Source organism: Scomber scombrus, chromosome 4 (assembly GCF_963691925.1).
Source record: "Scomber scombrus chromosome 4, fScoSco1.1, whole genome shotgun sequence".
In the NCBI taxonomy this organism is placed as follows: Eukaryota; Metazoa; Chordata; class Actinopteri; order Scombriformes; family Scombridae; genus Scomber; species Scomber scombrus.
In genome coordinates, this window is record NC_084973.1 from 12,148,836 (window position 1) to 12,273,881 (window position 125,046).

General features: G+C 39.5%; 5 protein-coding genes across 12 annotated transcripts; 3 read left to right on the forward strand and 2 right to left on the reverse strand.

Annotated features, from left to right (window-relative positions):
* The first annotated feature begins 7,564 nt into the window (after nt 1–7,564).
* klf9 (Kruppel like factor 9) lies at nt 7,565–12,627 on the forward strand. The gene is made up of 2 exons (XM_062417818.1): nt 7,565–8,322; nt 10,358–12,627. The coding sequence occupies exons 1-2, from the start codon at nt 7,929–7,931 to the stop codon at nt 10,636–10,638; spliced, it is 675 nt and encodes a 224-aa protein (XP_062273802.1). The 5' UTR covers nt 7,565–7,928; the 3' UTR covers nt 10,639–12,627.
* A 1,656-nt stretch (nt 12,628–14,283) lies between these two features.
* Nucleotides 14,284–21,296, reverse strand: fam219ab (family with sequence similarity 219 member Ab). Its single transcript, XM_062417819.1, has 6 exons — nt 21,147–21,296; nt 19,792–19,891; nt 17,696–17,801; nt 16,799–16,879; nt 16,638–16,692; nt 14,284–14,499 (listed from the first exon to the last, which is right to left on the reverse strand). Exons 1-6 carry the CDS (start codon nt 21,222–21,224, stop codon nt 14,341–14,343), a joined length of 579 nt encoding a protein of 192 aa, XP_062273803.1. The 5' UTR covers nt 21,225–21,296; the 3' UTR covers nt 14,284–14,340.
* Nucleotides 21,297–35,056: 13,760 nt separating this feature from the next.
* Nucleotides 35,057–40,092, reverse strand: ela3l (elastase 3 like). Of its 8 annotated transcripts, XM_062416703.1 has the most exons (11): nt 39,405–40,091; nt 38,980–39,021; nt 38,318–38,355; nt 37,926–37,982; nt 37,616–37,704; nt 37,302–37,399; nt 36,859–36,987; nt 36,263–36,399; nt 35,763–35,908; nt 35,223–35,375; nt 35,057–35,117 (listed from the first exon to the last, which is right to left on the reverse strand). In XM_062416703.1, the coding sequence occupies exons 3-11, from the start codon at nt 38,331–38,333 to the stop codon at nt 35,100–35,102; spliced, it is 843 nt and encodes a 280-aa protein (XP_062272687.1). In that variant the 5' UTR covers nt 38,334–38,355; nt 38,980–39,021; nt 39,405–40,091; the 3' UTR covers nt 35,057–35,099. The 8 variants fall into 8 exon arrangements, with proteins under 8 accessions (XP_062272687.1, XP_062272686.1, XP_062272693.1 ...); XM_062416702.1 differs by having other exon boundaries at nt 38,318–39,528; nt 39,773–40,092; XM_062416709.1 differs by lacking the exon at nt 38,318–38,355 and having other exon boundaries at nt 37,926–37,979; nt 39,405–40,090.
* Nucleotides 40,093–42,172: 2,080 nt separating this feature from the next.
* Nucleotides 42,173–53,560, forward strand: bco2l (beta-carotene 15, 15-dioxygenase 2, like). Its single transcript, XM_062416721.1, has 12 exons — nt 42,173–42,216; nt 45,358–45,535; nt 46,539–46,750; nt 47,225–47,340; nt 47,469–47,571; nt 47,991–48,131; nt 49,861–50,021; nt 50,506–50,676; nt 51,152–51,289; nt 52,228–52,410; nt 52,590–52,700; nt 53,004–53,560. The coding sequence occupies exons 1-12, from the start codon at nt 42,183–42,185 to the stop codon at nt 53,118–53,120; spliced, it is 1,665 nt and encodes a 554-aa protein (XP_062272705.1). The 5' UTR covers nt 42,173–42,182; the 3' UTR covers nt 53,121–53,560.
* Nucleotides 53,561–57,656: 4,096 nt separating this feature from the next.
* LOC133978476 (GDNF family receptor alpha-2-like) lies at nt 57,657–106,863 on the forward strand. The gene is made up of 8 exons (XM_062416723.1): nt 57,657–57,708; nt 59,125–59,481; nt 72,279–72,374; nt 84,720–85,098; nt 95,475–95,587; nt 96,614–96,754; nt 99,920–100,062; nt 105,621–106,863. Exons 1-8 carry the CDS (start codon nt 57,657–57,659, stop codon nt 105,753–105,755), a joined length of 1,416 nt encoding a protein of 471 aa, XP_062272707.1. The 3' UTR covers nt 105,756–106,863.
* Nucleotides 106,864–125,046: the final 18,183 nt, after the last annotated feature.

Sequence of the window (125,046 nt, forward strand, 5' to 3'; positions counted from 1 at the left end):
AGGTAACCAAATGTTTTTGGTGAGAAAAGGTTGACCCCAAGTCAGTGCTCAGGGACAACAATACACCAGTGATGCAAGGCAGTAAGTATATTATGGGAATCATTATGGGAGGAAAGAAAGATGCAAAGAAAAAGAAAGATCTGAATTGGTCTTCAGCCAGTTCCTAATATAATCACTGTGCGTTGCAAGTCTAACCTAGAATCTTTGGGAATTGTGGGAGAAATCTGTATATTTTGTTGCTTTATGTCTTCAGAAATGGCAATAGAATATGAATAAATGTCTTCATACCTGATTGACGGGCTCCTATGTCAGTCACAGGAGTTTCAGTTCCTATTAGTCCAAACAACAAGGAGGGATTCTTTTTAAGAGAATTGTGTTTTGAAAGAGAGTGCTGTGGTCACCCACATTTGAACCAAACCAAACTTTGCCAAACCAAATGAAAAGAAGCTCAGTCGTGCTCTACTGACCTGTTGTCTACACAGCTGTGGCAGACAGGGTTAACCAAGCAAGGCGGTTAGTGTGAAAAAAGATGACTGTGTCGGGGTGTAGGTTGAGGCCCTCCTATTTGATCTATTGAGGTAGAAAATTAAATGTATTCCTTATAATGAAGTATATGACATTGCGTACATGTCCGTGGCACTTCTAAATTCACGTGTACATGATTCTATAAATGGTTTTTGTGATATATTGACATGGCTGTTGTGCAAGGTATTGACAGCTGAAATCTAAAGAGGGAGGTGTGCCTGCCTGCGCGTGTGTATGTGCGTGTACATTAACTGCGTGTGAACCCCAACATGTGGATGACACTAGGAGGCATGCCAACACAACGCGATCCGACAGAATCTCACTGTACAATATTTTTGAAATACTTTCCTATACTGTATCTTACAGTTGTGTGCAACCTTGAGCATATGACAATAATCAACAGATTTGCTTCCCTCCTATGATGACCTGTGACTCGTAAGTTTAGACAAGTTCACGAACATTGTTTTTTTTGTTTTTTTCCCCTGCAATAATGTTGTGCTCTTACAACTGAAAGGGACTCCCCCCCTGCTGGTCACACTTTATTTAATGTTGTTTAAATGCATGCAGTTCTTCCACTCAGAGTGTACAGAGACGACCTGTAAAGATGATAAGAGAGAAAGATAGAGAGAGATTATAATATGAAATCAAAGTAGTGAGTATTTGGATGCAAATACAAATCTGTATTCTTCAATGTGAATAGGATCATGTCTGGCATGCATTGTTAAATAAACAATTAAATAGATTGGTATACCGTGTCTGGCCTGTTCTTACCTGACAAAAAGTAAAAGAAAAAATTATTTCTTCATTGCATGTGTGACAGATGTGAGAAATGTATGAAAAGCTCAAAGCGTGTTTCATGTCATTTTTAGCAGGTTGAAAAAAAGACAAGTAGAGAGGAATAGCCTACTTCTGTACACACAACTATGCACACTGGAAGGAGAGAGAAAAAGACTCAACATGGTGCTTAATTTGTTTACTGGATCACTGATGGAAAACCTGTAGAGCTTTAAACATTAACATCTGCATTTCTTTGGCTCCTTTTATGATGCGAGCTACAAACTAGGACTGAGACCTGTTAAACGCATCATTGTAAGGTCACACTGTGTAAACCATGAAAATGAGGCACACCAACACATGCTGTTATGCAGTTATGGCAGGATGTCAGGCTCCCCCTGCCTCCTTGTGGCTGCTGGTGAGATCAGTGGGACAGGTGCTGCCTGGTGGACTGACAGTTTTAAATCCTGTCCCGCTGCCATGTGGCACAATCAAACCCAGCCTTAAATGGATACCATATGAGGAAATAGTCTGTCAGGAACAGATATAAACATTTTGTGATTTTTTTCCCCTTCAAGGTGTAGTCCTGACTGGCTGAGTGGCTTTTAATGTCTGTGTCTGTCTGTACACAAACATATTTTTGGCATCCCCTCCAGACATTCTGTATGACATATAAAAAGAATCTGCTTTGAATGATGAATTGTGTCTGGCATGTTTTTTCAAACTAGCTGTGATCGTCACAAATCATGATGAAGGATGCAACTCGGATTCAAGCTGTGAACAGAGCAATATTCCTCCTTCAGTAGATGAATGTGAAAATAGCCTTCTTGTGTCAAACTCTGTGCATATATTATTCTGCAAAGTGAAGTGAAGAAACAAGAAGAAAAATATTTTTGACTGGAAGAGGGCCACTGGACTGGGATTTCCAGTCTGTCTGCCTGTGTGTGTGTGTGTGTGTGTGTGTGTGTGTGTGTGTGTGTGTGTGTGTGTGTGTGTTTTCCTTTGTAGGGATGACTTAAGTCACTTTCAAGGACACACCAGACTTAAGGCCAGTTGACTTATGCAATTGGGGAGAGATAGTTGGTTATGGTTAGATTGTAAGTCTATGTAATTACCCCAAAAGTGGCTCTGTGTGTGTGTGTGTGTGTGTGTGTGTGTGTGTGTGTGTGTGTGTGTGTGTGTGTGTGTGTGTGTGTGCGCGCGCGCGCGTGACGGTACAACGGGACAGCAGTGGTGCGTCAGCTCTTACTCGTACACGAGGAAGGGAACATTCTGTTCTGAGCACGTGCCCCCTCCTTTTCTCTGTTACAACACACACGCGCGCGCACACTTACAAAAAACAACTTCATCCCTGACACAATCACCATATCATGTCATCTCAACAACATGACCCAGATGCACCGTGCTCTGTTGAACTCTTGCACTTTTGTAAAGGGGAAGCATAGGCGCCTCCTCTTCCAGGGAAATGTTTACTGCCTGCCCAGCTGAAGGAGTAGGGAAGGGGGGGCTTCAGGATATACCCGTCCGTAGACACTCGTTTCAACTAGATTTTTTTTTCCTGGAAATGTGGGGGTTCTGCCACCGAAACGAGAAAACTGGAGACGGAGCTCAAGTGCAAGGAGTCCAAGAGATTGTTTGCATCTGTGGTGTTCAAGTAGCGACGTCATGATAACACTCCTGCAGCTCTCTCGAACTTTCCTCCAGTACATTTCCTCTGGTTTTGCATATCGTGCGAGCACTGGACATATGAAAGAAGGGATCAGAATAAATCTGCTTTTAAACAAATGACTCACTGATGCAGTGTAGACAGATCAAAAGAGGCTATTTAGTTGTTGAGGAGAGGCGTGGCACTCCTCCCTGCCTGTTGTGAAATTAGTCTAGTTTCTGAGAGGTATTTCTACTGTTTAAATGCATTAAATGCAATCATTAACATGTATTATTATGTATGTTTTAGGGCAGCTCAGTGGCATTTAAGCATTACTGGGTCGGGTCATGTGCTACGTATGCAGGAAAACACCTCTGTATGGGTGTCATTACTTGGTATGAGTCACTTTATTCAGATAAACAGCTGCAGGGAAGAGAGTGTATCCAAAATGTCTGCACAGCTCAGGCCAGAGACAACATTGCTCAATCCCTACACCCCCCCTCAAAGCTAAGTAGGATTTTCTAGGAACTTTGCCCATGAATGAACCTCCCACTGCATTTAAGCACTCCTTTTTTTCTCTCTCTGTTTTTTTTTTTTTTAAACCGAGGAGGGTCTTGTTACACTTTCAAGTGTACTGACTGACTGCATTACAGTCTCTTGCTCAGTGTGGCCTACATATACAGCTTCTTGAATGTACATGTATTGTCTGTCAAATTAACAGATCCACTTACACTTGTCACTGATCTGCACATGAATTTTGAACAACTGAGTTTTAGTAATGTGTTCAACTCTGCAAAAAAGATTAGCTAAATGTTTTTTGCTTGTTTGCCATTTTTTCATGGTCATGTTGAATTCAGTATCTGACTAAATGTGTGCCTTCACAAAGCTCTAAAATAATCACAATAATTGAAACATAATGCACATACAAGTACACATGTGTTTCAAAAACGAATGTAGCCTAAATAAAACCATAGTAACACTTTCTATAAAGTCCACAACTATATTTTATATATGTGGATAATGCTTAATAACACATGCAAAAAACTGTATACATTAATGTAGCTGATGTATTGACACTACACCTATAAGGAATTACAAATTCAATCATTAAACTAACCCAAGTAGGCTGTCACAGTTACTCAGAGTCACTTGATCCACTCCCCGTAAATGGTTGTAAGGTGTTGTGAATTTTGCCTCTTGTATATTCTACAGAGTGTGGTTACAGCTGAACACAGGTCACTGCCTTATAATCTTACACTATGTTACAGATAGTAAACAGAAACATATACATGAAGCTATTTTGATGTGTTACTATACACAACAAAAGTGAATTGAGTAAAAATATAAACAGCCATTTCAAGGTATTTAAAACGTATAAAACTAACACATACCTGTAAATATGTTATAAACAATAATTAACAATGGACCCTCGCTCTACTGGAAGCAGATACAGGTACTGCGACCACTAAACACCACTGTCCTATCCATGATACCTATAAAACCTCAAAACCTGTCATATATATGGGTAAAGTAATTTAGTAATTGAGATATTTTACATTCTGATATTTTACTACAAAATCGTGATTTTACAGTAGTCTATTATCACATTCATGCTTCTAATGCTTCATAACTTAGTAGTCACAGTAATGCACTGCAAAGGCCTGCATCACCTATTAAAGAAATTGGTTATATTGTGTTATACAAGTACCCAATGTTTGGATATGTAGGAATTGGTAATAAAATATCTGAAATCTGTTATTATTTTAGACAATACATTGAAAGTGTGACTGTATAAGCAGTTAACATACTCAACAACAAACTGACAGTGTTATCACCAGTGTGGGAAATAGAGGAAAGGACCAGCTGACTGTTAGGGCCCATATGGTGACATACTGTATCTAATCATTTTTTTGTCGGCATCCTATAGCCGTTTCTCTTTCTGACAACATAAGAGCAACCTCGTGGACAGTATCAAGTGAGTTTGCATTGGCATTGAGGAGGTTGAGTGTAGCTTTGAGGACAGTTGAGGACGACGCTAATTCAGGAGGAGGTCATGGTTGTGAAACTGGGACACAAAAGTGAGACCTGTCCACAGCTAAAGCATTATGTGCCACAGTGGCTGGGTCGGTTTAGGTCTAAGAAAAACAAGACACATCTCTTTTTCATGTCAGAGCTTTATTTGTCGTCCCCTGAATAACGATCTGCCAGCTGTGGGTAGATGCCGCCACAGCTGCTAATGTGAGGATCTTGCTCAAGCAAATCTGTATTTCCTAACAGGGAGGTATCATCAACTTCCACTAAGCCTCTTTATAATAGTGGTCTAACAAATAAACCTGGGAATGCTATGATGTAAAAACTTTGAGATTTTGCTCTTAGACTTAAATGAATAATCACAATCAACTCTTTATATGAACCCAAGGCACCACAGATACCCTTCCACAGCTGTCACCTAAAGTACCAACAACATAAAGCAGACTGGTGTATATAATTGCAGCTTTATGCCTGCATGCTTCTTCCTTGAACATGAACTGCTTGACCTTCATTGATTGATAACGGCAGAGCAAATAGTTTACAGCTGTGGGCGGGACCTCCAGCAACACCAGCTGCCACTGGCTACATTATAAAGATGTCTATCATGCTTCAACATATACGCGCATAGAGCGGCAACATGTTGTATGATAATTGTGGTCAGTATGCTGTGATGTTGCAATGAATCTTATTCTTCGTGGTGAAAAATGTAAATGAGTTCATGGCACAAGGTTTCTTTGGTTGCTGATTGTGCAATCCAGCTTTTTTTTTGTTTCTCTTTTTCTCTCCCACAAAATAAAATGTCCATGTCGTGTAGGCCAGCATGACCTTGCCTAATCAAGCTAAATGCACAACCACTGATTCATCCCTCAGCTTTACAAATATCAGGGTAAAACATACGTTGGTGTACATATACCTAACACACAGGCTTCCTCAAAATAACACCTCTCTCCAGCATGGGGCGTTTGAGGTAACAGAGGAGGTCGAGGGGCGGGGTATGTTGAGGTTATGTACCAGACCCCCTTGCTGAGGTGTTGCATTCAAGTGCCCCTTCAAAGCACATTGTAAATTTGAGCTATAATTGGAACGACACGGCAAAATAGGCCAGATAACATAAGTTTCAAGAATGCTGAATGTTACAGCTGAAGCATCTACAGAACAAAACGTGCACAGTCGTTTTATATTGTTCTGGTTTTCTTGTTTTTTCTCCTCATCGTACAATCACAACAAGGTCACATTTTAATAGTTTGGCTGTCATATTAGTTTACCTTTTTACAGTGGGATCAATAAAATGTGGTAAAAAAAAAAAACAGTGTAGATGTTATGTGTATACTGTACACGCATCTATTGCATTGTCTGTCCATCTTGGTTGCTCTTCTGGAGGTGTCTTCCACTTTTTCCCAGTGAAAAGTTTATTTTTGGGAGGATTAGGCCTACTGTACAAATGATAAAAACCACCATTGGAAAATTTGTGAATTGTGATGTTGGGTAAGAAAAATGTAATTGATTTGATTCCACCATTAAAATCTAAGAACATGTTAGTGAACCCAGTGACTGTCAAACTGCTTGACAAGGAGTCCTAGTTTATTTAATAGGCTCCATTCATTAACACTAAATTTAGACAACCAAATCAGAATTCATATTTTCCTAAACTACTGTTTAGACCACTTCAAAAAAACGGATTATATTTGATAAAGCAGACATAATTCTCTTTTAAATCTCAGTCACTCAAGTATTATTTATTCAATTTAGGTTGAATTTATGTGGCGGTGGAAATGAAGGGCTGGGAACAAGGCAACATCTCCCAGTGTTCCTCTTTCTTTATAGTCCACCAGAAAATTAAAATATAGAAAACTATTATTTGGATTTTTTCATGATTCGAGTATTATATTTTAACTAGACTTATCCCCATGTCTGAGTACATGGTAACTTTAGCTGAAACTCTAATAAGCAAATCAAGCCAAAAACATTCAAAACACCACACGAGAATAAAGAAACAATAACAAAAAAGAAACAACACAAGTCAAATTGTCACAATGTACCAAATCATATAATTGCAGTCCACCTCTTTGTTCATCCTTTTTATATCTTTCCACAAGTCTTATTGCTTTATTATTGGTTTATTTGCACATTTGTAAAATAAAAGTCAGAGAAAAATAGTAAGTAAAAAATAAAACATGTGCGTGAGGTAGAACCCCATTATGAGCTTATCGTAAAACCTCACCTATAAGCTTTGTGCTTATTTTTTAAAGATATGTTTAAACTTATTTAATGTTCTACATGTTTTCGTTTTGAAGTCAACTAGATCCTTAAAAACTTTTAAATGTTTACTTTCATAACTGTATTTCCCATTCAGATTCAAGTCCTTCAAGGCATCGTTAGTCTGGTTCAACCCAATTGCTTTATAATTGGCCAACAGTGCCGCCACTCACTCCCGTGAATAGGCAATTCCAAAAACCGAATCACGTTTTCTGTCAGCCAATCGCAACCCAGTTTTATTATGACACCTTGGGATTCCGCGAAATTGTTTCTTGGAGTTGAGAGAAGTGCTGCTCACAGTAAAATAGGACAAGTTGACGCATGTGTGGGAGCGCATAGGAAGGGGGAATAAACGCAGACACAATAGCTTAGTCCGTTAACGCTGTGTTTTATTGATCTGGTTATTAGGAAAAAATGATCCATCGATAGAAGGAGAGAGGGAGAGCCGGGGACTGTTCAAACTGCTATCTTTCCTAAGGGGGTGTTTATTTATCCGCCCTGCAACCTCCACAGGAAAACGCAGTCTTTGCGGAATGGTCACATTGAAGACGACACGTGTGGGTGGTTAACCACATGTTTCCTGGGAGGACTGCGGTCTGATTACTTGATTGTGTTATTTTTTCAGGAGTGTTTTTGAATACCTAGTCTAGGTAGCCTACATTGTTTCTTGTCTCCTTAACCCGGATCCGCTGCGGTGATGTCGGAGGTTGATGTCCCAGCAGACTGCGTCCCCAGCCGGCCACCGGGGCGCACAGAGGACATGTTGAAAGAGAACCAGGAGAATGGGACTTTATTGATGGTGGCGATGATTTTATTGGACTTGAATAAATGCAATCCCAGCGCTATCGGTGCGGGGGGCAGCAGATGTGCAGGGGGCGGTGAGGCCGGCGCGCAGGAGAAAGTGGAGCGGGGGAGTTGCAGGTTGAATCCCGGGGACAGCCGGGGCTCTGTGGCACCCAAACAGTCCCGGAATCAGAAGGCGTCGGCGAGGCAGGAGTCCCCTGAAAAGAGGCACTGCTGCCCTTTCGCCGGCTGTGGAAAGATGTACGGCAAATCGTCCCACCTCAAAGCCCACCTGAGGGTCCATACCGGTGAGTTTAGGACTGGGATGACACGCCTACGAAACTCACTGGCTCGGTTCCGTTGACGACAGCGAAGCCGCCCTGCGTCACTTGTGCCATCATTTAATATCAGACGCAGGTTGACGTCACAGTTTAAACACTAGTGGTTAAGTCTAAGACGTCATAGGTCTCGACTAAAGATAGGGACACAAACGCAGAATGTTATAATGTCAGAGATTAAATGTGCCATATAATGTAATTTAAGTCATGATGTGATTGGGCCTATATGACGTCGCTGTCAGGCCGATACGGTCCACCGTGTGGTTGTAATGTGAGATGAGGGGTGGAAGTGAGAGCCCACATGTGGGTAAATGAATAACAGATTATAGGAATGATCGTCCCATGAATTTGGCCCTTCTGGGGGTGTGACTGACCGGCCCATAGAGGGTCAGAGGCTGGCTGAAAGGGGGAGAGGAGGTGTGAGTGTGTGTGTGTGTGTGTGTGAGAGAGAGAGAGAGAGAGAGAGAGAGAGAGAGAGAGAGAGAGAGAGAGAGAGAGAGAGAGAGAGGCGGAGAGGAAGGGGGAGGGCCGCGGGGGTGTATTTTAATGTTCTGTTGACACGCATCCAAACTGCGATCTGGGAACACCGCGTGCCGCCGCCCATATTTGTCATGCGTGGTAAATTGTCCAAGTGCGATAAGTCATCCCGGACCACAATAAGACAGGATCTAAGTAATGCCTCAGAATGATTAGCAGTGTTATTAATCGTGGGTTACCTTATAAAAGATCAATCTGGCTGTCCTAAACACACACATCTGCCTGTGTGTGAACATGCATCACTCATACTAATAATAACGAGGAACAGTGGACCAAAATATCAGCGTATTGGCTTATCGTTCATATGGTAGGTCACTGCGACACTGTTGTCCCCACATGTTCTTGTCCGGAGATAACCCTCCCTGCACCACAATTTCCTCATACGTCATCCCTTCTCAAGTCGGGTTGTAAACAAGAGCAGACATGTGGTTCAATGGAGCACGTGGAGGAGGAGGAGGGGGCGGAGGAGGAGGAGGAGGGGGGATAGCCATAGTTTTTCTTCTCTCTCTCTTTTTTAAATTTAACGAGGCTCTTTATATATAAATGACTCTCCATTTCTATATCAATATGTTCTATGTTTGTTCATTCAGGTCTGCTTCCCCAAATTTTGATCAGCCACAGACAAAAACTAATAACAACAACCAAACAGCAGTTAGATAAAGCTGGCACTCTCTTCTTGTTCGGCATTGATTAATTTTGAATATTACTTTGAATATTCTTCATGTTTATTTCTACTGCTTTTTAAACAACTTACATAGTAGTAAAACATAAAACAGTCAAATATACAAAACATAACATACATGGTGTATGATAAGGGTTACTTTTTCAATTTTCTTCTCCTCTTTCTTCTTTCCTCGCAGATAAACATGGCAATAAATAAATACAATTGTATGATCTGCCTCTGCCAAACAATGTAGTTACCCAAGACAAAAATAGAGTTGAACAGAATAAAATGAAAGGGTTTGGGGTTTAAATGAAACCCATTCCTAATCTATTACAGTTACTTATGGTCCCCAACTGTAAATCAAAAGAGAGAACTGGCTTTGTAGAAACATCCGCTCTTCACATGTCCTCTATGCGTACAATTCCTACAACAATCATTCCTACATTCACACAGTATAGAAGGAAAAAATATATAAACTAATAACTATAGTTGTATATAATAAAGTTGTGTGTTTATGTTTTGTCTAATGTCCAAAGGGCAAGTTCAGAATTAGTTAGGTTTTGAATGAAAGTGTACACAGATTAGGTTTCGTTTAGAAACCTAATCGTTTAGAAACCTAATCTGAAACCTAAATTTATATAGCGCATAAAGCGCTATATAAGTTTGATTTATAATTATTATTATTATTATTAGAGTAAATATTAAATTAAAATGAGGTGTGTTAGTGACAACGGTTGATGCTTTGGAAATTAATGTAGTGTAATATTTACAAAAGGTTGTGTGTGTTTGTGTGTGTTTTCTCAGGTGAGCGCCCATTTGAGTGTACCTGGCCAGACTGTGGCAAGAAGTTCTCCCGATCAGACGAGTTGACACGTCACTACCGCACACATACGGGTGAGAAGCGTTTCAACTGCCCAATGTGTGATAAGTGCTTCATGAGGAGTGACCACCTGACTAAACACGCCCGCCGACACGCAGGCTTTCATCCCAGCATGCTCCAGGGCGCCAGTGCAGCCAAGAGACGCCGTTGCTCTGTGTCCATGTCGTCCTCTGACTCTGGAGACCAAAGCCCTGCTGGGGTGTGAGACACACCCTCATGCTGTACATATATACATAAAGGTACATGCATTACATACAGAGGAATACACAAACACGGACACACCCGTTCACCTTTTATACAAATCAGGTCAAATCTGACAACCAGCTATACCACTATAAGAGAGGTTTTCTACGCATGTAACATTGTACAACAAGAAAACAGAAACAATACTTGTGAACTTAGCTGTAATCAAATCAGAGCTTCCCTTATTCCCTGAGGTGATTGGTATTTATTAAAGATTATTCTGTCTGTAGGCAGGTGTAGTTGTTTTTCCGCTTGCAATAATTTTACTTTATGTTGTGTGAGGTTTCATTTTTCCTGGATGTATGTGTATAGTTTTCAGAAAAACTACATATTTTCATTCATTTTTTTCAAAAATATGTCATGAGGGAGATATTCCTAGTGGGTTAATTAGATTCAGTTAATATTATTATTGCACACATAAACACACATTTACACTTGTACAGTTACCCTCCAGTCCAGGACAAGGTGAATGTACAGTATAGCAGTATTACCATGTAAATAGATTAAGCGGACTACCTTTTAGGTGGATGATTTACTCAGTATACTGTAGTTAAGTGTTATTAGAGAGTAATAAAATAAAGCTATTATATAGAGAATTAAAGAGCTTGGGTATTTAATTTCGTATATATTTTACTCTGGGCTTAGTAAATCAGGTAAACTGTGAGCTTTTAGGTATAAGCAGTGTGTTTCCTGTGTTGATACGTACATGTTGTCATATCATGATTAACTTGCAAATAATTGCACCAAAATACAGTACTTTGACAAGACCACAACACTTAAGTAAACCGCATGGTTAGATGAACTTCAACAACTGTGTCGCTTTTCCATGCTTGAATCGTGTCAATAGTGCAGGAAAAACATAACAGGGTAAAGCCTTTAAAAGCTACAGTGGGCGACTTTACTTTTTCCACTTTGCAGTTGAAACACTTTTCAGAGTTTAAGACCATGACAATTCATATTTATTATAAATGTGTGAACTGTAAACAAGGAGGTCTGTGCCTTTTAAGGGTTTTTGTCACAAGCAAAGAGGAGTTTCTACATTTTCAGCTTTTGGAATTAAACTACCTGAATGAACATCGTCAGACTCTTTATGTTGATATTCAGCAATCATTTTGAATATCAATGACTGTCTCTTATGCCAACAGTGCCAGCTGCTTGAACCTAACTTCTGTTTACTCAGTATCTGGACTGCATTTTATCAGGGAATAAAGTGATGCATGGTCATTTCAATCAATATTACACCCCCTGGTGGTGATGTTGAAGCACAACATTTCTCCCAACAGAAAGTCATAAAATCTTTATTTTTCTGTCTGAGCATTTTAAGGCACACTCTCTTGTTTCAGTTTGTGAACCATTCAATTCCATCATGTAGCATGTTTGTACGTATTTGTTTGGTACAGTGTATTTTTATTTTTATTTGTCTGGCAATCTTTTATAATATTACTAATGGGATGACACGTCTTATGCATCCACTACCAGAGCCAGAAACACTGTTGATGTCATTCGTTTTCTTTTTATACTTACCATATAATGCATTCAGATGTCCAGATAGAGTGTAAAGTTAGGTGTAGATTAGCTCTTAGGACACAAACCTACATACATTTGTAAAGTGAAATGCTGGGTTTTTTTTGTTCTGGCATTATGACAACTGTGATTGTGTGATCACCCTTTCAGGTTGAAGCCCTTACTTCTGATGCTACTGTACTGTAATCAGGGACTGTCAGTCCAGACCTTATGTTATCGCATTATACATAGCCATGTAATGATTGTTGCTAAAAGTTTTAACATTAAAATTATTTTTCCTTTCTAAACATTTGCTCATGACTTCTGTCCCACGACACACATCCATATCTGACACTGTATTTCTCAGTATTTCATCCTTTTATTTAAGGACATAACTGATGAAACAGAGAAGAGGTGACTTACAGTAAAAATGACACAAGGTAGAACAGGGAGTGCTCCATTAGCTTTGTGTTTATTTACTGTTTTTTCTTACACCGCACATAACAATAACATTGTTAAATACTGTAATGAAAGGTGTTTACAATACAAGTAAATCATTTAAAAAAAAGAAAAAATCCAAAGAAATATAAGCATCACCCGTGTCTAAATGTAAAAAATAAAAAAAACACCTTAAAAGACAGCAAATGTTCTTTCAAATAAACTAAATAAAGATGGCAATAAATACACACGTCTTTTAAACTTCTCTGTACTTAAGGCATACTATAATTGCAAATAATCAACTGATTTAAGGGAGACAGAGGGTTGTAAATGAAGGAATATTAGTGCTCCAAGTCAACGATCCATGATGTTGTAGTTACAAAACAATTTCCAACCTATTATTCAAATAAGACTAATAGATGCCACCTCACTCTTTATGTTGGCATTGTATGTCTGTATGCATGCATATGCATATGTAAGAAGAAAAGGTAAATCTTTTTGGTGTCTGAACCTGTGTGCTCCTCGATGATCTGCAGTGTGAAAGTAGAAATGGGAAAGGAAGGAGTGTCTGGTGATCGTCAGGTTCTGTGACATTGAGAAAATAAATGAGGGAGGCAACAACAGAATGAAGAAAATCTATCTTAAGAGCCCCCACAGTCCCTTTGGCATTGATAAGACGGGAATCATGTGAGCATCATGTGTTAGAGGGTCGGTGCAACAATATGTAATCTTCCCTTTTGACACAGTTCATTTCAGATAAGACACTGTCACTGCTATGCAGGAAAGAGTACAAAAACAAGGGCTTAAAAAAACAACCAAAATGTGCAAATTCAAAACAATACAAGTCAAGCTAGAGCCACAACAACAGCAAATGATTGCACAGTAGAAATGGGGGAAAAATCAAATGTGCAACAAGCTATTTACTTATTAGTCTCGATTCAATTATTTAGTTTGGTGCTCTTCATGCAGTTTCTTCCTCAGCCATTCATGTTCATACATTCATCCCTTAACTCTGCACTGAAATATCTCAAACCTGTACTGCAAAGATATCAAACTGTGGGAGTGTTGAAGGTGGTGTGAATGTGTGCAACAACCTGCCCTGTGCTACATAACAACCCTGTACAGTACAATGAATACCGCACTAGAACCAAGACCGCAATCCACACTTCTCAAATATCTCTTCAACACATACAATAATACTGATCCCTCCGTTTTAATAAAGTAAGCTTTCAAATAAAAACTTGAATAAAAACCCCAAAATGTAACCAAGAATTCAGGAAAGCAGAGCAGTTGAGTCAGCAGTAATGATAATGTTTCTTGTTCTTTGGGGAAATGGAAATCACTTTATCGCATCAATGGACCTATTGTTTTTTGTCTACTGTTATCAGTGTGTTGTGTTACATCATGTTCACCAGGAGAAGGGCTCTCAAACACAAGTGCACGTCCTACCATAGGAGGAAACCACCACTTTGACTCATATTGTAAATACATATTGAATATTTTCACGTATGTTTTCCTTCTCCTAATTTTAAACCAAACTTTCTATATGTTAATTTGATTAATTGTCATTGTCATTATCGTCATAGCACTTAACTGTCATTACAATATTCTACCAATGCTTAACTGTCGCCACTCAGGTGGCGAAGTAAACTCACAGCAGATGAAGATCAGGGGTTATGTTGTGTGGAAAGGGGACGGGTAAAATGGTCAGAGCGGGGCTGGGTTACTGTATTTGACAGGTGGTGGAGGAGGTTGCCTGGCAGCACATGCAGGTGGGGTTGACTGACTTGGGCGGGATCAGATCCAGGTCTTCGTCATCCGGGATCTCGTCTAGGCGGTAACCATCCTTCAGCAGCTGGATGTTCAGATCCTGGTTGATTTGCTGAGGAAAGAAGGAGAAACAGAAGAGGTCAGAGAACATGTACAATAATATTCAGGATGTGTAGAGTTCTACCAGACATTTTGTTGCTGTTGGAGTTTAGGTTTGCTGTTTCCATACAACATATATTCAAATGTAACTCGTTTGTGTTGCAGGTATACACCAAACAGAATGCTACCTAATGTGTTGCATTAGCTGGTGAGCAAACAGTAACAGGTGAAAAATAGCAATAATACTTAAATTTGGGTGTCAAATTTGTCAGTAGGCTACCTGTTAGTCAGTATACCAGGGTAGGGTTTAAAAGTCCTGGGTATATTATTTTCAATACCGTCAAAACTACAGACTCCCAGTTAACCTGTTTTTTTTTTCTTGCCACAGTGCTTGCTCATGTGGGAATGTTGGGTCTCTTTAAAATGAAAACCTGAAGAGTACGGTTTAGAACCTGCTAAATGTGTAAAGTGCCTTGAGATGACTTTGTTGTGATTTGGCGCTATACAAATAAAGATTGATTGATTGATTGATTGAGTACAGTCTATGGGTGCGCCTAAAAGCAGCATGTAATACCACCTCTGACCACATTGTGGGTTACAATGTCTGAGTGGCGCTGTCCGCACTTCCGCTCGTTGACTCCGCAGGAAGTGAAGACTATTGAAGAAGTGACTTTTTTTTTTTTTTTTTAACTTACCTGAAAACCTTCGCCAAGATTTGAGTTATTCGTCTATAGTTATGTTTTTGGTGAATGAAACTCGCTATACTTTTCTTTATTCGACCTGATAATCATTTTGTGGCCCTTCAGTAACTTTGTTTCTTGACATTTATTGAGCTATGTCTCTGCTGTGGTACAGGGTGAACAGGTAAGACAAATCACGTCATATTACCTTAAAATGTACCTTAAAAAAGAAATACGGCCCAAGCCTAGTACCAGTAGAGCAGGTGTCAGTTTGAGGTCGAAAGTAGTAATGTTGCAACAATCCAGCTAATGTGAGTAAAACGATTTAGACTATTTTAGAGAGCTTGATAGATATTTGTATGTCTTAATTTAGCAGCAGGTCGTCCTAAACAAGCCAAACATTTACGTTGTCAATATTTACAAAAGGTATGCTGAAAAAAGGTTCAAGTAAGGTAACGTAACACTAAACACAGAAAGGCAGGTATCTATATGATTGTGATGACATTAATTATTTATGATCAGACCTATGTGGATTTGAAAAGCCCACCATTTAAACTAATGAATGACTGCTGTCTCTGTTTCATGGCAACAAAAAACATCTTTTTAGAAAATGTAAAATTTAATATCAAGATTTTCTATGCTCATGACTTTTATCGTGGTAACCATGGCAAACTGAGTTAAGGCACTTTCACAGATGGCTGTAAGGAGCATCACTTGGAGCTTTGTCATCAACATGATGAGTCCTTTCTTGGTGTGATTTGTTTGTGATGCCTTTGTTTGCATGCAAAAAAAAGGCATTGTTTTGTGTCAAAATCCTGTGTTTTTGTTCTTTTCTTAAAGTCTAGCGTCTACCTTTTTATGTATTAACAATCTTGTCCAATAAAAACAACTACTGTTCACATTACTGTACTGCATTACCAACAACAAGCTTTGTCCTCCGTCCTCAAGCTACAGTACAATCATACTGTTGCCATGGTGTACCCCTTGCATTATCTAATGCTGAGATTGAAGAGCTAATGGCTAAACACAGGTACAGCATTTACTGTACATCATCATGGTGGCATTAAGATCTGACCACTGTTGGACCGCATCAGTCAGAGACAGAAAAATGACAGAGTGGGAATGAGGACTCTTCTAGGAAGTAAAAATGATTATGTGGCTGTTTGCAGTTTTATTGGCAGAAACATTTGTAAACAGGATTTGCAGGCACAGACACCCTGAGATGACATTTCATTTGTTTTCCTGTTTCGTGTCTCATACACATTTGTGTGCAGGTGCATCTGCAGTAATCACAGACTTTCAGCGAAAGCACATGCCTGCAGAATTAACATGGATGATTAGGATGGTTATAAAGATTTGGCTATTGACCAATCGAAGTAATGGAGTAAAGAAGGTGAGGGAGTGACTGAATGAGAGAGTAAACATGAGGCATTACAGAGTGCACAGATATCTGCTCGCTCACATAACTCACCTCAGCAGAGGAGTATCCTGACGATGAGTATCTAGACATGTCAAAGTCATCATCACTGCAACAGAAAAACATGATATTGTGTGTTTATGTATGTCTGAATCAAGAAAAGACTTAGACTGAGACTTAGTGTGTTTTGTGTTTGCGTGTGAGTGTGTGTTCACCTGTCTGTGTCTAGGGCCACCAATGGCTTTTCGTCTGGGCTCTGGTCTAAAGAGGAATAGCCTTTATTGGGGACTACCAACCTGTGGGGAGAGAACAGAGAAAAAGAGGCAGTGGCGGAAGAGAGAGAGAGGGAGAGAGAGACAGAGGGGAAAAGATCACAAAGAGCAGACAGAGGGTGTAACAGGAGATGACAGGAAGGCAGGAGGAGGGAAAACAGGAAGAGGTGAGTAAGACCACGATTGACAGGGATGTTAAGAGAAAAGGAAAGCAGGCCTGGAGGCAACATCACAGCTCAACTAAAGCAACAACAGAGGCATGAAAGAGGTCTTTCTAACTCGGACATCATACAAACCCAGAATCAATAAAAGTATTTTTATCTTCTGAGCCCATACGATAAACAAAGATGATGACGATGAGATAAAACCCCCCATCTATTTAAGCCCATGAAAACATGTTTCTGATCTTATATAATAAACACACACACGATGCGAGGTAGGACAAAGAAAAAGTACTCAACCCTTTCTTTTTTTTTGAGTATTGTTGATTTCACTCTGGCTTTGATTCACTTAATTATGATTTGATTGATGGAGTGACACAAAACCAACTTGATCTTAAATCTTGTATCAGTAGTGTGCTGCACTGCAATTTCCATCATGACAGACTCTACAGTATCTCTGACAATAATCAAGTACAGAGCAACACACGACTTTATTATGATCATCATTTTAGAGAATTAGCTTGTATGCCCCATGCTGTTTAAGATATTGCACTGGAATGAAGAATTAATTTGAGTTTAAGACTAAAACAAAAAGACATTTCAATTGAACTCTCAGAAAGATAGCAGCATCCAACAGAAGATGAAAGTCAGTCATTTTCTCAGCGCGTTTGTTTCTCACCGTGTTCTGGCCATGACATTGTTCTTCTTGGGCTGCTGATTGACTGGACTGCCTACAGTGTTGCCGTTCTTCAACGAACCCTTCCTAGCAAGTTCTCTCTGTTTCTCTGTGCAAGAAACACATACAGAGGAACACACACTGTGGATCAGCTCCAAATGACACAAACTGCACCAAAAAGTGGCCAAAGACCCTGACTAGTAAAACGTACAAGCCACGCACACTTAAAATGTGGCACATGTTGCAAATCAAAACATTCTTATATGATCATGGGAACCTTTGTAATTAGAAAGTGTAAAGCAAGGCGTTGTTGACAGAAGAGGTTTAATTTCTCAGTTCTGTTGCATGTCATTTTGTCACATTTGCCTCTTCAGACCAGTTTATTAAATAACGTGTACACTGACTTTAGTATTAAACTTTCTCAAAAGAAAATAAGCATCATTTAAGACACTTACTTGTCGGAATGTGTGATCATCAGTGAAGGGAATTCACTTTTACTATATATGCAGTCTATTTACACTTTCAGAGGACAATGACATCTTTTTTTTTTAACTTTAAGTTTTTTTACTTTTGAAAGCAGCACAGTGCAAAAATTAAGTTTTTGCTCTCTGGAGGGATTTATGATCAGCAGGCCAGGAAGTGATAATCACTGTTTTTAGGACTGAGGGTGTTGTTGTCATAAGTCATGTCTTTTTTTTAAACTAATAAACAACTTAGTACAAAATCCTAAAAGCACTCAATCCTGACCTGAATGCTTTCCCCTCCATTTTCTTCCTTGTTTGATTCTTGTCATGGGTCAGATGACAAATGACTGCAGTAATGCTCAGTCTAGTCTGAGTCACTGATGAACTAAAATACATTAGTGACACTACAAATGTAAATATTTATTTTATATTTATGTATTTAATTTATTCTGTGCCACCAGTTAAAGACATTCAGTTTTTAATAGAAGAGCTTCTACAAGGCTACTGTATGTAGATTAGAGCCTTAGGTCTCAAGGTCACAGTTACAGAGGGACTAGTTTAACAAGCATGCATAATTGAAGGAATGTGTTGAGATTGTGGTTTTATATACTTTATTTTAAGACGATGTTAGAATAATATTAGGCAGAACTACAGCCGTCTTTGTGGTCACGCTTTCGACATTGCAACACTGCAGGTTTGTTGCTCTGTTAAGACCTGTTGTGCACTGCTCATGTAAGAATAAAACAACTTCTACAGTACACTTTTAGCATTTCTGTCACTAAACGAGTTACATGTTTTGATTATTCTCAGTTCTTAAAAGCTTTGGCTTACTGAAGTATTTCTGTAGGAGTAACAAAATAAAGAAGCTCTGCTGCTTACCACTGGACTCTGTCCAAGGGGCTGAAATGAGCCTTTAAGAACTGAATTTCCCAAACAAATGCTTTCGCTGTATATATTTATATACTGTATCTATAAGAATTAAATGGATTTAGTACTGAAACATTTAGTATTTTAATTGTTCAGTTGATTAAAAATAACTGACACAACTTTGATGATTTATCACATAGTTTAAGCCCCTTCTCAAGCATTTTAAGCATTTTCTAGTTACAAATGTGAGCATTACATGATTTCTTTGTGTTATAACATGTAAATGTAATACTTTTTTGGATATTGAAGTGCTGGCTGAATAAAACAAGCAACTTTAAGACTTCAGCCTAGCCTCTGGTAACTTGTGATTACCATTTTTTGATTAAATTATTACAACATTAATTAAAAAACATAATACATAGATTAATCAGTTATATATAGCCCTAAAACCGCAGGTGGATTGCGTGCTTAAACAATACTTGTTACTCACAGTTTAGCTCCATAACAAGAATGAAGCCACTGTCTATCACCACAGTCTTTGGTTTGCCTTGTAATAGAAAATTGATCTTCACTGCTCAGATGCCATCACACTGCGAATTAAAATGTTCACAGACTCCTCTAATGCCTTTGTTTTGAGTCGATATTATTCCAGATACAGCAGCAGATACTTTCTGAACCCACATCTGTACATTACTGTTAATATTCCCTTAAAATAAAAGACATCCTGATTCCCACAGGCAGACACATGGCAAAGTAGTACCTACTCACCTATTTTCATCTGCAGGGGGGAGGGCTTGTAGTTGATAGTGACGGGTTCCCCCTCTCTGGTGTCTGAGTCGGCCTCTGAGGCTGCGGATGAGGCAGGGTCCTGGAGAAAAATGGGAACATGGCATGGACAGAGACATGAGCAGAAATGTGCATCACAGAGGCATCAATGAATAATTAATGTATTATTTTAATGCTTAACAGACCACCAACAATGCCCAGACCATGTGAATAAAACAGTTTATAAATAGATTAAACAGGAAGAAGACTCCCTTCCTATATGTAATGCACATAATTGTATGAAGCATTGGACACACACCTATACTGCGTGTTTCAGTCATATTTTGATTTGCACTGCTGGAGAACTGGATTACCCCAACCTTAATTAGCAAACCATAAGGTTAGATAAGATACAAATGGAGACAGAGCATCAAATTAGCAATTACACAATATTTAAGTGACTGTAAATTATCTAATTTTAAGTGATCCTTGATCTGATGAAGTTGCTCTGGGACAATTTGGAGTTGGATTATTTGGACTCCCGGAAGTCCCTGGATCCCAGTTTTGGAAACACTCCTGAAAAATACACCTCCTAAATCCGCAGGGCATATGTAAATAGAAAGAAAGACCTTATTGATCAGTCGCTTCCATGAGCAAAGGGGTGAATTGGGGGCCTGTACACAGCAGGTCAGACAGCTTTGGGTCTAGTCTGGCTCTCTAGATGCCGGCCGCGGGCAGCAGAGGCCGCCCTGCAGGCTGCAGTAACCCTGGGCCCCGCTACAGGCCACGGAGCGCACCGTCACATTATTTTCACTTATTTAATCAATAGTTAGTGTTTTAATAGCACATACACGCACATATTCGCGATGTAGGACCATAAGTTCATCACGTCAGGGCGAAACAAGTGGCCTCGAAGCCGGAGCAACTTGCTGCATGGATGCTGAGGATGTAGCAGCGGTGTTGGGATGGGATGCTTGTTTTTTTGCCAGACATGACGGATGCTGCTCACTACGCAGCACACCGGACGCTGTATGTAGCCTATAACACGGAGGAGCGGATACGCCTGGCTGGAAGCAAACAATTCCTCATCTGACATGTTTTACTATCATTTTCATATTTTACTGACTGACAGCTGCCGATAAAAACTTAAGAAATGCGCTAATGGTACATCAGCCAATATTACGCATGGCAGGTGATGGATTTGTCAGGATCCCAAAGCATATAGCATAATATGAATGGCAGGCCTCACACAAACATATGGGATCGGTAGAAGTGTGATGTTTAAAGAACAAAACAAGACCAAAACACTTAATAGTCTCCACAAGATAACATACAGATAGCCTACAAATCTGACTTACCAGCGGCTGCATCTCAGCCTGCATCTCTGCCTCCTGCACGGCGCTCGGCACTTGAAATCTATCTATTTCTTCCATCATTTTGGCAGCGCGCCTCTGTCCTCCCTGCTCCTGGAAACTATGCTGCTAACTGGGTCGTTTCGCCGAGTTATCGCTGAGATTGTGAGTGATCTCAGATTTGTAACGATCTCTGTGGTTCTCCGGTGGCGAGCTTCATCCCAGCACGCAGTATGTCGACGGTGGTGTGACCAGTTGGGTGACGGTGACTCCACCACCCACTTCCGGGTAGGGTATCCCAAGCTGAGGTCCGGGGACCTAGTAGAGGCCTTTTGCGGAGGATCAGGGTGGTCCCCAGGAAAGTGACAGTTAGATTAATGTCAGTATAATTTAATTGGAAGACATGACAGTAAGGTAATCACTGTAATATCAAAATGATTACGTTTTTTTTAAGGAAATCGTTCTCCTATTTGCCTTTTTCCCTCTCTCTGGAGTTAGATGACTATAAAATCAAATTTAAGTGAGTAATCAAAGCCCAGAGGATCAGAGAATTAGCTTTCTCCATTGTCACTTCCTCACAATACTTCTTTAATAAGAACTAGTCTGGCAATCCTGGCATGAAATTGTTTACTTAAAAAATTGCAAGCAGTGCACACTGAAGACTATACTTTATTTAAAATAAATGAATAAAAAGAACACTTTGCCAGAAACAGACTGCTTAATAACCCATCACTTGGAAAGCCAATTAACTTTTGACTTATTCAATTAACAATTATTCAATTAAACTAACAGCTTGAAATTAAGCTAATTCATTATGGTGCCAAAAACTTGTCAGTTGATCCGGGACAAAACATAAGTCTAATGGGGGAAAAAAGAGAAAACAAAAAACAAAACAACAATATAAAATCTAAAAAGACCTGTGTGATAAAGAGTATACATCAAATAATGATCCTGTGTCTTTCAGCCTGAATTTTTTAAAGGTTCCTGTATTGTTGAAGTTGAATATTTTTGCTTTCCCAATTACTTGAAAAGTAAGGATCACTTATCAGTAGGGCTGGGTAAAAAAAATCGATTTAATCGATTTTGGATCGATTTCATTTAAATTTTGCATTATCGATTCATAGGGCATGAGGTCGATTTTTTCCCCATGAAGTTTATTTTTTAATTTTTTATAAAGCTTTATTGGTTGGCATCATTTACAGAAACAATATGTTTTGAAACAGCAGTAGTAATATGAAAATAGGGAAACAAACAGATATACAACGCCAGGGGTTACTTTAATAAACAATGCCTTAATGCAATTTGCAGTGATGGAATGTTGTAGTTCAACTACACTTTCACTTGCAATTCCTTTCTAATTTCAAAATTGCACTTTTGAGACTTGAGACAGTTTTGTTTACAGCTCAAGTTTAAACTGTCCAATTAACAAGTTTGCACTTAAAACCTGTTGTTTAATGTGAAGAGAAAAAATAAAGTACATTTGTATTTTGTAACATAGTTGAGCCATTTTCAATATTTAATTTGAATTGAACTGAATCGAATCGAATTGTGATTAATCGATTCAGAACCTTATGAATCGAAATCGAATCGATTTAGGTAATTGGCCACGATACACAGCCCTACTTATCAGTGTATAAGATGTAAATTGACCTCATTGACCTCGTCATGGAAGTGCAGTACAGCCATGACAGTTTTAATCTGCATCAGGTGTACTATGGAAAAGTGGAAAAATAGCTTAATTTTCTAAATTACTGTGAGAACAAAATTGAAGCACTTATACTTTACTTCAGTATTTCCATTTGATATTACGTAATACGTCCACTTCACTATATTCAGCGAGTAATTTTGTACTTCTAGACCAATCTACATTTATCCAACATCTATTTTTCCATGTTAAACTTTTTACATAGGATCAGTTTATAAAGTATAATGCATTATCCCAGATTAAACCACAAAATAGCAAAGATTAAACTAGCTCCAACTCAACTAGCTATGATTTGTCCATGCTCCTCAGACCCAAAATGAACAGGCCTCTCCCACATATAGCTAATGTTAAGCCAAAACTGTATCTGTTTACATTTGTCTTTTTAAAATTTATTTAGTTATTTTTTTAATGGGTTACTGTCTGTCCCTCTTTGCGTCTCCTGTTTGTACTGTCCCGTGTTATATGTGTCTCCATGTTAATTCCATGTTAATCCCTTATACTACATTTAATTTGTGTTAATCACCTATCTTGTACTCAATAAAAGGGGGGTGGGGGTGTTAATGAGTCAACAAAAATGGTCATGTTTATATATATTAATTCACTATATATATTAATGTAGTACTCTATAATACTTTCGTAATGAAAACTTTTTCTTTAGATGAATTAAGTACATTTTATTCATAATACTTATTCACTTCAGGAAATGCATAACCTTTACTTGTAGCAGTATTTTTTTTTTTTTACATTGAAATTAGTTTTACCCCCTCAGTCATCGAAGTGGGTGTAAAGAATAAACAGATAATAAACAAAGTTATGAGTATGAATGTTGATAAGAACATCATCAGCATCACACAGATATTATTTATTGCAGGGTTATTGCATTATTCTGTCACTTCCCTATATTTGCCTGCAGGATTTCCTAACAAGGTAACAATTACCCTCTATATTATAGTTTTGTTAATTAATTATAAAACCAATTAATCTTTCTATTTTTAATTATAGTTTTGTATATGCCTCTAATTATTATTGGATGACCACAGATCTTGGCTAGAGGAATGAACAGCTGCTCTCATCATACAGATTTAAACAAACATCAAATTAAAGATTCATATGAATGACATGGAGCACATTAATTCACATTAATAAACTCTCTAGAAAATAATATAACCTCTAGCTGACCTGCAAGAAGAACATCCGCAGAGTTGTGAGTTGCGCTCATTGAAAGTCACTGACGTGTCTGACTGCACATTGTCCTTACCTGGAAATACCAGCAGAGAGCAGCAACAGCACGCTCTGCTGCACAGTAGTGGGGAGGGGTCTTGGCAGCAATCAGCCACTTCTGCAGCCAACAGCGGGTGGTTTCAAGCAGCAGACATAAGTATTACAGCCAGGAGGTGGCAGTCTAATTCTTCAGAAGAGGAGGGCCACTGGATAGAGAGGATGAATGTCAATGAGATGTGTGCAGGGTCAAGTAGGTCATAGTGTTATAGTCTGCAGAATGCAAGCAGTTCACCATACATCTGGTGATGCATATGCATTAGATAACCACAGCAGCATATCTGGAGTTCAGACACCTTTTTCTCATATATATGTGAAATAAGAGAAATGTACAGATTAAAGCAGTTTATTTCATTTATATTTTTCCTCCCCTCTCTCTGTTTGTCACGTACACTTTTTGTATTTCATGTTTTTTGTCATGTCATGTCTTGCATATTGATTCTTTTCCTATTATTTCAGCTTGTTTCATGCTATAATTAGACCTAGTTGAAAGAATAAACATTCATACAGATAAAATTAAAATGAATTATAACGCTTTTGATATCAGGACTGCACTGTTGACAGAATCGATTTAATGACTGCATGTTTGCATGTGAGTGTAATGAGTGTTGTTGACTCCATAGGGGTCCAGGTATAGAGATCAGATTGAGTGTGATTACAATTCAATCATCAATTATTCATTCAGACAAGGTCAGTAAGGTTTTAACACACATGCGTAACCCATCTATGCATATTTTTGCGTTAGTCTTAAGCAAAGATCATTGCAGAGTGCATCATCATGATGGTGCACATTTAACCACAGGGAAATAGTTGCGAAAGCAGCCTGAAATTTGTTTCATTCTATTTCACTCACACTCAGACAATGCTTTATTTGGAGCCAATAAAAAAAATGATTGATTACGTAAGATTGGATTGCGGAGATCCCACATGACGTTTGAGCATGTAGTGTCCAAAATATAGATTAACATTTGATCCCTTTGTAAATGTGTTAAACACAGACACAGACCATGACTCAGTCTGAGCTTATGTGGGTTATGGCCGTTATGCAACCCCTCCAGCTGTGCAGATGGAGCTACAGATTACTGGCCCCTTGAACGTTTATTAGTAATCTCTCTGTCTGTAGTAGTTGTTCTGATCATTATATAAGCACCATCCTCCATCTCGACTACCACTGGACGACCCTGGAAATTGCCTTGCTGCTGTGTAGCGTGGCCCCTGAGATGTAGGGAAGTAGTTACTGATGCTGAGTTCAGTAGCCATGTCTAATCGCAAGTGGATGAAGTCGCAGTAAATATCATCCAAACTGTAATACTCTGCTGAGATTGAGGGATCAATGGAAGCATGAAGGGCAGCAGAATAGACGGATGACTAGATGGATGCTTTTTTAGTGTTTTCTTTATTGTTATTACACAGGATCTATTAAAGAACTCCTTCAGCTGTTTGAATAGAAGATCTGTTGTCAGCACGGCTTATTTGAAAACCAGGGAATATCAGTCCAGTGGTTCATAAACTGTGTGACCTTCACGTTCCACACAGCCCACGGTGGAGTGGATCACTGGATCTGTGCTGGCCACTTTACAAAGGTCTGGCACTGGTCTGGTTAGACTGGAATAGAGAAACAAATAAGAGGAAGACAGTTCTCAAGAGAGAGAGAGGAACAGGCAGCAGATAAATACTAGACAGCTGTAGAGCCGCCTTTCTGACGAGCAGTTTCAAATCAACAGCCCACCAAAGGCTCCAGCCATCTGTTTCATACTTCCTATAAAACACAGTTTTACACATGTGCATACATGTTTTTATATTCTGTCTTTTTTTTAATCACACACATTCATTGGACATGAAGCTAATGCATCTCTAATGGGAGCAAATACTATCTCACAGTTCCTCTTCTGTTATCCTATCCATGATAAATTAATGAATCTCGTTAGTACAGTTGTTTACCTTCATGGGATCCTAATACTCACAGCCCCATAGACGCTTAAACAGCCAAATGTATTTACTTAACTAAAAGTAGCAATAACAAATACTGCTTTACAAGTAATAATCAAGTCAGTAAAAAGTCAGTGTGCAGGCTGAATGCCCCAGTGTTTTATCATACTGTATATTACAATATCAAGTCTTTATTTAACATGTAGGCAGCATTTATTACCTTTAATGTTGGTAGAGGGGGAGCTAATTTTCAGTAAGTTATATACTGTTTTTAATCTACAACAAAGTGCGACACTTTATAAGATAATCACAATTTGCATATAAATAAAGAGTAACTGTGTTGTGAAAATAAATGTAGTGGAGTAAAAAGTACTATGTGTGCCTCTGTAATTAAATGAAATAGAGCTTTAAGGAGGCATGAAATACTCAAGTCAAGTGCAAGTATCCTCAAAACTGTACTGTATAAAGTGTAGTACATTTTATCACTGCCTTTATGAGAACATGTTTCAGTGAAGAAACAACACTAAGACATACCTCCAGACCTTTAGGCAGGTTTTGACAGTGCATGAACTGTAAGAAGAGACTTCAGTGAACAGCAAAACAGAGAGCAAGAGTGTGAAGAAGCAAAGGTGGAGAAATCATGACAGAAATGAGTCAAACTCATTGTTTGACTCATTTCAGTCAAACTGCTGGTTGTTACTAAATGAAAATAACGGAAGCAGTTACCACAGTTTCCTCCCTTCTACACTGATAATTATACTGTGTCATGGTTGCCAGATAAGGATTATACGTTGTAGTTGACTAACAAGAAGTGGGTCACTGGGACTTATATTTAATAGTAACTCATAAAAATAGATTGCATGCTTTTCATTTCAATTTAAATAAAAACTATCATTTGGAATTGTTTTTTGATTTGAATTTATTGCCATTATATGAGTGATAACACACCAAAAGGGCAGGAATGCAGTGACAAACTGTAAACAACTTCAGTTATAAAAAGAGAAAATAGATTTATTATCAGTATAAAATAAACTGACCATGAGTCATGGAGCAAAATGGTCATTACCACAGGTAAACAATAATTATTCCATACAGTGCAGAGCTACATTTTATCCATCAAGATGTTAACAACACATGCCACAAGTTCCTGTTTTCCCTTATAAAAATATCAAACATCTTAACAAACTTAATTTAAAAGATATGGAATGGACAAAAGCAACATAAAGCCTCACACTAAAGAAGCTGTGACTTGAATGACATATCAGATACCACAATTGTCATCAATTGGTATTATGTGACACAACAAAACACTTAAGTGTGTATTAATTTCAGCACTTTTTATGACCATCAGTCCATGATTATTTCTACAATATCTTGTTAATGAAGCAGAACATTAAGTTGTAGCTGCATAGAAAAAAAGAATCAGTGTTCTCGTTTCGTCGGACTAAAAGCAAATGCACTCATACCTGAGATTAGATTTCAACAGATGTTTCTCTCTAATAAACACATTTCCACACAGAGCCCTTTCATGAATAAGAAATATACCTACTATATGAGACAAAACTAAAATGGTATATGCATCACTTTTTATTCTAATCATGTGAATATAAGATGGTGATTGGCTTGTCACTGTCAGTAAATTAGGTCTCTCCCATCTCCTCCATTATTAAGACAATCTTGATATTACACAGTTAGTAGCTGCTGTACATTCATCACAATAAATACAATGATCATTATTCATTACTGTGACACTGAGTGTTCAGTTAGTCTGTCATTTCTGGTGAAGGTTGTCTATAAATATCTTATTGAGAGGAGTTCACAAAATGAGAGGGAGGCACTGGTATCACTTTGTGTTGCTACTTTTAATCTTATGGGAGTCAGATTGGTGGAGGCAGACTTTAAATATATCAAATGGGGAGAATGTCAAACAGGTGCCTCGAGCTGCCTTTGCTGTAAACAACACATCAAAGCATTCCCTCTGCATTTCTTCACTTGCACTTTATCATTCCCACCTAATTTCTGCCCTTTATCTCCCTCTGTCACCCTCTCCACCCTTGTCTCCCACATTTTTTCTCTAGTCACATCTCCCGTCTTTCTGACACTTTCGGTTTTTACCAGGCCCCTGCTCACTGCTCTGTCGTTGCCATCATTAGTGCTGGCAAACAGTCCTGAGCTACTTGTGTGCTACAGAGCTTCTCTTCACCTCTGACATGTTATTGTGACTCTCATCCAACCCTGTCACCCATAGCTCTCCTATTCCAGTTTGTTGTGTTGTTGCTCTTTCTCTGCCACATCCTCTTAGTTGTCTCAGATGAAGGGATGATACATTATGGAGTAGAGGAGGACATCATGGTGCGCCAGTGTAGAGCAAAGCAAACAGACTGACAGATGGACAGTCCCAGCGACGCACAGCAGAGATAAGAGGATTGGGCCTGCTTGTTGTTGTTTTTGGTCTTACCACAACTCTTAACACAGCTCACTCTGAGCTCTGCTGAGTAGCATAGATGTGATGGGACTGATGGTGGAGAAATGTGCACAGTGTGGAAGACAAAAGGAGGTACTGAGTGAAAATAATGACAAGAGTGGTTGAAGAGGTAGCCAGATAATCACTCAAAGATCAGAGTCTAGCAGGTCTTCTACCCTCCTGTGACTGCATTTTGGACCTCTAGTAGATCTACAAAGTTGACTTGTCTTAAAGTCATGATCAGGATGCAGTCAGTAGGTACTTCTGTTCGGTCTTCTTCTGCTCCGGCACTGCTATGAAAACGGGCACTTTTTCTTGGCGTGAAGGCACCTTGCAGGCCTTGTAGAGGATGACAAAAAGTATGAGGATAAGCACGCCCACTGCAGAATTACAGACAATGGCAGCGATGGCCCAGACAGACAAGCCCATCCTCAGTTCATGCTCCATGGTCGACTGGACAGCTGCCTCCAGGCTCAGTGTGGACACACCAGAGTTCAAAAGCCAAAAGCAAGTCTGAGGTCCGTTAATGGCTCCACAGCGTTCACTTCAGTTGCATGATTTATCTCTGAAAGAAAGAAAATGTATCACATGAACACACTGAGTTTAATTTCCAAGCACATGCATACACACACACCTTGGTATACTTGGACACAGTGAACCTGCTTGTCACATGGGCCTACTTAGTCCGCTAGTGAGGTCAGCTCAGTAAAGATTACTTTCTCTCTGACAAGCTAGTCACTGGGCCAAGGTGGCTTTATCCCTACAGACGCTATATATGAAGAAACCTGCGTAGATTCAGCACCTGCATGAGAGGTTTTTTCTTTAGCTGGGTCACGTTAGTTGTATTTAGGGTTTATAATAAAGCTACACAATCTAGTATTTAAAAATTATTTAGCACATGTAATGTACAAAAAAAGGTCAGACAGATGCAGAGAAATAATAATTCTGAGGACTTTGTTATGTATAATAGATTATTGGAGTGTATTACAGGGCAAGAAAGTGCCTTTCCGCTGCAGTTCCCTGTTGAAGCATCCTTTTTTATTCTCGTTTCCTTTATATAGGCAAAGAGCGATGAAGTTATTATACTGATAAAGAGGGTGCCAGTAAGCACTTTTTCTTGCTGAATAATTTGAATGACTTTCAACGGTAATGTGTTTTCAGGGGGAACGTGTGGGAATAAAGTTGCCAGTTTTGTGTCTGATATTAAATGGGTCATTGAGGTGTACTGGTGTGTGTGTGTGTGAGCAGGAGAGAGGGAAGATACAGAGAGATAGAAGAAGTGTAGTCGGTCCAAGCATGAGATGGAGAGTGTGAATATTTTTCCTTTCAGAGAACTGATAAAAACTCAAGCTCATCTCCTTGCTTTGATACTTTTCTCCCTTCCCCTAATTCATTTCTAATGAGATCACATATTTCCTCCTTTCTCCAACAGTCCAAGCCTGCTGTTGAGAACTCGTTTCAAAATTATCCTTCCCTCTATAGACATATTATGACCAAGCCGAATAAAGATGGATCGCTCCAAGTCAGAGTAGGTGGCAGTGATGCATTTGATCTACTCTCAAACACGTGAAGTCGGCCTCTGTTTGTACCAGATGGGTCCCTCTGAGGATGCTGGTGGCATCACTGAGGGAATAAAATATCCTCATAATCACTAACTGGGATCACTGTCAATATAATTGCCTTTGCAGTTCTGCAGAGTATTTCCAAAACATCCCGAGGAACTTTTTCTCAGAAGCCAAGTGACACTAAATGGAGTGCTTCCAGTTTGCTGTCCCAATTAGAACGAAAGTGAGGAATGTGAAAGCTATTAGATGACACAGAGATGTGACAGTGATGGGTGTTTGTGTGCACTAGAGAGAGAGAGAGAGAGAGAGAGATAGAGAGAGAGAGAGAGAGAGAGAGGAGAGAGAGAGAGAGAGAGACGAGAGAGAGAGAGAGAGAGAGAGAGAGGAGAGAGAGAGAGAGAGAGAGAGAGATGAGAGAGAGAGAGAGAGAGAGAGAGAGAGAGAGAGACAGAGAGACAGAGAGACAGAGAGAGAGAGAGACAGAAATTAAATGAATGTCAGCAACATATCGGTGCAGGGACCGTATGAGTGTATTGATTTCAGACAGTCAGTGGTGCATATAACAAGAAACCACACAGCAGTCACCCCAGTTATTCATTATCACCAATTATAACACATTTTCACAACTCGTACTTCCCAAAGTAGACGATTGTGGTTCATGTCTTAATAACTACAAGGATAATTTGTTCTCATTTGCAAGATAAATACATTCGCTTTGAACACCAGATAGCTCTGTTTCAATTAGTGACCGCACTGGAGGAAAGCAAATTAATTTAAAGGCAAAACAGATGTTGCACAAAGAGGACAGAACAGACTGCTGTGACTGCTCTGAAGTTTGCACACAACACCTCATGCATCAAATAATGCTTCAGTAAGTTAGTTAACGAAATCAGAGGTTTAAGGGATCAAATGTTTGTTTTGTTCAAAGGTTCAAATATAAGAACAGCATGAGTCAGGCTCACCAAACACATGTACATAAACACACATGCACACTCCCTGAGGCTACAATCAATACACAGATAACTACAGTCTATCTGTTATGCAACACCTCTGTGCTCTGTGGCTGTAGCAGGGAGCTTTAGGTCTGAAAATGGAGTCCAGCAACAGCAAAATACAGCGTGAGTGTGTGCATGGGCTTGCATGGTTGTGTTTTTGAATGGTGCCATTGACCAGCATAAATGCCTTTTGTGTATACATGCAAACTATCCAATGTAAATGTATGCAAATGCTACATGAACCAAAGAATGCTTGCTTACAGAGGCAGCCCAATGGGCAAGCAAACAACAACCACACTCACAGACCTCTGCCTGCAGTGACCACAAGATAATCAGGTGAATGCTTGTGCATAATGTATCACCTTGCAGTGGACTTTCAGAATGAGTGGCCTCCATCTCATGTGACTCAACTGTCTGGCTTTCCACCCAAGCTCATTTGAGGATACCAGCTGCATGAGCTCAACTTTGTAGGCTACAAGTTGGAGAATCAACAGTGTTGAATGCAGAAACTATGTAGACCTGGACATAGTCAGATATTAAATTATGGATTGTCTTTACAGGTAGAGAAACCATAGGCCTACAAAACACATCCAATCCCCTTTAGTAAAAGAAGAAAAAAGAACTGTTTATGTTGTAAAGACTTATAAATTCGAGTCGTCACACAGCATAGCTATTCGTAATCACTTGGAAAGGGTGTGTGTGGGTTTTAAAGTGAGATAAACTAAAAAAAACCAAACAAAGATTGGGTGGCATGTTTTTTCTTACTTTTTGCACTTGCACTACATGCACATCAACATTTCATACAACAGCATACCGCATGTTTCGCTCCGGTGTCCGGTGTCCATGCGTTTCTAGTTTTCTTTCCTCTCCTTTGCGCACCTCGGCTGCAAAACGGGGTGAGATACTATTTCAAAATGAAAACAGATCTCCAGCAACTTCCACCAAATCGTTTGTGAAGCGGGAACTTTTGCGCAGAAGTAGGTCACCAAACCGTAAACCGACCGTTTGGCAATATGTCTGCCTGGCACGCACGGACGGCCAGCACTGGACAGACGAAGTGTCGGCCGGTTCCCAGAGTCTGCAGTGCTGACAAGCGCAGGGCGACAGAGCGGAGATGCTGCTGTCAGTGTGGCTGCTCATCATCCCCCGGTCCCTCCCCCCTCCGCCACCCATCCTTCTCTCCCTTTTTCCCTCTCTCGCCGTCACTACTAAGCTATTAATACAAAGACGCTCTTGGAACATCCCATCAAGGGCTTTTCATCTCGCACCTCTGTGAAGATACCACAGTCAAGACTTCTGCACTGCGCGAGAGGTCATAACAACAACCCCGACAGTCTTGTCCATAGCCATTCATTTTCATTTGTAGAACTTTATTCTTATTATTTTTAAATACATTTAAAAAAAAAAAAAAAAAAGGGAGAGATATGTTGGTCGCTCCTGTCAAATGCTAATACCAATGTGATCCTTCCTCCATCCTGATATGTATTAGATATTCGAGATTCAGCCAGGCACTTACCATAAAACTAGTCCTTTCAACTTGTCCACCTCCTCTTCCCTCACTGACTAAAACTCAGCTATTCCCATCAGATTATATATTGTTTTAGATATGTTTCAAAATATGAAAAATAATAGAACAACTGGTCTTCAAGCCAAATATGGAGGGATCCATTTCAAAACTACACATGCGTCATGATTATTTTGAGCTTAGAGCTGCAGTGAATCTCAAGCACATTATTTCTTGCTTGGTACACTTCAGACAAGCTGCATAAGGCTGAACAGCAGCTGCACGGACTTCAAACTTGTTGCCTCCTTTTTTGCTCATTGGTATTCAGCACAGCAGCATGGTGTCCCTGGGGGTTTCTGTCCCACTCTTTCTGTCTCCCTCCCTTTGTTTGTGTGTGTGTGTGTGATCTCTCATAGGCTACTTTTGGGGACAAATTCCAGACTCAGGGCTGGTTAATTTGGGACAACTTGTTCATTGGAGGTATTGGAGACAAAAGCAGCGTCCCCAATTAGGAAAAGGCTGAGGGTCAGTGGTTGGGATTAGGGTTTGGTAAAGGTTCGGGTTAGGCAAGTAGTGGTGATGGCTAGGGTAAGTCTCCAGGAAATGAATGTAAGTCTCTGTTATGTCCTCAAAAGTGTGTGTGTGTGTGTGTGTGTGTGTGTGTGTGTGTGTGTGTGTGTGTGTGTGTGTGTGTGTGTGTGTGTGTGTGTGTGTGTGTGTGTGTGTGTGTGTGTGTGTGTGTGTGTGTGTGTGTGTGTGGTACCCTAACCCACAGAGTTCAGAGACAAAGCATTCTTTTGAGGCCTCTCTCGCACCCTCACCACTGGCTTCAGGCAAAGGTTTTGCAGAGGAACACCACCCAGTTTAGCCATCAAAAGTGTTGAATACAAAGGTGCACATGAGAGCAATACTTCAAAGACATCATCTAGATTAAATATGAATGTGATGACTGACGATGTAATAACTGGCAGATGATGTATTAACTTGATAAATGTAATTAAATGTATGAAATGAGACAAAAAATTTAATTAAACCTGAAACATTAGATCATTGCTGGTTATTACATGGCTGTAAAAATCTTTTTTTTTATCGATAACAGTGAAAATAGTGTAATAACCTAAGTTATTGTATTCATGCCAACGCTGCAAGTTATTAAATGATAAATCAGTATAACAGTTTCAGGTATAGTATGTTAAACTTCTTATATTCTACTCCTCGCTGTCATAATGTTATCCAGCAATTTACATGAACAAGTTCAATTACAATCAAGTATTACATTCAATGTTATTCAGTATTATATTTTCACTTGCTGCAGTGAAGATGCACAGTCTAATGTAACAAAACAAGACAGAGTAGGTTTATTTTTTACTGATGCCGTTCAAATGAAGACAAATAATATTTTTCATCAAAATCAGACGAAATTACTGAAGGAGCAGCACTTCTGTTGAAGCTTGCATGAGAGCTTAGGTGGGAAAGTTATCACTGATTACAGGCTGGTACTCCAGAGAACGCTGCTCCAAAGGTGTGATTGATCATATCAAATATAGTCTAAGGGAAACACTGAAACTCCTTGAGTACCCCTTGCTGCCTCTCCTTCTGTCTGCTCTTAATATATATACACACACAAAGTCATTATTTCTTGCTCTTGCCGGACGTGTCATGTTTGATCACTGCCTCTCATGTCAATGAAGAAGCTTGCGCACCTCCATTACCCTGTCAAAAGTTATCAGCATCTGTCTGCGTGTGTGTCTTGCAAATGTGACAGAGAGAAAGGAGCAAGTGTGAGATAGGAAAGAGAAGAAGAGGCAATTTAATTTCCTTCTTAATTTGTCCCCCCTACTCCTTCATCCTCATCTCATCACAGTGAGAAAGAGGAGAGAGAAAAAAATGACAGAAGTGCTAATCTCGACTTTGCCATTCTAGCCTTCTTCATTTTCAGAGTTCTGTTATCATGAAGAAAGATAGACTCCCCAGCTGACTATTACGGTTTTCATAAAGCCCTCCTGTTGAGAGGGCATAGAGAGAAACCAGGTCATTTTCAAGCAGGGATATTAGATTCATATTTTATATGAAGGGTCCATTCCATAACCATTCACTCTAATCATCCAGCTCAGTGTTACTTTACACATTGTGGATACACAGTTTTTTCTAAATGACCTTCTTGTTTTATGTGCGCTATTTTGAGCGTATCACATCTGTTTGCTGGTGCTGTTTTCTGGGCAGAAACATTGGGCATTCTGCACAGTATCTTGCTTTTGGAAAGCTGTCAGAACCAATTCCATATCACGAGTGTATGAGGACACCTGCTGGACATTTGTTGACACTGTTTTAACTCCTAGCCACCCTCAGAGGACAGGGAAGATTCAGCTAATATAACCAAATACGTCCCAGGATTCCTACACTGTTCATGTGAATGTGAGTTTTTCAGATGTGGGAGTTTTCTGTAATCTGGTGGGTATCTGAACACACACAACACAAATGAAGTTTTCTCAGTCTTTTTTATTGACAATTCATCTTCTTTAGTTGTACATCATAACCTGAAAAGACAAAGATTTAGTCATTAGTTGAAAAATGAAACAGCTGCAAGTCAGCGAGAGGTGCTCCTTCACAGCAAACTTAATTCTCTTTGCGCATCTCTTTACCTGATCGATCCAGTCGTTGAAAGCGGAGACACGAGTAAAGACAGTGGGTTTCTTCTCATAGTTGCAGCCGAGGCCAGAGACGAAGCTGGCAATGCCGTGGACCTCCCAGGCACCCTGTGCATTCTTACAGTTAAGAGGGCCACCGGAGTCACCCTGAATACAGGAAGAGAGGCGTTATGTTTTATTCATTTGGTGGAGCCACTGGCAGACTAGCAGGGTACAACTATGAGATTCACAATCAGAATCATTGTTTCACCAAGTTTAATGGGCACACAAGGAACATTTGTCCTCAGTGTAATGCAAGAGGAAATTGTCTACTCTGATTCCTTGGACATGCTTTAATTTTAACACATTTTCTGCATTAATATTCAAAATTAGCTTTATTGGCATGATATACCATTGTGGCAAAGCAGGTTGAACAACTTGTACAATAAATGTATGACAATTTGAATTTTTTTAAGAGCAGAAAAGAAATAGCTGAAAGCACATAATTGAAAATAATCTTCTCTCTCCTAGTGCACACACACAGTACAAACTTACGTTGCATCCAGCCACGATTCCATCCCCACCGGCACAAACCATGGTGGTCCTGACAGCGATACCCCACCAGTCAGGCTGGGAGCAGGTGGCATGGTCAGCCACAGGCATCAAAGCCTGCTGCAGCTTATCAGCTATGGGGCCTCCAGCTAAAACACACAGACAGAGTATATTACCATCATCCACATACACTAGCCGTCTGTCAAATATGCTTCACAGCATTTCCCCGAGTGCCAAATTCACAGTCCAACCCAAATTTTCAATTTAAGAGTAATCCCTCCCTGAAAAGTTTCTGCTAAAACCTCCTGCACATGATTTTCATCCCAGCTTTGGAGGTTTCCCTGGGTAACCCCAATCACACACACCACACACAGAGCTTGTTATAAATCCAAAACATCCTGCCTGCACATAAGTCGAACACCCTAAAGGATCGTTGACATGAAGACATTTCAAAGATTCTCAGCAGAAAAAGAAAAAAAAGAAACTCAAACACAGTGACTTACTGTACAGCCTGCCCCATCCGGTGATGTAGCAGGGGTAGAGGTTGGACAGCAAAGTGCCGGCAGGAGGGATACATGTCAACTGCACCTGATCACTCAAAGTCACAGACTCTGACAGCTTGATCATGGCAATGTCGTTACTGCATCAGAGACAGAGACAGAGATTGAGGGAGGTGCATGTACTGGTAGGCAATTTCAAATCTTGCTCCAGAGCCGGAGAGAAGAAGAGAGGGACAGAAATAAATTAGATTATGAAAACACGTTCTCTGTATTCTGTATTTTTGCCTTTTTTTCTCCCACATTTCATCATATCATTAAATACAAATAAATCAACTCAACAGTCTTATCCCTCCAATTTCCAACTGTGGATATTGCAAATTTGAGGGTGACCAAAACAGATTTTATTTGTTCTATTATCCTGTGTGCTGTGGAGAAATATGAGATGAATGAAGATGGAGAACTTGTGTCAAAGTACTGAGCAGGACTGAAGTTAATAAATGGAATTTTAGCCCCAGTCTACTTTGTCACCTTGACACAGAACAGATGAGATTATGATGTACTGTATGTCATATCAGGAGACATAGTGGAGCTCGTCTCACCCGAAGGCTACAAAGATGGGGTTCCATTTCTCATGGACAATGATCTTCTCAGGCAGGATGGCCTTGGAGCCAGCCTCCTCCTCGACCAGGTTGTATTTGCCCACAAACACCCTGTAGGAGAGCTTGGTGCTGGAGGAGAGAACAGATAGAAAATTTGCACTGCAGTTGAGTGAGTTCAAAGTGATGATTAGTTGGCATGGAGAGGGTTTGAACTGGGCAGCGGACCAGATGACCTTGAATGTTATTTTGGCCTTCAGGCAAAGCCTAATTGACTTGCCCAATCCTAATTTATATAAGAGTTAAGTAGGGTTTATAGTTCATCGCAGTATTAGATAAGTAGTTTGGGGCAGAGTAACTACAATGCAGTAAGCAGGAGTGTGTATGTGTGTGTGTGTAACTTGTAGATGTGTGTTTGTGTGAGCATATTCCTCTGTTGCTCATACTTGATGCAGTGAGCAGCAGTCATGACCCAGTTGGCAGCAATCAGCGATCCCCCACAAGTGTGCCTCCACTCACCGTCCCTCTCATACTGCAGAGAGATCTGCAGACGGAAAAAAGACAACATGAAGGATGCAGTAAGACGCAGCTTGTGGATGTATAGATGGATGGCATAGCTTGCTGATTTAATTCAAAAACAGTAATTTAATTGCAGCATTTCCAATAGCCACTGTGTCCAGCAGCTAATAAGCAGATGCCAGACCCATAAGGTTCGCCAGTTAATAGAAAAACATTGACAGATGTGTACATATTGGCATACCTGCCAGGGCCAGCTGTGGGGTTTGGCATCTACTCCATTGACCACACGGGAAGTCAGGGGCTCAATGGGTGGGGTGCCACACCCAAGGGCTGGATGAGGAAGAATAGGCATATATGTGATGGAAATGAGTGAGGAGGTGCTCATGAGTCAGGAAAACAACTGAATTATTCTAAAATCCCAGATCAGAGACAAACTGCAACATTTCTCTTTTGCTAGCTCCTTAGTGCTTTTAATGGAAGAGCACACACACAAACTTGCAAACACGCAGAAAAAGTTACACACAGAATTAGAAAATGCCAGATGTTCTTACCGCCAGCAATGAGCACGGAGACCAGCACAATGGGGATCATGTTGATTGATGCTTCTGCTGAGGGACAACAGGACACACACTCTTTTTAAACTGTCTACCACAGGCAACACCCTGCTCCAAATTCGGTAAAACACACTCCTATTGGCTTGTCATGGTCTCTAGAGTTGAAGGTTGGCCAATGGCAACGAAGGCCAGTGGTTGACATATCACACAGGTGTGTTTTCTCGAACATTTCCCGTGACCTTCATGAAGAGCTACGATGTACTATATGTTCAGTCACCATGCATAAGATGTATGTTCAAGATAGTATAGATGCACGGTATGTGTATATGAGCAAATGCTGAAGACACATACCAAACAGCCTCCACATCATATTCTGTATTTTAGCTCACCTTTATTCCTTTCCATGGCAACATCTTTTCCCTGGAACCTGGAATTAAAATTAAACGCTTGCATAACAGCATGGGAAGCCGGCATCTGGATTACTGGCACAGGCTTGTTTTCTCCGAAATGTAAAACGAAAATCAAACTAAGAGGCATTACTATGATAAATAACCAGGACAATTAGAAACAGATGGTTTCATTGGTGCAGAAAATATCGACAACTATACCACAATCTTTTTGACTTCTTCAAGTGTATGCAGCAAAATCCTGCAATGTTATGGATATGACATATATTATATGACTTAATATCGAGCATATCAGACATTCAAATGTTCTGTACAGTATATTTGCTTTTTAAAAGCCAAATATGCTATTCAGTACACTGACCGGTGTATTACAAGGCTTTTATAATGACTTGAATAGAACTTGAATAAGTTATGAGACTTGGAGGACACAGACACATCTCCTGAGGTATGAAAGTGTTGCAGTGTGCAGGCCCGAGGTGACTGTGCATACAGACATTGTAAATCTGTCACAGGCTGCTTGGCTAATATTACATGGCACAATAAAGGTTATGTGTTATGGTGCAGTAAACAGGTAGAGTCAGTAGAAGCGGTAGTGAGGAGAAGCCAGTACAAAATGCTTGTGTGAAAAGTATGAGAAGACTTACCTGAGGAGACATCTTAAATTGATTCAGGTTTTAGGTCAAAATCTGTTACAAAGGAGCAATAGATCTGATCTGTGACTCCATTACAGTGAACTGTGTGCTTCAATATAAGTATTTCAGAGATGAAAAAGCATTTGCATCAGAATACATCAGACAGCAACTAAACCTTTTGTTCATGAATCATTTAGTTTCCCAGCTCACCACTAGATGGGACAATTTATCTGCTTAGACACTAAAGAAAGTTGTACTCTTTTGCAGAAGGACAAAATTCATTGCTTTATCTTTTCCATGTTTGCTGTGAGAAACTACAACCAAGCTTTGTAAGTGAGTAATTTAGAAAATCAATCGTCAATCTACAGTAAGTGGGTTGCAGCATCTGAAAAAGAGGTCAGACACAAACCCTGGTGTTAAAAATGATAGTAGCGTACCTGCATGCACCTCGGAGAAGGACTTCACAACTTAACAGCTGAATCTACAAATCAGTTTTGTTTTTAAAGTTTGACCTCAAAGTTGGGTTGGAGCTACCCGTCCGTTGTCACACGGGAGAAAATACTGGATGGGATGAAAAACACTTGAAGGGCTTCTATACAGTATCATCAAAAAAGGCTTAGACACAATTGGCCTGTGTGTTGTGAAGTTGTGTGTGCGCATGCCTCACTGTGCATACACGTGTGAGCTTCTCTACAGCTGTGATATGCAATTAATTGAAAGATAATTAAAATGACTCATTATTCAAATCTTTAAAACATTGTTGAACTATTTACAGGTCAGTGTCCAAAATAGATGTCTCACTTACCCATGTTCTGATTAAACCTCTTCTCTTCAGTTTCCAGATGACGCAAGATAATGAAGCGAGGTGTGGGTTCATTTTACAGCAAAACAAATCAACGCCACTTGACATGTCACCGACTTTTCTTCTCAACTTGAACAATTATGATTTCAAAACCCTGCTCCTTACTTGAAATTCCTTTGCAGTTAGATTAAGTCTGTCAACTTCTGAGATGAGGATTACTAGTTTCATGTGTGAGCAAAGCATTTCACTTCATTTAGTGAACCCCCCAGGAGTTTTTAACAGGTACACTTCAGCCTGTTTTCCCTGTCAGAACAGCAGCTGAACTCTGAATGACACTGACTGTGTGAGGTTTATGGTTGGTTTATAACACTTTGGGGCAGTAAACATTGCTGGCCATTGCCATTCCCCATGTGGAGCAAAGGAGAAAGATTTTGCAATAATGTATAAATATTATTGTGGCAGGTCGGCGCTAGTAGCAGCAGCCAGCTGTGTGGTTTTTAAGTTGTTTCCCTTGCATGCCTTTTTGTATCCAACAGTACTGCTACTGGTATGACTATGAACAGTGGGCTTTTTTGGTTTGTAGAAACAGTCCAATAATTATAATCGGATATGGATATGTATATGTATATTTTATACTGTTTTTTTCTTTAAGAAAATATGTAGCTGTATTTTCCAATGGCTGCCTTATTTGCCACAGGCAGTGTGTTTTGGGCCGGAGGGCTGAAGTAAAACCAAACTAAATCAACTGTCTGCTGCTGATTTGCTTTTATCATTATCCTTCATAGTAATGTTAACAGAAGGCTTTCTTATTTCATTTAAATGTTCTTCCTCACTGCAATTTTAATTCACTGCTTCTTACATTTTTTTGGCTTATCCTTTAGAAGCTCCCAGGTTGGGAACAACTGATTCAATTAAATCTCCTAAAGCGCAACATGACCTACCTGGTCTTCCTACTAGGTCTTGTACTCATTTTTCATTTTTTTCATTTCAGGTTTTCAGGTTTTCATTTCAGGTTTTTCCACTCTGGGTGGGATAGAGCAGCAGGGGAGTCGTGTTCTGGGTGCAGGCTGCCTCACCACACACAGTATTACAGTGAGTTAAAGAAGTTCTTCCTGCTTGAATTAGTCTTTTTACTGATTTGGCCACTGAGTTGTGCCAGTAACTTAATGTTTCTATTTTTACTGGATTTTATCCTCTCTGCTTTTTCTGTGACAAATTAAAAATCAATTATTTTAATGTAGCAGCCACTCCCTTATTTTTTTACCTTGTTTGGTCTTGGCCTTATGTGAGGGATTGTGTTTTAATCCCCCACAAACAACTTAACATTTATAAAACTTTGTATGTACAGCTGCCCATTCTATTACTGTCTGTACAGAAAGATTATACTGTTTGCTAAGGTACTTCTTAATTCCATCTTTTTACATATTTCCCTTTTTTGAGTATTTTTCTATGTTAGCAGATTTCAAACATTTACACACATACCTGCAAAAGTAATCACAGCAATTTGGTTTTGGAATACCACAGCTGTTTCAGATGTGGAAGGCGTGTTTTTTGTTGTTGTTTTTTTTTGCAATTTCATGCAATATGGCACGTCCAATTAATACTGAGTGGTCTTTTGGAGAAATCCTTTCTACCCTCCTTTGTAAACAGCAGTTAATTCTACTGCATTGCTTTCCTTCAACCACTCCATCTAAATCATCAATTTCCAGACTGTACAGGGCTGAAATATTGTTCGTGTCTGGCTCAAAGCTGCTCGTTGCAACTGTTTTGGCATAGAGATTCTTCTGCGACATGTTGTAACATTTACAGTAATTATGGGCATTTTGTGTAATTTGATTCAGTAAAAAAACTGTGGGAACACTGATTGCAGTATGACACACTCAAATCTTAAGCTGCATGGGGGCCAGACAATGTATAGTGAGATTAGATAAATCGGGCAAACTTGAACTTGACCACGTGGACTGTAGTGCTATATATAATCTAAAGGTCATTTGCAGAAACATAATTGTATACAGTATGAAAAATTGCAATAAACACTTAAACCACTATATTTAATATAACGTAATATGATAACTTTGACTGTTTGGCACTGTCTTTGGACTTTTGTGTATGAATTGGGGATTAATACATTATTTTCTTCCAGAATAGATGCAAATAGGAGAAATATTAAAAATGTACTTTTCTGTTTGCTATGTTTAAGAAATCTACAGTGATGTATGATGTCACATGTGACCCCCTTTTTTCTCTTGTCACATTTTTATTAGGAGTTTAATGATATAGTCAACATTGCACTAGTGTTGTTTAGTGCCAGGGTTCACTTCCTGAACTTGGCAAGGGTCCAGAGGTTCAAAGGTTTCCCTTAGGGTGTGTATAAATCCTCTGCGTTCGTCTGATCAAATCGGAACAGCCAGCCATGTCCAAGACCACAGAGCCCCAGACACACAGCAGTGAGTAGACGCCACTTTCAGATGTTTAGCCAGATGGTGTGCACATATGCTCCTGTGTAGATACTGCAAACACAAAACATTTGAAGAATGAATCGAGACTGAGCTTAAGATTTTATTTTTATTCTAGCAGATTGATTTCATTCGGAGTCTATTTTAAAATATGAATGTGAGGCAAAAGTCAAGGTGTTTGGTATTTGGTGGGATTTTGGATAAATGAAATGTGACTGTTAGTACTGGTCTTAAGATTTAAAAGAGAGGTACATTTAGCTTTTAATGCTGTTTTACAAAATAACATGGCTACAGAAATACCAAGTTATTATGCGGGTAACCCTCCTGCTGTTTTTGTTTCATGCTAGCTAGCTCTGTATTCCCAATCAAAATTGTCTGACCTATTATTGCTGCTTATAAATCTACCATCATGCTTATATTATAATCTATGACTGAATACTAATCTTTGTATTCACTTAATAGCTTTTGATTATAACAAGATTTGTGTTTATATTTCAAATTTTATGGCCTGTACTTACTGGAACTAATACGACTTTTTTTTTAGTCAAATTTGTGTAATTTATGGATTTGAATTATAGTAATTGCCATCAATCAAGGATATGGCGTATCTCGATGGCCTTGAGGTCATCCTGATAACATTTTCAGTCGACAGCAGACCTCTCCTGTCAGTCGGAGATGAAGACCAGGACAAATTCCAATTCTTTGACCGGAATGTAACAACAGCACTCAGCAGGGCCCTCTTCCTCATCACTGGATTGTTCCACATCAGTTGTCTCTTGGTCTGGATTATATTCTGCTTTATCTTCAACTTCTGACACTTCCTCTTCTATTGCATCTTCACTGTCAATTTCCTGGCCTCTCCCTTCCTCACCAGTGTCCTGATCAAAGATACGATCACAAACAGTATATCGTTTTAGTTGTTGTCAAAATAACTTTGAGCTGTGAGAAAAGTTCTCTATATTGCATTGAAACACTGTTGCAAGGATTGTTTGTGAGAATATCCAACAAGTGTGATTTCTGTAGGTGTGTGTGTGCTGAAACACACATGCATTTGGGGGTCTGGCAGAGGAAGTCTGTCCATCTGATGAATGGGCATGTGCCTGAATTCAATTGTATACACTAATTGTAGTCTCACCCAATTATTTCTAATGACAGATTAGTTTTGACTTGGTTTAAAATGTATTTTGTGTGTTCAGATGTCCTGTGTGGACATAGTCATGAAAGTGGAACCTTACGACAATCAGATTAAATGAACACATTTTTTTAAAGAGAGAAAACGGAGGTTTAAGTAACCGGCTGACTTCACAATTGTCCTATTTCCTCTGTTTCTATATTGAAACTAAATCTGTATTTGTTATTGGTAATCGCTGATTTTGAGGAAAGGACATGACTAACTGAATCAAATGTTAATTTATAACAAAAATATGTAACTGTGAGGCATTGGGAATCGATATGCCTTATAGACAATTCTACCTTTAAAACAGAATTAGCACCATAAAAACTCAAAATGTACACAGAAAAAAAGCATGCACACAGAGATGTGTATTTAGATACTATATGTTTTATAGCTTTTGTTCCATTCATAATGATCATTTGTTGCATTTCAGGATCAGAGATGTGTTTACAAGAAGACAAGTTGGCATTTTCTTTTGTACCTGCTCCAAGGTCTCCTGTTGAATCAGAGCTGGTAAAAGAAAATGAACAATATCGCAATTTTGTCGTTCTCAGCTGGTGCCTAAAAGAAAAAAAACTGAAGTTAAAATGAAAAGAAGAGAAATTAAAAAAAAAAAAAAGTGCAGAAATATGACAGTATATTCTTAGATGTCATTCACTTGTACACCGACGTACCATTGGTGCCATGAGGGAAAACAATTTGTTAAAGCAATAGCTGTTACAAATAAAGTACTGCAATTGTGATTATCCAAAAGTGAAAGATAAAAAAGCAATACCTGAAGCTATTATCCACAACAGTTCTGAGCTCGTCAGTGTCGCCGTTTTGTTTTCAAGAGACTCAATTTTGAATGGAGCTTAAACTACATATAATACCCAAGCCCCCCACCCCCCACCCCACAAAAAATGACAGTACACATTCAGGCATCATTTGCAATGCTGCCGTAATCGCAATCAAAACTCACAAAGTCAACATTGTAAGAGACTGTTAAAGCCTACAGCGGTTATCTCTCTATTGCACATTGTCTTTTTTTATTGTCTGCTGTACTACTGTCATGGGAATGAACACAACTCTGGCTCTTCTGGTTGGTTGTAATATCAATCCACATTTTTTTTTTAAACTGATATTGTAACCAAAGCTCAGCATGTGGCTCAGTATTGAACCACAATGATTTGCTTTTGCTAATCACGTAACTTGTTATATATGTTTTACAATCTCTATTACCTGTGGAGATATGAGGTAATGAAAGAGAATTGGTTATTGGATAACAGATAAGACAGTAGATAGTGCAGGTGTCATTCACAGTGCATGACCCCAGAGAGCCATGACTTCACACAAGCAGGAGCTATTACAATACATAATGTCTCACTACCATCTCACTACAGCATTTCTTAATCACTTGCTGTGTTTGACTTGAGTGTTGATAGCTTTAAATACAGCCAAGGAGGTGTGAACATCCATAAAATGATAAATGCAGTAGTATATGCAGTAGAAGGTGTGAAAGTGTGAAATGCTTGTTTACATCTCAGTTATCTCAAAATAATGAAGACAAAGCTGTTAACAACCTTGCTTATTAATGATTGTCTTCTTGAGGGTGAAATATAATTTAATTGGTCATATACACGATCATCCATCTTCTGCTAACATGTTACTTTTTGTAAGATCTGATCTCACTTCCTCATTCACATCTCAAAGGTCCTAAACTATAAGTGGATCACACCACCACACCTACATATCAGTGCTGATATACACCTGCATGTGTTTATGTGCATGTACTAGAGAGATAAATATATATATATAAAGTGGTGGGTAAGGTGTGGGGTTGTGGGACCAGGTGTTCAGCTGCTGCTGAGCTAGATTGCTGCTTGAGAGATTTTAACTAACAGTTTACATTTTACAGTGTACTTTACACAATGTTCAGCCATTCAGTGACCCTCTTCTTCTCTCATCTCCTCTTTCAGTATCCAGCAGGCAGCGATGCCCGCAGGCCGCTGGGCTGGAGAGCATAGCGCCTCTTGTGTCCTCTGTAGAGGAAACTCCTGATCCCATCCCCACCACCATCAAGGGAACAGTTCCATCCTGGATCAATGGGAGCTTCTTGAGGAACGGGCCTGGGAAGTTTGAGTTTGGGCAAGACAGGTATTTGAGGAGCACAATAAAAAAACAAGAGCTAGCGTCTATAGTCATCCTTGCAGCTCTCTGAAAATAATGTACACAGCTGTGCTTTGAACTTAATGCTAATGTCAGCATGCTAATATTCTCACAATGATAATACTAACACTAATAGGAGGTATAATATTAATCATGTTATCACTGGAAATCCCCCCAATAGACCTCTTACACAAAACCTCACAGTGATACTAGACAAAAAGTCAGGGATCACTGAAAGTCAGTCAAATTCATCCTCTGGGCACCATGAATTTAATGGTAATCTATTAAATAGTTGCTGACATATTTCATTCTGGACTTAATAAATAAATAAATAAAATTCAGTGAGCTTCATAGGTATGACAGTTTACAAAAACATGCAGTACAAGTACAGCATGAGTACATATCAGCAATCTAGAGGATTCCAAGAACAGGACTGCAATCTGTTAATTTCCAAATCACCTCTAAATTGATTGACAGCATAATACATGATAACTAAAACAGCATTAATCAAACTGGGTATGATCTCAAGATCTCAGGGGGCACTAGATGATTAATTCCTCAGAAATGTTCTTGGTTCTTGAAAAGTAAGGAATATTCCTCCCTCTGTAGGCTTTTAAAGATCTATCAAATAAAACAATCTGTAAATAAAGAGAAAAGACTAGAGCAACTGAAGTAACAATGTGAGTCAGCAGGTTAACAGTGCAGTATAAACAGCTGTACTGTAAATGTAGGAATAATCACAGCATTGGAAATATTCATTGAATTATCTGAAAGTTCAACAGTTATTTAATTCATATAGTCCTGTGACAGGCTTTCACATATAAAGCCAGAGGGGCTGTTTCAGATTTACCCATGACAGGATTAGGATTTTTGTCACCATGTGAGGAGGTGTATTCTCACTTTATATTGTCATCCAATGATCACCTTATGCGCTTCTCTTTGCGATACAAAAATACCCTGCTGGGAAATTTATTGTCTTTTTTTCTCTCAGATACACCCACTGGTTTGACGGCATGGCCATGATGCACCGATTCCACATATGTGAGGGCAAAATCACCTACAGCAGCCGCTTTCTGCGAAGCGACTCATACGTCCAAAACTCAGAGAAGAATCGCATCGTGGTGTCAGAGTTCGGGACGTTAGCCATGCCTGATCCATGCAAGAACATCTTTGCACGCTTCTTTTCACGCTTTCAGATTCCTAGTATGTGTGTCTTCTTTACATATTGCATATTTGCATGGTTAAAAATAGTTCACTGCAGCATAATGTAGCATTGGTAGTGCCAAATGATTATTAAACCATTTGATTCATTTGTGCATATAGGTAACAAGGCAGCCGTGCCAGATTACTAGAGGCAAAGTAAAAATCAAACAAATGGAGGAAAATATATTTTTTCCTCCCTACTTTCTTCTTCAGTGCACATCCCCATGGCTTTATGTGCTCTACTGGTGTTACATTATATGGTGTTTTTATTGAGGTAAAGGGAGCATAGGTCAATACTTTTGTTTGTACAAGAATGTCTGTACCTGTCTGTGAGGGAAAAGCTCAACATAAAGCTTCTGAAAAATTAAGGACGAAGAAATTGATGAAAAAGTATGTTTCTAGTGATGTCTGTGAGAACAAGTTTCGCTGGAGTGCTATATTTGATATTATCCTGATATCTGTATGTGTGAACAGAAGCCACAGATAACGCCAGTGTGAACTTTGTCAAGTACAAAGGAGACTATTATGTCAGCACTGAAACCAACTACATGAGACGAATACATCCACAAACTCTGGATACAAAGGAAAAAGTAAGTCAGTAACACTAAAAATCTCTTCTCAATGCTCAATGCTAATCAAGAGTGAGAGGGTAAAGATGATGATGATGATGACGACAACGACGACAAACATGATGATGTTGTTTTTCTATCAATTTAAGGTGGACTGGAGTCAGTACATTGCTGTCAACTCAGCTACAGCTCACCCACACTATGACCGTGAAGGGGCCACATACAACATGGGCAACTCCTACGGCAAAGGGGGTAACCTTCCTGCAATGCTCCCTTGCTTCCCACCTGTCTACCTACAGTTTATATTATATATGTCTCTCTGCTCAGTGATCACAGGCCAATGAAACTCTCAGATCTAACTCATTTTAGCAAGAATACGTTTTCAAGTTTTCCAGGAAGACCTCCTTTCAAATTGAAAATGTTTCTATCTTCTCAGCAGGATGATGTGTGTCTTAACATGTCTGTGGTTTATGTCTTTGTGGTGGGCTTCTTTACTGTCTTTGGGTAGTCTTTTGTTGTTGTTGTTGTTGTTGTTGTTGTTGTTGTTGTTGTTGTTGTTGTTGTTGTTGTTGTTGTTGTTGCAGGTGTTTTCTTTTTGTCATTCTTCTTTTGTCACCTTTTGTTTGAATCTTATTTTATAATATACAACATATGTTTGTGGGCCTTCTCAGGTTATTTCTACAACATCATCCGTGTGCCTCCTCCTGGGGAGAAGGGGGCAGACAATGACTCTGCAGACCTGAATGGAGCTAAAGTGATCTGCTCCATCCGTGCAGCTGAACCCAGAAAACCTTCCTATTTTCACAGCTTTGGTGAGATACACAGCATAGCGAACAGAATACACCCTCTTTAGGTTGTCTGTATGCTGGATGTATACTGAATTAATGAATTCTATGATTCTTTGTTGTTTTTTTCCCTCGCTCTGACAGGGTGAGTCTACATCTCTGAAAGAGGGAGAGTTTTTTGTGCTCTCATTAATTACTAAATTCAATTCTAGTCTTGTCTTGCTTCTTTTTGTCAATCACAGCTTCTTTGTCTTTCTGTTCAGCTCTCACTATCTTTCTCTGTTTATAGCTCTGACTCACACATTAAAGCACACACTTTCTCTGCAGTCATGATCAACTTTTTAATGTTTTTTGTTTTGTTTAAACCCACTTACTTTTTTGTCAAGGATTGACAATTTATAGCAAACAGTTACACAGCTTTGGTGTGGTTTGACAAGGCTCTGCACTGTTTTGCTCAAAGAGGCTCTCAAAGAATCTGACCAGGACTCTGCTGCTAACACCTCGTTAACATACAGTATATAAACATTTCATCTTGCTTCTAGGGTTAATGGTATTGAAATTCTAGCACATAAGGAGGGGTCTTAGCAAAAACAAATAGGCAGAAAAGTGAGAAGAGTAAGGTTATAATGATTGCACAGGACACTGGCATGATTATGGTGAATATGATTGGACGTTACCAGTCAGATGATAGTCAAGAAATCAATGAAAGAGAGAGACTGTTTTGAAGGGGATCTGCCATGCATGGGGTGGAGTTATTAATACAACTTTATATATGTCTAAATGATCAGATACACTAACCTTTCTTTTTTTCCCACGTTATAAATTTCATCTCCATTCTGTGTAGTGTTGTGTACGAGTGTGGGAACAGGCTTATAGTTATTAATTTTCATTTTTAGTATTTTTAGTACACTACCTTTGGGTTTAAGCTCTGTAGGTGTGCCAGCGTTTGAGGAGTGATTTATTACTTCTCTTGCTCAACTCTAACCATGACTCCACCCCCTGTGTGGCACAGCTCACAAAATGTTCCCAGGCTATTCTGATGAAGGAGCCTCTGAATGAAGCTTTTGTCAATCAGCTAACGCAGTTTAGCTTGAGGTAAACCTACGCTTCTGTTTGTTTTTCGTACTGCACCAGATCCCTGATTATATCACAGTCTGTATTTCCGGGAAGACCACCCTTGCTCTACCAGACTGTTTGGCACCAAGAAATCTCACAAGTGATGGAGCATTGTATTGTTATACCAGGCACTACATAATTACTTCTGTCAGTGGAGTTACAGGAGATAGGGGGTTTATGTTTATTCCCCGTTGCATGTGTTTATGTGAAAGGTTGGTCCTGAGGCCAAGACAGGTTACTTTGTATACTGATTGGCCCGAGGGGGAGTAGCAGTGGATGTGGCTTCATGCAAAAAGTCACACAAAAGAGCCTCAGAGCTGACTGGTCATGTACAGTATATTGTACTTGCAGTAATTAGCCAAAATGGTAAATCATGGCAAGAAGTGCAACAGACATGACTATATTTTATGTAGACTATGGTCATAAAATATGTATGGGGCATATTTTGTTTTACAGAAAATTAGGAAAATCTGATAATAAACTGGCATACAGAACAGGTTATATACTCTCTCTAACCAACATGTAAATGATTGTATCCCTTCAGGTGACATAGCATGTCTGTAGTGTATCTGCTTGCAAATGTAAAGATGTGTTTTTGTTAATGCATATATTTCCTCCCGTTTGTGCCCTGCCTCTCCAGTCATGTCAGAGAACTACATTGTGTTCATTGAGCAGCCAATTAAGCTGGACCTGCTGAAGTTCATGCTGTACAGAATTCAGGGAAAGAGCTTTCACAAAGTCATGACCTGGGAGCCCAAGAATGATACCATCTTCCACGTGGTCAACCGGCACACTGGCCAGGTGAGTTATGATTAATTTACTGCGCAATCACTTGGTTAAAGTGTGAAGTGGGACACACACACACACACACACACACACACACACACACACACACACACACACACACACACACACACACACACACACACACACACACACACACACACACACACACAGCTGCTGTACAGCAAGCTAATCTCTTCACGCTTGATGATATGTTTTCCTTATTCATTTTGATGAAGCCACACTCTGATGGTGCAGCCTTTTCTCATAAATTGTTACTTTCAATATTCTCATCTCATTACACAGCATACCCATTAAGCATACAATATCAAGCTTAATATCATTATCATAATGTGAAGGTACAACACAAAACAGCAGTGCCAAAGAAGGAGCTTGTCCTGAAACCCTTTGTTCTTTGTCCGAACACTTTCATAATCCTTTACTCTTTAATTAATATCTTATATTTATGAGTCCTGATTGGTTGATGTGACTGGTCAAACAGGAGAGTGAAGTGAGATACAGTGCAGCGCCCATGTTCACACTGCATCAGATCAATGCTTTTGAGGACAATGGCTTCTTGGTTATGGACATGTGCTGTGGTGACGATGGTGAGGTCATCGGAGACTTCACACTCGAGAACCTCCGCAGAGACTCGGGGGAGGAAATGGACAAGGTGAATATGTAGACAGTTTGTCTGAAAATCAATCTATCCAATTTTTCAGCAAAAATTTAGAGAGTTCTTTGCAGTTCTTTGTGCAAGGGCCATCTCATTTTTCACCAAGGTTGTCTCTCTGTCGCTACAATTTTTTTTTTATCAAAGTCTGTCTTTTTTTTTTTTCATATTCATATCTAAACAGACAGAGAACAGCGAACTGTGTCTTATATTCTCTTATTTTTGCCATTTATTTACCTGGTCACTAAAAAAACTGGTCAATTCCTGATGCAATGCAAAAAGCTTTCATAACATCTTTAATTCTCACCTTCAAATCGTCTCATTCATACATAAAAATAATATTCCTTCAAACCGTATAGCTGCCATGAACATACAACTTTTTGTTTTGTCTTGATTTTTCCAGAAGTTGTGTTGCACCTTTCAGTCAAAAGAACACACTCACACTTTTTCACGTCTCTCTGATTTCCTTTGTCAGTTTTACAACGCATTGTGCAGAAACCTCCCGAGGAGATACGTCCTACCTCTGACTGTGGATGAGCAAACTCCTCTGGACCAAAACCTTGTCACCCTTGGTAACTATAAAGCCACAGCAAAGAAGACAAAACCTGGAGAGGTAAGATTGAACACGGTGAAATATGTTAATTGTATATGTAAAGTGATATGTTTAACTGTACGTTACCCCCGATTTAATTTTACTGGAACCAACTAAAGAATGAGTCCTATAATCATGATCCACTCCCACACACTCTTTTCAATTTTCAAGCATGATGAGACACTGAAGGTAGTTTGCACAGAATAGTAATTTCATGACTTACAGCAGATACAAATTATGTCAAAATGAGAGTCCACCATGCAACTGAACAATTGCAATTTATCAAATTATGTGTGGCCACCTCATTCTCTCTCTCTCTCTCTCTCTCCCTCTCTCTCCCACACACACACACACACACACACACACACACACACACACACACACACACACACACACACACACACACACACACACACACACACACACACACACACACACACACAAACACACACACACACACACACACACACACACAAACTGTCCAACCTATTTCTTATTGCAGAGTAAAACTGAAACAGTGAAAGAAAAGGTGACGCTTTAGTTGTCATGACTACCTGATCAACATTGTCATCAGTCTTAGTTCTCAGTGAGAGTGGTGTCACAGCTGAAAACAGCTGTTAAAGTGCTGCAGGCTATTTTATCAGGCAGCTGAATGCAAATATCAAGATGTGGGTTTATAACTGCAATTTAATGCACACATATTTTTTTTTAAAGTAAAATAAAAAGAACCTGATTTATGTTTAAATTGAATGACCCAGATCTTATGAAGGCATCCATTTGACTGGTTTAGAGAATAATACAGTATTGATTCAAGCACTAGCAGCATAAAATGTAAAGCTGGAGATACAGTGTACAATGAATTAGGTCTGTTAGTGTGCATTAACCGGGCACATTTTTCAATTAAAATATAAAAGTTACACTGATCTGAGTAAAATCCTGATTTTCCTGGGACCTTTCAGGTTTACATGACCCATGAGGAGCTCCATGATGACGAGCTGTTACAGTACGGTGGCCTTGAGTTCCCTCAGATCAACTACAACCAGTACAATGGTAGACCTTACCGCTATTTCTACTCCTGTGGCTTTGGACACGTCTTCAGTGACTCCCTGCTCAAGATGGATGTCCACACCAAGGAGCTTAAGGTTTCTATCAATCAAAGATTACTGAGAGATACCTCATTGTTAACTGGGCTGGGTATTATCACATCAAAGTTATTTCTACTGCCGTTTCCCTATCACAGGGTGCAATAGGTTAGGGGTTGGTTTTATGACATGAAACAGCTCCGAGGTAAGGGGATGTTTATGTAATCTTCCCTGTCTAGGTGTGGCGTTATCCTGGCTTGTTCCCGTCTGAGCCTGTCTTTGTTGCTTCGCCCAATGCTACTGAGGAAGATGATGGAGTGGTCATGTCAGTTATCATCACACCCAGAGAAGTAAGTGATCAACTATGAAAAAAAAACCCAAAACAATCCACAACAAAAGACATTTCTGTGATTGTTTTTTGACACTAGATTATAACTGTATGCTCTACTGGATCCTGTGAGATATCCACAATCAGTCCTAAACATAAAGCAGACTTTGTATATATTTTTTGCATGACTTTATCAACCATCTATTTTAACTATACATGCAGGAGACAAACGGTTTGGTATTTTCATTATCATTATGGTGAAAGGGGTGTTCTGTGACCTTTTTCTTTACATTACATATTTAATCTTTTCTGTTCCTGTGTCCAGGAGAGAAGTACTTTCCTACTTGTTCTGGATGCCAAGACCTTCACTGAGCTGGGCAGAGCTGAAGTCCCTGTCAATATTCCGTATGGGACCCATGGTGTGTTTAACGAGATGGGCTAGATGTGCCACTGTTTGCAGCTCTGTAGCAAATTGCTGAAATTGAACCAGCAACCAGCCACTTTATCCACAGAACAGAATATCTTTGTTGTTGTCCTTGCCTGTAAAACTCCTGAATTGTAAAACAAAAAACAAAAAACAAAAAAAAAAGCAGACTCATGCTATTTGTTTGTGCCTCCTTGGTAGGAGTATACACATGTCTTTACTGTGCTGCCATTACAGTTAGAGAGATGGCAATCTTTTGGAGTCTAACAAGACAGAAATCCCAGCATGGCATCAGCCCACTGATAAAGTGTGTCCTCTGCATGTTCTTGTTGAGCTCTTGTAAAATGTTGAGCATTCAGACAGTGGCCTGAGTACCATGTGGATGGTGCTCCTTTGGAAAGATCAAACATTTTGAAATAAAATACATGAAAATCAATAAACACATTAAAATAAATTCATTTTTTTTGTGTGTGTGGTTTAAACCCAAAGTGTTTTTGCATCATCACACCATTGGAAACGTTATACCCCCAGTGAGAACAGAGCAGCACTTAGGAAACATAAAAATGCATCAGAGGAAATTCAATTTCTGTCAAAGTAATGTGATAGAAATGGACAACGTCTGAAATGCCTGGAAAACAAATGGATCTAACTGGTCGATAGCCTCCAGAGAGTCTAGCAGAGGTCACATCAGAAATGTAGTGCTGCTCATATGCTCAAAACAACCCAAAACAAAGATGGCACATAGATAAACACTGACATGTTCAACCTTGTATGGGAACGAGAGCAGTTTGTTGTCGCAATAGCCTAAAAGCTAAACAGTGTAATGTAGAAAATAACACATAGGCACTACTCAGAATGTGTAGCCTACAGCTGCACTTGTCACTCCACCATCTCCACAATTGACTTTACTGATACTTGTTTCATTGGCTATTTTCACTCTCACATTGATTTGAACAGATTGATTTGAGCTGACTCCAGGCTCTGCACCTGATACAGGCACTACGGCTGTGTGAAGCTTTCAAATATATCATGACCCAATATTTTGTGCTTTTTTAATATTTCAAAATGGACTTTTAGTCAAGAGTAAGTGTTGAAGTTTTAAAGATATTTTGCAACAGCAAATCCCAACCTTCAATAATTTATGGCCAGTCAGAAGTTTCATCTATAGCTTCTCTTATTACACAAACTGAATAAAACAGGGAGGACTGGCGAAACTACAGTGTACTGTTTTAATTAATTTAATACTGGAAATTAACAACACTTATGTTTTTGTCATGTTCTCTGCTCAACCCAGGCTCTGCCACCTAATAAGCATGCTGTACAGGTATCCCAAGATGCACATTAATTAGCCCATAGTTTCTAATCTAATCAATCATGCTTAACCTCTGTGTGTGTGTGTGTGTGTGTGTGTGTGTGTGTGTGTGTGTGTGTGTGTGTGTGTGTGTGTGTGTGTGTGTGTGTGTGTGTGTGTGTGTGTGTGTATGTGTGTGTGTGTGTGTGTGTGTGTGTGTGTGTGTGTGTGTGTGTGTGTGTACATACTGAATGTTCAGGTTAATACTCTCACCAGTGGGCATGACCAGCAGATAGAGATACAGTGACCTTTGCCCTAAGATAAATCTTCAGCTAAATTTTGTGTTTGCAAAGCTGTTAGTTGAAGCAAACCTTATCGATGGAGCCCAACACATTTTTAATTTAAAGTATTATTGGATAAGACATTAAACAATGAGGATCAATGATCTTTCCAAGGTGCTCCTCTAGATAAGTTACACTTTGGTGGCTAAATGTGCTGGGTTCTCCTGGGTCAAACACCCTAACTATATCTATATATACCCACTTTAACAGAAATGAACTTACATAAATATATTTGTACGTATTTTTGTGCCTGTTCTGATTTCAAGGTGACAGCTTCAGACTGGCTAAGCTCTTATTTGACCCATGAGAGATCACTCTCAAACACCCCCTGCTGTCTCACTAAGCACACGTTATTGCATAGAGTTTTAACTGTGACTGTTATCTGTATCATTATTTCATATCTAATGAATTCATAATGATACCATCTATGTTCACCATATTATACACACTTCTCAGAAGCAGGGACTGGTTTCCCTCAATAGTAAGACCAATGTCTTCTACATACAAATTTGTCTTTCCTTATCTTCATGGTCTTGAGCCATCTTGTGAAAGTATGATTATCTGACATACAGATTATGTGCATTTGAGTGTGTGTGTCTGCAAGTGTACGCGTATGCTTATTGTGTGTTTCTCTGTGAGCTCTCTCTAATTGTACACACAAAAAATGCAGATGCTTTATGAAGTCAGTACGACGCAATTAAATACACACAGAGGGGGGTGAATAATGCAACGTCAAGTAGAATTAACTTGGAGCTGGAAGGTCTGGCTCAAGGAAAAAGAGGATTCATTCATTTTGCACATCATGGATGAAATAATGTGATGCCTGAATAAGAATTCACAATTCAAATTTTGCTGTTTTATTCACTGTGTTACCAACTAATGCCTCGCTCTTGATTTCATGCTTTTTTGTGTTATTAGAAATGTATTCTCCCTCCTGAGCCTACTGCTCAGGCAACTGTAAACTTTAAACAATTTATGCAACTGCTGCTCAGTGAAAAATTACTGGAATAACTAAATGCCTTCTTTGTTATCTGCTAAAATTGGTCTGGTTCTGGAAATAGTTGCTTGAAGGCATAGGGTTGCTTTTTTGTGTGATTGAAAAGGCACTTCCACTTAAAAACTGTTGAAGGCTAGGCTGTATCAGCTGCTGCAGTACTGATGCAGGACAGATGCAGGATACAGACATAGTGGTGGATGATGCTTTACAGTGTCCTCATAACGACAGAGGCTTCAAACTCTGGGGGGAGATGAGAATAAGCCCGAGCCAATATAGGCAGAATGAGGCTGATTTTGCCATTATAACGGCGCGCTCTTTTCCCTCTTGGACGGAAGCCTGGGCTGACAGTCAAACATCATTATGAGCCAGTGGCCTTGCAGTTTGTCACTGTCAGAGCCTCTAAATAGAGACTTTGTTTTCAAGATTTGTAAAGATTTATGACATTCCAGGCACTATTTAAGCAATGATGCACAACAAAGTCATTTTGTTTAATGTGAAACCACTCTGAGAAATGGCAGATTCTGCGGGGTTGTTGGCTTACTTCCTCTGAGCACAAATATAATATGAGGCATTGTGCCATTTATTAAAATATCGCTTTCAATTGGAGGAAACACAGATGTCATGTAATCAAGTGTTGGGATATTGCAGAAAAAAATTATGACATTTTCATCATCATCACCATCGCTGAGTCCACCTTTGAACTCTGCCCAAAAAAACCTTTTTGTGAATTTCTTTGAGTTTTGTGGATCAACAATGAACGTGGCCCTGATGTCAGCCACACAATGAATGGTATTTAGTGGCTTCACTATATACTTGAATAAAGGATGCTTTATGTGCTGGCTGACGAGATATCCTTGCTATGAGTGCAAGTAGCCAACACACTTCCTACGCCTTCCTTGATGAGTTGCAGTTGTGGCCTCAGTTGTAATTTGAGCCCGCCAGAACAGAACTGTAAAGACTCCCTTATAAAAGACAGAGTAATAATGTAAGAAGGGTAGTATCATACATGAATCATAGAAATTGTTTCACAGAATGTATGGCTTCACAGGAAATCCTATAGCAATACCACAGGAGATTAAAGAAATATAAAACAGGCCAAGTGAAGTCACTATAATCTCACTGCTGAGTACCATAGATGCATCTTTCCCCGTCTCCCTGCAGGAATATTCTAGCAATATCGCGGTGATTTTTCTATAGGGGTTAAATGTATTATTGTTCGTTGGTGTGAACGAGTCCCACATTTTCCAATGGGGGCACGCGGCGGCAGCGCCCTCTGCCGGACCACTGAAACTCCTCTTTATAAAGTGCTGCGATGCCTCGACACGCATGCAGTGCAAAAGCAGAGTTCACTCCCTTCAGAGGAGCGCACAGCTTTTAAGGAGAGCCAGTAGGGGGGAAAAATCCAGTCAGCGTTTTGTTGCACTTTCAGATGAGTTCTTCTCCCTCGTTAGAGATATTGGCGTAGCTGACATATCATTTCACGCCAGTTTAAGGAATGTTTTAGGGACAAATTGTCTCCAAGGGGCAATATGAGCGGGCAGTCTGAGCCCTTATAATGCGGAGAAATCAAGTCTCAGTAGTTTGTCGTTATGAACGCAGCGCAGACGGACCCTGAGAAACTGCTTTCATGGATTGATTGATTGGTTGATTGGCATTTGATTTTTTTTAATTTTTCAAATCAGAGGATTCTCCTTTTTTCATGTGCCGTGGTTAGTAGCCTATATTATATCAAAAACTGTGGATTATTTTTTGGGATCGAGGATTTTTGGAGGTGCGTCTTTATTTTGGAGTTGAATGAGGATATTGATTTTTTACAGTTAGCCTACGCCTGGGTCAAGGATCCGGAGAGGGGAATTAACCTTTCACAAGGTGGAAATATTAGTCTAATTGGACCCCAACTCCTCTTTCTTGCCGCTGAGTCCAATATGAAGTCTGTCACTGTGTGGGTGTGCGTTTACAGCTTTCTTCTGCTCCTAGGTGAGAAATGAAATATGGAGAAAAAAATGTATAATGAACATTATGTATGAATGCAGAACACATACATATTGACATCAATAATTATTGGTATGGAACATTTTTATATTTGGTAGATGCGCATCTACTTTTCTGAAGCAGGACTTGTTTGAGGGCACAAGGTTATTCCGTTTTTTTTTTTTAAAGGGGAAAAAAAGATGTGCATTGAAATGCTGGAGGGCGTTCACGTTACAGTCGGATGGTTTGATTAGATTATGTTTAATTGTCACCCACAGCTGCAGACTGAACTTGTTCGTCGCAAGTGAATCATTTGTATTGAACTCATTAAACCAGCACAGATTTCCTATTCAAGAGCTCATTGTTTTAACAGCACAATGTGGCGTTTAGTCAGTAAAGAAAAATCTCTGTGGTCTTTTTCAGTTACACACTTGTATTTGGTCAATATGAGAAAATTAATCGTCCACATCATCCTCATCATCACCTTTATCATCATTAAGACGATTATCATAATCATGTTCGTCGTCAGACGCCGACACTTGCTTTAGCATAACTGGACTGCTAAAACAATTTCACAGTTTAACTTCATGTCACTCTTTTTCTTACCCGTTGCTCTCTGATTCTGATGCAGCATCAATACTCTTCTTCTCCGAGCTCAATGCTCCATTTCACCACAAGGGGTCTCTCTTGTCATTTCAACAGACCGGCCTGTACTTTGGTTTGTGTGAAGGAGGTGTGTTTGAATCTTAACTTTTGTCAAACGGCAACACCTTAATCTCTGCTCTGTGGATCACTGTTTACTCATTGTAAATTTCTGGGTACCAGATGTCAGTTGAGTGTAGGTCTTGATTAGGTTCTGTGCTGATATTAGATCTTTGATGGTCTTGATCGAAAAATACTTAATAGGAGAATAAGAGGTGCAAGCTTGTTTGGTTTGGCAACCTCAGATGCACTAAAGTGAGCACAGGTAAAGTATTGAATAAAAATTAAATTAAAAAACAAGATTATGAAACTCCAATGACCACATGGAGATAAATTATGGGCAGATTCCATAGGAAAATTAAGGATTTAGGTGTCTTGCTAAGATGTTTTGGCATGCATAGACATGCTATCATACGCCAACAAAACCTGTTTTTTGCTCCCGCATCCAACCTGTTGCATCAAAAGAAAGAAAAAACAAAAAACAAAAATGAAAGCACCTTTGTAATATTTGTTTGAGTATTATAAACACACACACACACACACACACACACACACACACACACACACACACACACACACACACACACACACACACACACAAACACACACACACACACACACACACACACACACACACACACAAACACACCCAACTGACACCTCAATTTACAATCTCATTTTTCTTGACACCCCCACCTTTTTCTCCTCATCCCCACCTAGATAAAGCAGCAAGTTCCTGGGATGGTCCCTCACCTTTGCCTGTGTCCGTGTCTAACAGTGCTCCCGGATCTCCAGGCACTGAGTCTGGGCCCGGAGCTCAGACAGAATGGGTGGACTGCATCCAGGCAAGTGACATGTGCAACCAGAACCCTCACTGCAGCTCTCGGTACCGGGTGATGCGCCAGTGCCTTGTGGGCAAGGAGAAGGAAGCCATGCTGGACAACAACAGGGAGTGCCAGGCTGCCTTGGAAGTGCTTCTAGTTAGTCCTTTGTATTACTGTCGCTGCAAGAGGGGCATGAAGAAGGAGCTACAGTGTCTGCAGAACTACTGGTCCATCCACATGGGACTGACTGAAGGTAGGAGGCAAACACTTTTACAATTCAATCAAATCAAACTTATCACATACTAACACATCATGCTGATTCTTTGTAAAACTACAAATTAATTTATGGAATTAGCACTTGCTTTTTTCATGTTTTTACCAATCATCCTATTATTATCCTATCAGTGTTTCATTTGTTTCCCTATGTATTCCCTCTGTGGCTGTGAAATCAGCTTACAACATGCTCAGTGGTGTTATAACTGAGTATGTTTTGCTTTACAAGAGCTTCATATTGTAAGATAATTACTTGATTTCTTAACTTCAGTAACCTTTAAAGTAAGAGACTGAGAACACAAGTCGTCGAACAGCCAACTGGGACTTTATTGAAGATGCAGCAAACATAGCAGACACCAACAACGAACATCGAAAAACAGTGAATAACAGCCCGACCTACGCCCCCTTCATACTCTTTATACTACTGTTTGGCGTGTCAGCGTCATTTGTTATTGTGTGTGTGTGTGTCAGGTCAACCTGACCCAGCGTGTTTCAGCCAAGATTCGGTTTCCTGGAAGCCTAACAACTTTCTTGTAAGTGTTGGCTTCCTGATCTTCTTTGGGGGTATCGATATGGTAAAAACAACTCCTTAAAAAGGCTTGTTGCGACATCCCCAACTGGTACAACTATTGACCTTTCGTCTCTCTTATTGTTCTCACATTTTACTATGATGCACACATATCTGCCTCTACAATATCACAACACAACAAGTGTACAACAAGATGCATGTGCATTGCAGTAAATCATTTATCTGTGAATATACGCCATACCTCTATTGATATTAATGAGCAATCTTCAGCTTTACAACATCTATTTTAGATGAATCCTCCAATCTCAAATGCAAGTATAGTTTCCGAGCAAAGATGAGAAGGATGCACACCACACCCTTTGTTGATGCCCTATTCCCTGATGCACTCTTATAGTGATACCCAGAACCTCTAATGAAAAATATATGCTTTCCTACTTTCCTCACCCTTTCTAAGGTAATGGGGCTATAATGGGATTACATTAGGTAGACCTGTTATGGTAGACCTATTGGTTTTCACTTAAAGTGTTCCATATTACTATGTAATTAAATTACAATTGTATACCTCAGTGGTCCTTATGTGCCCACTTACGTAGGACATAAAATAGCACTCTTGTTGTAACTTCTGGTTTTTACATTGCAATCCATTTAGAGGGCATAAAGAAGCCCCCTGGACTGACATTACTCTTTCATCCATCCTTAAGGGTGAAAAGTACACAGTGTTTCATATTAAGACAAATATGACTGAATCGGAGCTGTTGTAGATGCCATGCCCCAGGGATCAGGCCTAAGGGGGACTATTACCCAAGAGTGACTGCTCTCCACACTTGTACACATGGCCAGTTCCACAGTCCGAGTCTCTTATGTCAAAGAAACATCACTCGCAGTGATGCCGTGTAAACATGGAGGACATAATGTACTCAGCTGTTTTGACACGTGGGGTAGTGGTGGAAACGTTACAAAGACTCTGAGCTTTGAGCATACTGGGCTTTTGTGTTGTGATCCGTGAAGTGATTCGACAGGCTGACTGCTCATAGCACCAGCTACACTTCATCAGACTGATGGCAGCAGAGGGTCCCTGACATGAGTTCAAGGGAAATGTAATGACATGGATGCTCCCCAGGCCTTCTGTCTCTTTCCCTGTCTTTCCCCTCTTTTCTAACACTTTCTCCTTTCTGCTCTCTCGGTCTTGGCATGACTTTTTCTTTCTTTCCCCTTTCTCAAGAAATAACTGCATCAGTCTGGAATGTTTGTGTTTTTGAATACGTCATGCAAGTTGTATGGCTGTCAAAGATAGAGACCTCCTGGGCCTGGAGTATGCCCTCCACAAAGTTTCTTTATGAAGAATGCTTCTCAGCAGTGTCCCGTTTTGGCCCTGTCGCCCTCAGAGATAAAACCCGCTTTAACACAAACGAAAAGCTCTTACAGTGCAGCTTTAATCTAATCACGATCCATTGTGCAGTCAAGCAAGCTTTTGTTAACGGGAAACAATCTATGTACAACATCCATCTCTGGAAACAAACACGAAAGGCTGAATCCCAACAGACCCTCTCGAAATGGTGCTAAACCACTTTAAAAATCATTTGCTCACAAAATGGGGAGGTTTCAATTGTTGTAGTGGTATGGTTAGATAACATGTAATGCGGCTTAGAAAGTTGTATTTCACTTCTGTTAATATGGAGACATGAAGAGAGCAAGAATCTATGAGACATAAAAGGAAAGCTAGGAACTAGGCGAACTGAGATTTTAAAAGGCCTGTGTAATTTTTACTGATGTGATAAGCTCTGTTTGAAGAATAGGCTGGTTGATGGCTTTAGGACAAACATATTTCATCACTTTGCACATATGGGCACTTTCCCGCGACGTAAAGCCAATATAAAGTGTAGAAAGCCATATAAAAATCTCACACTAGCGAGAACTTGGTGTGCTGCCTATGACCCATATTGACCAGGGGCAGGAAGTTGGCTCCTTAAACTTGAGGGCTAAACCATTGTAGCTGTACTCAGACCAGCCATCCACAAACAGCGCACAGATACCCACTGCCTCAGGCAAGGTTATCTCACTACCTTAGTGTATACCCTTGATTTCAAATACAGAAACAAATAAATGTAATAAACAGTTCAATAAGTTTACCACTGAGCATTAATAAATATGTAGCCCTAAAGTGGACATACAGTCAACAGGAAAAAAACAAAAAAACAACTAATGGCTTTAATTCTAATTACATCAACATGATAAAGGCTCTTTATATGCCATTTTGAGGATGTGAACTTAAGCTTTTCAGATGAGATGTTAGTGTTGGAGCCTCTTGAATCTAAGAGGGATATAGATAAACACATAAAATTTGAGTAAGAAGCGTATCTCTTTTGAACAGGGGCATCAGAGAAGTGTTTGACCATGTCTTCTTAATATGCTTACAAACTGCACAGCAGAAAATTCAAGGGCATAGCTTTGGTTTTTAGAGGTTCTCGGAAAACATGATATAAATGTGACTTGCTGCATTTATATACATGTGCACCTCTTGAACTTGGTTGGACTTGGATGTTTTCATATTCAGACTGCACATTTTTCATGTGTGAATGAAGTAGATTGCTTCAGGAACATCAATTGAAGTACTCACATCAAAGATAATATTTCAAATGTGCACATTACTGCATCCCTCTATCGAGAAGAGATCTTTATTTCCCAGACGATAAGGGCTTGCCATCTGAATGACCATAACACATATAAGTGCCACATGGATCAGTTCAGGGGCTATACTTGAAGTGATATGAAGACAATTCAGACATTCAAAATGGTCTTGGCATGGTTTAGGTCTTCAAACTCACTACTCTGTTGCTTCGTTTATCTCCCCTTTCGCTTCAGAAACAAAGCTGTTGCATTAGCACCTTAAAACAATAGTAAGAACTTTATATTCTAACTAATGATAACTATGATTCTCTCAAATTTTTGTTTTTTAATGTATTAACTTTAATAAATATTTGAGATTTTGAATTATGGGATGACGTTTTGAATGAATAATAATAATAATATTAACAATAATAATAATAATAACAATAATAATAATTAAAGCTGCGAGCAGCGTTGGGCGGGACCTCGCCCCCTTGCGCAAGTTGGGCCGCGGCGAAGCGGAAAGGTTTCTGTCAGGTGCATTTAGACGCATTCAGACCCGGGAATTTATTGGACACTGCAATAAGTAGATACACGTTACACACACGATCTCTCTCTCTGTCTGTGTAGACATTTAGACTGAGCAACTGAAATGAACTGCCACTTGGATGAGTCAAACAGGAGAGGAAGTTATTTCCAGTGAAACCTGTAGATATGTTTGTAGTTCATGCTCATGTAATTCGTGTTTGATCTAGACTTTGACAGCAATGTCAGTGAAATAGTTGACAGACTGCACAGATATCTAAAATCATAATAAAACAGTCAATAAACTTGAACAAGAATCAGAAAACTTCCTTATCAGGTATCATGACAAGTTTTCTCCACTGGGTGGCACACTAAGACCACAAATGAACCTGGCTCAGCCAACTGCATACACACACACAAAGTCGTTGCCATGGTAGTTAACGACTGCAGAGCATGCACAGACAGAATGGAGATTCAGGATTGAATGGGAGAGGAACAGGGTGCACATGTGGGGCCGCAGATCAAAAAGTATAAAACATAGCCAGACCAAATAACACACATCTATAGATGAGACTTGTGGCTACATTTTGACGTTTGAATGAAGTCTATATCTGAAAGTATGCAGGAATAATATATATATTTTGAAAAAGCCTGAAAAATCGTCCAAAATCATACATTTAAAGGCAAACTGTGCACTTCCTGTTGGATTTAGGTCAGTGGTGTCAGTGCGTGATTTGTAGGTCTTGATAAGACAAACAATTGAGTTTTGGTTTGATCTTTCTATGACATTCCTATCAGGCGTAGTGGCCGTTTTACTGCTTCTAGGTGGCGCTAGAGAGTTCGACGTTGTTTGTTTTTCCATTTTATTGAACTTATGGCCAGACCTGATGTGCATTCCAAATTTGGTGAGTTTTGGAGCAGGTTTAGGGGGTCAAATTAAGGCGCAAAGAGGCGGTTGAAGAAACATAATAATAAATGGCACACTAAGACCACAAATGAACCTGGCTGAGCCACACACACAGTCGTTGCCATGGTAGTTAACGACTGGAGCGCATGAGAACAGAGCATGCACAGACAGCAGTACGGATTGAATGGGAGAGGAACAGTGTGCGCATGTGGGGCCGCAGATCAAAAAGTATAAAACATAGCCAGACCAAATTACACACATCTATAGATGAGACTTGTGGCTACATTTTGACGTTTGAATGGAGTCTGTATCTGAAAGTATGCAGGAATAATATATATATTTTGTAAAGCCTGAAAAATCGTCGAAGATCCCACATGTAACGGCAAACTGTGCACTTCCTTTTGGATTTAGGTCAGGGGTGTCAGCGTGTGATTTGTAGGTCTTGATAAGACAAACAATTGAGTTTTGGTTCGATCTTTCTATGACATTCCTATCAGGCGTAGTGGCCGTTTTACTGTTTCTAGGTGGTGCTAGAGCCGTTTAACTGTTTCTAGGTGGCGCTAGAGAGCCCATTTTGGCACTTTTGGGTTAATTTTTCCATTTTATCAAATTTATGGCCAGACCTGATGTGCGTGTTGAATTTGGTCTGTCCTGGAGCATGTTTAGGTGGTCAAATTTAGGGTCAAAGTGGCATTAGACTCTCCTCCCATTCATTGTCTATGGGAGCTTTTTGGCGAGGGTTTTTGGGCACTTGACCTTTGAGGGCTTCTAAAATCCAAACCGGACGAGTAATGAAAAAGTTGTTCAGATCGTTTGTGCAGCAGGGTGTGCTAAGTCAGCTATTTAAGTTTGAAGCCGCCATGATGAACGCCCTCGGACAAGATAACGTTTGTAGCAGGCCAAGAATCGTCGAAAATCCCACATGTAACAGCAAATTGTGCACTTCCTGTTGGATTTAGGTCAGGGGTGTCAGCGCGTGATTTGTAGGTCTTGATAAGACAAAAAATTGAGTATTGGTTTGATCTTTCTATGACATTCCTATCAGGCGTAGTGGCTGTTTTAGCGTTTCTAGGTGGCGCTAGAGAGTTCGACGTTGTTTGTTTTTCCATTTTATCGAATTTTTCGCCAGACCTGATGTGCGTTCTGAATTTGGTGAGTTTTGGAGCAGGTTTAGGGGGTCAAATTAAGGCGCAAAGTGTCGATAGAATAATAAAAAACGATACAAATTCAATAGGGTCCTTGCCTCCAGGCAAGGGCAGGACTCCTCTGGAGTCCTCGCCCTCTTGCCTTTCGGCTCGGTCCCTAATAATTTGTATGGACCTGGATGAAAGGCAGAAATATATCATGATCTACTTTTTATTAGTAATTTATAGATTGAAAATTATGACTTCAACATGTTTTCTGCAGAGCTTTGATTCAAAAGCACCTGCAGTTTGGAGACAGTTATGGTCAAAATTGATGACAATTCTTTTTTAGAAAGGCACAAAAAAACTGTACCACTTGACCTTCTCTCATCCCTGCAAATGTCAGAGAAAAGAAAAATAGGACTAAAGTAAGGGATAGCAATTCAACTTTCAGTTTCATATCAGAAATTAAATTAAAAAGTGTCCTATTGATTGACTTTTCAGTTCCAGTTTTTTAACCTTCTTGTTTTCATTTCAAATTGAAAATAACTGATAGCCAACTGAAAAACAGTTTTCCAAGACTGAAGTAGTTCATGGCATTGCCTGATTGCCATGGGAGCACGTAAAACAAGAAAGAAATATGCCATGCTACTTTGTATGTGAGATGTGTGTTGATTATTGCTCAAACTGAACACCAGCATCCAAACATCAGCATAACTTATTCCCAAGATAGTGCACACGCAGAGTGATTAAATAAATCCTGTTCATACCTTTGTCCATGTTGATTTAAAATATCATGCTTATTTGAAAGTAAACTGAAGAATCTACACTCAGACTGAAAAGACAATCTTTCAATCATCAGCCAAGTCAAACCAGGCCTGCCAAAAATAGGCCCTGGTGGAAAGGCCCTTAAACTGCAGTGTATCTTGAGCTGAAACTGTAAATTGCAATGGTAATAAATAGCAAACAAAGTTCAGACACTTAAGAGCAGGATGAGTGTCTCCAAGAAGACGACTGCATCTTTGAAAGGTGTTTCAAAGTTGACAATTTGGGTGATGAAACAGCGCATTGTTGCTGAGAAAATACTTAATACAGTACAAAGTGCCTAATAGTGACAACAATGACTCAGTACCATCATCAATTGTTGCTTGATGTATCTTCTTGAAATACCAGCAGAAAGCATTTTGACACATTTCAGCAGGCGATGGCAGCTACGTTCTTACATCATTTTAAATTTTAAACACATTCCTCACCAGTGTGAATCTGTTTCAATAACAAGTCCCCGCAGCTATAATGTGGGGGTCAGATCTTCTTCTTGATCGGTATACTGCAACCTGCCTTTAGGCAACTGTACTGCACTGTTTAGATTAAAAATTAAAAAGAACCTCTGCTAAAGGGTATTATAATGCCATTCTTTGAACCATCAGCATTGGTGCTAATGATGACTTGTTAATTGGGTTTTCTAACAGAAAATGGCAGCTGAATTCAATGCATCAATGCAGCCATCCTTGATGGATAATCGGTGGTTTCTGCCCTGAATGAGCTGGTGTTGGTGTGAAGCATTGAGGTCTAGCAGTTTAAATCTATAAAAGAAGTAATTACTAAACAAGATACATTGGCTGCTGCACACAGGGATATTGTATAAGCAGCTGCAGTTCTTTTTCAATTGTGCCCTGGTCCTTGTGCATATAAGCCTCGCAGGTTTGCAGAGGAATTGGTCATTTAAATGATAAGTTCCATACCTCCAACACAAATTATGTCATAGCCTTAGCTATGAAACCACAGCCCGGCTCTTAAAGGAGGAATCGAAGATCTTTTGTGAAGACCGTTCAGAACAGTTTAATTAGCTGAGCCAACTTTCACTACAGAGAGAAAAAAGGGAGCTCCACCAGTGCTCCACACTAGTCTTCCCAGCTTATTGTGAGCGGAGACTGTATCTTTACATGAAATCACCAGAATACCAGAACATTTTGTAGAATGATTTATTTTCTCCATTTTCATGGATGTCAGCGTTGCAAAGGTCACCCTCTGAATATGTCACTATATCATGCTAATATTGCAAGTTGGCCCCTAATGCTGTGGACGTTTCAAGAAATGGACAGTGTGAGAATGCTGTGAACTCTATGATGGACTAAGGCAGGGAAGAAGAGAAATGGAGAGAGCGAGAGAGAGGACAGGAGGTGAGGACAGGGCAGCAGATAAATAATGAGGGGGGGGGGGGGGAATTTAAGAGAGAGATGGAGAAACCTGAAGAAAGAAAGAGCGAGAGGGAGAAAGTGAGAGTCATGGGGGGAAACGACAGAGGAGGGGAGGTTACAAAGGTACACAGTATTCCTGGGTGAAACCATCATTACTATGAGCAATGGTAGCAGTCACCGGCCATTACCTTAGCCATCCACTGTCATAAGCAGAACATTTTTCCAGCCTGCCCCGCATGTCAGGGGATAGGGGAAGCTGGCTCCTGCATGCTGAATATGTCCTCTCCACTTTCTCCCTCCCTGTGCTGGAGGCCCAGCCGACACTCGTGCCTGTCGGCTGGTGGCTACTTCATCATCAATGGAAGGGACCTGTCGATAGCTTCTGGATGTGATCAATAAGGTCTTTCATATCTTTCCCCTCCTCGTTCTTTTCATCCTTTCCTCTCCCTTTTTATCTCTTGTCCCAAAACGCGAAAAAAGATCAGTGAAATATGATGACAAAACAGGCACTGTTTTTCCTTGTAAATCTGTCTAATGATTTATATACTGTAATGTGAATGGCCTGAGATGACTCCCATTCACGTGGAGGCTGGTATAGAGTGTGACAGCACGACTGAAATGAGGGCCAGGTAACGGGGTTTAGATTAGCCTTTTATAGCAGAGTGAGTTCTCAGCACCTCTCCATCAGATGGGAGGGTGAGTGACGGGCCATTCTGCTCAGTGAATACTGTCATGATGCAGGCATTAAGACTCACAACTGGCAGAAAGATTCACAGCGGTGCTGAATGAATGTGCATTGTAGAAGTCAACTACCAGACCCAGCGGCTGTCATCACAGCATGGCTACCTTTTTCTCTCTCTCTCTCTCTCTCTCTCTCTCTCTCTCTCTCTCTCTCTCTCTCTCTCTCTCTCTCTCTCTCTCTCTCTCTCTCTCTCTCTCTCTCTATCTGTCTTTCTCTCCCCGCATCATTAATTAAAATGGCTGCTTGTTGAAACAAGTCAGGTGAGATTATTATTTAACGCTTTCTCAACAGTTAAATTAATTATTTAGGTTATCGTCTCTCAGTTACCTATCATGTTTACAGTAAACATTTTAGTTGTTTAACAACAACCAACTCTTGTAAATTTGTAACATCCAAAGTAATGAGGTCTTCTATTCACTAATTTTGATATCAAATGTAAAATTGTTAGGAGAGGCTAATATTCTGAGCTGCACTGCTTTTAATGTTCTCTTCAATATGCTGCTATACCATAAAACCACAATTTTTTCTGAAAGTTTTGCAGGATTTACACCATATTCAACATTTAATACCTGACACCAGGTATTAAAATGCTGATTTAGGTAAGCGAGTGTGTAACTATTCATATTAACTTTACATTTGCATAGCCAAAGGGAAGGCTTGAAAATTTCAGCACTCATTTTCTCAGCTGTGTTTGCCCACCAAGCCACGCTGGATTGGAATTGTGACTTGAAATATTATTGTGGGCTAATCCAATATGCTATTTGTATGGCTTGAAATTGAGTTTAAAATGTCAATATCACTTCAGTGAGTCGTTAACTGAATTTATGCTTCTACTTGTGTTCTGTGCAGCCAAATTCAAAGAAGGATGCATTTAAGGTATCACTTTACTTTATCTTCTCTTTATTAAAATGAACACATTACGGTAGCAACGATGAATGCGCTTTATAAAAATGTAATAAATTCCCATATGCCAGTGTTTCCTCTGATACACAAGTGTGTTTTGAGAAGCAATTTAAAGAGGTGACTGCTCTGGCTGGCCAGATCTCTGACAGCTCATCTGCAGGCTTTGAGAGCTCTGACAGCAAATGCTCAGTCACCTTTTGTTACAATTCAAGTCCATGCAACAACCAACAGGGCTTGGCAGAGGACCTCCGGCTGTGCTGTAGGCTGCTCAGGCTGTGCTAAGCTTTCTTTGTATGTAATTAATATAAAACAGAAGTTGTGTTGTTATTATTCATAATGAAAGTAATATGTAATATGTAACTGGAGTATTTGGAATTTTTTTACAACATTGCCTGCAGCTAAAAGAGGACAATATAAAAATCAATACTAAATAGGAACACAATCAGTACAGGGCACCTTTAAAAAAACAAAACAAGGTGAATGACAGTTATTAAAATTGACTTTGCTTTCAGCCGTAAAGGGGTTACCAAGAATGTCACTAAAAAATCCATAGGACAGTTTCCATCACCTCAGGAGTTTAGCTTCATTGATAATGCATGTGAAAAGGATGAGTGATGGTGTCTAACAGCTTCATAAAACCCCTTATGGCAAAGGAGAGGACTGTGAATCCACTTAAAAGCAGTATTATTCTCATGCTGTAACTAGGGGAAGGCCTGATTGTCTGTCTGAGCCGTTGCCGGTCATTCTCCATACTGTCACAGCAAATGGAGTCAAACGGAGGCTTAATTACAGCGATAAGTTGTTGCCCTGCAGCTAAAAACATCTTATCACTAAATAGCTGGGAAGAATTTTCTATTACTTGATGAATGCATAATTGGGTCCAGGGTGACTGTCAAAGAGCAAGTTTTTTTTTAGTACAACAAGACCTCCTACTTTTTTTCACATCCTAAGGGCTTGAGTGATTATATTTGTTTTGCAATTTTGTAATTCAACATGGCTTGTAACATCCATGTAAATAAGCTTTTAAAATTCCTTGACTACAGCAGCTGTTGTGTTTTATAGGATCATCACAGTACATACTACTCAATTTGCAAATTAAATTAAAAGTGTTTTAAACAACACTGTTTAATTCCTGGCTGATAGTGCAGTAAGGCTCCCCCACATCGAAAGACACTGCCTGAACAAGATGGTATGCAACCTCATAACAAGATATTTGCTTTTGGATGTATTTCCTGTTGTTCTGTTCAGTACAAAGTGCTCTTGGTGTACTGGACGAGGCATTACACTTTTCTGTGGAATATTCGCACCTTACTGAAATACACAATAGCCATGACTCCTGCTATGAAAAAAGACATGAAAGGAGGGTTAAAGGTGGTTGTTTGCAGCGTAAGTGGTAGTCTTGAACTCTTGAGAGGCTTCTGAAGCACTATAGCTTCAGAAGGTGATTGTTGTAATTAGACATACTAAGAGATCTTAGAGTCTGGAAGGCTCTCAAGTCTCTCTCTTGACTGAAATGTGAAAGACTAACATCAACAGAGATGAGGATGATGCAAATCATGGTGAACAGGCAGAACTCGACTTTCAAACAAATTGATCTTTGCGCACATTTTTCGATGACCAAGCAAAAAAGACAAACAAGAAAAGCACATACAGTCAACACTTCGAGGATTTAGGTAATTTTCTGTAGCTCTCTCTGTCACCCTCTTTGTGTTTCTTCTGTGTCCCTTTTCCAATTTCCTTTCTCTCAATCTTTCCTTTTCTCTCTTTTGTGTCTCTGGTCTGACTTTCCTCAGATTTTTTTTCTCCTTCTCAAACACATATACAATCCTCAGCTGTGCCAGATGTCAATAGCTATATGTGCTCAGAGAATGGCCAGCTGAGCTGCTCTATCTTGTTATGATTGTCAATATTGATGTAGAGGGGAGATGTAGAACTACACATAAAGCAATGACTTTGCAGTTGTACACACACCTGAGGTTGGTTTTCTTTATGCTATGGACAAATGATTGAAACTTCCCATTAATTATTTATTCCTTTTCCCTGTAATTACAGTTTAGTCATTCACTTTTACCGTGTGCCAGTCTAAATGTATGCATTTTCCTTTCAGTTTTAATGCACAAATTCAACTTTTACAACTTGCATTCCACTTTTAGTGAAGTATCATTGCACAGCAGATGCTATCAAGGCTTTGATTTCTTATTTCTGACTCTTATTTGATGTTTAAATATGTTCACAGGAGACATAAAAACACTGTAATGTATGTACTGGTAAACATGGGCACACAAACATATACACACATATAAATAAACTTTCCACACAAGCCTTGCCTATTATCAGAGCAGCTGCAAGACATCATTTTATTAGCCTGCATCATCTGTTTCAAAAGCATCCAAAGAGCACGCTGATAAACTAAATGTACTGTATCTATTGATTGGATCTACTGATTGGTTGTCCAGGCGGCGCAGTCTTCTACCAACAGGTTTCACATTTTCTCGTAGCAGCGGGCCTCCAAGCCTTTCTCACAACACCCTCACTGTGTTTCTGTTGGGATCCGAATGCGAAGCTATTACACACTAGAGGGTTTGTCTCAATCACACCGAATGGCTATGAATTTTAAATGAGGGATTAGGGCCTACAGAGAAGCAGACACATGGGAGAGACTCAGTCAGTTAAGTGCTAATTTGATTTTTTAAATTCTTTGCTCTGGCAACATATTGTTAGCAGGGAAGATACATTGCTTGTGCTTTAGTCCTTTAATTGCATCCCCAAATCAAACCATATCAGCGAAAAAATACTCTTTCCAAAAGAAAATGATTTAACCATGATGAACATCCTGATTTCTCTATGACACATTTACTAATCACTCACAGTGAGTCACTTGCTGGTCAGCCAGTCCATTACTGGGAAATGACAACATTACAGTAAAAAAATGACATCTCTTTAAATCTACAACCTGCATTTGGCAAATCCATTAAAATGAAAGATTAAATTATACTTATTACAAGTGTTGCTATTATTGAGGGTCAAAAAAGAAGTCACAAACCAGATGCACTTTCTGTTTTTGTGTGTTTTCCAGGTTATTGGAGCTAAAGTACATGTTTTTTAATCATTATCTCTAATGATTGTCCCTGTTTCTGTTTCGGTCTCTCAGAAACACTGCTCTGCTCTAGGGAAGGTAAAGTGCAAAGCAGGTAATTTATTTCAGTGACACTGAAAGTTTGTCATTCTTGCTATTGTTTCAGGTGGTGACATTGATGACTCATCCCCGTATGAACCTGTGGCACCCAACCGACACCCTGACGCGTTCCGCTTGGCTTCCATCTCCTCGGGCATGACAGGTTTGATCTTAATAGAACCCTTGGTAGTTGATCAAATGAAAGAAAGTATGATGTAGATATTTGCCTGAGATGATGCAATAGAGGTTTCTTTGGGATAAAAAAAGTGCAGTGGTCTAAAGAGCCTTTGTGGTCAACTGATCTTCTTTTAATGGCATTTCACCAGTCAACTGTCCTTGGCCTTTGAATGAATTGGGTGCCTACTGTTTGATCCATCTTGTAACATATGAGGGTTGTTGTGGGATTGTGAGGCAAACCGTATTCCTTTAGAGTACAACCCTACATTTTTTTCCCGGCTATTGATTTTGCTTTCAGTTTGATTTTCTCTTTGGTTTACTAATTAAACGGCCTAGCAATCAGCAGGGGAGCTATAGCTTGCTATTTAATTCAGTGGTTATTACCATCATGGTATCACTCATCAATGCAGATCTTATTATAAAACACAGCTACATTGGTTAATGCAGTGCAGAGAAACAAGTTGTACCATAGGTGTGATTGGACACAGGAGTGATGCCTGTCCAATTGCCAGAGCTACAGGCTACAGTTACTTGAAAATGTGTTTGCTTTCATCCAGTTCTGACAGAAATTTCCTGAGGATGTTCTCTTCCATTTTTTTCCAAAAGCAATCTACAAACACTGAAGACAGAACATTTCCCTTTTCTCTTGGCTGATGTATCTTGCTTTGTTTTATTACTGGGAGGTACAAGAAAGACACGCTTTTTTGCATAATCCCCTTAGCTTGAAATCAGCAGTGTATCACTTGTTTTTGAAAAGACGCTTGTTTGATATTTTGAAAGAAGGAGAGATTACCAATATAAATATGAAAAAGTGCAGGCTTTGATTACATTAGAGTTTTGGAAAATGATGACAAACTGTCTTCCTTGCTTTAAGTGCATATTCATCTAGAAAGCATTTAGAAAGTGCAAAGTTGCACAATCCTCAAAATGTATTATTTTAATTACACAAAATGTTTATAAGGTGCATTTTTATTTGAAGTCTGCATCAAAAATATTAATAGGTGATAGATTTATGATAAACAATTGAGAAAGAGTTATGAGTTATGACTGTTTCATTTTATAATTTTGCTGTAGCGCCACCTACAGGGGAATTGCCATCAAGTATTGAGAAGTGCATACGTCTAAATATGGCTGCAATAATGCAGTGTGCTCAAGAATAATGGTTATGTATGTAAAATAAAATGAGGGACAATAGTTATAATTAAAGAATATGCAATATCAAAAAACAAAAAATGTTATGAACTAAATTTGGTAAAACTGGATGACATCTGTAGGAGTTGGTAGTTTTGAGATGCCCTGCTAACCAACAGTCAGTCTAAATAATAGTCAGAGTTCAGTTATTTATCTTTAGCCTACCAATGTATGAGTTTAATTGTGCTTATGTAAAAAAGAAAAAGAAAAGAAAAAAGAGTACCATACAGTACACCTAGACATATTAAGACACAACAGGGGACTCATTGCTGTATCCATTTTGCTTCAGCTGTTTCCTCCATTCTCTCCAAGGTGAAATATTGGATTTGCGCTCCGAAATCTGTTTTGCCGCAAGCTTTCCTCATTATTTATCATTCCTGTGGACAGAGTAATTGATCGTGGCACTGAGAGTAAACCACAGGCAAACAGATAAGTAATTACACACTTGTTTTATGGAAATACTTCTCTCTTCGATTACTAAACCACACAAAAGTGTTCATAATCACGTCTATAAATGTTAAACTGTAAGGGGAACCAGAGAATATATGATATCTGGTTAGTTGATGAGGACAGGGGAACGTATACTCTCCAAGAGGAAAGGTAGGAAATTGAAAAATAATCTCTGCTATTTTACAAGTTTTTCTTTGAAAGATAAGGGACACAACCACACTCACACTGAAGTTAAAATGAAACGGAACATAAGGCGGCTCTGTTTCTGCATCACACCAAGAGATACCTACAAAACTATTTCATACAGGCCTTCTAATGGGACTGTGTCACAACTGTGCAGTCCTACCCGCTCGTTTTTACATATGTAAACTGAACATTTGCATACACTGTACACACTCAGACAATAAGACAGTGAGTCAGGTTCCTGTCCCTTTAATATAGGTAGTGGCTACCCTCATTGACTTTTCTTCAGCAGCTGTGATAGCAACATAACCATGGACAGCTCCTTCAGAAACACTGCTCTAATTTCTGCTTATCCTACACACTACTACTCACACAAAGTTACATCTAGGGCTGACTTAAGTGTCCTTGTCGACAGCAGTGGGCCTTTTGCCCCAAACCTCTTTGCTGGGATTGTGGTAGTGTTCCCTGGAGCCCTGTTCCACATGGACCATGCCTCTCCCCGCTAAATAAATTAGGGGGATGGTAGGTTACTTTGTTTTAAGACAAGTTGGACTGCTTTCAATATCCCCACAATCATAATGCTACAAACACTGACTATTGGCTAACATTGAGAAGCTTTAGAAACTGGACCTTGCCGTATTGCTGTTTTAAATGGACCATCTGTCAAGTTAACAGAATAGCATAACTCCTGACACAGATATTGTAGGCCTGTTGCATGTTTTCTGTTGCACAATTGCAAACAGGCATGCATGCCAGAATACCTCAGCAATTATGTAAGTAAGACCTGGTAATTACCTTACAAAATTTGAAAAATGATGTTCGGCTGCCCTGCCATTGATGTATAATGAGAGCTGGATACAGAGGTGGAGCCTCTTGTTCATGTTCATTTCTATGAAAGATCCCCAGTGGCACCTGTAGCAGAAAAAGCCACTTCCCGCTGTAAAGGAATTACCCAGATGAATGCATACTGCGCACACATGGAGACTTTGGCCAATGGGGTTGGCTAACTTCCGGTTTAGCCCTCTGGCTAACCTGAATGGGGATAAAACGTGTCATCGGGCTCTTCTATACTTTCCAAATGTTATTGGACTGAATTGATCAAATTCTGATGGTGAAATGAATCATTTCACAGGGTTTGTGATACTTAGAAAAAAATGTATCCACCATTTTACATCAACTCCTTTTCCCATGATTGTGTGTGGGAAGAATCCTTTTGGTCCCCCGTCGAACACGGAAGTTGTAATTTCACAGATTGGCCACTATTTCAAATTGGCTTTAAAGCTTGGCTTAGGGCTGTTTGTGACTGCATTTGGCTCCTTGTTGATGATTGGCTCATTCACTTCCACATCTGGCTCCTTCCAAAACACAGAGGTAATCAGATAACCAATGTGTTTATAAAGAAGAGAAGAACAAGTCACTGTAACTGTTTTAACTTAAAAACATCACATTCGGCTTTTCCTGCTTTCTTTCTCTACAGCAGCCTTCTCAGGTGCTTGCTGTAGATTACAGTAGACCACAGCTCCCAGTACAGTGTTGGAGAGCAATGACAACTCCTGCATGGACTACAGCACGGCTTGCACAGTTATGTGATTATGTATGCATTAATTGTTGCAGACAGTGTGCATGCACCTGCAATGGATATTGCACACGGGTCATGGCACGGACCATGCTAAGAGCTTTAGGCTTTGCTATCAGCTAGAACAAACTTGTTCCACATACTATCCATCTAAGTGCTGCATCAGGGAATGATTCTGCCACACTATGACCCAGAGGCTAGATCTGCCCAGTCTGCCACAATCTGGTTTCTGTCATGAAGTGTGATGCTGCATACCTGCCAATATTTCTGAAGTAGTCAAGGTTATTGCTGGGTGTCAGGTCAGAGGATAAGATTATCAGACATCTGGCGCGCAGGTGGTCAAGTGGTTTAGAGCGCATGCCATGTACGCAGCGGACCCCGGTTCGATTCCCGGCCGGCGGACCTTTCAGCATGTCACACCCCCCTCTCTCTCCCGTAATTTGCTGTCTCTCTACTTTAAAATAAAGGCGTCTATGCCAGAGAAAATCTTAAAAAAAAAAAAAAGATTATCAGACATCTGGTAAGGCATCCCAAGACTAAGCACTTTGTAGAGAGAGGAAAGGTTATGTAGTTAATAGAGTCATACCGATAAATCTGCCATGTTGATATATTGTCATTAATTATTTTAAACTCCTAATTATCAATATCAGTGTCAGCCTCAAAAATCCAGTATTGGTTGAGTTATAGAAGCAAATGTGAATAAGACGACACTGACAGCTGACTGGAATTGAATGTGATTACTGGTTACCAGCCAGTGGGAATGCTGAGAGAAACACAGCTCTTCTCCTTGACAGTGACAGCTCTAGTGTGCACAGTCTGGTCAGCCCCCAGGACTAAGACACTAACCCTGTATCTGAAATATGATGATGGTTATGTGTTGTAACTGTAGTTCTCTCAATACACACATGACCTAGTAACAAGTCACCCTTATGAAAAGATGTATTGTCCCTATGAACATATCTGCTGCATACATTATATACAGAGTCAGACATAAAGAATAACAGAGAGAGAGAGAGAGAGAGAGAGAGAGAGAGAGAGAGAGAGAGAGAAAGAGAGAGAAAGAGATGACACAAATGGCTTGTTGCATTGGCTATGAGAACATCCAAAAAGTCTTGCCTCTTCCCAACAAAGACACTAACAGCACTATATGTAAAAGGTGCACAAATAGCACAATGTGTCTCAGTTCAGCCACCATAGAGACCAACTGAACAAGTGACTGAATGAGAGAGAAAGAGACGACTTTGGCCCTTATAATCAGAATCTTAACAGTAGTAGTATTATCAAGCAGTGTTGTGCCTGAACGCGTTCAATGAACGATCATTCATGAACTCGTTCTTATTTTGGGCGAACGTGAACTGAACGTACTGTATTCTGCCTGATGAAAGTTACTGTGAACGCGTTCATTCTGGCGTTTTTGAATGGCGCTCTCTCACAGTTTAACTTCGTTCAAGAGAGTGCCAGATTTCCATAGAGCCTTCCAGGCGAAAACCTGGCTAAAACACAGCGTAAACAGGCCTTAATATGTAACGGAGAAAAAAAACCCAATCTGGCAACACCATTCACCACAGAGTCGCACCGCCCCATGTGTCATCAAAATACGAAGCATGGAGGCAAAAACAAATGAAGGTGAAAGCAGCACCGAGCAGCACTACCTCAGCCTCTGCCTCCACCATTAATACGGCATCTTCGTATGATTACTTAAAACAATTTTGAAATCTGACGCAAAGTTTCAGTATTAAAACTGATCAAATAATTGCTGTCTGTGGTTCTATATGGGCTGTGGCAATAATTTTGAAAAATAATAGCTTGCAGCAATATATTGAAAAAAAAGAACTATGAACTAGTTCATTTTTGAAACTGTGAACTGAACTTTGAACTAGTTCATGTAGAAAGTGAACTTTCCCAACACTGACTTTCAAAATGAGCTCTACTTCAATGACAGAAGCAAATGACATTGCAGCAAATTAAAGGATGTATGAAAGTGCTATTCACAGGAGTTCTCTGTTCAACAACATGAACCTACTGCAAAAACCAAGCATGCACTAGGCTTGCAACAAATCCAATACAGTGCCCCATGATTGAATCAGCCAATCTTATATTACATATTTGATTTTCTTTTTTTCATCTCTAGCAGTAATCATGTCAAAGGATTGATGCAAAAATGTACTTTAGTCTGCTCCTACATGTTTATAAAAACACCAAAATATTATCTAGGAAAACAATCACTAAAATTAGATTTCAAGCCAAAGACTCTTGCACTGCGACAACCTCTTCACTTGTCAACTTGCATTGCTTTTATCTCTTCACTTGTCGTTGTAAAGAAATACATGTATTGTTGCCAATGAAAGAGACTGTTTCCTAAAGAAAGGCACTCACATGTTACTTTTTGCATGTTCATCATTCAAATAATACAGTGTGCTGAGTAGGTCTTTCCCAAAGGAAATCTATTGATAATCAGTTCTTTTGCAAAAACCTCTTTAGTCAGTGTATGAATTGAGCACAATGAATAATATTAATGCATATTTTGCCCGTTATAATCAAATCGGACTACACATCAGTGGGAATCTAACAAAATCAACCAAAAAGATTAAGCATGGGGATGCTACAGGAAGACACATTTGTCTTGTTTACAGTCCCACAACTCCCAATGACAGACAGCTTCTCGCCCCACCGAGTTTAGTTACTTCAGGAAATGAATCATTTTTGGTGCCTGTCGCGTTTGATGCATGCAGAACCTTTTGTTGATGAGGAGTAAGGCAACTAACGATTACTTTCATTATTGATTCATCTGCAGATTATCTTTTTGGATGATTGATTCATCATTTGGTCAATATCGACAAACAGGGAAATAGCTATTACAGTTTCCCAGTGTAAATTGCTTTGTCCAACCAACACTAGAAAATATTTAGTTTACTATAATAGAAAACAGAGCAACACATATTCACATTTGAGAAGCTGGAAGCAGGGAATGTTGGGCATTTTTGTTTGCAGTGTTTTCACTGTGTTCATGGAGCTTGAGTTGCAACTCATAATCATTGTTTTCTTGGTTTCAAGGCAGAGTTGCTGTACAAGTCAATATGCCTCAACATGGGTGGCTGGTTATGTTTTTTAAAACGGGGGAGCAAACTAAGAAAGATGCATAATTGTGTGGGTGGTCTTAGCTGATTTAAAGTTAGGCTGGTTCATTCAACACATGCCAGCCTACCTTTTCCTATGTTATGTTTTCAGTCAGTGGTTGCAGTTAAGCTAAATAGCATGTTTTTCACCTCTATAAACAGTGAGACTCATGTGTATTAACAAACTGTGACTGACAGCCAAGGCATGCTGTGGCAACTCAAAGGGGGGGGGGTCCAAAACTGAGTTGCTGAAAATAGTAAAATAATCATTGATAAAAGCTGCTTATATATAACCACCTGATTGTGGGGACTGTATGATGATACGTTTATTCTTAAAAAGACAAAAAGAAGGATAGAAAAATAACTCTGCTTCCTCTAATTGAATAATGGGTATGCATTTTCTCCACTTGCTCCATTGCTCAGGCGCCTATGTGCCTCAACTCAAATCAATAAGACACCATGCATGAAGAATGTGGGAGAGTATCCTTCCTCCACAGTACACCAGGACTCCCATCAAAGCCCATATGAATGCCATATTACATACAGAATGCAAATACATCATTGACTGTAATTGTTAATATGCTCCACATGAAATATATTCTGTTCTCTTGACCCATCGGTGAGCTAATTAACTTATTAGGAGCAGAGGGCAGCAAAGAATCCTGCATTCAGGGGTCCCTCCAGGAATTAAGTTTAACATCCTTTAGTTAGACCTTCTAACTCTCAGCACTAAGCCTCTCACCTCGCAGCTCAGTGTGCCCACCATCCAATTAAATCCAGAAAGCTATTTCTACAGCTGGGGAAAAAGGACCAGTGCAACAGCCGTGCACCGCATGCTGTTGAAATGCTTGACATTTTCACATTGTCCTCATAATAATTACCATTACTTAGGCAAACACTAAGATCTTTTCGTGCATGCATACAGCAGGGGTTTTTGGTTATTAGGGGTCTGAGAGTATCTGTGTATGTGTTTATTTGTGCATGATTGGTTTTGTATACGCCTGTGATTGTGCCTGTGTGTATTTATATTACTTTGTTTATATGCTTCATTATTCTGTGTGAATTTTCTAATCAGTTTACCCTCAGCCCAGCCTCAGCTTGTCTTTCTGTGGGTCAGTAATGAGAGTTGTTGTTCAAGGCTCACTTAACAGAGACTGTTTGTAATAGTCAGCGTTTTTCTAACAAGTTTGAATTGTACAGCAATGAATAATCCGGAGCATGTTTGTTGTTTTAATCTGTTAGTATGTTTAGTTATTCCCTGCTTTTGCATGTTTTTAATGAACAAAGAAGCAGATTATTGATACAATGTCATGTAGGTTCACCTGAAACACATATCTTGTTAGATTGTTTTTAATACATTATGCATTATTGCCAGTGACGGCTGAAGGAGATAAACAGCATGCATATTAAGACTGAGGAGGCCACTGAGGACACTCAGGCTTTGAATTCCACAAGGAAGCTGAACTTGAAGGCAGATGCTCATAAACAGCTCAAGTATTTAAAAGTGTGTTTACAATGATTTAAAATTCCTTTGGACACCCCTTCCCACCTCTCCTCCCCTCCTCTGTACACATACAAATATGTACACTTCTCTCATCATTTTCATCTCCCTTCACTCTCTCTTATTCTCATGCTGGTTCATTTCTCAGTGATAATGTCATGCTCAGAGGTAAAACTCAGTTCATCCCTTGGAACCGGAACATTTTATGAACTCTGTTGGTCTTCCTCCGATGACGTCTACTTGTATAACTTGCTCAGTAAGGCTTAGGGAGATGATGTTGTAGATCCAGTACAGCCTCTTCCTCCCCTCTGGAAACCACGCTGCGACACAGAGTACAGAGCTAATGACTGATGAGCCCTTTGACACAGAAATGCTTGACATGCTCCTCAGGGTCTGGACTAAAGACTTCCCTAACAAGCTCCCGCACACTCACCCAAGGCCATATTAAATCCAAACTTTGGCACCTTTCCTAATTACTGAGAACATACTCGGAGCCAAGAGCCTCTTCCTAACCTGGGCTGAACTCCCCTCTGCAGCGCAGTGTCCCTCGAGTAAGGGATGATATATGAAATGCAGAATTCAAATTAGGCTGACGGAGAGCAATTACTGGGAAAGGAAGACCCCTTACTCTTTGTGAAAAAAGCATCGAAATCCAGATATATTGTATGTGAATATTTTATCCACTTCCTCTCATTCAGATGTGTTCTGTCCACCTCTGTCACCTCCCTTTCTTTCTCTTTATTTTCTCTCTTTCTTTTTTGACACAGAAACTTCAGTAATTTTCAGTCCCTCTCCTTCTTCCACACTACTGGTCTCTCCTATGTCATTTACTTCTCTGCTTCTTTCTCTCTACACTTCTTTGAATCTCTTTCTTTCTCCTGCTGTGTGTGCTATATGTGCAGAAAGAATAGATGCTTATTTCCACCACATTGCCAGAGAGCCCTATTAAAAGCCTATTTACAGTCAAACGGCAGGATCACGAAGAGCAATGACAGTGCTTAACTGTTGTTGACATCAACTTAATGTTATAGGCCCATTTTCCATATACATGAGGCAGTTGCCAGTAAACAAGATTCGACTTTTTTTGTGATTTCATATTTTGTGTGCGCCTAATTAATTCAACACGTCACATTGCGCATGTAAAACATCTCTGCACATGCTCATATTGGTTCATACAGCAGCCAACAAGCTATAAGTTGCAAGATACGATGAGGAAAACATTGTTTATGAGTTTTCCAGCCCTTAATGACACTGATTGTTCTGTGTTTATAGCATCCATTAATCAATCAATGCATCCGCCTGCCCATCTATCTGTTCATTCACTCTGTCTGTTCCTCACTTGCTCATTAATGTATAGTACAACAGCCAGCAAGGTAAGTTAATAGATATGTGTCAGCAATTGTGATGCTGAGAGCTGTTGATTGCACTGCTGATGGGCTGGGTTAATTATTCTGAGCATGAGTCGCACATCTTTCGTGAATTAGGCTGGATTAATTGAAAGCTCTCCAGCATGTCTCTGTAAGTGGCTGTCCAATCTGTGTCCTCTCGTTTCATTGCTCTATCTGTCATGATCAAGTGCTGTAATCAACTGCTCAAGTCTCCTCTTCCCTCTTAAAGCTTTTTCCATTTTTATGCATCTTGTATCATTAGCTTATCAACCATTCCTTTCTCTTTACATTATGGCAGAATATGTTTGCTGAAAACCTTTGTTGTAATGCACTTGGAAAATCAATTATCAGTCTGTAACACAATACTGCACATTTCCCATCCCACTTCTACTTATATGCCTCCTTCCTCTTCTCCTGCTGCTCTTTGCGATCATCCTTCTTGTGTGTGAGCACGTCAGAGCCATCAAGTTGGCTTTGTGTCTTATGTTTGCCTCAGGACATCTTTTTGGGTTGAGCACCAAATTCAATCTCAGCTCCCCAATCAGTGCTAGTAAAAACCCGTCCATTGCTATAGCCTCAAAAGTGGCTTCAGCCCTCCTTGGTCAGATAAATCTTAGTAGCTCATCCTTCTCCTATTTTCTTTTCATCCTGGACCCCCCAATGACCCACATTAGAGCCTGCAGATGGTCAGGGGAGATTTGGGAGCTGCAATCCATCAATATAATATAGCCTGAACCACTGAACAGCCGCCCCGCTAACCTATCCTCCAGCTGGACCGTTCCGCCCCCCTTCAAGCCTGCTTCAGCCAAGCTTGGCCCACTTTAGTAAAACTTTGGCCTCACCTCATCCTCAGCCTGGTGCCAAAGTCAGGTCTCTTATTGATTCTCATTGTAATCACAGATCAACCCCGGCTTCTCCCACTTGACAAAATGTCTCACATCCAGCTTGTAAGGTTTGATGTGGGTTACTGTCGCATAAGTAAAGGATCTGAGCAGAGTTCTGTCTGCCTCTTCAGTCACTCACTGCACTAACAAGTCTGAATATGTTATGCTGGCAGACATCTGTTGTGCCATGTTTATCCTTTCCTATTATAGAATGCAAAGATGAACAACTTTTTCATATGAGAGAATGATGTATTATTTGAGAATGTGTTATAAAAAGTTAACACCCCTATTATTTAAACAATGAAGGAAAGGTTCTCCCTGGTGGAAAAAAAACACTATTTTGAACACCTACATCAGTTGAACTCCCTTAACTCTCTGCCTGTTTATCAGAGTGCCTGCTACATTTAACCTTGATACATCTAAATGAAAGCCCTGGTTAACGGAAAGCTAAATTTACTGAGCTTTCTTCTTTCAGGGATGAACTCCTGAGATTCTACTTGTGCTATTTTTCAGTGGCAGTGAGCTTTGTTTTATCTGATGTGATCTGAAACTGCAAAATCATTCATTTTGGTGGTTTGCTTATTTTTTCCCCCCCTACTCTTGCAATGTGCTGTGTTCTATGTATCCCCATTTCTAGGATTGATATCGTGCAATGCACCACTTGGAAACAATACAGCATCTCTGGCACACCCCTCTAAAATAAATGGTCTTCTTCCTGCTCCAGGCTGTCTGATAGACACAGAGTGAGATTGGTTCTGTTGAATAAGAGATGAATCTCTCTGGGTGTCACCATGCCACCACGACCTCTGAAATATCATTATCTCCAGGGGAGGGAGGTTAACTTCTCTAATATACCCTGAATACAAGAGAGGGGTGCCACAAGTGAACATGATCCTGCTTTATTACCAGTATATCTCAGGAGAAAGTGTGTTGGTTTTTTTTATTTTTACTGCCTTTGTGATACTGTATATGCTGCATCTCCGAACACCCAAACACACCTAATGACATAATCTGATTTCCAAATATGATGTGCAGCCTGAGGGGTAACTGCAATTTTTCAATTTGTGATTATACTTGAAAATAAAATTAAAAATTAAAAAATAGGGTAACTTCATCTTGCGCTTGAACCATCTAGTAAGTGAATCAATCAGCACTGAATGCATTACAGCAAGGAGTCCTTGAGCTGAACACCTTCTGGACAGATGTTACAGTATTTAGTGTTGTTTCCCACTGACCAGTATTCACATTAATACATTCTCTTATTGATAGTTTCCCAAGGACTCCTGTTTGCTTTACATCATTTCCACTGATCTAATTCGAATAAACTCATTTACTTCATTTTAAGTCAAATTATTAATATAACAAAAATTTGTATTCAATCAAGGTATCTTATAATTCAATTTGACAGGTGACAACTAGATGATGTACCAACATTAAAATATTCAAATCATAGTTATACCTGAAAATGAATAATTTATTAACATCCAATTTGGAATCATAGCTTAATTCATTTATATTTCACTCAAGGTCTGAAACAGACTGAATCAATAATTCAGTAAGAGTGGATGTGGGCTAGCTGCAGGCATCCCTCCAGTGGCTTACTGTTGGTTGAAGAAACAGAGAAGTACAAATGATATTGAAGGGTCGTTTTCAGTGTTCAAGTCAAATATTTGCAGATAACTTCCCATCAGGCAGCGATGCAGGGATTATTGTTTTATTTGTTGATCCTACTTTGCAGCTGAACCCTCTGTATATCAGATTGATGTTGACTGGGAGGATCAATGTGAAGATTTTGTATCATTCTGTTGTGATTGTATTTGATTCAGGTTGTGTTTGCTTTATCAAACTGCTTGTTTATTAATCCCATGAAAAGCATTCATCCCTCTTTGGAAATAACGCTGAAATCCACAAGACTATTTCAAGTGTATCTGTTATGACAGGGATGTTTTAAATCAGTGTTTTGAAGTGGTGGTGAGACTTTAAGTGTTTTTATCTTTTAGGTTTAATACTGACTTCTCTTTCTTCTTTGTATCCGATGTCAGGGATGCTCACAGTGGCTCCAAAAGGTTTCCACTGTGCCGACACAGAGAGAACCTGCAATCCCTGTCTTGATGCGGCCAAAGCCTGCAACCTCAACGGTACCTGCAAGAGGCACCGCTCCTCCTATATCGCTACCTGTAGCAAGGAGGACACCAACAAGGGCGAAGTCTGCAGCAAGAAACGCTGCCATAAAGCACTGAGGTTATTCCTGGACCGTGTGCCCACTGAGTTCAGCCACCGGCTGCTCTTCTGCCCCTGCCAGAGTGAGGGCTGCGCTGAACGACGCAGGCAGACTATCGTGCCTGATTGCTCCTACAAAGATAAGGAAAAACCCAATTGTCTGGAGCTGCGGAGGGTCTGCCGCCAGGACTCTCTCTGCAGGTGAAGGAAAGGAAACAGTGGGTGGGGGTGTACTGTACTGACCTGTGCTGTATGCGTGAAGGGATGGCAGGGCAGACATTTGTTTTATTTGTCTGCATGTCTGTGTGTGAATGTGTGTGTCTTGTTTTGTTGGTTTGATAGGCTTTGCATATGAGATAAGCTACCAACAAACACATCTGAAGGTTCATCATCATCTTTTTGTATTCATGGGAAAAAAAAAATAAAAATTAGAACCCGCTTTAGAGAGAGTTCCTGTTTGATGGCAATTGCCTCCTTCTCATGGCATTCTAAAGTTTTATATTTCTCTGCTGTAACTTTGCCAACAAAGTAATTAGACTTTCAGGGAAGCCATAGCTATTAAACGCAGGATGAAGATGTGAGGCTAAGTTGAAGGGACAACGCTCAATTAAGCTGAACAAAACATTAGTGGATCACTTTGGCTGCATGGGCCCTCTATTGGATTCACGCAGCCGGATTCAATTCACACCTACCCAGCCGTGACTTGTTTCCTTGTGTTAGTGCTGCTGAGAGCAGGTGAAACATAGAGGATTTACTATCAGCCCTATCACCTGTCAAGCCCAGCCCATCGAAAGACTACACATACATATACTTCCTTCATTAGTCTAATAGCATAAAAAAAGTTGGGAGACATTTGAATAATTCTAAGCATTTAAAAGCTCATTTATGAGCCTAATGGAGTTAAACCAAGTGTTAGACCCTTGAAAGCTCATTGCTAAAAATAATACTTGTGATGTGAGAATTACCAGAAGGGAAAACTTTTGGCCACTTTTCCCTTTCCCAGTGTGACAGATGATTAGGCAGCTGATACAATTCAGTGACAATCAGTGATGGGTCCTTACAGAGTCAATGTGTTTTATACACTGAGTAGCTGTCCAACCTCAGAAGGCACTGAAGACGATAGCACCTTCTTGGATTTATTACTTGCAGTAACTGTCAGGGAATTAGACGCCAGCCACTTCTTCAGAAAAGTACAATCAATTATTTTTAGTGTTTGTTTTAATGTGACAGCTTTGGAATAAATGTGGTTAGCCTATTATGGCAGACACAATGACCACTATACAAATCACAAAACATTTAAACACATTCAAGCTGTTTATCAGCACATTTCTTCGGCACTAATTAAATTGATGATATCTGCACAGCATGAATAATAGACATAATCTAAGTGTGAAAACATTTTGTACCACTTATTGTTTTTCTCCCTTTAGAAATAGTGTTTTTTTTATAGTCACAAAGATTCAAATTAGTCTCGATAGCCATGCATAGCAATATTTTGTGAGAAGTATATCTATGGTACTTAACATTTATGCAGGTGAGCAGCCTTTGATGCTGAGTGTTAATGATGAAAACCCAATTCCTCTCCACCAGCACTGAATCCATCCACCAGGCTGCTAAAGTAGGGAAACTCTATCGCCTCTCCTCCGATTTATGATTGTCCTGATAATTACCTGCTTGCCTGCATTGTGTAATCTGTTTTCAGGTTGAGTGGCTTTCTTTGACCTTTAGGCCCTCAGGTGCCTGCTATGCACCTGCTTATTGAGAAAGATGAAATAGAACGTTAAAGCTCATTATCTGTGGCTGCGTAATGCCCTGCTGAGGTCAACAGCTCGATGAGCGTGTACACACTCATACACGGACACACGCTGGCATGCTCAGCAACAGACCAACAACAACGCAGCAGCAGCCATGCACACACCCAAACACGCACACACTCACTTGCAACCACTTTGAGCTTGGACGTGACTCCAATAATCCAGTCTTTGAGTACTGTGTTGTCCTGCAGTAAGTGCTGCCATGCAAGAGAATGTTACAACGATTCAATTAAAGAGAGGTGTCATTGGTCAGTGCCGGGCTGACAACGCTCTGATTGGTGATTTTCTCTTACCTTGAGGTGTCCCCAATCACTGTGAAATATTCCTTAAGTGTCCTCTGTCTGTCATGATGTCCTCTGACTGTTACATGATCATCACAAGACAGTTATGTGTCCTAGAAGACCTTAGAAACAGTGATTTGTTATTTTATTTGATCTGGTAATTTATTGAGGTAATGTAGTAACTAACACATTATATTCTTAATTTGTTCTGCACCTTCAGTATGTTGTACAAGCAAATTTAATTTAAGTCATTTGTCATGCTAATGAGGGAAAAGTCCAGAGATTTTGTGTAACCTTGGTTTTGAAACAACCCTCCCCAAACTTTTTAAACACAAAACTCACAACACACTCAAGAACAACCCCAGAGGAAACTTTCCTCGGCTCTGTTCTACCCTCTCAGTGATATGTTGATAAAAGCAGAGGAAGATCATTCAACGACAGGATCCCCTGGGGACGCCTGTCTGACTCTAAAGGGGGGATACACAGCTAGTCCAAGACTCTTTCATTTTAAAACTGGGGATGGATTGAGAGTGGAGGGAAGGAACGGTAGGATAAAAAAAGGGAGGGAGAGATAATGAGACAGAGAGAGAGAGAGAAAGAGGAGAGGGAGGGTCGCATGATTGATCTGGGCCGTAAAGCTACTGCAGTGGGTTGGAGGTCATTGGTTTGGTCACACAGCTATGGATCTCTGCAGCAAAATCTGCTGGCCATCTTAAAGACGAGCTTAGCTCCCTGCAACACGATGAAGAGAGGGTCACGGCTCAAAACACACCCAAGTCATAATGGATTTAAAAATGTATACTCACCTATTTTATTATTTATTTTAGACTTTGAAAGGCCAGCAATTCCTTGCTTTACACCCTGAAAAATGCCTTCAAATATTTGCTTTTTTTTGTTTTACCTTGAGCATGTTAGATGCCAGACCTGTTATGTTGAATGCACAGTGACCATTCGGCTACCAGGACACTCCTAAACAAGAGATAAATATTTGAAAGGATTTCATATATTTAATTTTGACTTGGGCTTAGGTACCATATTGCACCAAAAGATTTCATTCTCTTCTTGGTCTCTGTGGAGGAAATTGTTGACATACTCTTGAGATCTAGGGACTGTAGATGGACAACGAACAAGTATTACATGGTGTAGCTCTTATTTCTTACACCTGGTTGTATTTCTGCTGCAGTTGTTATGTTATTTTCTTCCATAATCCTGCACAAACAGAGAAAAACAGACATTCCTTTTTGTTACTGTTCTCCAATCTTCCTTACTTACTGTCCTCTTGTTTCTCTACGCTGTGTTCTCACCATGCTTCCAATGGATCCAGCAGCTACAGTATTCATTTAGGACTGCTGAGTCCACAGAGTGACAATGGGCTATATTTGGATGTGCTGTTTTGGGTAATGTACTGTGAGCATTCATGTGTACATGCATGTATGCAAGCAGAGAAAGTCCCTATCCATTTCCATGTCAGTTCATGCAACACAAGCCCAATGAAGCCTTACCCAAAGAACATTGAGTTGTATATGTGTAGTGTATTGATTGTCTGAAGGATCAATACAACACTTCTATCTTTGATTTATATCCCGTGGTCTCCAGCCTCACTGGGTGCTCTTTGATTGAGTTCTTTGGTCACTGGTTTTCAAAGTAGGGAGCTGAGAGACAATCGATCACTATACAGGTAACCTGACCCAGTTTGGGAGATGTACTGTACAAGGCTGCCTTTGCTTACAGAAAACTCACAGGTTACTACACTCTCTCTCTTTTACACACACACACACACACACACACACACACACACACACACACACACACACACCCACACACACACACACACACACACACACACACACACACACACACACACACACACACACACACACACACGCGCGCTGACTTAAATCAACAGTCTGTTCTGTTGTATCTGACAACTCAAGCCTCCACTGAGGAGGAACAGTATAGGGAGGATGACTGGCCCAGATGTCATTACTCTGTAGTTTCTGCACTTTTATCATCAGTTTCTCTCTCTCTCTCTCTCTCTCTCTCTCTCTCTCTCTCTCTCTCTCTCTCTCTCTCTCTCTCTCTCTCTCTCTCTCTCTCTCTCTCTCTCTCTCTCTCTCTCTCTCTCTCTCTCTCACCCTCTCTCTTACTCACTCACTTGCACATACATATACATACACACGATTGTGCTCTTGTACATGATATATTACCACAAACCCTTCCCTAACCCCAGTTCACACATACGGTCAATTCGCTGTGATGTACTTTAACTTTAATGAGCAGCCAGGATGAACAGGCAAATAGCAGTGTGGAAACAGATTGCTCAAGAAATTAACTATTGTGTGTCTGTATAGTGTAACAAAAAACTGCCTAGTCAGACCTGAGTAAGTAAATTACCTGCTCAATGCAAACATACTCAAGATAGTCAACAGACAGCCCACTAAGTTTAAATCCTTATGTGTGATCGAGGCATTACCCATCACAACTATATGCCTCTGCTACAATTATAATCCTTACTTTAACCTCAACCAAAACCACATTGGAACCTTAAATGTAAAAGTATGAACTCTCAAAAAACCCTGGACAAAAAGACCAAGATGTCCTTGCTTTCTACAGATTTTCTCACTCGCAACGTCTTAATCTCATAAAGGGCCCTTACAAAGATGGAAGTATAAAAGCATGCACCACACTTGCATCAGATTCCCATACCCCACCTTTAAAGTCTATGCTCAAGGTAATACCTGGACTCTTTCTATCTCCCTAGCTACAATACAAGCTATCAAAGTGAAGTGTCTTTTTCTGATAGTGTAAAGCTCTGGTTTTGCAAGCGAAGCATGTGTCAATTGGTGACCTTTTCCTCATACATACTAGAGTTTGCTGCAGTGTGCGGCTTTAATCAGGCCCCAGCTCCGGCAGAGACGTGCTCAGCTTGCTGGCTACACATGAGAGCGGCAAACAGGGTGAAAGGAAAGCAAGAGAGAGGGAGAGAAAGTAGTGAGAGGGATGAGGCAGGAACTGGAAAAAAGAATGTGCATTTAATGCCAATACATAGATTAGTATATGCCCATTTAGTTTCCTAACAGTAATCTCTAAGGGAACATGGTATAGCGGAAAACTGCAGTCATTACTGACTAGGCCCCATCCTTTCCTCCACAATCTCTTCCTCCTGAGGTGCTGAATCTATATTAATGCAAACATTATCAATAGGAATTCAGACTTATCTAAAGGATGGTTTATGTGTGGGTTTGAAGTGTCAATTAGGGCTTGCTCTTTCACTCTTTATCCCTTTACTCTAAACTTGACTTTGCACTTAAGAAGTCTCACTGAAAGCTGTAGCATGAATCTCTCTTTCAACTTTTCTCACAGAGTTCTTAATATATGACTAATAGCTATTTAATTACTGGTAAAAAAAAACTGTTCCGCAACACACTGCTAACTCACTCTGTCACTTTTTCAGGGACAGTTCATCCATTTGTTTGACGTGTACACTTTGTGTGGGCAATGACTGTTTGCCTTGTTCAGGGTGTATTTAGGGAGTTCAGATAACCTTGAATAATCTACTCACCCCTTACCAAACAGACAGTACTGGGTTGTGTGTGTGGCATGCTTGATTTAACATTCATTCCAATGACATAACATTCAGTAGGGGGTTGTAAGACATCTGCAGCGGGTGGCATAGCAAGAGGCAGGGAGAGAGTAAGCAAAAGAGAAAATAGGGCAAGTAAAAGAAACAATGAATTGCAAGCTGATTTTATGGTCATCAAACAAGGAACATTGTAATCATGCATAAGTAAGTGTTTCAAAATTAAACAAAAAGTGGGTTAATTAAATGAAAGTGCAAGTTCAGATTGTTTTTTTGTTTTTTTTACTTTGGATTTGCTGCTTGATAATGCAGGGGAGGTTGTGTCACCAGATTGTGACAGATTTGTCACCAGTTTTTGTTAGTTTAAATTATCTGCTGAGTAAGGGGTGAAAGGTTGTATCACATGACAGCTAAGCAAAATTGCCTTGTGTTTTGACTGAATGCTATCCGTCCACGTTGCCCTTTTAGAGTATTGACTGGGAATCCCAATGAGTACAGAGCTGCCAAAAAAGGCAGGCCCCTGTCTAGGCACATTCAGGAGAAAATAGCTGTCGGTGAAATGGTCAACCACCTCTGACCAGAGAAACAAAGAGACGGGTCTCAGGGTCACCAGTAGAAATTTAGGTAGGAGAGCAGGAGCAGAATGCCATGCAGCAGACCAAATTATAAGACACTGAAGATTGCGCTTTAGTGGACAGAAAAAAATATATAACTCTGACATATATTATGCCCTTTTAATCAAAATATATTCATAGCACTCCATTCACAAAGTTAGTGCTGTATTGTTAGGCTTTTCATAATAATTGGTATGACGCAATGAGCTGTGCTGCACAATGCAGAAAATTCAGTGTCAAAAGACAGTAATAGTTTTCAGCATTGTCAAGGCCCATTGTTTGCTTTGGCATTTAACACCAAGTGACAAAAGGACGCACACAAGGCTGCTGAGTCCTATTGATTGAACCAGGGTCAAATTCCCTTGCTGTGTGTTTGCACATGAGCACTTGAGGCTGCAATGACAATCAGTCTCATTGACAACAGGGCATTAATGAGAGGGGAGAGGAGAGGAGAGGAGGCATGAGATTCATTTGCTTCATGTAACTGCTATTATGTTGCCTGCTATTGTGTCATGGTTATTGTTATATTTTCTGTAGGTGAGTGAAAGATATGGCCTCTGCAGCCTCACTAGCCTGAAGACTGAAGGAAGTGATAAGAATGAAGAGCGGTAATTTCCCATTTAGCAAAAATTATCATCCATAGAAGAACTCACATTTGTAGACAGAGCACATGGGGGAAGTCTCTAAACCATATAGGATTCTCAACAGACTGTTGTTTTTAATGTAGAAAGGAAGCTATTAGAGGACTTTGGAGCCTGATAACTGTTTTTCTTCCTGCCTCTCCTCCCTCAAGAGGAAATGGTTTCCAAGACTGACACTCATCTGATTTGAGTCACATTGTTTGTCACGGGCATCAAGTGATAGGAATAAGAATCCATATAAAAAGCCATTAGTTTTCTATTACTGCCAAGCTGGATGGACAGGCACTCAGCGCTCAGCCGAATCACTGTGTTTAAAGTGTCAGGTTGGCTGAAAGAAGTCTACCTCTGTGGGGGCTCCCCTGCCACTTCCCTGGGGGCTGAGTGGCTGAAATGACCATAAAACTCTGTTGAGCTAGACAGCCTGTAATTTCAGCAGCGAGTGGCGCTTCGCCGAGGTATAATGGAAAGCCTGTGGAAGCCATGAAATGTGCTGCATCCCGTGTTGGAACACCATTGTCTGAACACTCAGGACACCTCTCTAAACTTTAAATTACTGTTTTTAAGCCATCATTGTCTGAAAGAGCTCCGCTTCTAAAAAGAAACACATTGCTTGTTCAGTTTCTTTAATCTTCCGTGGTCTTTGCCTTTCCTACAAAAATCTGACGTTCACATTCTTTATTAACACAAAAGTAAAAGACCCTTTGCCCATAAGAACTAGAAAAATGTAAAATGCAGTTCTAAAGGTTGCTTTGTATAGGCACAGTTGAGTTTTTCCTCTCTCCCCCTTTTAAGTTATATCTTTTTATCACCTGTGAAGTAAAGTGCTTTCTTTTAGTCCGAACAGAGACGGGTGAGAGAGAGCTCTGAATGAGGGGGACAGGTGTTGAGAGGGATACATTTATATTTGTGTGAGTCTTCATTTTATTTATGAATTAACATTATGTACTGTGTATCACTATTTGAGTGTATGTGCGTGCATGTGTGTGCATCTGTATCAGTCTTTGCAGGCATGGTAGAGCAAGCATATGTTCTGTTCTCTGAAGCGAGGCTTGTCACGTCGAGAGGCTCTCCGGGTGATTTGATAGGAGGGTGGATGGAGATGGAGTTGGAGTAATGAAGTGAGTCTGAGTGGGGTTTGCTGCTGGAGGCCCCAAGCCCATCACACCACATTGCCTGCATCCCTGCTATGGTGAAACACACAGAGAGACAGAGAACGACAGACAGGAAGTCAGAGAGATTGTAACCTCATCACCCCATATTCCCCCTCAGCCAAATCAGCTTGTCTCAGCTGTCTTCATTTGCAGACTTAGGATGCAGCATAACAGTGAGAACACTGGTCTTTAACTCGAAGCGACAACAGAAGGACTCTCTCTGTGATAGACTGCATTATAGCTGCATGTACACTCTTCTCTGAGTTCCCGGAATGACAGTGCTCATTGTGCTGACGGCAATAGATTCAGTTTTTGCAGATAAACGTGTAGGTACAGGCTCAGTATTGTTGCAATGTATCTCACCCAATCCAGTTAGTCCAGAACCATGTGAAAAAGCCAAAACATGATGAATAAGTGATAAAGTAGAACCACTGTAGAAGATAATAAGTGATACAGCTGTAAAGTATATTTAAAGACAAAGCAGTATGTAAATTTATGTGACATTAACATTCCATCTGTTTATACTATGGCATGCAGTGGTGTGCACCATCAGCACTTTGTTTTTGTTTTTTTATATAAATCTCTTGCTCAGTGCACGAATACCGTCAAACTCTTACACTAACTACAGTATAATTCAATTACTAGATAGATATTGTAGGCAATTAGTCTAAATTAAACATTAACAGTTTTCAGCACATGTGAATGTGTATATACATAAATAATGTGTGAAGTGCTGTTGTTATTTAAAGGGGAATTATCTACAGGTGTTCTATTTGCACATGAAGTGATTATTAACACATATGTTTTGAGACACTGGGATTATTACTTACTTGAGGGAGACCATCTAAAGGTGAAGACTATGCATACTTTTCTTTTATGAGTTTTATGCTTAGATTGTCTTAGACAATAGACTGTTCTTGCAGCACAAATGAAGGTAATTCCTTGTATACATGGGATACACAGTGAAATAATGAGGAGAGAAAATAGAGTTAAACATGTAGAGCGTAAGAAAGGCACAAGATGTTAAATGTCTAGTGTGGGCAGCAGCATTGGTTGCTGGCTCGTCAGGCTTAAAGTTATGTGCTTGTGTCCAAACCACCGGTAGTTCAGACCAATCAGCGTCACGAATCCAGCTGCCTCACAAGGTAAGGCAGTAATAGACGGTGATGGACAAATGGTTCATCCAATCATCTGCCAAGCATTTTCTGAAAGTGCCTGCCCTTTTTAGTTTCCATAGACGACTTCTCAGATAATTCTGTGTAACCAACCATATGACCCATCAGGTTATCGGACTCCAGGATAAACAAGATGTTTTGAAATGTGTTAAAAATAACTCTAACCCTCCTCAGCAAAGTGAAAGTGAAAACCTCTGACTAAATAAACACATTTTGGCACCAGGAAAAAAATCTGTCTTAATGAAACATAAACAGTACCAACACGGCTGGCTTAAGATATAGTCTGACGCTCACCTGAATGGTGAGTCATTTGTTTATGGTAATTAAAATGTGCCACAACTAATGTGACAATGATGTTTTAGCATCCTTTAAAAAACACAGAACTGATTGACTAGAAATACCAGAGAACATATGAAGTCAAATGCCCTTATAAACCTGTATATGTGTGTGTGTGTGTGTGTGTGTGTGTGTGTGTGTATGCGTGTGTGTGTGTGTGTGTGTGTGTGTGTGTGTGTGTGTGTGTGTGCGTGTGTGCGTGCGTGCGCGCGTGCATGCGTGCATGCGTGTGTGCGTGTGTGTTTGTGTGTGGGTGGATCACGACAGCTTGTGGTACATTACAGTACCTTTGAACTTAAGGCAGCAAAAAGTGGTCAGGCTGGGTCAGGGCGAATGATTCATGACATAGAGAGAGACAGAGAGGGAAAGAGAGAGAGAAATGTGCAATGGATTGTGATTCACTTAGTGGGCAGCTGTGATGTGAGCAGTACAGACAGAGCAACTTTGCACACGCTACTCCCAATAAACCCACTTAACTGGATTAGCAATGCCACCCTGGGGGCCTCCACAGACTTAAAGCTCTTATCACAAAAACTCACAGAAACAAAACATACTATTTTTATCAGTTCTCTCGGTTTTTGGAGAAAGTGAGTTTGGGAGACAGTCGAGGTGTCAAGGATATGCATGGAAGAGGTATTTTCTTATCCTTACATAGATTCACTACTGCTGAGTATATGTTGCTTATTGTGAGGATAGTAAATAGCTTGTTGGTAGTGAGGTGTGTGTGAGTGAGACCTGGTTGTTATTCAGGACACCTGTTGTTGCACCCTGAAAACAGATGTTGCATATTTTCCCCTTTTGATGCTGGACACAATTGGCAGCTGCTCGAGAGCAAAAGTGATGCCAAAAAATTATGCCCAGTGCTTTGAATATGTGTTTATTTTTGTCTGTGTATATATGTGTGTGCATCTGTCATGTACTTGGATTTTATGACTGAACCCTGCCTCTTTCCCTGACTGTGCTGTGTTTCATGTTTGTCGCACAGGTCTAGGCTGGCGGATTTCATTGTAAACTGCCGGAGCTACCCGCCCACAGTGAGCACCTGTCCCAACCAAGACAATCACCAAGCCTGCTTGGCCTCCTACACGAGGCTCATCGGTCAGTATGGTCAGGGCTGCGGTTGACTCTGTGGTGGAATGATAGTGTGTTTGTGTGTGCAAGCAAGAGAAAAAGGATCGAAATGGTGAGAGACATACAGAAATGCACATTTATCCGCAATATTTTTCTCACATTTCAGATATATAGTGAGATAGAGTGATGGTTAAGGGTCTATAGAAAAGAGACAGTGTGACAGCAGTTTCTCTACCTTCAGTTTTATTCTAGAGGCAGGCTGGCAGGCAGAAGAGTGAGACCCAGTTTTTCCCTCCTGGCCTGATATCTCCCCCCAGCACACTGGACATCAGTTCACTACTAGAAGTAATTAGAGAGAAGAGGCACATAGAGAGCGTTTACTTAATTAAAAAACTTGATGACCATCTGTTTGCTCATAGTAAATATTGCTTAAACAATGTGCCCTGACTAGTACATGCATATTTTTCAATCTCAGCCAGTGTTTGATAACGGCACCTTTGTGATGTTGCGGCAGCATCACAGAGCTCACAAAGAGTTTCAAATGCAAATTTGCATGAAATTCCTTTTTTTTAAAAAAGCATAGTGTTTGTTGAAGTGTCGATATTTCAGTACTTCCCCACCGTGTGTCATAAATCGTGTAGTATGAAGCGAAAATATGCTGTGGCGCTTCTTGGATTTCTCTGGAAAATGCTACACAAAGTGCATCTAACGCCCCTGACTCCAGCTAAAAGCATCGACACAGAGAGACATTTGAAAAGTAAAATGTTTTGGTACAGTAGTGTTATACTCAAACAGCACGCACAGTTCCTAAAACACCTACTTTGCAAAATATTCATAACATAATGGCCTCTTTACATCTAAAATAAAGCATTACAGAATACTTCACCTTTACATAAACTCAAACAGTATAAGCCCATTCCTATGACTAACATCTTGTTGTCCATTTTATATACTATTTGCAATAAATATAGTCCATTATTGTCCATTAGTGACCCATAACTGTTAGACCTAATGTGTCTATGTGTCTGTGTTTGTGCATGGATACCCTCACAGGGACGGACATGACTCCCAACTATGTCGACAGCAGTTTCTCCAACTGGACCGTCTCCCCGTGGTGCACCTGTAAGGGCAGCGGAAACCAAGAAGAGGAATGTATGAAATTCCTGCAGAGCTTCACCGATAACACATGCCTAAGTGAGCATACTCTGCATGTATCTAAAATGTGTTTTGTAACTGATAGGGATCTGACAGTCATGTAATATTGATAAGAGCATAAGTGTGTGATGTGGTAGTTACTTTTGCTGCCATATAAAAGTAGAGCAAGGCATGAACTTCGATCTAATGCAACTTTAATGTTTTCATGTCAGATTCTGTTTTTCAGTGTTGTTGAGCTCTCCAGTAAGATTACTGTAGATGAGATGTTGTTTAGGAGTGGATGTAGGGCTAAGTGCATGGACAAATTAAAGGTGGGGCTGGAGGACAAAAGAAAATTAACTTAATGTCAGTCTTAATTTAGTAATATTATTTCAATTAAATAGAACATAATAATGTATGTCTTTTATTTGGTAAGGGAGGGACAAGGGAGGAAATAAAGCTGGAAGGATTATATGAAAATATTTATGGATGGGTGTATGGAACTTCTGAAGTCTCCTAATGAGAATTTGTCTGTAACATAGTTTGATACAACTTATCCACGGACACCATTTTGCCCACTGATTAAGTTGGAATTAAAGTTCTTAGTTTCCCAAGAATTTCTTATCACTTCTCATCCATCCTTTGGGCAAGATCTGCCCAGACTTTAATACAAAAGAAACCAATTGCATGTCATTTTCACATTCAATCTTAGAGAGTTTAAGGGCTTATCCTCTACAGGAGAAAATGTCATGAAAAGGAACAGATCTAGCACAAATGAAATAATCGAGGCAGCTAAAATACATATCATTTGCACATCTCATGCATAACACAGGTTGCAGCATGACTCCGTGGTTACCTCAAACATCCTTATGCTTCTTTAGAAGTAAAATACAGCAAGCTCCATCCTTGCTATGGTGGAGCGAGCAGTGTCATCAGTGCTACAAGACACCATTGCCTTTTACATGTTCCATTGTGTGGATAATGCTTTCAGACCATTTCAATAGATTGCTGGGGTACCGTTTTAGCTGAGTGTGCAGGATGAGGGATGAGGCTGGGAGCTGAGGAGGCGTCTTGAAAAATAACACAAAATGCAGCATCTTCTCTCTGCAGTCAAGGGGAACGGGTGATAAACTTCGACACACCAGGGAGGAGAATATACACAAAACCTCACTCACTGTATGAATATATACATACATACATACATACATACATACATATACAGTATGCACAGGCAAATGATCTTCAGCTCCACATGACTGCCATCAACCCCACAATCTCACCATTATCATTCCATCTTTGCTGCTTCTTTGAATGTTTCCGCAAAATAACTTCTTTTTTTTAATACATTGATTGACAAACCAAAGCCGGTTACAAATGAAAAATATGTATGTGACAAATAATTTACTCTCCTTCACACTTTCTCCATAGACATTAAAGCAAGAGTAGTCTTAAAATTTAGTCAAATATGTGAGGAGGCTAACCGAAAAAATCCCAGATAAAAAGATGTTATAATGAAGGTCAAACATAGTCTGAACCCTGATTCCCCTCCTCACTCCATCTCTTTTCCTCTTGCTCTTTCCTCCCTTAACTATTACCCCATCTGTCCATGCAGGTAGGGCAATACAGGCTTTGCCCAGAGTTTAAAGGAAAACTTATCCAGAGTCATTAAAAAAACTAAATTGCTTTGGCAATCACTCAGTTGAACATTTGAGTACAGTAAAACATCCTGTGTGGAGGCCCTCCAGCCAACTAGTTTGATTTATGACTTTATTCCCCAATCTTAAAGCATCTGTAGGGGGAGAGCTAGCTATAGCCGACCCTGACAAACTGATGCGCAACATCGCATGTCTCAGCAGTACTTCACCAGCGTTTCACCGCTAGCATTAAAGTTGTTAGGCTTCACTGGTGAGCTCTGTTTGTCTCCTTTCTGTGCTTTTTATTTTCCAGCAGCAGCCCAAATCACTAGCATCAAACAGAATGAGAAACATGAAGTGTGATTTTGTATGTGTTAAGCGTACAGTTGTTTGTATTTGTGTGTATGCCTTTGTGTGTGTTTTACAGCGTAGTATGTATTGTGTGTATGTGTGTGTGTGTGTGTGTGTGTGTGTTTTGTGTGTGTGTGTGTGCAGCACTGGACAGAGGAGGAGACATACAAATCCATGTAGCCATATCTGGAGTACTAAGAACTGTATTTTTGTCCATCGTGATTATGCATGTGTGTTCCATAAGTGTCCTGTTTGTCCTTTGCGTGGTGGTGGGGAAAAGCCATTCTCTCCTTTGTTTGTTAATGTTTTGAATTTGATCAGTCACATAAATCTATTCAAAGTCATCTCTGCATGCTGACCTTATAATGGACATGGTTTCCAAGCAATTACAAGCCTTACCTTCTCTCTGGCTGAACAAAGAGAAACAAGCCTCGTATTTTAAACAGATGAACAGTGAAAAGGTACTCAGCCCTTATTTTACCATATCTGGCTGAAAAGCTGACTGAACAGGGATTTATCACATTTTTGCAGGGACTCACACATGCACTTAGACACAAAATTACACATACATACACTACATCTGCAGGCGGATGCACAAGCACTCATATGCATTCACAGTCCACTGCCCTCTGTTTGAGCTGATTGATTTTCTACTTTTTTAAAGATTCCATCTCTCATTGTGGAACTGCAGGCAAGCAAATTAGAGTTCATCATCTCAAGTGCAGACATTATGCTACTATTTGGTCAGTTTGCAATCTGAGAACGGCTGTTGCAACATAAAAGGGTTTTTGTAATGAGCTGAGGACATGAACCATAGTTGTTTGTATGTGATATTGAATGTTTCCATTGTCTCCACATGATTCTCATACAGAAGGATTATTACCTTCTAAATTAATTGCATAAACATGTTAGACATTCAAAAGGGAGGCGCAGCTTAAAATATTAAACATAGGGCAGTATTGGCATTTGATGACAGATTTCACAAACAAATCCGAGATTAATGTTTTTGATTAGTTTGATGTACAACTCTCAAGTTTACTGAGCTTACTTACAAGAAAAACACTGGCTCTCCATGCTCTTTTTACTCCTTCCCCACCACTTCCTACTCTTCCCTCGTTGCCTGGGTTGCTAAAGATTGGGCAGAGGACCAAGAAGTTGACTTAGAGCTGTCTGTGTTGTTGCTGGCTTCTTGCTGGGATGGTAGTCAAAAACAAATTACTTTATATCTCTGTCCCCACAGGAAATGCCATCCAGGCCTTTGGTTATGGGATAGACTACATGCAGAACAAAAATGTGTCTGTCCCAGGCCCCTCAGTGACGACGAAGACAGGGTTGGATAGGTCGACAGGCACCTCAGAACCTCCCTTTGTCATCATTGAGAAGGTAAAGTATTACAGATGTTACATTTATATGCAAAATGTAACACAGAGTCATTATTTACTGTTGCTTGTCAATCAGGTTGGCTTTACCATATTGTATGGGTCAGTGACAAATAAGGGTTGGCAAGATGAGAAATTCAAAAGTCTCTTTAAAATAGTCTTATGCATCAGGTTTATTAATAAATATATTTTGTGTTCATGTTGGTTTTATGTCATTTGAAATGTAAATTATGTGCTGATAAAAAACATTTTACAACAACAATCATTGTAATTTTGAGTTAAATCATGTTTTGTATCATAGAAAAAAAAGAAAAAATCACCTAACAACGACAACTCATAAGTCAACTCATAACTTGTCTTCTATTGTGAATGACTGGTTCCAGTCCTCCATCATGAGTTCAGAGGTTCTGGCCGAGAGATAATGTAATTATATTATAAAGAGGTCAGGTGATTGAGGCCAGGTGAAGACATTCTTCCCACACAGCTGTTTCATGAATCAGCATTCATGAATGCTCTGAGACAAACCACTTTTTCCTTGTTAGGAGATGGCAGATTAGATTTTTTTTGTTTAGTAACGAAATAGCAGAAATGTAAATTATTATATATCACAGATGTTATGTCTGAGTAACATTTCTTATTTAAATGAAGTTTTGGATTTTTAGGTATTTTAAAGCTACAGTACATTTATGATGATACATCTTTAATAAGCATCACTGTTTTCTAACAAAATTAGCATAATAAATGTCTGATATTTGACAAAATAACAAATTTGACACCTGTGTAAGCACATGGCTTTGGTCTCAATATTTGAAATATATTTTAAAGTAAATGTTCATTTTAATGAATCCTTATGAATTATCAGTATTTTTCTGGGGTTACACCATGGGACATATAAACTGAGCAAACCTGACTATGTCTACAAAACGTTAGTTTAGGAGTAATTGTTAAGAGCTTCTAACCTTGTGAGGCAGCAGTTGTGATCATCAGGAGTCCTTCTCTGTAAAACCACTTCCTGTTATATGGCCTTCTTCACAATTTTAACAAAATGGCCTTTTAAATGATGGTTACACTTTAAGACACTTGACTTGACATGATTCCCCAAACCAATTTAATATTTAGAACAATTGTATTCCATGAACCTTTATTTAATATGAAAGAGCGATAATGTAAGATTATGCAGAACTAGTTGATGCAGTGTTTTATTGAGAATCTGAGCATTTTTAAGCAAGTATCATTTTTTTGGTTCAAGTTTTGATGGTTACACCACTGGGACATTTTTGAACGTATTCTCTCAAAATGGATTAAAAGCAGAAATGTTATATTTGGTCCACAAGAAAAGAATGTGTGCGAGGTATTCATGCGTTCATTTTCGAATTTGAACCCCTTTAAATTTGACTAAACTACATGGAAACAAAAAAAGTAATGTCACGCCTCTGACCTGTTTATATATGTATATGGTCTAACATTTAAACAGAAGTGAATCTTTTGTTGCTGCACAGATATATCCACACATTTTCAGCAGTTCCAGCAACTTCTTTGCATAAATGGACCCATTACACGAAGAACCACAAAAACACTCCTCCACTCTTTTTCCATGAAAGGAGGATTTTGTACAGTGGCAAAACCGTAAAGCTTAACATGCTACACTATTGACATTCACATCACATTCAATCTCTATGCTTGTTAAAGCAATTGGCACATCAGAACAGAAGCTTTATGATAACACAGTTTATGCTACACCCAAGATGATGACATTTGGTTGAAATACAATATTTCTCTCTCACACAATGAAATAGTGAAAGAAATGGGAGGTGGGGGTTTTAATCTGGATTAGAGGTTGTAAAATACTGGCCCAGGGCCTGTTCTCAGCTGAATGCTGTCTACTCTGAAGACTGCAGTCTATAACTGGGTTCACCGTCTGGAGCAGAAAAACATCACTCTTTGTTGTGCAGCAAGGATGCATGTGTATTTGTCTTTTAGAACTGCACTTCATTTGCTGTTCAAGTGAAATGTGTAAATGACAGTACCATATTGTCTGCCAAAGTCTGTCTCTCTTGAACAGGACAGACATATTTCTCTCTGCACTTGGGGCAAAGGAAAGGTTTTTCTTTTTTCCTTTCTTTTTTTTAATCTGTTGAGTTTGATTAGTTTTTACAGTAAAATATTGTTCTGGTTTACAGATGTATTTTAGATCTGCCGTGCAGCCTTCTGGTATAAGACTAATTATGTTTTTTACCTTTGCAATACACAGTAACCAAGCTTGGCTGAATTAGACATTGTAGTATAAAACTATACTTTTAAAATCTTCTACTGTTGCTGCAGCTGCTGTTGATGCTATTGTTAATGTCATTTTTCAGTGACCATTACAGATATGCACAAAATCCAAGCAGTGTGCAATGTTTATGAATGCAAATTTGTGTGCTGAATAAATGACTCCCATTAAGACATCTATTTTGAGTAATTCCAGGGGCTTTCACAGCTAATAAATGGTCACACTGCACCCGAGTCATGCAGTATTGTCCTTTACGCAAAAACCCTCATTGTTGTGAAGACAGCAAATTAAAACCTTAAAAATGTTGCAAAGAGGAGAATTAATGAACAAGCATCACTGATAACAATAACGGTGTTTATGTATGGGAAAGGTGTTGAGGAGAGAGAGGATGGTCGGAAGGGAGAGGATGGTGGAATTGCTTTCTCCAAAGGTCCTGTGTGTGTATGTCAGTATTGATGCACCGCTCTGTGCCTGTCTCACTGCAGCGTGGTGTTTAATTTATTGTAAAAATGGTAATTAGGAAACAATAAGACGTGTGATTACTCAAGCAGGAAGTTTATAATTAGAGAGGGAGCTGGTAGGGACATTTTGGGCGGCCCTGCATTCTCAGACAACTATGCCTGGCAATTAAAACTTGTCAAACTTCCATGGCAGATAAATTGGGGGAGTGTTGTTATGGTATGAGTTCTCTTGGCAGAAGACTGACTGTCCAAGGCTGCAAATCTCATGGTGGCCAGCACGGACCCCATAGGAACACACACATATGTGCATGCGCACGTGTGTACAAATAGTGTGTGTAATAGAATACAATAGGTTTGTGATGGATGGATGGACGGAAGGTGACCATGACTCCAAAGGATAAGTTAGCACAGTTAGAGAAAAGTGAATATAGAGGAGAACTTGCTGTTTGTGACTAAGCATGTTCATGCCGGTCATACTGCATCCCTATAAACTAATGTAGATTAATTATTATTTAAAATGTCACTGAGAATGGTTGTGGGCTTTATTTAATGCTCAGTGAGTTAACATGTGGGCTGAAGTTTGGTTGTTTGAACATTGCAAGTCAGAGGAGTAGCCATCACAGGCGCTGCTTTGTTTATATACAGAAAAAAACAATTGGTTTCCCATATACTAATGTGGAAATGTGGAGTTTGATGAAGAAAATAATAATCTCGCAGTGATGTCTTGCCATATTACTGGAGTCGGTGTGGGTCTCACAGATAAAATGGATTTTTGTGTGTCTTATAATTGTAATCCCGATTTGAATTTAAATATCCTCGTTTAACATATTCTTTAAATAAGAATTAAGAAGAAGAATTTAAATTGAACAGTCCATTTTTATTGCATATGACATTTGATTTAAGATGCAATATAAACCAATTTATCCATGCAAAAATCTGTCCTCCATCTCCCCAATGGTTGATGAGAAGTTGGTGTTGCCTGTGTTCCCATGTTACACTGTCATGTGGTTGTTTTCAGCACAATTGAATTGAATTGATCGTGGACAGAAACTGCATAACTCAGGGTTACTCAATAACTAGCCTTGGGAAATGTGGCTCTATTGCACTGTAAATCTGACAATGTGCAGATCGAAAACAGCCACTGTCAACATGTAGTTACCTGTTCAATGACGAGTGTGATGCTTATCAACTGTTTTAATAAACACTTGTGTGGAACTTTGAGCATGAAAAGCATGAGTAAACAAATGCATTTTTTGACATTGTCTGTACTCTGTCACGGTGTATGCATATGTATGTGTGTGTTTGTGTTTTTTTGCCATGTGTTTATGTGTGCATGTGTGTGTGCCTTCTCAAAAGCCTGAGTGTATGTGTGGATATTGGCTGCAGCCAGATATCTGGACTCATGTCAACAGGCTGCTGCCACACATCACTGCCCCTGCTAATTAATTGGCTTTTAGTTGCGGATGTGTTTGGTGCATTGTCAAGCTACCCATAGCTTTTTTCCCCTTTTTTGGCAACTGTCATTTAACCATTTCTTTATAGACTGACTCTGTGAGTCTGTTGGATACACCTTTTTTCTCCATCTCCCTCGCCCCTTCCTCCTTCTCTCCCTTTCCATGAAAACAAAAATACCTGACCTGTTAATATAATTCCACACTATTTCCTAGTTTCATTATTTATTTTTTTGTTTTTGTGTTGCCTTGTTCTGTTGGAAGATGAGGTACTGATAGATAACATCTGAGTAGATGTTTTTTTTTCTATGTACAGGGAAATGGGCTGAAGTGCAATCTCTGCAAAGGTTACATTGGTGAAGATGAGTTGAGGCGATGGTGGAGGAGGAGGAGAAGAAAATGTTTCATGTTCCTTATGATGTGTTTCTGTATTGCTGTGCTGGACTGAAAATGATACCTCTGCAAATTGAGCGAGACTACTTTAACTTGGAGGCAAATGGTTATGCTTTGTGTTACGGGAATCCAAGAAAATTGAAAAAGTATTCAAAATGCTAACAATTTTATGGAATAGCACATAATAAGGCCATTGTAGTGTGGATATAACAGTGCAACTCTGGAGGCCATAGAGTTTAATATCTGGACTGATGTGTTCCTACTGCTCTCTGCTTTAATGTGAATATTGTAGTAAACTGTATTTTGTTTCAGTATACACATTGTACAAGTTGATTTTCTCCTGTGCATAAAAATAACCAATATAATATTTTGGGCAAAGTCAAATTGGATACAGGGGGTCTTGCAACTGTGTTGGGCTTTACTTGCTGTAATTTGTGCCTAGTGAAATATTTAAAGAAATCCACAGCCACTGCTGGCTACAGTAGTTATGTGTTTGGCTTCGTAGCATGTTTTTCTTGTAAATAAAGTCTGTAATGATAGCTTTAAAAACAGTTTAGAGACTTGCTGGCGCAACCTAAAAGACTTTAAGAAAAAAGTCCTTGCAAGAAGCTTTCCTTTGTTGCCAACTTGTTTAAGAAGCAGAGAACATACTAAGCAGCAGGGGGTTGAACTATACTTCACATATCAAAACATTTGGTGGATCAAACACTTGAATGTTTGTGCCAAAGTGGGTCTGCCATGGATACATGTCATTTCTTTCTCTTGCTCTGACTTTCTGACTCATGTTCTCTCTTCTTCTCCTCAGCTCTGACCCTATCCTGTCTCACCTCCCTCCTGTCTCCCCCCCCCCCCCCCCCCCCCCCCCCCCCCCCCCCCCCCCCCCTCTGTCTCATCAAATGCCAGAACAGGAAAGAAGCACAAGTGTCTTAGTCATGTCTAACCTTTACACATCTCTCTCCCTCTGTGTGTCCCTCTATCTGCCCAGTATCGTGAACCGAGTGGTGGCTCAAACAAACCCCAGGGCCTGCCAGAGGATCACTCCGCCTGTCTGTGTGCCAACGTCTGGGCTCTGCTTCCCGGCCTGGCTTTGGCTCTGGTCCTGGCTCAGCATGCCTTATAGAAGCGCCAGGAGGAGAAAAAAGAGGTCATCCACCCACAAGCTGATCCCAAAAGCAGAAGGTGTTATTTCTGAGACTGATATTAAGAAGGCTGAATCTCTGGGCAGTTGACATAAATGGCATTTATGAAAGAGGAAAAACAAAAGGAGGAAAGAGGCGGAAAATATTTAAATGTTACAACTGTGAATTTGTTGTTCATTTAATGTAATTTTAGGACGGATCACAACTGTGATGGAGCACATGGCTTTAAAAAAAGACCCTTGTTGTGAGATGCCACGAAGGCCATTCTTTGGGAATGATTCTCCCTCTGACTGAGACACAAAAAACCTGGAGGGTTTCTATACTTTTCGCACCAAAAGGAGGGTGACAGGGAATGAACAACATAATTAAAAGAAGACAGGATTGACATAAAAAGAAATTGTTTCAGAGGGAAAAGAAACGAGCAAGAGGTAAATGGGGTAGAGTGAGAGCGAAAAAGGAGAGAGAGAGAGAGAGAGAGACATATTTCTGATATCAGTCACACTTTTTTTTTTGTCTTGAATTGATTCTTGACTTAATCTTCTCTTGGATGAAGAGACCACAAATTTAGGGGCGGGGATGGGGGATGATTACATTCTGTCTCTTCAACACTAGTGTAAACTCTAAACTGTAAAGCCTACTCAGTGTTCTAAGTGTTGGTATAGTATCTGTGACCATAATCAATCTACCGTACAGCTCTTTCATTTGGGTGCTACAGTATACTTTTTTGGCAGACAGCAAAATTAATTGAAGACGGCGATGATGCAAGTTAATGATTCTTTGGTGATTTGAGATGTTGTTGTTAATGACTGTAGGTGTGCGCCATACATCCACCTGCACATGTGTATATTCTGTCTCTATGTATATAAACATCACTTTTCTTTCATTCAACCTAATGATATCTACAGTACCTTGAATGGACATTACTCCAAACTTATGATGATTGCTGTATTGAGTATGAAAAAAGATTTGGTACTAATGGAAGGCCTTCATTATCTGCGTTTATATTTGTCTATAAAGGTTTGATGACAACGAATGTATACAGGGATGAGATTAAACAAGCTCTAGCTGCTTGGAAAGTCATTACCTGTGTGTGAGTATCATACTGTGTTCACTGTGTGTGTTGACAATTATTACAGCGTGTGTGCATCTGTGTTTACATCCAGGAGAAATGGAGCTTATAAGGAGCGGCTGAAATTGCTAGTGAGGGGGTTCGTTCGGCCCCTTCAGAGAGCAGAGGTTATGATGCATAGTGTAATTAACTGCAGGGTTTTTGAGAATAAGGGCAAGTGCTTGTGACCCAACCAGGACATGTTTTAACTCTGTTGTTTCTCATTTTAAGGAATATATTAAATGTCCCATATTTTAGGAATTCAAACATTTCCTTAACGCAAATACACACAGTTCTGGATCATATCTATTGACTGAAAAACAATGTAATTTAAGATGACATTGTGGAAAAGATGCTTATTCACTTTTTTGCAAACAGTTAGAAGAGAGGATTGAGACGCCTCGTATCTGTACCAACTCTGTCTTCTCGAAATTTCATTCACATACTACGACATTGCAACAACAAATACATTTTGTTGGAAACATAATGCTGACGAAATTACAACGTTGTCCTTTTTTCCCCCACCTAAAGATCCAATTTTGCAATACAGTACGCACGAGCATATACAACATCATTATCAGATGTCTGTGTTTATGTTAAGTCACTGGCAGCACTTGGTTAAAGTTAGAGAAAGATCATGGTCTTAGTTTAATACAGAAAAAGACTTAATATTTTAATGAAATGACAATCTTACATCAACCTTAACCAAAGTGCTTTTGTTGCCTAAACCTGACATCATGCAGGACTCAAACTCTAGTCTCTGGTGTCAGATTCCTGCATGTTGTAAACTCCCTGACCACCTCCCCCCAACTTCACAGCGATATATAAATGTAGCGCTTTATTCATTTGAAAAAACAGTGCCTGTGAACATAATCCAGGCAGCGGTTACATTTGCTAACGCAATGTAATTTGGAAAACAATTTAGTGTAAATGTAATTTTGAGGACACAAGGTTGCTGCATGTTGAATATGAAACGAATGGTAGCAGCTGGTTAGCCGTAGCTTAGCAGTAAGACTGGAAACAGCTAGCCTAGCTCTGTACAAAGCTTAAATGACAAGCTTGGGTTATACAGAAGGTTCTGTTTTCCATATTTCACCTATAAATCAACATCTAATCAAGGTGAACCACCCAGCTGCTGACCAGAGCTTGCTTGCTTTTAGTCAGATTGTGTATACTGGTCAGTAACCTTACTGTTGCGTCTCTGAATAGTGTCCCATAGTCTTTACTGACTGTCCTTTAACTGCATTGTGTATGAGAGTTTCAAACTTCATTTTATTGTACTTGTACAATAATGGTAAAGATATCTAACATTATCTAGCCTAATATTTAGCATAAAAACATGAGAGTGGTATGAATCTTCTTGCCTAACTCTCAGCAAGAAAGTAAAAAAGGATATCTCCCCAAATTATGAACTATTCCTTTAGGTTAATATGGTCTTTTCAGTAAAGGAGTTTCATACTGACTTTGGTCAAACTGACGTCTTAAAGGAGAGATTCTGATCATGGGACAAAACTCAAAGGCCTATATCTGTAACAGATGGAGGACAAAACACAGTCTTTGTTCCTTTTCTTATACCAGCTGAAGTTAATACCAGCAGAAACTTCAGCAGTCTGTGGTGGCTGAATCAAGTGGGTATCTTCTGAAATGATTCCCTCCTTTTGGAACTTTCTTTCCACTGCAGCTCAGCACATAAATGCAGTCAGGGGAAACATAGAAAGGGGATTTCATACTCAAAGGACTAGGCTTTGGAAAGCACTCACTTGATTTTTGCACAGAACAAGGACTGTCAGCTTTGTCTGCCATCTTTGAGTAGCATTAGGAAGGGATCTCACCAGTGTGGAAAAGATGAATGATTACAGCAGCCAATAACTTTTTCAACGTACATTTGAGAATAGGATGTAAAACAGACTTGTATCATTGGAACTGGAAAGCATCAAGACTAATTTGAAATATAGGATCTGGTTACTTCAGCAAATCAGTGTATTCAGTGGACTGAATGATTGTGCAGTCATTCAGTATAACATGTAATATTGTAACATTTGACTGCACATTTATTTGCAAAATATTTTGAATAGCAATACATTTACAGTATTGCGATCAATATTGGACAGAATCATTTATGTTAATTAACTTGGACAATAAATAACTATATTCATTCACTAGTATTCTTAGGGTATAAATATATACTAAAAATATTATTTGTACCTCGATGAATTGCTATTCTTTTCTAAATGTGAAAATAACATGTGCTTAGAGAATATCCAAACTTTCACTGGCATTTTTGCAAATGAAAAATGTATTTTTTTATGTTTATGCTTGCATAATTTTTTCCCTTCCTTGCAGTGAAAGCATGTTGAGTGTCGACGTGCAATCAGTGTTTCCACCAAAATGTTTATGTCTTCAGGCGACACATCAAGTATAGTGTTCTGCCACATAAATGCATGCTACTGAATCAAACAGCTTTATGTTACTGGCAGATTCAGAAACAAGGTTTACAATCTGTCACTGGAACCGATATAAAATTAAACTGTGCTCAATATGTTATAGTTAACAGTGGTTTCAGCCTATACAGTGTGGTCAGGTCTGGTAGAAATTACAATGATTTCCTAAACTGGTGAGTTTACTGCTCTGTGCTTCTGAGAATCTGAAATGTCTAACACTCCAAATCGTATTTTTAACCGTGAGTTCCACAATCAACACATCTGAACAATGACACTGTGTTTGATGTTTTGGCTCGCTCTTGTTAACGTTTTAGATGTCAAAAGATATGGTGAATGTATACTGTATAAAAAGAAAGAGCAGACAGTTCCACTTTAGGCATTTTTCAGCAGTCTCATCTAATAATCACATTTGTAACATCAATCGCAGTTTCAGACTGTGTCTTTAAAAACGTAACTTGATAACGTCGATAACGTAACCAAACACATTAGTAATTTGCGTGTGCTGTCAGAAGTAATTCAACAACCTGCATCCATCTCAAGCATCCCTCTCTTTTTTATGAGATATTGTGTCAGGCAACACTGCTTTCCCTTTGAATTATAATGTACCTCAGTAAAAGTTTACACACTCCTCTAAATTACTTTTAAGATATAAAATATGTGATTTAGAGCTATGGATCTTTTAGTAGAAAAAAAAGGAAAATATTGCAAGCATGATGTGTCAAAACAGTTTGATTTAAACAAATCTATCTAAAACATATCTAAAACATTGACAGTAAAAGTCAAGCTCAGTGTTTGAGAATCAAAGAGCAAAAGCTTCTTAACTTACATCAACATTTAACAATTTTCACAGGGAGAAATCCATCAAGGATGAAGCAGAGCTGCCACTTCACCAGCAGGAACAGCCACAGTGGTCCATAATGCATTACAGCCATAATGTAGTGCAGATCCCATCACAGACACAGCCCGATGCTCAAGATTTTTCCCTTAACACACATATCTGAGCATACTATGGTGAGATGTGTTTGGCCAGTTTGATACCTGGGCCTTTCTTTAACTGCAGTTGCTTACACCTCTATATATTTTACATTGTGCCTGAATTATTTAGAGCTCATGAGTCTGCCGCATGATTTTTACTTGGGCAAGGCAAAATGCTAACAGACTGCAGCATTTGTACCTGAATGATAACAAGAATCTGGTGATGTTTCTGGGTTATGTACTGTAAGAAGTCAAAGACTGACACGTCATGTTCAACCCTTCTGACAACATAAAAATGTTTTTTGGCTTTCACCCTTTGAGTAGAACCAAAAAAAGAGTTTTCCTTCAGTTAGTCACGCCTCCACAGTATGCCATAAATGTAAATGACTGCATTTATCTGTTAGCAGTATATTCTGTTACATAAATACAACATGAAAGTGAACTTCTGCCCTGCTCTGTATATTTTACAGTCTGCTCAATCAGATAATTTACAGCCGAAAGCTCTTTGAGCCTCCTGTTTACACAGCTGTCCACAGAACAATGCTGTCTACACCTCCATGACTATTAATCAAACTTTGATTTGGTCAGTTTTTTGCTTACTTTTCAGAAAAAATGATGACGCACTGCAAGTGCCTCCCATAACGGCCATCAAAACTGGCAGATAAATTAAGGGTTTTGACATGTAGAAAATGCAAATAAACTGATCAAAATTCAAAACTCCCCTCTTTTAATTCCCCCCTCAAAGGAGTTGGTCTGAGTTTGGGATGGAAAAGACAGCAGATCAGCAGTTCTTACACAGCTTAAGAGAATGTATATGCAGGAGACCTACACAACACAAAGCACAATTTAGAAATGTATCAGAGGTTTTTTCGCAGATATAGTCGATGCTGGAGCACAGTGGTGGGACAGCTTGAAAAGAGGCAGAGTAAAGTGCTTTTATGGGTGAAAAAAAGTGAACTGTGGCAGCTGGGTTTGAATGTTTGATGTAATGCCAATATGATATAGTCATCTGTCTGCATGAGCATAATTTAAGCTATTGAGCTAGAAATGCATAGGACATACGTCTGTGTGTAAGTGTAAGCAAGTGCTCTCCTGCACAACTTTAAAGAGGAAACCAGTTGCACAGTTGTGGTTGCTGCTTTTGTCCCCGTGTCCTTGCATTCCTGTGTTTAAACACCAGCTGAGTGTTCACGCTTGTCTCTGTGTGAATGCATGTGTACACGAGGCTGTGTGTGTGTGGATATGATTGGGAAAGGGTGAAAAAAACTTGAAACAGGGAATTTGCTGGGAGAGCAATTTTCCTTTTTTTCCCTCAAAAGGAATCCTTGTGGAGTCCAGTTTGTTTCTTCTCTTTACAGACGGGGTAGAAGAGGAGAAGCAGAGGATGCAGGTAGCGGAGGGGTTTTGGGGGCACGGGAATAAGAAAGCGGCAGGTAGCTGTACATTTCACAGTTGATTAATGACTCAGTGGGATGATGTCTCTTATCAACACTCTGCACATGGCGGTGAGAGAAGAAAGGTTTACTGGGGCTAGGAATGCTCCAATCACAGACGGCTCCAGTTGCCGTCCCATCATTCTATTCTGTGCTCACCCACCTGTTTTTGTTGGGTTTTCTTCTTCCTCTTCTTCTTCTTCCTCTACTTTTCCTTCTTCTACTTCTTCTTCTGCTTCTTCTTCTACTTCTTTTTCTTCTTGTCCAGCAGTTTGCAGCTGATGCAACTGAATCGTTTACCCTTTCTTAGGTAAGGTGCCGATGAGTTTTGTCTGAGAAATATGTGATCTGCTATGGTAAGTTCACAGTGTGTATCAACGTCATTGTTCGGAGATTACCACAGGAACTGATGTAAAAGCTTGTAATGAGCTGTTAATGAGGCTCATGTCATCATACAGGAGAAAAGTATAGTAGACTGCCCGCAAACAGCTAAAAAGAATCCCAGAGTAAAATATTTTTAGTAATAGATACAGATGTGCTTGAAAATACATCACTTTCATGGCTGACAGAACTGGATGTTTGATATAAACTCCTGTTTATCGAGTTTGATACACAGCCTGGATGTGTTCATTCTTGATAAATATGGCATGCACTAATGGCTTTCTAAACCGCTGCTATATGGGCTGAGAATAATAGTTCTTTCGATGCCTGCTTGGGCAGAAAAATTCCAGCCACAGCGTGCATCCTTACCAATGTACAGTAATGCGCTCTGAATATAATAACATAAATCGCGAGAAAGAAAATGAGAAAAGAAAGCAACAAACAAACTCAAAGTGATGGAGGGTTCACATTGTCGTGCGTAGTGTATACCTTGTGAGATTAACTATTACTATAATGCCAGCGAACAATGTTCAGATGATTCTGTCACTAACAGTACACCAAATTATTTTCTTTTATTTGTTCTGCTAAAGGTGTTAATATTTTATTATAATGTGAGAATCCCCTTCTGGTGGAATGATTTGCTGTGAGATATTAATGGCAGTTGTAAGGAATTAAAGTTGTAGAGAAAGACAAATGCAACACTGGTGAATCTCTGGGTGGACTGCTAATTTAGGCTGTTAGGCTGAGGATTTATTATTCTTATTTTTATTTTTGGCTTACTTGGACGATCAGAAGCTACCACTTTCTTTTCTCTAAAGTCGTCATATTGTTTTCCTTATTATTTACTGTAGGGGAATGAATAATAATACCTCTAACTTAAAGCTAAATAGGATAGTTGTTCATCATGCAACATGTGATGATTTTCTCACACTGTAATTCAAGATGATGCTACAGGTGTATTTAAATGTATACTTGCTTATTAAAAATGTTATAATGCATTTTGAAATTTCAGCACATGCTTCCTTTAAGTGTTTTTTTCTCCCAAACATACATTAAACAAAAAAAAGGTTGGCCCAAGCAGTAACCAAGGGGTAACGGTTCCAGATGGCAGAGAGAGGTAATTGAAAAATGTGAACTTCAGTAGCCTGCGTTCATGCAACCAAAGCAGTGGCTGTACACAAATATGTCTGCCTTTCCAGTGGATTTCCTGCATGATAAGACAAATTTGATCAATATAAATGACACATTTGTGGTGGAACTATTTCCCGGTTTTTATATTTTATATAACAAAAAGCCTGAAAACCTTGTATAATGATAATGTACATGTCTAATCCACACTTCTGATTCAGTTGTCCATGTCATTCCTGAGGAAGGTTTTAATTTGAGTCTGATAAATAGTCATTCATTATATAAGAAAATATGATGATATAATGAAAAGTACCTTTTCATCTGGTGAAGTCTGGATTTGAGGGCTGATTTTTTTCAAATGTAATTGTAAGTGAGCTTTAGCAAAATTCTGTTACAAAATTCTCAGCGATTTGTTAGTGCATTGCCCATGCTTGTTTCAGGAGTGAGTAATGACACAATTCTGCATAGATGTCAAAAGAAAAGGAGTCAATGAGGGCTGTATGTTCTTTAACATTAATACACAGGACAAGAGCAGAAAACATGCATACATTTTTTGAAAGGACTAATTAGAAAAAGTCTCTTTTTCCATTGAATCGTAGTATCCTACTTTTAATTAACTGTTAAACTGTCTCTATAGTTGCTACTGTACATGAGAAACAGTGTTGATTCTGACATGCTGTTAGACAAGTGAAAATTGTCTCAGTGAAGAGGAGAGAAACACTGAGATAGGAAGGGGGACTGTAATTGGAAATCAAAACAAGGGCCATATTTTTTTTTAAAGCAAACATCTTGGTTGTCTGGCAAGAAGAGTGGACAGCAGTATTGAACCAGACCACTTGAGATGTAATTCCTTGCTCCATTGAAGAAAGACTGGACATTTCTATTGTCAAGAAAAAAAAGTGAAGGTGGAAGAGAGAGGGGGGAACAGAGAGAGAAAGAGGCATCAGCAAGAATAAAGAGGCGTTGGAGAAAATACGGGAAGGAGGGAGAAGAGGACCCAAGCTAGTGGAACTGTGAAACAATCTGATAGGGATTCTGCCATGGCTGTACGGCTTTGACTGTGTCATGCTCACCCCTCTGCCTCTCACATGTAGGGTGGTTATTGATGGAGCCGTCCTATTCAAGCTGAACATCTGTAATGAAATTCTACTCGTCTTATTGGATTTGGTGATGAGATCTCTGTCTCTCACACAGCTGTAGTCTGGCCTTTATTGCACAGCCACAGCCGTCCTGTGGAGGGCACATAGAGTATATACACAGCACTGTATGGATTCCTGCGTGTAGGGGATTATATTGTTGTTCGCCACTGTAGCTGTTGTTTACCCTCCCTGGACTGGTCTGTCAACAGTGCATTTTTACTGTATTTTAATACTGTTTTTCATTCTCAGAAGAATGGCAGCAATTGAATCAGGAGAGAAATTTTGTTTGTTTTTTCTGAAAACATATTTTTGTACAAAGGGAAAAAGGCAAAAGGCAAACATAATGGTCATGGCCCCCAAACAAAAAGGGAGGAGTGGAAAACTAGAACCAAAGTTAGTATCAGTGCTGGCTGCAGGCAGCATGCAACAATACTTGTGGGAAATGGCATTATTGTGGGAGATTGGGGAAGTATCCTGTATGTGAATAGAATACAATAGAAGTAATGGTCTGATGCAATAATTTATTACTAGCATGAAATCTGAATCTTACATTAAACTTAGGCCTATAAAGATTTGTGATATGTAGTCTGTTACTGCTTGATTGGTGCCACTTATTTTGCACTTTTTAGTTTCTAACGTGTTGTCTATGATTGTTTGATTGTTTAACTGATTGTTTAACTTTTAATTGATTTTTATCGACTCTTATGTGTATATTGGCTATCAGGTTTGCTTGAGCAGTTGTTCCTCCACCAACCAACTCAGACAACACAGAGAGATCCCGCTCCTTTTTTTGGCCAATTTGACAGCAGGCTTGCTACAACTAACCCTGCAGTTATATTATATCAATACCACGACTCACTACTCCTGACTGGTCTGGATGCCTTCAGCTAAGGCAAGAAATCCTCCTGCATTCCTGACAACAACACCAAACTTCCCTGACTCTGTCCTTCTGTAACCACAGAGCTGCAACTGGTCTGTCCATGAGGAGGACCCCTGGCCCAGAACTCTGGATTGTCGTCTGGGGTCACAAGAAATCAGGTAGGAACTACTCCAGCGCAGGAGTCTATCCAGCTGGTTAAAGGTTTGAGGTGTTGGGGAAGCTGAAGCAACACCTGTCAGCTGTCAACCTATAGCCCACGGCAAGTCCCTAAACTGGCAACTACACACTGCTCTCTGCCTCCAGAATGACCAGCTCCATGTCCACATGACAATACCCACGTCAGGTCACAACTCTGGTCATAGGTCATCATTAGGAATGTCAGAACAAAGTCTGCATTAACATGTTCTATCATGTGCCACTGTCTGCAATATAGAGACTAAAGCCATTGAGATTCTTGCAAATGAACCGGATATTACAAAGTAATTTTACATGCTGTCTCCCTGTTATGCTCTGTGTGTCTGTCAAAATAATTTGAATTACTAGCATTACATTTCTCTCTAAATCCTAATAATAATATGGGGATAACGGGTTGAGTATGAGGGTTTTGAAGTTTTGCTCATGGGTGACCTTAATCTTGACTGATTACCTTCTATCTCTGAGTGCCTAATAAATCATTGTATTGAATTAAATTTAACTCAACTAATTTCTTCACCTATTTGGCCAGACACCAGAAATCCAGGAAAGTTGACCATGACAGATATAATCCTAATGAACAAACCACATAAAATCACAGCCACTGGTGTGTTTGCACCAGACTCAAGTGATCATTTTCCAATTTTCTGCATTTGAGATTTTGACGAAAAAAGCTTTTGTTTTGTTGAGCAGGCTTTTCTTCATGATTTATTTCTCAGTAATAGCACAAGGTTACATGCTATTCCTGACCCTGAATTAGCCCTTAGCCATTTCACAGATGTTCCTTAGTAATAAGCACCCTTTAAGAAATACAGTGTAAAAGAATCAGATCAAATCCTTGGTTCACACCTGAAATCTCAGAGATATTAAGATTAAGGGATTTAGCATGGGCAAAAGTGGGATGCTCAAATTGCTCTATGGATTGGCAGATCTTCAGACAGTTGAGAAACAAATGTATCAAGGCAATTGTAAATGTTCAGTGAAGTAATTTTGTCGATACCTCCTGATTGTAGTGGTAATTCAGCAAAATTCTGGAACACAATTAAGTTGCTAAATCATGGTCATGATTGCTACATACTCAAGCACCTTTCTCTAGACTTTGTCATTTTCTCAGAGAAAGAAGTCTGTGATATTTTTAATAGTCATTTTATTTCTTCTGGTCACCTGTTTGAAAATCCAAATCTATCTACAATTGCTTCAATTGAAGATGGGCTCAGTTGTAATCACTATACCCCTTTTGGGGAAAGATTTTCCTGAGACAGTTTTCTGTTAAGGAGGTTTTTGATGCCCTGGCCTCAAAAGAGGCTATTGAAGCATGGCTTTTGAATAGCAGACTCTTATTATTGGCTGCACATATTTCTAAAGTATGGAAAGTAGTCCATGTACTGCCTCTGCATAAAGGTGGTGACTCTAGTGATCCAAATAACAACTGCCCAACCTCACTCAATCAACCACTGTCACGGTTAACAAAAGTCTTAGAAAAGGTTATCAATAATCAACTGCGTCATTTTCTATCTCAGCATTGTACCTTAAATGCTTACGTATCTGTCTGGTTTCAGACCTGGGCATGGCACTTTGACAGCAGCACATAAGCTAGTAAATGATATAATCTGTTCTCTGGATAAGAGGGAGTGCTATATTACACTGTTCATTGATTTATCCAAAGCATCTGACACAGTGGATCATACTCTTCTTTTGGATAAAATTAGATAAATTGGTTTTGACACAAATTCAAACTATTCTGTTCACATTGTACATAAATGACCTGAGCTCATTTGTTAGCTCTATTCATTGTTATACTGATGGCACAGTAATTTACTCATTGGGGCCCTTTCTTGGCAAACCATTGTATCATTTAAAGACAGATTTTTTTGGTTATCCAAAGGACCCTGATTAAACTTAAGCTTTCACTAAAACCAGATAAGACTGATTACATGCTCTTTACCAAATCTCAAATCCACAAAGTATTACTATTAGTGCAATATCTGTGGCTCAAATGAAAAAAGTCCCATAATATAAGTACCTCGGTATCTGGTTAGATGAAAAGTTATCACTCAAAACTCATATGGAGGGACTGACTAAAAAGCACAAGTTTAAATTATAATAATAATAATAATAATAATAATAATAATGATAATTATTATTATTAGTAGTAGTATTAGTAGTATTAGTAGTAGTAATAGTATTATACATTTTATTTGTAACACACTTTACATCTACAAATCTCAAAGTGCTACAAAAACATCATAAAACAATAATCAAAAGACAAAGGTTGTGATAAAAAAAAATGTCCCACGTCTTTCTTCAAAACTCTCAGAAGTCTGAGGTGCCCTCAGCTGGCCAGCAAGGGCATTCCTAAGACAAAGGGCAGCAGAACAGAAAGCCCCATCACCCAATGTGCTGAGTTTTGGTTCAGGAGGAGGGAGTGTGTAGAGCAGACACGTTGGCTGCTGCTGTCTATACCCTCAAACCTCTTGATATTGCGTATCACAGTACTCTTAGATTTATTGTAGGTGACAGTTGAACTGGGGGAAAAAGCATTCACCTACTATGCCCCTCATATGTAGAATAATTTTCAGGACTCCTTAAATTAGACTAACTTTTATCCTTTGAACATTTTAAGATTTTATTGGATGATGTTTATGTTGTTGGGTTTTTTCCCCCAATGAATGCTCCTGTTTTTTTATGTGTCTGTTTTATCCCTGTGCAATGTAAAAAATCTGCCCTTTTTGAATTTTATAAATCATTATTTTTATATTTGTAAAATATTTGGGATAAGATTGTTGGTTTTACACTTTTTACAGTTTTTGTTATATGACTTGTTTGGTTGTGTATTTACATGGGAACCACTGTAAATGAGAGCATTGCTCTCAATTGGTTTCCCCTGAGTAAATAAAAATAAAGGGGAACCACGTGGTCACGGGAGGAGCTTTCATCCGAATTTCCACCAGGAGGAAAAACGAAAGGCAAGAGAGCTAGAAAGAGGGACAGCACAAACAGAGCGAGGAGACAGAGTATAAAATTCTCATGACAGGTCTGGTTATCTTGAATGCAAATGCTGGCTGTGTGTTTGCTGGAGTGACACATCGGTTCTTTTATTGATAAATTGAGGGCCGCTATGCTATAATGCTACCAATATACTTTGCAGGGTCCCGGGTAAAGGACCCACTCTAAAGGCATAGATGATGACAGACTGTTTAGACTGCCTCTCATTACTCTTGCACCTCCTGGCCCAGCGCGTTTACATGTTTATGACGTACACATAGTGAAAGATTCATTATTTCTGCTGCCGGTTGTGATTTAAAATGGTATGGGTGGATTTTTGGATTATGGGAGCTTTCAAAAAAAAAAAAAAAAAGCCTCTGTTTTTCAGTACTGAAATATTTGAATTTAGAGCAGATGACCCATCAAGACACCACCGCCAGATAAAGCAAAACACCAGCAATACACAGATTATTTCTGTGAGTTTCACTTGGTTTGCCTTTTTTGCATTTACATGATTACAGTATTTTCTATTGTGGTTGGAGGAAGGAATTGTTAGACATCAACCCTGTTTCAATTACATTTTCTACACTCCTTTGATAATAGAAATGTAGTTATTCTCTTCTTCATGATATAGTATTTCTACATATTCTTCTTCTAATGCAAACTTCAACTATCTAAAACAGACTCAATTCATACAATACACAGTGTACAGTGTAGAAGTCTATTATGCAAATATATTCAATCCATACATCAGTGCAACACTGTTGAAGGGGCCAATAGAGGACCTTCTTTTTTGCATTTTCTCTGTGGACATGCACACACCAGCACGTTCTTAACACATAACCTGATGCGAGTGTATTTCAGACTTGTAATCATATTTACACGAACTGTACATATTCTAGTAGGAGTGCTATAGGAGACCTAATTACTGGAGGAGGATTTTAAAGGCCAATCTCTTTATAACATCACTGTTATAAAGCAAAGAAAAAAGGCACAGTGAGCAGTTCAGTGGTGTTTATCTGTCGACAAGTATTCAGGAAAAAAAAAACATTAAAAATTCTGAGTCAGTTCATGCGGAATATCTTAAGGTTTACAATTCATTACATTTGGTCCCCCCTTTCTTTCTCTCTGATGAGCAAATGTTTTCCCCTCACTGAAGGTGCTGCAGGGTTGCACCATAACTTGCTACCCCTCAACCAATTAGAAAATTACTCAGCATATGAAATACTGTACAGTAGTGCTTCATCAATTACAGTAAAACTGAGTATTTCACTGCTCCAGCAAATCTACCGCAACTGTGGCGGGGGTCTTATTTATTTCCTGGTTTTAACAGCCATATCATATACAACTGCAAATAATATTAATGAATTATACATATTTAAGTGTGCTGCACAACCAAAAGCAGGGGGGAAATGTACAGGTCTGGACTTTTCAGTAGCTGGGGATCACTCATCAAAACATCAAAGAATATTGGTAAAAATGCATTATCATAATGAATCTTACATTTACATGTATCAGCAGCTAATAAATTAGGAATTGTAAATGGTGATGAATTAATGGAAAGTGTATTTATTAATGTAAAGAAAAAAAGAAAGAGAGAAGAGATTTTAAAAACTGAAATACCATAATGTCTGTGTTATAGTCCAGTTAAAAACACAATTGAGTTAAACTCAGATCAAAACTACAGTGAAAGAGTGGACAGAGATTTATTTTGTGGAGAGAAAGTCTCACTAAAGATGAACATGCACAGCTAAGTGCAATGGTACAGAGCAGCCTAGGGAAGCTCAGTGTGATATTGCAAGAGTGTGTGTGTGTGTGTGTGTGTGTGTGTGTGTGTGTGTGTGCGTGTGTGTGTGTGTGTGTGTGTGTGTGTGTGTGTGTGTGTGTGTGTGTGTGTGTGTGTGTGTGTGCATGTGTAGCTTCACATAAGGGTGTGTTGACACTTGTATTTTTGGGTCTTTGCCAAGGGCTGTTGTACTATCCTGAGTCTGTGTACTTTATGTATGCATTGAGGCATACAGAGAAGAAGGTGTGTGTGTGTGTGTGTGGGGGGGGGGGGGGGGGGGGGCAACAAAGAGGAGCTGAGAGTGAGAGTTGAATGGAGGGAAGAAGTGGCGGTAAACCCCCCTCTCAGCCCTGTAACCCCCCACCAATACGCAAACTCCCCTTCAGAGGTGGGTTACAGGTTTGTATTCTGAATGGGCATATTGGCTGGAGAACCACACTCCACAACCAACACAGCCCGAGCCCAGAGGACCCCACAGGGCCTCCAGCTGCTGTGGATGGACGTGCTGAACAAACCCAATGCCAGGTCAAAACACCTCTTACAACTGCACATCAGGCAGGGCAGAGATAGAGAATACGAGAGGGGAAAAAAGAGAGAGAGAAAGGTGGGGGGAGTGCACAGAGGAAAGGTGTAGGAAGAGATGCAGACAGTGAGAAATAACGAGAGAGCTGGGGAAACTGAAGTAAAATGAAAGAGGGGGAGGGGTGATGTCTTACAGATAGTGATGAGAAGGGGGAAAGCCTATATACACCATGTGTATGCGGGTGGTGTATGTGTGTAGTGGAGTATTGGAGAGAAAGGGAGCAAAAGGGAGATAGCAAAAAAGTGAGAAATCACATACCTGGCTGAAGTTTTTTTTTTTTTACCCAGTCAGTTCTCTGTGCTCTCATTCTCCCACTACAGCAGTTTCTTGGTGAATACTGATACAGCACAGACATATACCAAATACTGCACTTTGTAGCTACAACTGACAATAAAGTTCTGAAGATGGAGATAAATAATGTGATTACTCGTTCTGCAGAAAAATGCTGCATTTTGGATGCAGGAACAAATAGAAGGGGAGAAAACCTTTTAAAACAACTTACAATTATCGATTTATCAATCAGCACAAAATTAAAAACTATTTTGATAATAGATTAATTGTTTTGAGTAATTTTTTTAAGGAAAAATGCAAAATTTCTCTTGTTCCAGCTTTTTAAATGATAATTGTCTGGTTTCTTTAGGTTTCTGTAACAGTAAACTGAATATCTTCAGTTGGTCAGGCTTTGGGAAATGATGATTTTTCACAATTTGCTGACATTTTACAGACCAAATGACTAACTGATAAATCGAGGAACAGATTCATCAATAATGAAGATAATTAGTTGCATTAATTGCCTTAAAATACTCTTCTATTAATCATTCATGTAATATTTAAGCGCAAACTGCAAAATATCCCCGTCATAAATATTTTGAGTCATTAACTGGGTACTGTTAAGTGAAACTAGCACAACTGTGAGGATTGATACATAATGAGGTGGATCAATGTGGTATGTATCCAGGAAATCTACAAGTATTTATCATAAATGAATAATGGTATCTGTCAGGCTTTCTATCACCGACATGATGAGTGCTCCGTTTCTTACAAAGACATCAGTGGAAAAACCATGAGATGGAAAGGAAACATGGAAAGATGTGGAGCCGTAGGGAGGGGGGTGATTAATTGACAAGGTCAAGTAGGCTGAAAGAAAGAAAAAAAATACAGCTGCATGTTGATGGTTCCAGCTAATGGAGGAAGACAATAAGATAATAATGGACAAACACAATGCTCCCAATTCATTCTTATAGAAATGGTTCCTCTAAATGCTTCCTGTCAATAGAAGTGCTTCTGTCTGTTGCTCTGATTTCAAGAGAGATTTTTGGACCGACAGCAGCATTAAAACTTCTTCTGACCAACATCCAAGCATTTTCACAGCTAATATACAGATTACTTCATCATCCAAGGCCATAGCATTCAAAAACCTTTCATACTTCTTGTTGGCTTTCTGATATAAATGATTCATTTAAATGACTAAATAGCATTTAGAAATGAGGGAACATATATTTCAGAGTAAATACATAGCAATGGTAGTATAAAGTTGTGGTATTTTGAGGAAAAGAACTGTAAGAATGGAGTCAATGTTACAATACACACGATGATGTACAATCAAATTGCAAAACCATTGGCTGGAATTGTTTTTCTTTTTGCTATCTTGACTTTAATCTTCAGCCAACTGAAGCATTCAATCCACTGACACTGGAATAGTGATGTGTCTTTGGGAAGGGGATTGAGACTGTGAGGAGGTAAAACTTTCTTTTTTTTTAAATCCCAAACTACAGTATACCAATAACAGTGACAGGTTTAGTGTGACAGATCCTAAAATGCATTATGATATATGTTCTCACTAACTGTCTCTTCTTATTTTTCCCTCCCCCAACAATCACAATCTGCAAGTCACAACAACGAGTTGAGTAAAGCTGAAGTCCACGCTGAAGTTTTACTCTGGTTTTCATTTAACAAGTTACAGATATAGACTTGCAAGGTTGTTCTACGAGTTGCAGCTCTACCGTTCATAGTTCCTTCCTCCCGCAGCATTCAGGTCTAATGAGTTGAAACAAAAAGGAGACCAACTGCTGACGTTAGTGGCTGAACATTAGCTTGGACCAGGCCCCATGCAGACCCACTTATCTGTAAATCACCTGTGTTCTGCAAGCCGTATGGCCAATTATACTGAGCTAAACCAGTACACCAGAAACAAATCAGAACTGTGTTGTCATCCGCTTATTCCTGATCTACAGAGAAATCCTGTTACTTTATTTAACCTGTATCTACTTATAAAGGGATAACTGTATTAGGATATAATGTATTTTTCAAGATCTGGCATCTTCCTCGCTTGCCCGCTTGGGTCAATCATCACCACAACTGGAAAAAGGGAGTAGTGTGCATGCTGTGTCTGTGTGTATGTGTGAGAAGCTGCTCCAAGTCATTAATAATGTTCTTTTGGTCTGGCATGATTGAGTTTATTTGAGTTTACTGCACAGTACAGCTGGGCATCAATTCAATCTCTGCAGGATTTTTTCAACAAGATATCAAATCCACAGTGGAATATCATAATACTTTTTACTCATGGTTCATAGGGTATATAAGGGAACTGGACTTCTACTGTAGGGTCAAACTGCTTCTGATCCAGGATCTGTTTAAACTTTTGGCTGTCTGCCTCAGCTTTAACCACTACAGTGGAGTCCCCTCAAATGCAGGGAAATTGACTGCAGTATTGATCTCCATGTAAGAGGCAGAGATAACATTGACATGACATTATGTCTAGTAATTTATCTTTCGACTTGTTATAAAATGATTGACAGTAGAAGGGGATTCTTATCAGAGTAGAGTAGCTTTTCTATTCATCAAAATTATAAGTCACTGCATGAAAGTGAGAGTGTCTATTCTGATAAATGGACTGTCGCAGAGAGTGTTTGATATTGGACTTGACTCTGCTTTCTCACCAAGGAAGAGAACATTTAAAAAAAACCAACCCACCCCCATAAACGCAACCTTTGAAAACATTAATACTGATATCAACTCAACAGTGTGTGAAACATTTCTCAACTTTTCTTTTCTTTTCTTTCCTTTTCAGTGTGTGTGTGTGTGTGTGTGTGTGTGTGTGTGTGTGTGTGTGTGTGTGTGTGTGTGTGTGTGTGTGTGTGTCTGTGTGTGTGTGTGTGTGTCTGTGTCTGTGTCTGTGTCTGTGTCTGTGTCTGTGTCTGTCTGTCTGTTTGTCTGTCTGTCTGTCTGTCTGTCTGTCTGTCTGTCTTTCTGTCTGTCTGTCTATGTACGTGTACGTGTACGTGTACGTGTACGTGTGTGCTTGTGTGCTTGTGTTTGCACCTGTGTCCACTGGCGCACATGTATTTGTGTTTGTGTCCACTCTCCTGTTCTGCCTAGTAGTCCACTCAAATTACACACTCTATTATCTGGTCTCTCCAGCCAGCAAGCTCATTTGGAAATGAGATTTAAAATAGCAATAGAATTATGTGGGGGGAAAAACATAAGAGGAAGTGATTTTAAAATTGTTTTGTCAGGGGTTGGTCCAAATCACAACTAGGCGTTTGGAAAAATGCAGATAGAAAGACGTAATGGCAGTGACTAACTGCTAGCCAGTGTTTTTCTGCATTCAGGCCCCCTTGCTGAAAGCAGTATTTTCTCCACAGTTTGAAATCCTTTTCCCAGGATAATTATCCATTGTAGATGCCCATCCTCAGATAATGACTGCCTCGCCACTGAGCTAGGAAATTAACAGGGACCCTATATGCTGCAAGCACAATGAAGGTGTACTGCCCCCTGTATCAGCACTCAGCTAATTCTAACCAAGGGGGGACATGGGGAAGCTGTTGTTAATACTCCCCTCCTGCTTATAAGGAATAACATAATTTCATTTCATATATGATATCATCTAGAAGGAACAGAAAATGAAAAATAATGTATGAGGTGACCTGGGTTTATGAAGTGAATGACAACAGTGCCCCCTTGTGAAGCTAATAAGCAACTTCTCTGCATTCTTTAACACTACTGCTGAAGATTTGCAATGGCTCCACAATTTGTCTTTACTTTCATGCATTAAAGAGCTGATTTGTGCGGTTCAGCCTCATACTGTCAATACACCTTGGTTACTCTAGCTATGCTAAAAAGGATAAAGTGATCAGGAAAGATCAGGACTGACAAAATGACTGAGGAAAATAGGCTGTATGGAGTGGGGTTATTTTAAGGTACAAGCTCATGAGCAGTTTGTGGCAGAGAATAAAAGACGG

Excerpts from the sequence above, each read along its gene's own strand:
- klf9 (XM_062417818.1), top strand. The coding sequence starts at position 7,929 with ATGTCGGAGGTTGATGTCCCAGCAGACTGCGTCCCCAGCCGGCCACCG. Across the intron at positions 8,323-10,357 it reads CCACCTGAGGGTCCATACCG|GTGAGCGCCCATTTGAGTGT; the intron begins GTGAGTTTAGGA and ends GTGTTTTCTCAG.
- fam219ab (XM_062417819.1), bottom strand. The coding sequence starts at position 21,224 with ATGATGGAAGAAATAGATAGATTTCAAGTGCCGAGCGCCGTGCAGGAG. Across the intron at positions 17,802-19,791 it reads CCCCCTGCAGATGAAAATAG|AGAAACAGAGAGAACTTGCT; the intron begins GTGAGTAGGTAC and ends TTTCTTGCACAG. Across the intron at positions 14,500-16,637 it reads CAGGATACTCCTCTGCTGAG|CAAATCAACCAGGATCTGAA; the intron begins GTGAGTTATGTG and ends TTCTTTCCTCAG.
- ela3l (XM_062416702.1), bottom strand. The coding sequence starts at position 38,465 with ATGCCTCTTAGTTTGATTTTCGTTTTACATTTCGGAGAAAACAAGCCT. Across the intron at positions 37,400-37,615 it reads CCCACAGCTGGCCCTGGCAG|ATCTCTCTGCAGTATGAGAG; the intron begins GTATGCCAATAT and ends TTCCGTCTGCAG. Across the intron at positions 35,376-35,762 it reads GAATCGTGGCTGGATGCAAC|GGTGACTCCGGTGGCCCTCT; the intron begins GTAAGTTTGTAC and ends TCCTGTATTCAG.
- bco2l (XM_062416721.1), top strand. The coding sequence starts at position 42,183 with ATGTCCAAGACCACAGAGCCCCAGACACACAGCA. Across the intron at positions 47,572-47,990 it reads CAACTCCTACGGCAAAGGGG|GTTATTTCTACAACATCATC; the intron begins GTAACCTTCCTG and ends GGGCCTTCTCAG. Across the intron at positions 50,677-51,151 it reads CGGGGGAGGAAATGGACAAG|TTTTACAACGCATTGTGCAG; the intron begins GTGAATATGTAG and ends TTCCTTTGTCAG.
- LOC133978476 (XM_062416723.1), top strand. The coding sequence starts at position 57,657 with ATGAAGTCTGTCACTGTGTGGGTGTGCGTTTACAGCTTTCTTCTGCTC. Across the intron at positions 57,709-59,124 it reads CAGCTTTCTTCTGCTCCTAG|ATAAAGCAGCAAGTTCCTGG; the intron begins GTGAGAAATGAA and ends ATCCCCACCTAG. Across the intron at positions 100,063-105,620 it reads CCTTTGTCATCATTGAGAAG|TATCGTGAACCGAGTGGTGG; the intron begins GTAAAGTATTAC and ends CTATCTGCCCAG.